This window comes from Diplotaxodon limnothrissa, linkage group LG15, assembly GCF_057381915.1.
Source record: "Diplotaxodon limnothrissa isolate DT_005_m linkage group LG15, D_limnothrissa_male_GT1.1, whole genome shotgun sequence".
In the NCBI taxonomy this organism is placed as follows: Eukaryota; Metazoa; Chordata; class Actinopteri; order Cichliformes; family Cichlidae; genus Diplotaxodon; species Diplotaxodon limnothrissa.
In genome coordinates this window covers 26,119,663-26,263,841 of record NC_140610.1, presented here as the reverse complement: position 1 = coordinate 26,263,841, position 144,179 = coordinate 26,119,663, and the positions used below count along the sequence as shown (strand labels likewise).

Sequence of the window (144,179 nt, the reverse complement as noted above, 5' to 3'; positions counted from 1 at the left end):
AAAAAAAATGTGTGATGTGGGATTATGTTCCAAGTTGTAGAAAAAACTTTTCATCATATACAAAGTCATCACAGTATAACACAGTCAAACTTCAAGGATATTAATTTGTTTATTTAGGAAGCTTAAATAATCTTGAATCTATTTCACCTGCTTTGGTGCAAATGAGAGTGACAGTAGGTGCACTGGAGTGGCAATAACAGGATACAATCCAAAAATTTATTATAATGCTGCAAGTATCATATTAAGAAAATGTTGAGCAGGTGATGGTCACAGATTATTTATTTATTTATTCTCATTATTGCCTTTTCCTAGTGTCCTTGTCATGAATAGCGCGAGTCAACCTCTGCTATCCGTGACAAGGACACATTATTCCCCAGATGAGACAGTGGATGTGTCCTGGGGATCTCTTCCTAGACCTGTATCAGGTCACCTTTTATTGTTTATTTTATTTTCACTTACTGAATACGGGACAGACTTGACTGGGGGAAAGAAGGGGAGAAAGAAAGAGGGAAAGAGAAACAGCTGAGAAGAGGGACGGGGGAGAAGGGCAAAAGACAAAAACCAACAGAACGGGCAGAGAAAAAAAATGCATATATCAATCACCTGGATCACCTGCTGAGAAAGAAAAAAGAAAGCAAGCAGAAGAGAACAAGAGTAATAGAATAAACAACATCACAATGATATATGGGAATATGACAGTAAATACTAAATGTTAAACATTATTGTGCAGCACATAAGATCAACAGAACACAGTGTGCTTTGAGGTAGGAGCCAAAAAGGGTGTAGTTTGTGGGTGTGATCACTCGTGTGTACACCTGTGAGCATGGACGCGCTTGTTTTTTGTTTTTTAAAAGGTTCCTTCATGTAATAATCTGCTAGAGGGTGTGGGGGGGCCACAGCCCCGTCCTCCAGGGCGTGAAGCAGGTGTGGAGGAGATCAAAACTCCAGACATCCAGAGGCCCCCAGAACACAAGAGACCAAGGAAGACCAACAGAGGGGCAGCTGCGCCACTGTCCCAGAAAGAGCTGAGGAGAGTCCCAGATGAGGGCTCACTCAGCAGCCGCGGAGCAGAAGCCAGGGGGAGTTGCAGTGACGCGCCCGTGAGCTCCGCCGGCAGCCAGCTGCGCCTGAGTGACCGAGCCCCAGGCCGAGAGGCCCAAAATGTTAAGGTTCAAAATATTGGGGATGGACACCAGAGGAAAAACCCACAATAACAACACTGGTCCGGTCGGGTTGAGTCAAACGATGATTTAATGATCACACACGTGGGAGATGGACACTGTATGCAGACAGTCTCAGATCTCATCTCAAAAAACACATCACCATAGTTTTATGAAATCAGGGTATTAGAACGCCCCCTCATGCGTAGTGACAGGTGTAATACAATCAATGTTGACAATTTTATTTAACACAAAGAATAACATTGTCTCCTTCCCGAGGGCAGACGCTGACTGCCCCCGTCTCCTGGAACCGTCTGTACCCTGCTAAGACACAACATGGCAGCTACAAGGACTCTTTCATTTGTTAAGACCATCAGTGTGTATTGCTCTAAATCAAGTATATAATATTAAATGAATATTGCTGGATCAGCTACTTCTACTTAAAACATATTAAAACATGACTAAGCACAAAATCACCAAGAATAACATCTTATAAGTGCTGTGTAAGCGCGTGCGGCCTTCCAAGCTCAAAGCCTTTGCCCTCCATAGATCAGCCAGACTCGCGCTGGCTGTAGCTTTTATCCTTTAATTAACTTGAGCACAACTCTAAAATAAGCAACAAACTGCAATGTGTATGGAATGATCATGGTTACATCTGCAATGGAAAATCATGTTATTATTCTGGTACCTGTAAGAAAAGATCAAACTAAAGGTAACAGTTCTGGTAAACATTCCTGCAGTGAGCATGCCAATTGCACGCTCCCTCAAAAGCTGCAACATCTGTAGCATTGTGCTCTGTGATCAAACTGCATATTTCAGAGTGGCCTTTTATTGTGCGCAGTCTAAGGCACACCTGTGCAATATTCATGCTGTCTGATCAGCACCTTGACATGCCACACCTATGAGGTGGCATGGATTATCTCAGCAAACGAGAAGTTCTCACTAACACAGATTTAGACAGATTTGTGAACAATATTTGATAGTAATGGGTCGTTTGTGTATGTAGAAAATGTTTCAGATCTTTAAGTTCAACTCGTGAAAAATGGGAGCAAAAACAAAAGTGTTGTGTTTATATTTTTGTTCAGTGTATAAATCCCAAACCTGGATAAATGGATAAAGAATCAGTGAGACTTCAGGTCAGATTTATTGCTGCTCAGTTAAACAACAACAGCCTCCAGTGCTGAGTGTTAGTAAAAACTGAACTCCTGTTGAAAAAGTATGCTAGCAATGGGAGGAAATGGAGGCAGATAATCCATCAATAACACAATAATTTTCACATGGCCCCTGAGTAATAACAATTTAAATGCCGAGGGGAAACTGGATTTCTATATTTTGTTTTATAAGGCGGAAATGTATAAAACTAATGTATTCATTTTAAAATCTCTTTGACTACATTTCTTTTCACTCTTGTCATTTTTTGCAAGATAATAAATTAATGAAATACCAAATGTCAAACCAAAAGCACCTGCAACAGTGAGTGTGGGGGGCAAATAATAAAAACACACTAAAACACCAAAGCGACCACACAAAAAAAAAACCCACCCGCAATAGTGCATGTGTGGGGGGCAAACCAAAAAAACCACACAAAAATATCAAACCAACCACACCAAACCAAGACGATCCGCCACTGTGGGTATGACAAGATAAAAACACCAAACCAAAACTGCACCTGCAACTGTGTGTGTTAAAAACACACTAAAACATGAGTTTTTCCAATATTGATACATTTTGCTTGCACAAAATTGATAAAGTTCATTTGAGTGTAGCTATGACACATATTTTATGCTACTGAAGTATCACCAATGTCATGGTTCTCAGGATCTGGAAAGGGTGTGGATTGTTTTTGTCTTTGCCTCTCCCACCAGGACGGCAGGAGATGCTGCTTCCTCACTGGTTATCACACTACCTAGAGTCAGTGTAGCCTAGCCTCTTGAGTATCTTTTGTGATTTCCCAGAGTTTCCTCCTAACGCCATTTTCCTTTGTGTACAGGCTTCTCGGATTCCCTGCTAGTGTGCTTAGTGAATCTGCACTCGAGACTGCAGACACCCGTTACTAAGGGCAACATCTGGAGGATTCACACTGCCATTATGCAGTGACACATTTAAGAGGCCATTAGATAAATGCACCCCTTCAGCTGTCTCCAAGTCACACACAAATGAGCAATTTACAGCAGTGTCATGCTTGGGAACAAAAAAACTGCCCTTATTATGGCACGTCACACAGGATGAGCTAAAGAGTCTGTGCTCATCTCAATGTTGTGCAATCACATATCATTAATACATACGTACATACATTTATTTCTCATATTCCCTTGGAAGGCTAAGCCTTTGCCAACATTACCTGGAATACAAAAGCAACATATAACAAACAGTGAAATACAACTGGTTATTGTTTATTTGGCTTATTTGATGAGGCACAAATACATAACAACCCTAATTCTCTAGTTCTTCAGTCATGTGTCACTGTGAGGCAGGCAGGAGTTGGACCCAAACGCAGGACTTGAACATAACGGGGTAACAAACAGAGGCAGCTTTTATTTGCTGTGACAAAAACATTCAAAAACTAAACTCACAAAAACAAAACCTGAACTACAAAGTGGAAACTGAAAACTAGGAACCAGGAACTGGGAGAAAACTGGGAGAGGTCTGGGACACGAGGAGCACAGAAGAACACACAGCAATATGAAGACATAGGACTAAATTCCCAGAAGATAATGAGGGGATGGGGAAAAAGGAGGGAACTAATTAGACATAATGAGACAGGGCAGAAGCAAAAATGAACACAGGGCAAGGAACTATCCAAATAAAACAGGAAACATGAGATACACACTAAGACACAGGATTGACACTGGGACCGGGGAGATAAAAAGGAAACTCAGAAAACCAACATAGGACATAAACGAACATGAAGACCAAGGGTCACCATGGGGAATGCACATTAACAGAATCCTAGGGACTTGAAACTATAAATATAACCTGTGCAGAAAATAATGAAGAGAACTAGAAATGCAAATTATTAAACTAGAAACCTAAACAATGTCAGAAAAAGCCTAAAAAACAGAAAAGGTTATATGGTTTCACGCTAATGGGCAAAATGTCATAACAGGTCATAACAGGTGTGAACATCAAGTGTGCAAGGTCTACATGACACTTAATTAAATAGTACATGGCTTAAAGTGTGTCCACAAAACATTCCTTACATGATTACCCCCACAGTAGCAGTCTGAACTGTGGATCACGGCTGGATGGGGGATTTTTTTTATTCTAAATTCAGAACCTGCCAACTGAATGTCACAGTACAAATCAAAACTCATTAGACCAATAAACGGTTTTCCAATCATTTGTCTAATTTCAGCCTGTTTCCTGTTCTTAGCTAACTGAAGGTGCACACCATGTGCCCTCATGCAGCTGTGACAAGTGAATGTTCAATGTGTAATAATGTTGTTGTTGAGTTATTGGTACCCTGCTATAAGCTCAAACCATTCTCCCTGTTCCTCAGACCTTTGCCATCAGCAGAGTATTCTTTCTAAACCAGAGCAATGTTCCCAGTATGCCCACAGTTTCTTAAACACAAACTACCTGTTGGCCGTACTAGAGCCTTTTAATCACATCCATAATGCACTGAGTTTTTTCCATGTCATTGGTCGAAAAAAACATAGAAGTGTGAGGGGTTGGGTCTGTGAACCAGCATTTTGAGTTTATTTTGTATTTTTTATTCCTTATGTTATATCAGAAATATGTTAAGTTCTTGTGTTGTTATTGTTAGTTAGGATTCAGTTGAGTTTTATTTTTCGCCTCAGCCAGAGGTCAACGTCTTGTCTGGTCCTGCCACATTACAGCCAGAGGACAACACATCACCTGGTCTCGCCTTGCCTCGCCTTGTCCCCCACGTCCAGCGCACCGTTGCCTGCCAAGCCATATCCAGAGTGCCTGCCAAGCCACGTCCAGCGTGCCGTCCACCCACCAAGCCACTGCCACTTTCCACGTGGTCGGCCTCCAAACCTTCTTCATCACTGTCACCTCTGCTGGTTGGCCTCCCAAACTGTTTTATTACGGACTCTTGTGCTGCCAACCTTCGATCGGATGTTTTCTATTTGGTTTTGGTTTGTTTGGTTTTTGGTTTGGTTTGGTTTTTCACATCACTGTTTCACATACACCAGTCCAGAATTATGCTCATGTTTCTTGTCACAGTTTTCATAGTTATTTTTACTTTATCCCAGTGTAGGTTTTAGTAAAATTTTTCCCTTCAGTTCATTTTGCCTTGTTTTCTGTTTATGATATCAGCCACAATAAAGGCTCACTTTTTGTTACACTTTGTTTCCTGTCTGCTTTTGGGTCCACAACGCTAACACACCGGCTACTCCGCCTCGAATTTTCTGCTGACTGACTGATGGGGCGGGATACAAATTTACAAATGATTATTTGGAGGGTCTTAACAGTGTAAAGCACCTTAAGGCAACTGTTGTTGTTATTTGGTGCTAAATAAATAAAACTTAATTAAATTTTAATGAGCAAATTTTGTGCACACACACACACACACACACACACACACACACACACACACACACACACACACACACATGTGTACCTGTTGATACACCATAAAATAATGAAATCAAGAGAATAATTTTTTCACCTGTGTATTGAATTTATTTGTTCCTTACCCTTCTGGGTTCATTAGGACTATCATTAGCTGAAGTATCAGCAGCTACTGGGCATTGTGGGCTTTAATAACATGTTTGTTTAATAGAACAGACTTCCTCAGCAGCATAATAATATGAACACTTATGAAGCAGGAAAGACATCGGCCTCCATTTGTATCTCAGTGGTGTCTTTTTCGAGGAACTGGTTAGGTTTTGTCTCATTACAGCTCTCTGGGTCTGTATTGGCATCCAGCTCTCACGACTGTTTTAACCTTGGTGTCATGGTGAGAGACAGAGCTATGATAAACTGCACGGCATTGCAGTGCCAAACCAGTCATTAACCTTATCCTTTAAAATGATTTATTGCTTACTGATTTAATGAAACCGAAACTTAGCCGAAGCTTCCTGCATGTTTCTTGGTAGCAAAGAGGGAAGACTCAGTCCAACCCCAGGCTGTGAGCGCAAGGGCCACCTGGGGACCCTGTACAACCAATGTCTGGATATCCACACAGGCTTTTCATGTCATCCTGAGAGAAACTGGCTATGCCATTTTTCAAATGTGCCCTCTGAACTTCAGATGAATTCTAATTAAGTTTGGTTTAGACGATGGGGATTCTTGCCTCTTGCTTCTATGTGCTCTGTAGCTGATGCGGTATATTAATTTTGGTGCTGACTGGATTCACATATCTTGCCATCTTCTGAACAATCACAAGAATAATCAGTAAAAACGCAATGCATATTTTCAGTCCTGCCATTTTTAAAAACTGCCTTGCTGTCATAAAGCATGTAGTAAAACTAAAATGCAGCTCGGTTTGACATCTCTTCTTTTCCAAGTTTTTTCCATTAAGTTTGCACAATTTTTGCTGCTTATGGTTAGAATTATCTTTAATCACATAATGTTTAGCTTGAAAGTTAGTTTCCCAAGGCTCTTAAATAAGCATTATTCCCACTGCCACCAATTTTCTGTGTATATATATTTCGAAAGTTGCAACTGACATGAAATTCTCACTAGATGTTGGTAACATCCAATCCCCACATGTAAAGAAATCAAACTATAGATTTCCATAAATTATGTTATGAGTAATAATGAGAAATGACACAGGGGAGAAGTATTAAAAACACTTACTGAAATGTATTTAATACTTTGTACGAAAGCTTTTGTTGGTAATGACGGTTTCAAGATGCCTCCTGTATGGAGAAACTAGTCACATGGATTGCTCAGGTGTTATTTTACTTAGAAAAATTTGTGATGTGTTCAATACTTATTTCACCTGCTGTAAAACCACAGCCTTCACCTATACCCAATAAATCCTTTGGTTCATGTCTAGATTTTAACCACCGTTTCAAATTGTGGAGGTGTTTTTGAAAGCTCAAGGACCATGATAGTGTAAGATTAATAAAATCCCCTATGATGTCTAAATAAATACTGATGGTTTACTGAAATTAAGCTTTTAGAAATTGTTTTCCAAACCTTTCAAAGAAGAGAATTGTTGCACAAGTTTTGCTTGCTGTTCATTTAATTTTGTTCAGTCGTGTTTATTTATAATGCATCTTTGAGCCCTTGACAGCCTATTAATCATATTCATTGCTGTTAAGCTTTGTTGTGCCACTTTTTGCAGCGCTGATATATGCATTCTCGTACAGGCTGCACTGTTAGATTTCTGTAAGATACAAATGGTATGATATCATTTACAGAAAGATTTTTAGGTGCAGAGAGCTTCACAGTAACTGATTCAAACTACAGATCTCGTACTGGACAGACTGTAGATGTACAGTGGGGCAAAAAAGTATTTAGTCAGCCACCGATTGTGCAAGTTCCCCCACCTAAAATGATGACAGAGGTCAGTAATTTGCACCAGAGGTACACTTCAACTGTGAGAGACAGAATGTGAAAAACAAATCCATGAATCCACATGGTAGGATTTGTAAAGAATTTATTCGTAAATCAGGGTGGAAAATAAGTATTTGGTCAATAACAAAAATACAACTCAATACTTTGTAACATAACCTTTGTTGGCAATAACAGAGGTCAAACGTTTACGATAGGTCTTTACCAGGTTTGCACACACAGTAGCTGGTATTTTGGCCCATTCCTCCATGCAGATCTTCTTGAGAGCAGTGATGTTTTGGGGCTGTCGCCGAGCAACACGGACTTTCAACTCCCGCCACAGATTTTCTATGGGGTTGAGGTCTGGAGACTGGCTAGGCCACTCCTTTGTTGCCCGGGCGGTGTGTTTTGGATCATTGTCATGTTGGAAGACCCAGCCTCGTTTCATCTTCAAAGTTCTCACTGATGGAAGGAGGTTTTGGCTCAAAATCTCACGATACATGGCCCCATTCATTCTGTCCTTAACACGGATCAGTCGTCCTGTCCTCTTGGCAGAAAAACAGCCCCATAGCATGATGTTTCCACCCCCATGCTTCACAGTAGGTATGGTGTTCTTGGGATGCAACTCAGTATTCTTCTTCCTCCAAACACGACGAGTTGAGTTTATACCAAAAAGTTCTACTTTGGTTTCATCTGACCACATGACATTCTCCCAATCCTCTGCTGTATCATCCATGTGCTCTCTGGCAAACTTCAGACGGGCCTGGACCTGCACTGGCTTCAGCAGCGGAACACGTCTGGCACTGCGGGATTTGATTCCCTGCCGTTGTAGTGTGTTACTGATGGTGACCTTTGTTACTTTGGTCCCAGCTCTCTGCAGGTCATTCACCAGGTCCCCCCGTGTGGTTCTGGGATCTTTGCTCACCGTTCTCATGATCATTTTGACCCCACGGGATGAGATCTTGCGTGGAGCCCCAGATCGAGGGAGATTATCAGTGGTCTTGTATGTCTTCCATTTTCTGATGATTGCTCCCACAGTTGATTTTTTCACACCAAGCTGCTTGCCTATTGTAGATTCACTCTTCCCAGTCTGGTGCAGGTCTACAATACTTTTCCTGGTGTCCTTCGAAAGCTCTTTGGTCTTGGCCATGGCGGAGTTTGGAGTCTGACTGTTTGAGGCTGTGGACAGGTGTCTTTTATACAGATGATGAGTTCAAACAGGTGCCATTCATACAGGTAACGAGTGGGGGACAGAAAAGCTTCTTACAGAAGACGTTACAGGTCTGTGAGAGCCAGAGATTTTCCTTGTTTGAGGTGACCAAATACTTATTTTCCACCCTGATTTACGAATAAATTCTTTACAAATCCTACCATGTGGATTCATGGATTTGTTTTTCACATTCTGTCTCTCACAGTTGAAGTGAACCTCTGGTGCAAATTACTGACCTCTGTCATCATTTTAAGTGGGGGAACTTGCACAATCGGTGGCTGACTAAATACTTTTTTGCCCCACTGTAGGTCAAAATCCTTGGGAAAAACATACATAACGTGTTTATTTATGCTGCCATGCATTAATCAAAAAATATTTTTTTTCTATTTCAGGACTAAAAAAACCAAAAAACAAAGGACAAGCTTATTTAATTTTCAGAGCTAAATTCAAATTCTCTTAAGTCTTGATCTATGTAGACGTCAGTTTCTGTGTTACCAAAATATAGCTCGGTAATAAAAGATGAGCTTGAGGGAGCAGCTCATCCATCTTACCATTAAATATACATTCTTTGCTCAGTAACATTTATAATATCCTGACTCAGGGAATGAAATGAAAATAAATCACCTCAGCGTCTCGGCAGACGAGCGAGCAGAATCCATTTTCATAATGTGAACAAAAAGTACTTCCAAACACTTTGAGGGTCAAACACTCTATAACTTCTGTCAAACAGCTAACAGGCTGAATTATACCTAAAGGCTACCAACTCTCTAAGAACTGAACAAGACCTCTGAGAAATAAAATAAAATTAAAGCACACCTCTCTTTAACTAGTGCCTCTGCCTGCTAACCCTGAACCTCCCGCATCACCATTCACGCTTCCTTTCCCCCCTCCAATTTATACAAATTACAAGCTCTGAGCTGTGGTTAGATCCGGCATTACCACAGATTAACTTACTCTCACACTAACGGATACAGTCTCCGCAGGCTGGCGACCTCCTGCATGCAACATGGCGCCCATGTCTTTTATCTCAGACTGACAGAGGCAGCAGGGTGTGCAGAAAGGATGCTAAATAAAGCACAGAGCTTTAATTATGCCACTTAATGTATGCACAGGGAAAATTAGTGGAGAAATTGATGCCAAAAACAGACGCTAAAGCACTTTAGAGGTTACATAAGTAGTGATTTGTAATGAATTTGGGTGTTATTCCCCCAAGAATTAATTGTCTTTATAAAATTAGTACAGCCAGTTAGTACAAATCTGCTCTGACCTATATACTTTAAATCCAGCAACAGAGGCTCAGCTAAGAGGCATAAAAGTTGTTTTATTTTAAAGATATTAACATGCGTTAGCGACCATAGCAAATCACTGTAAAGAAGAATGAAGAAAAAGTACTGAAAGTCAGAAACGGTGCACATCAGTAGAAAAGTGGAAAACTGATGAAAAATGAATGCTTCTGTCAATAGTTTTGATTCATCACAAAATTATTCTCCTTCTTTGGATTTTTTTTAGCTTTTGTTCTTTTATAGCGTTGCATAAAAGTAGGTTAAGCATCGTGGAGCTGATTAAAAATACAATTATAAAATAGTAATTGTGTCAGAAGTGTTTCTGTAGACATTCACAACACTGACTTAAACCAGCATTTTGCACCGCAGTCAACTGTAAACCTTACAGACTCCATACAGGCAAAAAGGTGATGACTTATTTTTTCCACTTCCAGTAATGAAGGAGAAACTTTATGATATCAGTGTCAGATGTTACATCACACCTACCTTGATTCAGTGTTAGAAAATGCATTTAAACTTATAGCATGAAGCATTTATTCTGGGCACTAGAGAAAGAAAGTGAAAAGAGTTTTGTGTTTTAAAAAAATTTAAAAAAAAAAATTAACAGAAAAAAGGCTGGAAAGAATCTCATCCAGGTGTGGATCAGACAGCGATTGTGTTGATGAAAGGCACAAAGCAGAAAAACAACAGAAGAGGGTGAGATGGAGAAGGCCGCTTTTGATGTTTTCTAATAAGTACGTGACTAACAATGTAATAAAGATGGGTCTGATCAGGTAATAACCCGTCATATCTGTTCCTGCAAAATCCAACTTATATCCAATAATACTGTTTGTGAATGTCTGTGAACCCTGGTATTAGATGCATAGCTGTTCAGATTTACACACATCTGTAGACTAAAGAACTTGATTTTCTACTGATTTTAATGAACTAATTTTAGTAGAAGCAGCAACTCCAGCATACCACAGTAAAGTCATTATATTTATATAGTAAATTTAAATACAATAGACTTTTATCAAAGTGCTGAATAACAATAAAGTAACACTAGTCTGATGCAGGAAAAGCTAATGAAAAGAAATGCACTTTCATTGGGATTTGAAGGTTTTTTGAGATGAAGATGACCTCATCTGAAGAGGGATGAAGAGGGAATCCATGTAAGCAATTGTATGTGAGCATCAATATTTTAATATCGATACTATATTCCACAGGACATTGGTGAAATGATTTAAGAATGTGCAATCCGGGCGTTGGCATCCGTCATGCGGTGGAACCACTGCAGCGGGATCAAGCAGAGGGTGAACGAGTGTCCCAGGAGGTAATAGCGAAGGAAATTAACCGCCCACCGGTTAGCCAGGTACTCTTTTTCCACAGTGCTGTACCCTTCTCTCATGCTCCGACAACTTCTGGCTAATGTAGAGTACGGTCGACCCCCCTTACCTGCTGGGACAAAATGCCCCAGCAGCAGCGGCTCCCCACAGAGAGTTTCTTTAGGCAAGGCAAGGCAAGTTTATTTGTATAGCACAATTCAACAACAAGGTGATTCAAAGTGCTTTACAGAGATATTAGAAACAAGAACAAATAAAAAGCATGATTTAAAATTGATTAAAACAAGCAAATAAACTAACTAACTAACTAACTAATTAACAAACAAACAAACAAACAAACAAACAAAACAGTATATAAAATCAAAACAGATAAAATCAGAACAGTAGATAAAATCAGTAGTTAAATGTAAGTTTTGAAATTTAAGCTTAAAGTGTGGATTTGGTGCTTTATTCAAATGCAGCTGAGAACAGGTGAGTCTTCAACCTGGATTTAAATAAACTGAGTGTTTCAGCTGATCTGAGGCTTTCTGGGAGTTTGTTCCAGATATAAGGAGCATAAAAGCTGAATGCAGCTTCTCCGTGTCTGGTTCTGACTCTGGGAACTGATAAAAGACCGGATCCAGATGACCTGAGGGATCTGGAAGGTTCATACTGGGTCAGGAGGTCATTGATGTATTTTGGTCCTAAACCAGATACTGTACCTCCCTCTTTACCTGCACGAACGATGCCTGGCAGGGCCCCATCCACTGGACCAGATCTGGCGCACCCTTGTGGGTGAGATCGGTTAAGGGGCTGGTCAGTTCTGCAAACCCTGGCACAAAACTGCGGTAGTAACCCGCCAGCCCCAGGAACCGTCTCACCTCCTTTTTCGTCTTGGGCGCGGGCAGCATGCAATAGCCGCCGTCTTCTCCACCTGTGGATGCACCTGTCCGCCTCCCAAGTGGTACCCCAGATACTGTACCTCCCTCTGTCTAATCGCACACTTCTTCAGGTTCAAGGACTCAAGGACTGTGGCCTTGAGTCCTTGAGGACTCCGCCCAGCTATCATTGTGGATTATCACGTCATCCAGGCAGGCAGCAGCATACGCAGTGTGCGGACGCAGCACCCGGTCCATGAGGCACTGAAAGGTGGCCGGTTCTCTGAACTAGCCGAATGACAAAATTACTTCCCGGCAGCCTCGTGGCACCAACAACTGGGCATCTCCTAAGTGCAAGCCAGCGTCACGACTCACCCTCCCTCGAAGGGCCCGCCGTCTCCCCCTTCCCGGAGTCAGTGTTGGATGACCCTCTGTCACCGCTGAAGGCCGTGCAGACACTACATGCTACTAATGGTCGTGATCGCATCCCTGCATATTGCCCCAACAGCTGATGAAACCCCGGCTAACTCGTGCCCAAGGGGATGCGAAAGGCGCGGGCTAACCGCAGCCTTAAGTCTATGCATTTTGCCCTTATATTTTAACAACAGTGGCACTATGGGATACTTGTGCAAATCGCCATGAACACACTTCACCTCCAACCACTCTACCCTCCAGCAATGCCCAGGGGCGAACCAAGCTTTTGTGCACGCGGGTCTACGTACAGCCCGTGTCCACCAAAGCATTCCGATAAGGAATGCTGTATGTCCCTCCTGGACCAAGAGAGAGTGCTGGGGCACCAGTGACCCGTAACACCTGCCCCACTTCCATCAGAGGACAATCCCTCCTCAGGTGTCCCGGCTGCCTGAACTTCCAGCACTCCTGTCCCGGCGTCTGTTCCACTCTCTGTGGCTCACAGGCAGCGATGGTTATCTCTGAGCCTGGAGACCGCCATCTCCAGGCTCGCTGGTCTATGGCAAAAGGAACCATCTAGCTGTCTCCGCTGGCAGCCCCTCCACAAACTGCTCCAGCTCGACTTTGTCCACCAGCTTGGGTTCTCCTGCCAAATGCACCTACTGCAGCCACCGCACTGCCACGTCATGGAGCTTAAAAGCCAATGCAAACGGCCGATCCTCCCCAGTCATCTGCAGGCGCTGATCTGCCGGCAATGATCTTCCGGGGCGAGGCCCATCTGCTCCAACACAGCCCGGCTCACGTCAACAAAGCTGTCCCGTTTGAGTCTCCAAGGACAGTAGCGGAATCAACCACAGGACCCACTCCGCTTGTGGCCACTGGCACACCTCTGCCGTTGCACGGAATGCCTCCAAAAAAAACCTGGGGATTGTCACCATCCCCCATCCGGTGCATCACTATCGACAGAGTTGGGGAGTTCGGCAACACAGTGGCCCCAACCAGTTTCTCCAGAACCTTGGTCTGCTGGTCTGAGTGATCCTGCAGCTTAATCAGGTGTTCCCACTGGGCCACCGCCTGGTCTCAGCACATTTTTGGCAACTCCACCAGTATCTGTGCCAACAACTGCACAGGCTGAGTAAGTGACGCATCGTGTGGGTCAGACATCCCACTTCCTGGGTTTCGGCACCACTTGTAAAGTATACGACACACTGTGATTGTGCTCACGAGTACTGTATTTTATTGACAGCTCTGTGCTCAAGGGAAACAGTCCGTTCCAGTCCAGCTCTCTCTTTCGCCGCTCAACTCTGCCGTCTGCCGTATAGAGAAACAGAAAGAAACACCGTCATCAGTCAATCGCCACCACCTGTGGCTCACCTGCCTCCCGGTACCGCCCCTTTGAGCTCACTGCACCACTCCTCCCCTGCAGCTGAACCAGGGACCACATCTAAGCCACAAAGTGTTTTACTCAGTGTAACATAACAGGTTGCAGTAATTCAAGCAACATGATCTGTGAGTTGAATTTAAGTTAAAAAGATTTGACTGACATTTAAGAAATGATGCCAGGGCCAGATCGGAAGGGATAGTAGAAAACTTAACTGCTTTTAAGTGGGATAAATCATAATTTGTCATTTTTATTTATTTATTCATTCATTTTTTAGTTAGGTTTAATTAGGTCAGCATTAAGAAAAAGGACCCATTTTGTGAGAGCCAAAATTTCCAGCTAGACGGCAGCTTAAAGAATTTGAGAGAGGTTAATCTGGGTGTTATCTTCAAAAAAGTGGTAATGTCATGATCGCTGTGTGGCAGGCAGGAGGAGGACCCAAAATGCAAAAACTCACAGACACGGGGATGAACTCAAAAATCCCAGCTTTAATGCTGGAACGGCAGAACGTAGGAAATACAAAACTAAACTGGGAAAAGTAAACTAACACTCGCAGAGACACAGGGAAATCCACGCAGCATGAGGGAGAACGCGACACAGAACTGAGGGAGACGCAGACATAAATACACCAAGGGTTAACGAGCGGAGTGGGAGCACATGGGGAACACAGGTGACACTGATAATAATCACGAGACATGGCAGGAGTGAACACAACACTGACGGGAGAGGTGAAACAGGAAGTACAGAGGTTCAGACAGGAGGAGAGAGAGCACGAGTAGAACACCAACATAACGGGCAGGGGAGACACGGAATAAACACGAAAGGGGACGAGGGCTCATGAATACACAGAGGGGCACACAGGGGGTGAGAGTCACAAAGAGAAAGCACTTAGGGAACAACACATTGACAACTCAGGAAACAGAGCCTAAACAGGGAACTGAATACAAAGACACATGAGAACTAAGAATACTGGGCCAACATGGCCCAGGATCATGACAGGTAAACAATGTGTTATTTGAATATAGACCCAAGTGGTAGTGTGCACTATGGAGCCTAACCCTAACACTACACGTTAAGGGGCCAGTGTCGGAAGAATAAGTCCAATTTCTAATAATGGAAAGGGACCTCTTACTCAAATAAAGCTCTTTTGAACTACCAATACAGTGCTCAAGATGAAAGCTGAAGCACCAGTAAGATCCACTGGTAAATACTGTGAGACTAAATAAGCAATGATATAATTGTTAGAAGTGATATCCCAATGATAAAAAAAAAAAAACTTATTTAAACAGACTAGAGGGAATAATGTCTGATTTACACATCGCAGGCTTTAACATGTCAACAATATTAGGGCAGAAAGTGAAGCAGGCTCAAAATGATCAAATAGAGACATGAAGGTAAAAGAGCTGGGTGAATCATTATTGTATGATGTAGCGTTAATTCTGAGAAGTAAAATCTTATTTTATCTTAAATGAGTTGGAGAAATATTTTGATTACAGATAATACTGTGTGTTAATCTCCAAAGTCACAACTCAGAGTGAATGTCTGTCATGGGATTATGTATCAGTATTTGGTTTATCAAATATCAACACACATGTTGCGGTACATCCCTCCATTGTTCTTAATGCCGACCTCTCCCATCCCCAGTTTTATTTTGTCTTCTTTGTCAATGCCAGTTGTTTTTAATTGTTGTTCTTTCACTGTTTTTACTTGTTTCTGGTTTGGACATAATGATTCCCTTGTTCTCCAATTGATTCTCCTACTTGCACATAAATCTGTCATGAAAGTAAAGCTGTCAGACAAATGTGTATGTGGGTATAGCACTACCAATTAATGTGACACAGAGCAGGGGTGTCTGGTGATTTGTTAATGACGTCTGAGCATGTGAATGAATATACGTATTTAAATAAAATAGTTAGATTTAAGCTACAACACTAAACTTTGGTATAGATCAGGAAAGCCAGGATACAAGTCTTGAGCCATCTTTGATGACATTTTGCATTTTACCAACAGTTTTGCACCACGTATAAAAAGAAAGAAAATGGACACGTTTAGGCATACTTTTATCCCCTCCGTAATAATCAGTACAGCACCTTTTGTGCCACTAACGTAAAGTCTAGTAGTATTATTCTTCTAGTCTATTGTTTGATTTGACAGCCAGTGAAGACAGTCACCATCCGTTGTTTTTTTTCCACCTGGTTTTTATTTGATGTCTTAACAGAAAATCATAGGTAGATCTGTTTTTGAGTTGCAGTGGAAACAATGGTTTCCCTGTGAGATCATTAAAATATCAGACAGTTTGTCTGCTTTAGAGCAAAAAGCAATGTGGGAGACAGACCGTCAGGCTTTTCTTTAAATACAAAAATAGTGTGTACTTGCTTTTATTTTTGACAGGTGAAATTACAGCAGACCCATCTTTTCTAAGGCATTTGAGCTAGAGTTTACTTAAACTACATCTACAACTGAATCTTGAGCTCCTGTGTAAGTGCAAGTGTGTGTAACATTTTAACTTTAATAATTTATTGCAACACTCAGTTACTCTGCTGTAAAAAAAACAAGGTTCAGGGTTACTGCTAAGCATGTGTAATGCACTTTTATTACTGTAAGAAATAAAAACAGCAATACGTTACTGAGAAAAAGGCATCAAATGAAACAAAAAAGGTTTATAAGTATAACCAGTAGCGGTTTTAGATACGGGGCGGCATCGTGGTGGGGAGTGGCATCACGGGCATCGGCAAAAAAAAAAAAAAAAATGCTCATACTCATGCTGCCCTGACGTCAGCCAGCACATATTGGGAATGTCACAGGCACCGATCGGTTTTCTATCGCCCATTTGCTGGGAGTAAGGGCGCCCTTGGTGCACCTGCTGCTTGCGGCACAGGGAGGAGAGGGCGGGGCGGCGGGGGATTCTCTGACCGGCTGGAGCAGCATCTAATAACCAACTCGCAAAATGAAAAAAAAATGGAAACAAAATGGAAACAAACCAACAAACACGAAAACACCAGACATTATAATACGGACTTATAATCGAAATTCTATACACGAAAAAGGGAGCGTGAGAGCCCTCGGTGCACCTGCTTGCTGCTGAAGTCAAACTTTATTGTCATCTCCGCTACATACAGTCCAGTATATAGAGAGACGAGACGACGAGGCTCCAGTTACAGCAGTGCAAGTAAACAAACAATAAATATAAGAAGAGTAAGAAAATAAATATACACTTTAGGACTGGAGTGCAAAATTAAAACCAATGGAAGATGGACAAGAAAAGTTCAAAGCCATCAGGTCCTCAGTTTAGAAAAAAGAGAAAAGAAGAGGAGGAAAAATGAGCAAAAGATACAGATAAGCAGATGTGTCATTGGATAATGGCAGGTTTGATTTGATTTGATTTGATATACCTTTATTAGTCCCACAAGGTCATCCTGAAACAATCAGAATCAGAATACTTTATTAATCCCTAAGGAAATTACATGCGTTACAGTTGCTCCAAGAAGAAATGGTAAAAATAGTAACAGTAACAGACTAAACTCCAAATAATACATTATGTTACAGATTTGAATATTAATTAGTCATTGTTAATTTGTCCTGTTCTCATTGTATGATGAATTATGATGGCTGTTTGGTAGCCGTTTGCATACTATGCATACTCTCTCTCTCTCTTCATGTGTGTGTGTGTGTACAACAGCTTTATGTTAATGTACAATCCTTAATATGTTTTGTCTGTGTGTGTGTGTGTGTGTGTGTGTGTGTGTGTGTGTGTGTGTGTGTGTGTGTGTGGGCGGGGGGTGGCCAGAGGGAGTGTTTGCCCAGGGCGCCAAACAGGCTAGGACCGCCACTGAGTATAACTTATAACTTAACTGACTTAACTGAATATAACTTATTCAGTTAAGTCTTATAAGATATCAGCTCAGACAGTCCTTGCAGCAGAGGTTAAATGCTAAAAAAGGAAACAAAAAAACCCCACCTACTTTATTTTTCAGGTCGACTGTGCATTGCAAGCTCTTTTTTTTTCTCCTTTTCTGAAAGTACTCCTTTTTTCCTATTTTTAAAAACGTATTCATTTCAAGAAAATGAAAAAGACCAGGCCCAATGGAAATAACAGGCTGATAGATAACTAAGTAAAGATGTCAGATCTGCTGTTTTTTCTTTAGCTTGACTGTTTTTCCAACCTCTCATTGGTTCTTCATCTTCTTCCTCTTTCAAAATCAAACATGATCTTTTTTCCTCTATTGCACTGTTTCGCATTGTAAACCATAAACCAAAGTTTATCTTTGATGGTCCAAGGTGGTTTTTGTTGCAACAACAGTCTCCCCTGGGACATGTGAGAACTTATTGATAGCCCAATAAAATAATCTGTTCTGTGCAGGGAGATTATGTAGCACATGACTCCAATTGAAGCTGAAAATGTGTCAAAAACCAGTCTAAGAGACTGATCAAGCACACCTTGATAAAACTGAGTAAAAAAGATCTAAGTGCCTCCAGCTGGTGTAACAGAAGGCACACAGCTTTGTGTCATACAGCTGATTGAGAGTCAACATAGGAAATCCTTCACACTGATGAGAAGATGAGACTTTGGGGCTGTTGAGTTTTAGTGTGAAGCAGCTTGGAGTTGTTTGTTTGACTTCGCCGCAATATAAATACATCTGTGATCTGTTGTCAAACAAGCTCTGCTGGCTGAAGTGGATTTTGTCTTGTAGTAAATATTCAGCAGTTGTGACAGTTGGCAGTATAAAGACAGTGAGTCAAAGAAGAGTTCAACCTGCTTCCTTCACATACTGAGGAAAGTTCATATATTAAACAAATAAAGTGAAATGAGATAGTCGGATTATCTGATTACAGCCGCAACTCTTACAATCAGTGTTGTGGCTATTCTGTTACTCTGCATGTTGGTTCATGACATCAGCTCTAGAAATATGCACTCCCTTGATTTCATGGTAATAACAGAAAAGCCTGAAATTTGGTATTAAAATCTGTGTAGCAGGAGCCGTAGATGCAGGTTATGGTCAGTGTCTGTCAATAATTGTCATTGAATTATTTTTGCCATTATTATAAAGTTTATGGAAGCAGGAGTAAATGACTTTTGCTTAAACCTTTCACAGCTATGTATTTACACCTTTTGTGTATTTTTAATGTAATTCTTTCCCTTGTGCTGCTGGTCAGTGCTCAGCAGAGCAGAGTAGGCTATCAGCCTGGAGAGGTTGGGTTAAAAAAAAAAAAGAAGCACAAATTCATTCAGCCCACTATCTTGCTGCCTGAGTGGGAGCCATTAACCCTACAGGAGCCTATTTCATATATATGTATATGTATGTGGTGTTTCCTATTTCTGTCATAATCACATGTTCACTGTTCATCTTCTCATCATCCTTGTGGCTCAACCAGCCATAGTGGCCAAATTTTTTTCCTGTTTTCATTTATCCTTCCCCTTAATTCACTATATTTTCTTTTTTCCATTATTGTTAACACCTTCTACAAAACCCTTTACTCCCATTAAATTTGTTCTCTTGCTGGAAAAATGAAACAGTCGGTGGTAGACATATGCCAATTGTCAAATGCCTAAGGCACCTTGTATCTATGGAAAATATTTAATATTGAGATTATATTCCTATCATTGTCTATTTGAAGATGTGCCCTTGAGCTTTAAAAAAAAAAAACGTAGCAATTTTTTTGACATGAAACAACTGAAGTGTAATCAATTCATGTAACAACTGCTTTCACCTCAGCTGTTCATGACTGAACAGCTTGGTTGTGGATGCACACCAAGCCAGGTGGAGTGGAGATTGAGTTAGTCAAGAGGGCAACTCAAATATGGGGGAAAGTTCTAGTCTTTTTTTTTTTAAATATATATATAAAAAAAAAAAACCATTATATGGTCCCAAAAATCAGCAAGGAGATAAAGTTTCCCATGTAAAAGTAACTGGGAATATATAATTATTTAGAATTTATTTAAAGCTAAAATTGCTCCTGACACACCACATTTAAAATAAACTCTTACTTTGCTTAAAAATAATAAATGATTAAATAATAACCAAAGCAAAATAAAGTCTTCAGAGTTCAGTTTACTTGAAGAACCACACACAGCTCGTATGCTGCAAAAATGCTGACTGCCACAGGATGAACTGTGTCCTGAGTTTATACTATAAAGTCTAGGAAGGTATTACCCAGGAAGGAGTAGCATGTGCAGAAGTGCAAGAAAAAGTACAAAAAAGCATAGCACATAACTGCAGTATATCATCGTAATTTTAGATGTCAACGTCTTAGATGGAGAACAGCAAATAACTGAAATATGACCAGCTACAGTGAGGTAAAAAGAGACTTGACACACCACTTGTGCTGTAGAGGTGGCCTTTACTTGTGAGATGTCTGACTGGCGATAAATTCTGAAGTCAGATGTGTCAGATGTAAAGTTTTATGGGTTGTTAATGAAGATCACATTTGTCTTTGTTACTGAGACCATTGCTGTGTTTTTTGCCCCTGAAAAACTTCACTGTAGAGATGTGAGCTGTTTGCAATTCAGACTTTATTTACATTCAAAACTTTACTTGAAATCTCCAAAGTTTGTTCAAAGATGCCAAATATGTCAGGCTAAATTTTTAGGATGATGTTTAAAATGATCTGTAAGACTTTATACTTTGTACTTTATTTAAAGTAGGATTTAAAGGATTGAGAGGTACAGTAAGTAGGAATCTCTTTATAATTACTTGGACTAGAGTTCAAACAGCAAATGTATGAGCATCTATGTTCTTTGAAGTTTACAATAACAAAGTGCATTTGGGGAGCTGATGTGGTTTTATGAAACATTATGTAATCATGTGCTGAGTGAAGATTTATCTAAGAACCAGATATGTGACAACACTAATGTAAATGTTATATTTTTAACTATTAATAGATCTCTCTGCACTGAATCATAGTTGTTATTCATCTCTGGCTCTCTTCCACAGTATGTCTTTATCCTGTTTTCCTTCTCTCACCCCAACCGGTCGCAGCAGATGGCCCCGCCCCTCCCTGAGCCTGGTTCTGGTGGGGGTTTCTTCCTGTTAAAAGGGAGTTTTTGCTTCCCACTGTCGCCAAGGTGCTTGCTCTTAAGGGGTCATATGATTGTTGGGTTTTTCTCTGTATGTATTATTGTAGTGTCTACCTTACAATATAAAGAGCCTTGAGCTGACTGATGTTGTGTTTGGCACTGTATAAATAAAACTGAATTGAACTAATACTGGGGAAAGGTAATGATTTAACAGATGCAAATAAAATCAGCCTACAAACAACCTCAGTGCTCATTTAAATCTTGCTAAATGGAAACTGACTTGGCTCCAAAAAGGAGACCTAAAATTCCAACACCACAATGGAAAAGTCAGAGTAAGCTCAATGCTTTCGGGGATTTGAACAGCTGGCTGTGAACTAGTTTCAGCTCCATCTCCTGTTTTCAATGGAAAAATAAATAAACTGTTATTTTGTCTCATAGGTTTATGAGACTCAGAAAGTCCATCCATTTAACCTTTTATTAAATATTGGCACAAAAACTGCTGTCAGCACCCTTGGTGCTGTGGGGGAGGGATGTTTTCAGCCATATGACTTCTCAAGGTTTATGCACTTGCTCTCTTGTCAGCCGTTTCCAAGTTCCAATTTAAATAGGCCTGCGTTTACCTCTCTCCATCTTTTATTCATGCAGCAGACCTTGAAGACATCCTGAACTGTGTCAGCTGGTCTGCTGCTATAACCTCAATTAGTTTACATGCAGCTATGAAGACTCAGACAGAAAACAAAAACTCTGAGAAGCGAGAGAGAGATTTTATGTAGTTAGAAAAAGAAAAGTTAAATAAGCAGGAAAGGTTGGCACAGTATTTTGACAGAAGCTCAAAACTTTCAAAGAAGACATGGACTCAGAATAGAATAGAATAGAATAGAATAGAAATATTCTTTATTGTCCCTCATTGGGAAAAGGTTGAAAAAAAAGCAAGAAATAAGTGACTGTACAGGGCAAATTTACAACATAAAAAAGTGCTGTACAGTTATTAAAAATAGCATACTCAGAGTCAAAGAAATGTGCAACTGAGTAGGTTTTTTTTTTTTTTATTGTTTTAAAGTCTAAGAGCTGCTGGGAGGAAGGACATGCGATAACGCTCCTGTGTGCACTGTGGATGCAGCAGGTCATTAGGCCAGAAGCTGCTAACAGGCTCACCTGGTAAGTCCAGGAAGTCAAGACTGTGTCATGTGTTTGGAAAGATCCTCATTTCTTTTCAAGACCATGAGACAGAAGTGATGTGCCATAACTTTCACAGGCCAGAGTGAGAATGTTGTTAACAGGTGGAAATGAAACCAGCTCTGCTGTTGCTTTGAATTTGGGTTGGCTTTTCTTTTTTTTTTTGATGCAAACAAAACACTGGAGAGGACATATCCATGGATATTAAGAGAGCTCCTAACTTTGCCTAAAAATTTCTAACAAGGACTCCCAGCTTATAAATGATTTGGGAAATTAGATTGTGCTAAACTAGGAAAGGACTGAGTCTCATTTTGGGTGTTGTTATGACACGTTCTTTAAAAAAACATTTAAAAAATGTGTGACTGAAATGAGTAAATCAAAAATAGCAGTAACTTCCATTAAACTGAAATTTCCAGTGATGGACCTAATCATGGTATTTAGTCTCTATTAAGGCATGAGGATAATCAGTATGAGTACCATTTCATGTGATGAACATCTCTTAGTGAATCTGAATAATATTTAAATAAATAAATCATCTGGCTTACAATAAAAAATAAAATAAACCAGATTGTTCAAACTCTAAAAATCATGTTTCTGATTGATTCTAGAAGCAACTCTGTTGTTTTGACATTTTTTTCCTCTCCTTGAACTCTTAAACATCTTTTATGGTCCTCTTTCATACTCCTGAAAGTTTTTCACCTTGGAAATGCCCCAGAACAGTTAAAATGCTCTATAATTAACTTTCATCATTACAAGAATTTATCTTGGAAATTCTTATAAAATGGCATAATTCTAAGTCCTTGTTAAAATATTCTCATCAGGATTAAATCTTTGTATAGGATGGGACTTTATACAGATCCATTATTTATTCAAATATTATCTGAAAAAAATAGGGGGGCAACATTCAAACTGTGAATATATTTCCCCATTTGGTGGAAAAGTGGTTGAGGGTTGTTCGGATAAACTCAAGCAGCACTACTCCTTGTCCTTTTAATCTTGTTTTTGTATTCCAACGGTAAATATTAAAATCAGATAATTAAAACTAGATTTGTCATACTTTTCATTCATTTTCACTCAAAATGGGATCAGTAATGTTGGCTCTTCCACATGGGTTCAGTCCCCCATCTCTTACAATATGACAGCTGGGAAAATATATCCATCCACAGGAAGGGTTCTTCCTGGACAGGCCACAGGGCTAAACGAGAGATAGCTATTCATTCACAGTCATATTCACACCTATTTAGAATTACCAATTAACCGAGCCCCACTAACCGAATGTCTTTGGACTTTGGGGGAAGCCGGAGTACCCAGAAAGAGCCCACACAGATACAGGGAGAACGTACAAACTCCCCACAGAAAGGCCCTGGCCAGGGGATGGATGTAAATTCAGGACCTTCTTGCTGTGAGGCAACAGTGTTAACCACCATGCTGCTCTATTAATGATGAATAACTGACATGAAATAGAAGAGCTGGGTGTAGGTGCATCATAAATCACATGCTCAGCCAAAATCTGATGTGGGCTGGCACTCAGATCAGCTCACTGGGACTGTTGGCAGAGCCTGACTTTGTGGCTTGTCCGAACTATTGCTATGCACAATTAATGACAGTATGAGTTTCATCACAGTGGTGCACATCAAGCAATGAGCATGTCTCTCTCCCTCTTTACATTTTGGGTATTTCATCATCCCATTACCACACAGTACCCTCCTCAGCCACATTTCTCCAGCCTCTAAGCTAATTGATGTGCTAAAAACTCAAATTCTCCGTTTTCATGCCATGTTTTTATATGTATATTATGTATATTTATATGTTTTAAATGCATGTCGCATTGTTGATCTTTGTAGAGAGGTCTTCTCCTACTTAAAGGGAGTCCAACCCAATCCTACACCCTTTCCCTTTTCCCGAGTCACCATCAACCAGCTGTTGCTGTTCTATCTTTCATTCATCCACCCCCCCCCCCTAGCAAAGCTCCCACCATTTCTGGTTCGGCCTAAATCATCATCCGTCCAGATCACCGAAGAAAAGCATTTCGTCTGGAGTTTCAGTATTCTCCACTAATATGTAAGCCCTGGACTCTGACACCAAATAGAACAAAGCTGTTTGACTGATGGGAAAACTTTCATTTCAGATGGGACGTCACAATGAAGTTGGTGGCTGGAAGAAATGTGCCTTTGGGGCTGATGTTTGTCTGGATTACAAGACAGACCTGAATGATTGGATGTGATTGTGTTTAATTAAGAAGCTGTCCGCCTGTCGGTCTGGACACTTTTTTTGTTTTTGCCTAATCTAAAAGACTGTGCACAATGGAATTAACAGCAAGTGCTCGTACCTTTCTATAAACCTCCAATCTGTTGCAAAGGATGCAACACTGCGGTGTCTACTCACTGGTGGCCTTCTATACGCCTCAATTACCTGGTGAGTGTTTTCATCAGTGTGAGAGAATAGTGGACTCATCGATGCCTTCTTACAAACAACTAAATTAATCATTTTAAAAGAGCTAAAAAAACAACAACAACCCAAATAAACTTAATGCTGACTGGACATATTCGTTGAATGGCATCGGTACATTTAGGTGATACATTTTTATTAGCAGATATTTTTTTTACAATCAGCTATCAGAGCAAATTTGCCACACCTTGTTATGATAATACTCTTTTTACTACCCTGCAGTATTTGGAATGATGCTTGAAATCAGATTCTGATCAGTTAGTTCTGATTTATTTGTAGTTGCGCCAGCCTTTTAATAACTTGAAATCACTTGTATCTTGTACAATAGCTGTTTGCTTTTAGTTTAATCACCTTAGTTTTCTGCAAGACAACATAATGGCTCACATATCATCCATGCTTTACTCCTCGACTTAAGTAAAGAGCAATCTTTGTCTTTTTCAGTGTCAGAGTCTGTCAGTGAACAGTTTAGGCACAAGGCAATAAAACAAAGTGGTTTGTGTTTGTTTTTTGTTTTCTGTTAACAGTGCTTTCTGTGTTTGCTTCTCATATTCTTGGAATCTGGTTTAACCTTAAGAGAACTACATTTGTCTTTCTGTGTGGGGTTCACATGTTCTCCCACAGTTCAAAGACATAGAATAGAATAGAATAGAATAGAATAGAATAGAATAGAATAGAATTCAACTTTATTGTCATTGCACATGCACAGGTACAGGGCAACGAAATGCAGTTTGCATCCATCCAGAAGTGCTTTAGCCATGATATAGATATATTACAATATATATTAGCAATAATATAGCAATATATTAGCAATATATATTGCTATACTGTCAAGGGACAACAGCTCCTAATTTGTTTAACAGTTCAGCTTAGTGGAGAAAATAAAGTCATGCTGAAAGAGTCTAGAGAGAAGGCCTCTGAGGTGGGGAAGAAGAATGAGAAAATTAATTCCCTTCATGACATAACCAATGCCCCAGATCTACAATCTGAATTAAAGCTGTGAAGCAGGTGTTAAGAGGAAAATTAAAAGCCTCAGGTCCGCAAGGGAGCAGGGAAAAGAAGCACTTCACTTTCACTTTATCCCCCCATTCTGCTCTGCCTCTAATTAAGGCCATATTTTTGTCATACACCCCTTTCTGTTTAACTGACTGCATCATGTTTAAACTAGATAGCTCGATAGATGGACATGCACTGCGTGTGTCTAATGTTTTGCTCAGATCACATGGATGATCTAAATAGTGATAATATTCATACTGAAAGATTACTTTTTTTTCCTCACAGTTCTGGGCATAATTTGTAATGCGACAAATCCTTTCTTGGTTAGCTGGATTTTATGCTTTTCACAATTAAGAAAGTTGTTTCCCATCCGTTGTGAGAGGAGACGGGATACAAGACTTGCAAATAATCACAGTTTTTCAATCCAGACAAATTACCAACATAACAATCAATATGAGTCAGTCTTCACTGATGCCTTTGTAGTAGGATCTTTGCAGTAGTTGGCAACTCATTGTATTCTGCTTACATGTCTATAGCAAGGTTGCCAAGCACCTGTTGCTTTTCTTACACAATTGTGGAGTTGTTTCATCTTCAAATCTGAGATTGTGACTGGACTGGACTCTGAATGTGTGGCATCCATGTAAATTTTGTGTATGTATACAGCAATATATTTGCCATTTTTGTGGATTTTATCAGGTAATTAAACAGTTTACACATAAACTGCGGACTGATTGCTGTTTTGTTGCACTCTTTGTGCACCAAATTTGCTTTGAATGTGGCAGCTGACCTGGAGCACAGGGTTGCAGACACATGTCAGGATAATAAAATACAAATTTATAAAGCCAGAAGTGTTAATTACCTAATGTTTAAAAATGTTGAATTCTGTCTCCCAGTTTTGAGTTTACTGTTGCTGTTTTTCAGACAGCATGCACTTCTTTGAACACCAGTGTTTTCCATATTTCATAAAGTGCAAATCTGCAGTGGCAACACCAAAAATCTCACAGTGTAAACTTGAAATCCTGGCCTAAATCGTCACTGTAGCCACTTGACAAAAATACAAATTAATCTCTTATTCTTCTTTTTCCTCCATCTCAGCCTGTTCTAAGCATCCTCTTCTGTCACACTAACCCTGCTGTCCTGTAATTATTTTGATATTCTGGTTTTTCTCTTAAATTAAATTGAAAAAATGTGAAGCCTATGCTGAAACCTATTTAAAACATTAGAACATCAAGACACCGAGACATAACATAAAAGGGAGAATAAACAAGGTGCGTGTTGCTCTTCTAATCCCAACTAGTGATCACAGCTGACTGTTTCTATTTTCTCTCATAGACCTGGATAAAGAATTAAGGCTGGAAAACAAACATTTCAGCAAACACTGCTGCATTCTTGGTTCTGTTGGCTGCAGTCTGTGAAAATCCTGGATTTAAATGTTGACTTTTGCCTTTGGCAAAGATGTTCAAATTTAGAGCCGAACATAAACCTGTGAGACGGGGAAATTTTTTCTTTGAAGATACAAACCAAAATGAGCATGTGAGTGCACTGTACTTGGCATTGAAGTGGATTCATTGGATGAATCAATCAATCTTTATTCTACACAACACAACAAATCACATAAAAACACATAAGATTGAGTTTGTGGTTGATTCTCTTCTTTTTAAACACGGACAACATGAAGACTAGGACACTCTGTTCTGGGGTCAGTGCTGACATCACAGCTTTATTCTAAATGATATTTTCAAAAGTCATTTCCAGAAGCACAAATAAATGAGCAGCGTTGGAAATAATCCATTACTGAAGTGAAGTCAGTAGAGTTATGAGGGAACATCCACAATGTTGCATTTCTTTGATTGCTTCTGCAAATGGCTCCTTAATCAAACCTCTGAATGGGTCAGTGGTATTACTGCTGATGAGATGGCTCTGCCTTGGCCTATTGAAGACTGTGTATGCCCTCAGACCCATCATTCAATTTTACCTTTGTTTTATTGCTCATCATTTCCCTCATGTCCTTCTTTTGGTTTCATTATTTCCTGTTCCTTTCCTACTCTCCCATTCCAGTTTTTCTCCTCGTTGTTTCATGTGTTCTTCTGAGTCATATAACTTCCATTACATTTTTGTTTTACCTTCATTTAACTTGAGATTGAGAAACATTTCTGACTTTCAGTGATGTCAGTTTAAAATGGGTTTTAAACAAACTCACTTTATATAATGAAAGCCAATGAGTGCCTTTTGTTACTGCTTCCCAACCCCCTATTCTTTCATAGTTGCTTGAAGAAATAATCAGAGATTCATCAGGGACTGGTTGGCAATGTGTGTGGCTTCAAGATATGATTGACGTTACTTCATGATCACTTTAAATAGTGCGCACCATTATTGCCATATGTGCAGTTTGTCAAACCTTCCCTCCCTGTGGCAGACGGGGCTCTGTTATTTGCACTGTATGCAGGGCTTTAAAGATCAGTCTTCTGCCTGCAAGAGGAAACTCATTTAGATGAAAATCATTACTTTGTGTTTTCTTACACTGACATACAGAAAGAGGCCTTTGACCATTTTTTTTTAATATTACTATTTTGTGTTTTAGGTGAAGCAGTTATGGAGGGAGTTGTCAATTATAGTACTTTCTGCTGCACTTTTTTCTTTCTCTCACAGGAAAGATTTTCAAATAAGAGTTGACGGCACATATAGTCACAGGCTTATTGTCCAGGAGAGAGTACCTGTAGCCCATTTGTACATTTTGTGCTTCTTTTTCTCCCTTTCTTTCGCTTTTTTTTTTCCATTTCCAGCCTGGCTCATTTAAAACAAAAGGTAGTGCATGTTGGCCTAAATCACAATTTTACATCACCAACTCTGCATTCTGAAGAATAAAACATACCCAGTCTGATCAAATGTAATGCCAAAAAGGTTTTCCACTACTACCATATTTTCCATCCAAGACTGTCAGCGGATGCAGATTTGTCAGATGTTGTACGTACCTCATTGTTAGGTACAACTTCTTTTATCTTTAGTGCCTTTACACACTGGCAGTATTTTACAGACTGACAAACTCTGAGGTATGATGTTGGAGAGGTTTAGTTGCTGGTTAGGTTTGGGCACAAAAAAGTAATGGTTAGGTTTTGGGAAAGATCAATGTTTGGCTTAAAATACACCACAACACTGACCAAGGATACTGAAAGAGTATGACGTGGGTGGCTCCATCTCACCAATACCTTCCAAAGGACACCTTGCCAAAGACATGCCAGCAGGTTGAGAACAGGCATATCTGTAAGTGGCTGTGACGAAGCGAGAGAATTCAAGATCCTTGGATTAAGAACAGACTACAGTTAAAGGTGGAACCAACAGGAAGAAATAAGAGAGAAAAGTTATGTAGTTCAATCTCTGTATTTCTCAGATCCTGAGTTTTGGGAGCGGGTGTTAGGATGCCTGGGTCGTGGACCCAGGGTTTTAAATTTATTATACTATTTATCATTTCTAATCTTGGGTTTCTTTGTTAGAGTTCTCTTTTATGGTTTATGTCTCTGTGCATCCTTAGTTGCTATCCCCGTGTCGAGTCAGTATCTGTGTCTGTCCTGGTCCCACGTCTCTGTTCCCTCTGTTGCAGTGCCTGCGTGTGAGTCTGTGGCTGTATCCCAATTTAGGGTCTGCAGCCTCAACGATCCTCAAGGGCCGCGTACTCAAAGACCGCTAAGGCCGGAAGTGCGAGGCTTGTGAAATGGGACGGTCTAGCCTCCGTTGCGCTGCCCAGGTTGCCTAGCAACCATGATACTAACAGCTGGAAACGTTTCATACAGCTTTGTTTGACAGAAATGAAAGAGAAAATCTTTTGTTCACTTGTTTGTTTGTTGCTACATGAGCTTTGATCATTCTCTGTAAGATTAAGGTCAGCTATTGAACAGCGTATATTTTAAAGTAAAGGCTTTAAAACCAAGTTAGTACAAACGTCACTAATGTCACATAACTTTGCCGACATGTGGCCAACAGTAATGTTTTAATGTTCTTCGTTATTAAACATTTGCACATAAATAAGTGACATAATATTCAGTACTTACTTAAAGTTTACTCTTCGGCCGCCCCTCATCCGCCGTTTTTTTTTTCGGCAAAACTATCCACACCCACCGCCGCGCTATGCATTCTGGGATATGTTGGGCCACGAAGTCTACACTGCCACAGCCTTAAAATTCAGGGAAATGAAGGACGCATTTCAGGGCCGAATTTCGAGCAGCCTTTGAATTGGGACAGCCTTCGGCGCACCACCGTCACGTAATCGGCCTTGAAATGCGTACTTTAAGGCTGCAGACCCTGAATTGGGATACAGCCTGTGTCTTTAGTTCAGTCTGTGTTATGTTTCCTGTTTTATTTTGAAGGTCCATGTCTGATGTTTATGTATCTGGTTTCGCTTCCCCTTGTCTCGTTAGGCCTGATTTGCCCCAGCTGTGTTTCCCTCCTATTACCCATTCCCTGATTGCTCCCTCTGTGTATTTAAGCCCGGTGTTTCTCTGTGTTGTGATCTACTGTCTACTATGCTGTATGTTCTGCCTGTCAGCCCATTTGGCTGTGTAGGTTTCAGTTTAGTTTTTGTTTTACAATAAATCTATGTTTGAGTTTACCTTCCATCTCTGTGAGTCTGCACTTTGGGTCCTCCTTACCACCACTCCTGCCTGCACACAGCCCTCACCTGACAGCGGGGGGATTGTCTAGTGCCCAAGGATAACATGTGCTATAAGTAAGTTCTTCCGTGCATGTCTTTAATGCCAGAAAGAAGCATGGAGACGGGGCTCACGCTGGCTCAGACTCAGGCCTCTCTGCTGTGAGGTAATATAAAGTCATTTGGTAACAGTTGTCTTCCAAAGAATTTCAGAAGATCGGTTCATGAGTTCTGGATCTGAGAAGTCTAGGTGGCACCAAATGTCACATCTACACAACATTTGTGCTGACCAATCCAAGAAAACCATCAACATCAAGTCCCCATTGATAACGCTAGGCCAGAGGTGTCAAACTCAAGTCCTCGAGGGCCGGTGTCCTGAAACTTTTGCATGTCTCCCTTCTGCAACACACCTGAGAAATTAGCAGGTCATTAGCAAGACTCAACAGACTGCATACTGGGGTGGCAATTTAGCCATTTCATTCATGTTACAGCAGCAGGTGAGTGAATGAACATAGTGCAAGAAAATTAGTTTGAGAGTTTTCCAAACACTTACTCAAATAACTTTAAATAAAGTATGGTTAGGGGTTGCCACCTCAGCATGCAATATAAGGTGCAATGTGATCAGTGGTAGTGCACATTGAGTAAGAGGTAGGAATGTTGGTTGCTGTTATAATAAATACGGTTTTTAAATAGAGGTAGTTGTCACGCCATCGCTTTAGATGCTGATCCTCCTCTCTGCACGCTGAATCATTGTTGTACTCAATCAGTCCTATGATGGTGGTGTCATCTGCAATGGAGTAATTTAAGCGTTATGGCGAAATGTCATTGTGAATATATTGAAAGATGATAGATCCATAATGAAAAAGAAATGTAATCTTGTCACCTACTAAAAAAACGTTTGTGGCTTAAATAAATGCAACAGAGGAGAATCTGAACTCTCGCCCCAACTGTTCGTATACAGACCATCTTTTGAGAAGCTGGTCTGTATTGATTCGTTCAAGTGGTTTCTAATTCACATCAGCTTGTTTGACCAGAATGTGTCATTCAGTCAGTGCCACCATGCAGCATGATTTACACCCAAAGTGTGATTAATAATGAGACTTTAGCTGGAAGATGAAGCAAGGCAATCAAACAGATAAAGAGATGCAAATTCTTTCCTGCCAGTACACCAAAGCATGTTAAGATTCCTCTGTGTGACAGAGAACTGAGCCTTGAGCGGCGGCAGTTGGAGCAAAACTGAGCTTTATTTTATGATTGAACTGCATCCTTGGACATTCTATCCGGTCTTTAAGTGATGATGTGATGAATCCTGCTTCCGGGCCCAAAGTAGTCTGCATTTAATAAGGCTGTTGTGTTTTTAACACGTTTTAGTGCTTTGTATCTTGTTCTATTTAATCTCAACAAGCCCCAAGAAACAGTCAGTGATCACTGTCGGCTTCTCTGTTTTTATTACCGCTAATCACTTTAAAGCTCAGTTTTTAAACCCTTACGATGTAACTATAGCCCAGCCCATGCAGCAGTATATTAATGGCTAACTGTGGAGGGATTATCTTGGTGGTTCTCCTGACTGGTCCCAGACATGGCTAATGACCGGATAACAGGCTTTTTAATGCCTGAAAGTAAAGAAAATGATGGTGTATTTAATGTACTCATGTAATGTATCAATTTGTTGTCTATTCTCTTCTGCTTATCCAATTTAGGGCCACAGTTGGTGAGGAAGCCAGAGTACCCATGCAAAAACAGGGAGAATATGCGATGGAGAAAGACCCCGGTCTCATGATGGAATTGAATTTTGGACCATCTTGCTGGGAGGCAGTAGCGGTTTTAGATACGGGCGGTTGCCCGGGCAGCATCGTGGTGGGGGGCGGCATCACGGGCATCGGCAAAAAAAAAAAAAGAATGCTCGTACTCATGCTGCCCCGACGTCAGCCAGCGCATTTTGGGAATGGCATAGGCACCAATCGGTTTTCTATCGCCCATTTCCTGGGAGTAAGGGCGCCATTCGTTTGTGAGATGCGCAGAGAGGAGAGGGCGGGGCGGCAGGGGATTCTCTGACCGGCTGGAGCAGCATCTAATAACCAACTCGCAAAATAAAACAAAATAAAAACAAACCAACAAACACGAAAACACCAGACATTATAATACAGACTTATAATTTGCACCGATGTTTTTTCGAAATTCTATACACGAAAAGTGAGCGCGAGAGCCCTCGGTGCGCCTGCTAAACTTTATTGTCATCTCCGCTACATACAGTACAGTATATAGAGAGACGAGACGACGAGGCTCCAGTTACAGGTGTGTGTGTGTGTGTGTGTGTGTGTGTGTGTGTGTGTGTGTGTGTGTGTATACACTTTAGGACTAGGAATAAAGGGATCAATAACAATTTAAAATTTACAGTTTGATGATTTAAAGTCTCACACACAACCTGTTGAAAGGGGAGGGGGGGGGGCCAGCTGCTTCCAAATAGAGCACATTTCATTTATAATGTTGTAAATCCAAGCCCATTATGTATTCATGATATGAATCCTGGGTTGTGTGAAATCTCAGAAATAAACCCTAGACAAAGTGAATCTGTGAACCTAGGTGTGTTAGATCATGTTGTGGTGATCCTTGGGTTGAGGGATGGGTGTTCATACTGGAGTGCAAACTTAAAACCAATGGAAGATGGACAAGAAAAGTTCAAAGCCATCAGGTCCTCAGTTTAGAAAAGAAGAGGAGAAACAAGCAAAAGATACAGGTAAGCAGATGTGTCATTGGATAATGGCAGGTCATCCTGAAACAATCAGAATACTTTATTAATCCCTAAGGAAATTATGTGCGTTACAGTTGCTCCAAGAAGAAATGGTAAAAATAGTAACAGTAACAGACTAAACTCCAAACAATACATTATGTTACAGATTTGAATATTAATTAGTCATTGTTAATTTGTCCTGTTGTCATTGTTAATTTGTCCTGTTCTCATTGTATGATGAATTATGATGGCTGTTTGGTAGCTGTTTGCATACTATGCATACTCTCTCACTCTTCGTGTGTGTGTGTGTGTGTGTGTGTGTGTACAACAGCTTTATGTTAATGTACAATCCTTAATATGTTTTGTCTGTGGAGGGGGGGGCAGAGGGAGTGTTCGCCCAGGGCGCCAAACAGGCTAGGACCGCCACTGCTGGGAGGCCACAGTGCTAACCACTACTCCACTCTGCTGTTTATCAGTTTGCCATTTTACTTTCCTAAAATCCACTTTTTTGATTTTCAGTTCTGTCTTCTGTCTTAATCATCTACAAGATGTCTGGTGGTATTTTACATTCTGCTTCACAGCATGTATTTAATAATCAAACAACCTCTGTTCTATGTGCAAACTGAGTCATTCACATTCCACACACAAACACATTTGTCAGAAGGTCAGTGGTTCGATCCCAGGCTGCCTACCTCTGTCTATCCATGATGTCATAGTGTCTGCTCATGAGTCTGTCTGTAAAGTTCAGTGTCTAGTCTGGATCTCTGTGTCTGTTGTGTGCTTCCTGTTTTACTTTGACAGTCTCTCGTCTGTGTGTGTTATGTTGTGTTTGCTCGTTTCCCTGTAGTATTATTATTATTAGTATCAGCTGTGTTCCCTGTGTTCTCTCGTTAGCCTTCTGTGTTTTTATGTCAGTCTCCCTTAGTTCCATGTCATTTTATCCCTCGTACTGTTCCGTTTGCTAACTTGTCTGTTAGTTTTTGCTTTCCCAGTTTAGCTAGTTTTCTGTTCTGTCTGCAAACCCGCAATAAAGCAGTGTGTTTTGAGTTCACTTTGCCTCCGTGAGTCCAGCTCTTGGGTCCACCATGTCCTGCCTGCCTTCACACAGCCATCACTGCACTTTTAAATTGTGTCTTAAAACCCATCTCTTTCCCTCTTTCTTTCTCCCCTTCTTTCCCCCAGTCAAGTCTGTCCCGTATTCAGTGAGTGAAAATAAAATAAACAATAAAAGGTGAATCAAATGGACCATTACGGCAAGGCTGGGATGGTCAATTTGGTAAAGTAAATCCGTTGGGCAACTTTCTTTGCCTTTAGACAACAATTCTGATGGCAAAAGAGCCAAATGGGACAGGCAAAAAGAAAAAAAAAAAGAGAAAAAAACCCATCTATTCAGAATTGCAAACCCTTCATCATAATTCTAAGTTTCCAGGGTTGGCAGGATACTGAGCAATGTGATTCTGTGAAGTACTGAGCTAGTGAGGTGGTCACTTTGCTATTTCAAGTGTTATAGTATTTAAAATGTTATATAAAATGAATCTTTAAAAACCTGAATGTGAAAGTTTGCTCTGTTTGGTCTGTAGTATCTGAGGTTGGGTAACTAAATGGTGCCTTCAATTATAGATCCATTATTTGTTATTTTCTCACTTATTAAATCACTTACAATGAGACTCCAATGTGAGGATGTCTGTTAAATGAGAAAATGAAGGGAAAAAATGATGTAGACATTCAAATTAAGTGAAAAATGGAATTAAGTGAAACATTGATGGAGGAAAAACACGCAGTCAGTCAGGAGAGCTTTATTTTAGAGTGTCGGACATCCTTTAACTGCTGCTGAAGCATCATTTATTTATTTGGAAATAAAATCACAGAGGGTTCAGAGGGCCTTTTACTTTGAGACAAGATCAGGGCTAAAAGCCTGTCAGAGAGTCGCTGATGGGTTAATACCTGCATGCTCGGTGCCAGACATGGTTTACGCAGGAAATAAAACTCATTTTCTCTTCAAAGTAAAAATTGGGACCATTTCATGTCTTGGGTCTTCCTTTTTTGGAGAATCTCTCGCTGTAGTTCAGATGGGCTTTCTCCATCTGTGCACCTTGAAATAGGCCACAATTAGTAAAAACGTTGAATTCTGACAGCAAAAAGTAAAAATCAGACAATGCTTCAAAGGTTTATCAGTCAGCAGCCACTGTGTGCCCAAGAGATGGTCTGCAGTGATGCACTGTGTGGTGTAGAGAAACAGGAAACAGTTCAGTGCATTTAGGTATCAACTGTAATAAATTATTGATTTAAAAACAAAGGAAGGTTGTGGTCAAGGTGTTGGATACTGAAAGGACAGATTTAGCAGGGCAGCTTCAAAGAATGATTCAGGCCGCCTGACATATTTCTTATTAATGCATTTGTAGCCCTGCTGGTCAGCTGACTTTAAGGAGAAAACAGCGATAGTTGTGAAAATGGCTCGTACCTCTGTCTTATGTTAGTCTTTCGTAATAGAGACAAATTTAAGGGCAGCTGTGGCTCAGTATGATCCCAGTCTTATCTGGCCAAAGTGCCCCCAATACGGCTGTGTGTGTGTGTGTGTGTGTGTGTGTGTGTGTGTGTGTGTAAGGTAAATGGGGACAGTTACTCTCATCTTTTATGTCAGACACAATGAGTGCAGAAATGGATGTGTGACGATTAAAGAAAACCTCTCTTACCAGAATTTTCTAAGGACTTGTGAGTACTTTATGTCTTCGCAAGGAAAGCAGGTCCACACTGTACCCACAGAGGGCCATAATGTCCACGTGAAAACAGATTTATGTCCCCACAACATGTAATACAAACACACAAACGAACACACACACAGTGCTGTTTAATGGAGTTCCCTGAAGCAGCCTGGTGGCTCATTGCTGCCATCAGCTGGTCAACTACAGAATACTCACTTACTGTAATATATACTGTATATACTTACTAATATTTACTGTATATATTACTGTAATATTTACTTATATACAGTATATTTCTATATATCCTGTCATATTTTCGGCTTTGTGGCATTACTCGAAGCGTCTGTCTGTCACTTGTCTTCTGTATTTAAACTTCTTTTTCTAGTCTGGTAATTAGTTTCCTTTTTCTATTAAATAATGTTGTTATTGATTTCTCTTTGGTTGTAATTTATAGTTTTCCAACACCATAAGCCAAAAAAGGGAAAGATTTATGATTAATTACATAAAAATAAAAAAAATTACTTTGCATGTAAAGAAAACAAAATACTAAATTGAAAGATGTAAGCTTTAACTTACGTAATGTAAACTTAATCCAGTGTCATCCTCTTTATTATAAATCATCTTGTCTTTCATTAAAAATGACTTTTGTCATTGCTGGATCTAACAGAATTGGTCCTAGCACTGAACCCTGTGGAACTCCATAATTAACCTTAGTGTGTGACAAGGACTCTCCATTTACTTTAACAAATTGGAGTCTATAGATAGATATGATACAAACCACTGCAGCGCAGTACCTGTAATACCTACAGCATGCTCTAATCATTCTAATAGGATATTATGCTCGACAAGATTCAAGAGTTTTTTATTTGTCATATGTGTAGTCATTAAAGTGCAAGACATTATAGACAATAAACAATAAGTAAATTCAAATTAAAAATCTAAAAATGTACATTGTGTGAATGGAATGATAAAGGGCTTCGTGCCACATAGCACAGCAATGTATTGACAGAGCAATCCAAGAGACAAACAGAGTGACTAGAGTGACCACAGTAATATAAACAGTAGTGAAGCAGCATGATCAGTGTAGCAATGTGTGATGTAATAATAAATCAGATATGATATGAAATAAGACTGGGAAAGTTCTGGAATGTGAGAAGAACATGATATAAGGTCCTGTTTCAGTCACTTATGGTGATGCTCTGATTTAGGACTCGGACAGCATGAGGATTGAAGCTCCTCTTTAGTCTCTGTTTTTGACCTGCTAGTGTGGATGTCATGGTTTCCGTGCCTGCCCAGCCGGCCCCACAAGGCTACATGTGTTTGTATTCTCTCTCTCTCTTCTCTCTGCCTGGGCGGAGCTCACTGCGGGCTCCCGCCCTTGGCCCACACACCTGTATACGATTAGCTGTCATTACCTGTCCACTATTTGAGGTTGGGACACAGATCTTCTCATTAGTGGTCCTCTCAGCTTCCATGAATTTGTGCTTAAGTGTTTTGTGACTTGCGAGTAACTTCTTTTTTCCCTGTGTAATAGTTTTCCTCCCCGGACCTGTGACCTTCCTGCAGTGCGATCGTGTGTGAGTTTGGGCTTGAAGACGAGAGCGAGTGTGAGAGAGTTTCCCCTTGGACCTTTGGAGCCCTGGGCCCTGTTTCAGGAAGCCGGTTTAGTGGAAAAACTGAGTAAGTATACCCTGAGTTAACGAAAACTCTGGGTTTTCGGTTTCACAAAGCGAGTTCAGCTGAAGCCTGAGTGAGTCACTATGACGACACACGCCGTGAAGCTAACCTGCCCCCTAGCAGGTTTACTACAACTAACCCTGACTGTCTCCGCCCCTTTGTCGGAAACCTGACAGTAGGAAGTGTCAGACATGGCGTGCCCCTTCCTTGAAGAGCCAGTAGATCGTGAAGCCCAAATTCTCCGCAGAGCTCTCCGCCGGGAGAGAGTGATCAGAGCGCGTTTGGACATTTTATCATTTCCTGATGATTGTCTGTGCGAACGTTACCGTTTCTCAGCACAATCTATAATTTATTTGGATAACATCCTCAGGCCATATATTACGCATGTGACACATCGCGGACATGCTCTCAGTTCTGTACATATTATTTGTATTGCACTTTGGTTTTTTGCAAACGGGAGCTTTCTGTATAATATTGGTGAAGCTGAGCACGTTTCCAAGGCTACCGTCTGTCGGGCAGTCAGGAATGTTACAGTTGCACTGAAACGTCTCCTGTACTCGTCTGTGGTGTTCCCCGGTCATAGACCCACAAGATTCATCAAAGAGGGATGCCACAAAATTGCAGGTATCAGGATGACCAAAACTTAATTTATGATGTGGTGATACTTGAACTACTTAAATTTTACATTTATTTTCAGGGTTCCCAGGCGTGATTGGCTGTATAGATGGTACTCACATTCCAATCATTGCTCCTTCAGTAAATGAAGGAGACTATGTGAACAGGAAGTCTTTCCACAGCATTAATGTACAGGTACATAGTTCCCTGTAGCATTTCAAACTAACAAATTATTTCATCATAGTAATGGATGCTAATTTGTGTTCTCTGCACTGTGAAGATCATATGTGATGCTGCCAACATTATCACAAATGTGGAAGCCAAGTGGCCAGGCTCTGTCCATGACTCACAAATATTCCGTGAATGTACACTGAGCACAAAATTTGGACATGGTGAGTTGAAAATACTTTAAAATATATAAAGACCAATTGCTTCAGGGACATTTGAACTGAAGTGTATCCTTCTGTCTTAGGAGAGTTCACTGGCTACTTGCTTGGTGATAGGGGGTATCCATGTTTACCCTATTTGCTTACCCCTTACTCTGACCCTGAACCGGGCCCACAGCAGCGATATAATCTGGCTAATTGCAGGACAAGAGCCAGAGTTGAAATGACTATCGGAATGCTTAAGGCCCAGTTCCAGTGCCTGCAAAGACTCAGGGTCACCCCAGAAAGGGCATGTGACATTATTGTGGCATGTGTGATTCTTCACAACATTGCCACAATTAGAGGAGAACACTGTCCTTCTGAACCAAACAGCAGTGATCCAAACCATGAACATCCTGACCCTCCCACAGACATACAAGATGGAAGAGCAGTCAGAGACACCATATGTCACAATCATTTCTTTTGACCCATCACCTCAACATGTTGAAAGAAGAATAAACAGATTTTTTGTTCAACTGGCTTTATTGGTCGCCTGTGTTTCCTGTACACAAAGTATTAAAAGATGTAAACCTCATAAAGTGTCTCTGTTGCTTCCTCCTCTGTAACAGCTGTCAATGTTTCTTCATTATTTTCCTGTAGTAAAGAAATAAACAACATTGCTGTTCTACCTTTCTGAAACCAAATATTCCGAGTTGGGCAGTTCGGGGCTTCCTGAAACAGGGCCCTGGGCCCTATTTCAGGAAGCTGGTTTAGAAAACTCAGAGTGAAAAACGATACGCAGGGTTGAGTAACCCCGAACTGTCCAACTCGGAATATTTGGTTTCAGAAAGGCTGATAACAATTAGTTCAGTCAACGCGGAGTTGCTTTAACCCCAAGTTAAGCGCGCGCACGAGGATACATAAAGCCCTGATTAGTGGAGCACAGATTAAGCGAGTCACCATGGAGACGGAGGGAAAGAAGGCGCGGTCAATGTATTTTACAGCGCTTGAGGCCAAAATTCTGATGGCAGCATATGCCGATAACATGCAAATTTTGCGGAAAAAAAATAACACAGCCTCAGCTGCAAAAGAAAGGGAGCATGCATGGCAAAACAAAGCCGACAGAGTCAATGCGTGAGTGTTCATTTAAACATTGATCTAGGGATTTCCACCCATTTAACACATTATCTTATTATATTTCATTATATTTTATTTTATTTTTTATTTCATACATTTTATTTTGTGATGTGATGTGAGCGCAGGTGCAACCCAACAGGCCCCAAACGTTCCTGGCAGCAAGTAAAAATGAAATATAAAAATATAGTCCAAACAGGTAAGGTGTAATTGTATTATGAGCCATAGTGCTTGGTCTGTTTGTCCGATGTAAATCAATTGCAGTTAGAGGCTACATTAATTTCCCCTCTGTAAGCACTTATTGAAATTATCTGAGCACATTACAAGTACATATTTGCTTACTCTGTATGATCAAATGTGACCCGTTATAGCCACTAGAAAAAAAGCGGAGGCCCGAAAAACAGGTGGGGGTCCTCCACCACCACCACTCACAGAGCCTGGCCACTTGGCTTCCACATTTGTGATAATGTTGGCAGCATCACATATGATCTTCACAGTGCAGAGAACACAAATTAGCATCCATTACTATAATGAAATAATCTGTTAGTTTGAAATGCTACAGGGAACTATGTACCTGTACATTAATGCTGTGGAAAGACTTCCTGTTCACATAGTCTCCTTCATTTACTGAAGGAGCAATGATTGGAATGTGAGTGCCATCTATACAGCCAATCACGCCCGGGAACCGTGAGAATAAATGTAAAATTTAAGTAGTAGTTCAAGTATCACCACATCATGAATTAAGTTTTGGTCATCCTGATACCTGCAATTTTGTGGCATCCCTCTTTGATAAATCTTGTGGGTCTATGACCGGGGAACACCACAGACGAGTGCAGGAGACGTTTCAGTGCAACTGTAACATTCCTGACTGCCCGACAGACGGTAGCCTTGGAAACGTGCTCAGCGTCACCAATATTATACAGAAAGCTCCCGTTTGCAAAAAACCGAAGTGCAATACAAATAATATGTACAGAACTGAGAGAATGTCCACGATGTGTCACATGAGCAATATTAGGCCTGAGGATGTTATTCAAATAAATTATAGATTGTGCTGAAAAACGGTAACGTTCACACAGGAAATCATCAGGAAATGATAAAATGTCCGAACGCGCTCTAATCACTCTCTCCCGGCGGAGAGCTCTGCGGAGAATTTGTGCTTCAACATCTACTGGCTCTTCAAGGAAGGAGCACGCCATGTCTGATACTTCCTACAGTCAGGTTTCTGACAAAGAGGCGGAGAAGGTCAGGGTTAGTTGAAGTAAACCTGCTAGGGGGCAGGTTAGCTTCACGGAGTGTGTCGTCATAGTAACTCACTCAGAATTAATCTAAACTCGCTTTGTGAAACCGAAAACCCAGAGTTTTCGTTAACCCAGGGTATACTTACTCAGAGTTTGCACTAAACCGGCTTCCTGAAACAGGGCCCTGGACTTGGACTGGTGTTGTAAATAAACTGTGTTTGGAGACGTCAACCTGCTCTGCACTTGAGTCCCTGCTATTAGTCGTGACAATGGAACCTTCTGCCTGACTGCATAAGTTCAAACAGTATCGAACGCTGCACTGAGGTCTAGCAGGACAAACACAGAGATGAGTCCACTGTCAGAGGCCATAAGAAGATCATTTGTAACCTTCACTAAAGCTGTTTCTGTGCTGTGATGAGCTCTGAAACCTGACTGAAACTATTAGAATAAGATAATCTGTTAGGTGTTTGACAACTACTCTTTCAAGAAGTTTTGAGATTAAAGGAAGGTTGGAGATTAGAAACACCAAGACATACTCATTCATAGTCTCCAGTAGCAGTGTTTTGTGTGTGTGATTGTATTGAATTGTCTTCCGCTGTTGTAGTTGAAATGTCCTAAACACCACTTGTTACTGTGCTGATTGTGTTAAAGACTGTGAGTCTGAGTCTGATGATTCCTTTGACCCAACGTCATCATTACTGTTAGTTTCTTTTCTAATCCGTTTCAAATTCACTTCCGCTTTTTTTTTTTTAACACATTTAGCCTAAAAACTTTTAAGACCCAGGTTTTTAGGTGACCTGTGAATATTGGTGATGAAGTTATTTCTAAAATCACAAAAGACTCTCGGGAACCCACCCACCCCCATCAGAATGTGTCCCCTTATCCACAGTCGCAGCACACTCTGGTGCAGTCACCGGCGTGTCCCTGAGCTGATCCTCTCATGTTATTTTGGGGGTCAGCTGTCCCGTGAACAGGACCCTCCTCCTCCTCCCGTTCTTCTTCCGTCTGTTGCTGTCTCTTCTTCACCTCCTTCACTCTGCTGATCCTGGTAAGACTTTTTCATTCCTCCCTTCCTCAGAAATCTTACTTACTTGTGTTCACCGTTCTTACTGCTGCATTTGGGTACACTTCCACAAGTGGACTACTTTGTGGAACAAACTGGAAATGTATTTTTCCTCCTGTTTCAGGCATAAATGGGGCCTGATGGTCATTTTTAAAGATGAAAAAATTTTATTGCTGCTATGTTTTCATTTTAATAAATAACTTTAAAGTACAACATGGAAAAGACATGAAGAGCTTTGTAATGGCAGCCATGACACAATAAAGGGCTGTGTCACTGTCAGCGTGTCTATATTCAGCCCTTCAGCACTTTCATACACAGCATGACTGGAATGTAAAAAATACCTGCATTTGAAGAAAGCAGTGTCTTATTCTTTAAGGATCATTTTGATAATTCAGTACAGTGAAAAATGTGATATATGTGATAATTTTAAAGGTGCCTTGTGCCTCCTTTTACTTCAGTTTAGTTGGTGGACTGTTCACTTTGTCACATGTAAACAATTACTAATGTTTTGGCCTTGCTTGTGCTGTTTTTGGTTGTCTACATCTTTCTGCAGTTACCTGGTTTTTCCAAAGGTTTTCTGTTTGGCTGTTCTGGCTCATTCTGACAGTAATGTCTTTCTTTTAGTTTTGTAAATGGATCATTTTATTTTGGAGGCATAAAGTGAGGTCAGGTGTAGGATCATTTGTCCAAAACTAAGAATGTCCTTAAAAAACACAAACAAGAAACAAGCGTAACATTGGTATTTTAAGATTTAGCTGATAATCAAGAACAAAGAATGCAGTTATTCAAAGTCCAGATTATGTTCATGTGGTTTTTCCATCATCCAGCTTGAGCACAGTCATCAAGTAAAAACATTACCATGAGCAGTTTATTTAGTCGTGGTCAACAGTTTGTAATTCAGGGGGAGGGGCTGTGATTGGTTGTGTAATATAGAGGGGAGGAGCTTAGTGTATTTTTGCAGTGGGGCGGCAAAACAGTGGAAACATGAAGCAGACACACAAAACAAACAAACAAAAAAACAAGTTTATAATAATGTTTAGCCTTAAAATCTGTGACTGTATGCCTGGAACCATATTTGGATGCTCTCAGAATAGATGAGACTACAACAGCTGTAGCCTGCAGTGTGTGTGTGACTGTGTGTGTGGATGGGGGGGAGGGCAGAGTTGGCTATCTCACTGTGATGGCTAATTTTAACTTGACAGATATAATAACGGTGGCAGCCGTCATGTTGCAACAGAGCTATGTGGACACACACACAGAGGAAGAGGCGGTGAGCTCGATGACGCCTGATGGGAAAATAAAAGTAATGTTGGTCGCTGATTAAAGGTTCCTTCCCCTCACTATACATGGCAGTTTTATTAGTTTCAAAGACATCAACAAACCTACCGTGAAGTCACCGGTCAATTTATTGATTAGACAAACTGTAAATCTTTGCATTTTATAGATTCTGGGTTTTAATATGTTGGGTTTTTTCATGGAACCATATTCACATTGTCAGTTTTTTTTTCCCAAATCATTTTCTGGACACATAGAGATAAAAGTGAATGGATGATTTAAAATTAAAGAAATGTAATGAAACACAACACAACCTTATAACTTATAGACTCCTGGTTCTTGGTTCCAAGAAAGACTTTTGGAGTCTGAGCTTGTTTCCTTTAATAGATGTACTTTGTCTTTTGACTTGTACCCAAAACTGAAGCTTACCGGAGACCGGAGACAGTACAAGACATGGATGTATCTTCCTGGTCAGAAAAAAGAAGCCAGTGCAGATGTGCTTAAAGTGAGATTGGATATAGCTGTGGTTGCAAAAACACTTTCGGTCTACAGTAGACTGTTCAGAAAAGGCTTTTTGATTTGATCTCTGCAAACATTTTCCTCCTGAGTCTAGTATAAAGTAGTTGTGACGCTGCTGTGATCTGTCACAGCTATCAGTGAGCTAAATTTAAAGTGACAGCTGCCAGATACTTTACATTGGATTAGCATGTGCTAAACAATGGAAAGCATGTTTGCAGTTGGTGTGAGCTGTTTATGAGCTGTATAGTTGTTAAAGGTTTTCAGTAGATTTTTCAAACTCACTGTCCAAACTTAAACTTGTACATTTTTAAAGAATAGAACCACAGAGTAATCCTTCTGTTACACTTGAATCAGAACATACCTCCCAATTGCTAGAAACAATTGCTAGACCATCTGATTTTGTCATATAGTTCAATTAAATATTAAAGGGTACAGTGGGGCAAAAAAGTATTTAGTCAGCCACCGATTGTGCAAGTTCCCCCACCTAAAATGATGACAGAGGTCAGTAATTTGCACCAGAGGTTCACTTCAACTGTGAGAGACAGAATGTGAAAAAAAAAAATCCATGAATCCACATGGTAGGATTTGTAAAGAATTTATTCGTAAATCAGGGTGGAAAATAAGTATTTGGTCAATAACAAAAATACAACTCAATACTTTGTAACATAACCTTTGTTGGCAATAACAGAGGTCAAACGTTTACTATATGTCTTTACCAGGTTTGCACACACAGTAGCTGGTATTTTGGCCCATTCCTCCATGCAGATCTTCTCGAGAGCAGTGATGTTTTGGGGCTGTCGCCGAGCAACACGGACTTTCAACTCCCGCCACAGATTTTCTATGGGGTTGAGGTCTGGAGACTGGCTAGGCCACTCCAGGACTTTCAAATGCTTCTTACGGAGCCACTCCTTTGTTGCCCGGGCGGTGTGTTTTGGATCATTGTCATGTTGGAAGACCCAGCCTCGTTTCATCTTCAAAGTTCTCACTGATGGAAGGAGGTTTTGGCTCAAAATCTCACGATACATGGCCCCATTCATTCTGTCCTTAACACGGATCAGTCGTCCTTTCCCCTTGGCAGAAAAACAGCCCCATAGCATGATGTTTCATCTGACCACATGACATTCTCCCAATCCTCTGCTGTATCATCCATGTGCTCTCTGGCAAACTTCAGACGGGCCTGGACATGCACTGGCTTCAGCAGCGGAACACGTCTGGCACTGCGGGATTTGAGTCCCTGCCGTTGTAGTGTGTTACTGATGGCGACCTTTGTTACTTTAGTCCCAGCTCTCTGCAGGTCATTCACCAGGTCCCCCCGTGTGGTTCTGGGATCTTTGCTCACCGTTCTCATGATCATTTTGACCCCACGGGATGAGATCTTGCGTGGAGCCCCAGATCGAGGGAGATTATCAGTGGTCTTGTATGTCTTCCATTTTCTGATGATTGCTCCCACAGTTGATTTTTTCACACCAAGCTGCTTGCCTATTGTAGATTCACTCTTCCCAGTCTGGTGCAGGTCTACAATACTTTTCCTGGTGTCCTTCGAAAGCTCTTTGGTCTTGGCCATGGCGGAGTTTGGAGTCTGACTGTTTGAGGCTGTGGACAGGTGTCTTTTATACAGATGATGAGTTCAAACAGGTGCCATTCATACAGGTAACGAGTGGGGGACAGAAAAGCTTCTTACAGAAGATGTTACAGGTCTGTGAGAGCCAGAGATTTTCCTTGTTTGAGGTGACCAAATACTTATTTTCCACCCTAATTTACGAATAAATTCTTTACACTATTTACACAATTCTTGGACACTAATTCCCCCACCTCTCCCCCCTCCATAGAGCCATCACCACCTTCAAACTGTTCACCTACAACACCCCCCTCCTCACCCCACACAAAAGAGGATTTCACACCACCTCCTCCCACCACAACTCTTCATATTCATGAAGCAGATGTGAGGAAGCAGTTTAAGAACCTGAATGCTCGAAAAGCTCCCGGCCCAGACGGCGTGTCTCCTGCCACCCTCAGACACTGTGCAAACGAGCTGGCCCCAGTGTTTTCTGGCATTTACAACTCCTCACTGCAGGCATGTCATGTGCCTGCCTGCTTCAAGTCCTCCACCATAATCCCTGTCCCCAAGAAACCTAGGATCACTGGACTAAATGACTACAGACCCGTGGCTCTGACATCTGTGGTCATGAAGTCTTTTGAGCGCCTAGTTCTCTCCCATCTCAGGACCCTCACGGCCCCCCTCCTGGACCCCCTGCAGTTTGCATATAGAGCCAACAGGTCTGTAGACGACGCCATCAACATGGCCCTACACTTCATCCTGCAGCATCTGGACTCCCCAGGAACCTACGCCAGGATCCTGTTTGTGGACTTCAGCTCTGCCTTCAACACCATCCTTCCAGACCATCTCCGAGGCAAGCTTTCCCAGATGAATGTGCCTGATCCCATCTGCCGGTGGATCACTGACTTCCTGACGGACAGGAAGCAGCATGTGAGGCTGGGAAAGAATGTCTCGGACTCCCGGACCATCAGCACCGGCTCCCCTCAGGGCTGTGTTCTTTCTCCTCTGCTCTTCTCCCTGTACACCAACTGCTGCACCTCCACCCACCAGTCTGTCAAGCTAATCAAGTTTGCAGATGACACCACCGTTATTGGGCTCATCTCTGACGGGGATGAGTCTGCCTACAGGAGGGAGGTTGAACGTCTGGTGTCCTGGTGCAGCCACAACAACCTGGTGCTGAATGCCCAGAAGACAGTGGAGATTACTGTGGACTTCAGGAAGCACACAGCCCCACTCCCCCCCATCATCCTGACTGACACCCCCATCACCTCTGTGGACTCATTCCGCTTCCTGGGTACCACCATCACCCAGGACCTGAAGTGGGAGCCCACCATCACCTCCGTCATCAAGAAAGCCCAGCAGAGGATGTACTTCCTGAGGCAGCTGAAGAAATTCAACCTGCCAACACGGACGATGATGCAATTCTACACTGCAATCATCGAGTCCATCCTCACCTCCTCCATCACCGTGTGGTACGCTGGAGCCACTATCAGGGACAAACAGAGACTGCAGCGTGTTGTGCGCTCTGCTGAGAAGGTGATTGGCTGCAGACTCCCATCTCTGCAGGACCTGTACACCTCCAGGACACTGCGGCGTGCAGCTCGGATCTCAGCTGACCCTTCTCACCCTGGACACAGTCTGTTTGACCTGCTCCCCTCAGGCAGGAGGCTCCGGTCCATTCGCACCAGAACCTCTCGCCATAAGAACAGTTTCTTCCCCTCTTCTGTTGGACACATGAACAATAACCATATGACTGTTCCCACCACTAACACATGACCCTACGCTGTGTTCACTGCATCATTCCATGTTTGGCACTGATCACCACCTGCACTCATGTATATCTTTCAACGTAGCACTCTTAATTCTTATTCTCATGTATATATCTCATGTATAGCTCATGCACATATCTTTCTACGTAGCACTTTTAATTCTTATCCCTACTTTTATTTTTTCATGTCTATTTAAGTGCTATTTATGACACTATTTAAGTGCTATTTATGACACTATGTTTGCACTGAAGCACCGCAGCAATTTCCTAATGTTGTAAACCTGCTCAACATTTGGCAATAAACCCCTTTCTGATTCTGATTCTGATTCTACAAATCCTACCATGTGAATTCATGGATTTTTTTTTCACATTCTGTCTCTCACAGTTGAAGTGTACCTCTGGTGCAAATTACTGACCTCTGTCATCATTTTAGGTGGGGGAACTTGCACAATCGGTGGCTGACTAAATACTTTTTTGCCCCACTGTATATGAATAGAGTGAAATCAAAGTTTTTTTACATGCTGCAGTTTGAATGAGTGACGTCCAACAGTTAAGTTTTACTTCGTCTTGTTAGGTTCTCTGTAAATCTCTGTATCTGCCTGCTGTAAAAAAATAAAAAATCCATGTGCATTAGTTCCAGAAAACTGACAATGGAGACGTCGGTGGAAGCAGCTGAGGTGTTGGTGCCTCCCACATCTGTCAAGGCATCTTCACTGGAGCCTGAGAGCAGTGAGGGCGAGACGGCAGGTGTGGCTTGCTCCGCCTCCTCTCCTGACAATCCGGACTCTGTGGAGCAGTTCAGTCGACGGCTTGATGACATCATTCACATGTATAGCTCCACAGCCGGCGTCCTCGACAAACAGGTTTTAAAAGTTAACAACACCTGCTCCTTGATGTCTGGCTGCTGGTGATGTGTGCCGAACAAATGTAAAAAACTAAACTAAACAAAAACAAAAAAGCAATGTTTTATACTGTTTTGGATGTAGAGTGGGGTGGAGGCAGAGGTGGAAAAGGTGAAGGAGGAGGCAAAAGATGACATCACAAGCACCATGGACACAGATGACACAGGTGAGGCAGCCAGAGAGCAGGATGGTTTTATTCCTTTACCCAGTTCCCAATAAATACTGCAACCATCCAACCATCAGTCAACCCCACAAAAACCCAAATGAATCTGAAATGTATCTGCATGTGGACTTTAGTAAAGTAAAGTTTTAATGCTGAAGTTTTGTTTCTGATTCAACAAATTTTTGGTGCTTTTGAGCTGATCGCGCTGACAGGTGTCAGATAGTCTTATTAGCCCCAAAATAGAAACAATTTTTAACCAATGCACCTTAAAAGAACTGAACTCTAAAATGAAACTTATGTTGTCTATTGTTGCAATATTATCCTGCTCATACTGAGGATGAACTGCATTTACTTATTTATTATTTACTCTAGTAGCTCTTAGCCTAGTTTATATGCAAGTTACTTGAGCTTTTATCTTCTTTTTTATCTTGCACTTTTAATACTTCTTTTTTTATTTAGCTTATAGCGCCTTTGATGTGAGCAGCAACAACTTTTCTTTAGAAAAAGAAAATTTAAAAAGCCAGAAACATGAGAGGGTGAACCATCTCATTATTAATACAAAGTATAATTAATAAAAACAACCAAAGCGAAATTGTTTTTGTCATAGCAAATGAAAGCTTAAATAATGAATACTATATCCTGTGTGTATTATCAAAATGCTAGAAACTGTATCTCTCTCTGCAGAGGCCTCTCTCATCATGCAGGCCCTGAACGAACTCTCTTCTCCAGAGGAGAAACTGGAAGCTCTGGTCAGGAAGTATGCTGAACTGGTAAGGAAGCAGCTGAAGTTTTTAGTGTTGCTTGCTGGAAGTATTTATACTGTTTCTGGCACTGGGTCTTTAAAATTCATAGCAAGTACCTCTCCTTGTGTTCGCAGGCGGCCTTGCGGCGCTGCGATGTGCAGAGGTTGAGTGCTCTGCAGCAGAAGTTGTCCGTCGTGCTGGAGGAGCGGCAGCAGCTGCAGGCCGAGTATCGCAGCAGCATCGCAGCTCGCAGCAAACTGGAGAGTCTGTGCAGAGAGCAGCAGTCATTCTACAATGTTCTGAGGGTGTGGAGGATGTTTGCATTTACTTTGGCACAGCAGGAGAAGCTATTGAGACATAATTTTTAATCCACTTTCACGATAAGCACAAACCGTATAAAAACACAATTTAAACATCTCAGTGTTTTGTAGTTAGTTAGATGGTGGTTATTATCTGGAAGAACTGATTCACTTGTACAGGAAGAAGGAAAGTTGAAGCCTGACAGAACTCTGTTTCTTTCACCTTCCTCTTCTTCCATTCACTTCTCCCCGACTGCCACCGCTACCTCCTCCAGGAGGAGACTCTGCAGCGCTGCAAGGAGGACGAGGAGAAGAGAACAGAGATCACCACCCACTTCCAGAGCATGCTGGGTGAGATCCAGAGCCAGATTGAGCTGCACAGCGCACGAAATGAGAAGCTGTGCGGTGAAAATGTCAATCTGACCGACAAGTTGGAGAACCTCATGACCCAGTGTGAACGGAGGGAGGAGGTGAGAGGTCACAGGTCAACATTACACATTAAAATGTATTTTCAGATATCTTTGAATAAAAAACAAAACTTTAGAGTTACTTCAGATGAGTTTTTTCTTTTTGATTCATTGGTAAATTGATCCATTGATCCACCCATCCATTCTCTTTAGCTTATCCAATTGAGGGTCGCGGGGGGCTGGAGCCTTTACCCAGCTTTCATAGGATGAAATGCTTGAGAAAATGATATGAAGGTAAATTCTTTCCTGTTCTCCTCCGTCCTGCAGAGTTTGGAGAAGATCAACAAGCATCGTGACCTGCAGCAGAAACTGATTGAAGCCAAACTGCAGCAGGCCAACGCTCTGCTGACCGAAGCTGAGGAGAAACACAAAAGAGAGAAGGAATACGTGAGTGTGCCATTGCTTCCATTGTAACCAGTGAAGAAATAAAGGATACGCCTTTGTCCCAGCATTCTGAGAATTCACCCAGAGCTCTCCAGATATCACTTATGTCAGTTTATCTACATGTAAACAAACTTTGGCATGTCAATTCTAAAAGGTCATATCAATGAATATCATTAATGGTATTATATGTCTGTTTTTAAAATTCCATTTAAACATATTTAATGTGACTTCGGCACAGCAGTCTTATTGCAACATATTCTCATCTCCGTGTGTCAGCTGCTCCAGTTTGGTCAGATGTTTCCTTTTACATAAGCGATGCACTGACACTGGCAAAATTATCCACCAAGACTTTAATGATCTCATTTTTCTCAAGGTTCTGGGAAAACTGGTGATTTGAAATAAATGTTTTTTTTGGTTTTTTTTTACCAGTAACCCTACAAGCTGGAAAGTAATGAGTTGGGTGTCACAGACCCATCTCACTAATGCAATAACCACGACACTTTGTGCATAAAGGCTTTGACGGTCAGGGGATGAGAACGGGCTGCTTGCTGTTAGCTTGATAATCAAGATGAATTTTCTCTAAATCTGTTTTGAAGGCCATGCAGATTAACTGTATACTGTCTCTGTCACCTTAGTTGCTTAGGGAGGCTATTGACAAAACAAAGAAATGCTTCGCTATGAAGGAGCAGGAGCTGGCCATGAAGAAGAAGGTAAAGAAACGTCTTTAACGTCTGGCTCTGTCTGTTCTCTTCTAACCAGTTACTGGTTCAGGCTGCTGAATGGAAACTGCAGGCTCAGACACTCAGAGAGCAGGGGACTGTCATGCAGGCGCAGGTGAATATTCACTGACTGAGGCTGAGTCAGGCAGATTACTGCAGGTGTCACACAAGACCACAATGAGCTGAATGCACTTATTTTGTGCATGACGGCTTAAAACGTCTCCACACTGTGAGGAATAATATCAAAAAGCTCCTGTTCTCTTTATTAATTATATAAAACAAAAATAATTATTGAATAAGCTATCTGGAAAAGCTGAATTTATTAAAATGCATTTGAAAAAAAAAAACATTTTTACAGAGAAATGCATATATGTAAGTCTCATTAACATCTTTCCGTCTAGTGCAAATATACTTAGAGTATACTTTGAATACTGCATCTTACTTGAATGTGGAGATTTAGTCTGGGCCTCAAAAATCAATACATAGGAAAAAATGACTGCAGTTAAGTTTAATTTGTTCTAAATTTGTCTAACCAAGATCTGTTTGAGGTTTTTTTGGAGGTTTTCTTGCAGGAGCAGTGAATAAAGCTTGATTTTAGTTTGTCGTCATATTATTTGAATAGAAATTATGAGGGATCTGCTAATATAAACGTATCTGTCCTATGACTCTGACTTATCAGCCTTCTCCTCTAACCACAGCTGACCCTGTATGGTGAGAAGTTTGATGAGTTCCAGGCAACTCTGGCCAAAAGCAATGAAATCTACGTCCGCTTCAAAAAGGAGATGGAAAATGTGAGTTTTGACCTGTGTTATGTGTGTGTGTGTGTGTGTGTGTGTGTGTGTGTGTGTGTGTGTGTGTGTGTGTAGGGTAAATGGGGACAGTTACTCTCATCTTTTATGTCGGACACAATAAGTGCAGAAATTAATTTGTGACGATTAAAGAAAACCCCTCTTACCAGAATTTTTGCGTGTGTGTGAGATGTAAATGGATGGTTGTTGCTCTAGCACGTTTTCTTGACTTTGGATGGATCTGACACAAGTCTGATTCGTAGATTTTATTTTATTTCGTGGTTGTTGTTGTTTTGTTTTTTTAGATGTCAGACAAGATGAAGAAAGTGGAGAAAGAGTCCAATCTGTGGAAGACGAGGTTTGAGAACTGCAACAAGGCTTTGACTGATATGATTGAAGAGGTAAATGTTTACGATGCACTACCTGGAGAATTTAATCACAATTGGAGAGAGACACCTACAGGCCTTGGTTAATCCTTTTTGAATCCATGTGGTGCCAGTGCCTTATCGATAAAAACACGATTGTTCAAATTTGTACAAATTTTTTGGCCCCAGCACAGGACCGAATAATTGCTGGATTCATGTATAGTATTTCCTTAGATTCCGTTACTCTTTTTTTTACACAGTGGCCAATGAGTAGACACTCCTCCAATTTATTAGCTAATTCCTAAGCTGTCAGATTTAGTGCCACAGTAGAGGTGCCTGCAAATCCATGAATTAAATTCCATTTTATTTATACAGCATCAAATCACAACAACAGTCGCCTCAAGATGCTTTATATTTTAAGGTAGACCCTACAATAATGCATACAGAGGAAAACCCTGAATCTGGTTAGATACCACATTTCTAAGATTTTCAGGGCAGAGTACAATGACCTCAATTTTATCTGAATTTAGAAGCAGAAAGTTGGAGATCATGAAATAATCCCATCTATAAATGTAAATATTTAGAGAAGTGTTTTCATGGGTCCAACATATTAGCTGATAAAAAAAGATAGATACAATCAAACTGACTGATCCAACACACAAGCTAATCCATTTTCCAATTGGTCCTGGTACAAATGGGGTCTTGGGCCATGTTGCACCAGTGACCTAATTTAGATGATGACAGCAAAGCATCACCAAACCAAAGATCCTTAGCGATTCATAAATACCCTACTCAAACAGCATCGTCTTTTTATGGTGTCATCTTGTCTAATTTTCTTCATCCCTTCTTGTTCTTCAGAGAACAGAGAAAGGTAGAGAGTACGATCTGTTCGTCCTGAAGATTCAGAAGCTGGAGAAGCTTTGTCGTGCCCTCCAGGATGAAAGGAAAGTGCTCTATGACAAAATCAAGGATGTTCGCTACTCTAATGCCAACCTTCAAACAAAGGTCTTTGGCATCTCCAACCTCAATAACAAGCCTGAGGGTGCTGACGAATCTGCCCTACTGACCCCTGATGAGATGCAGGAAATCGAGGAGGAGGACCCGGTTCTGACAGAGGGCATGTCCCGCCTGAAGGAGGAGCAGACCAAGCTGCAAGAGTTTGCTGCCTCCCTGTTGACGACAACTGTTGACACTGAGGAAGAGGAAAATAATGAGTTAGACCTTGAAGAAGATCTAGTTTCATCTGCATTTTTCCATTTCAAAGCAAAACCTCAAGTCAAAGAGGGTCTGGATTCAGTCCCTGGGCAGGTGGAAGATGTAAAGTCAAAAGCATCAGATTCAGAGCTGCCACAGCCAGTGAAGGTGGAGGAGGTTCTAGATCAGGTTGTGCCTGCTGCAGAAGCCACAACCACTCAGAAGACAACTTTAGAAACAGCATTAGATCCAAATACAGAGGCGATAAAGGTTCAGACACAAGTTGAGGCTGAAGAGGCGCACCAAGCGGAGCCAGACGCAGAGATCCAGCATACAGTCGCACCTGTTCCAAAACCAGAACCAGAACGAGCCAAAGCTGAAATAGGAATGGAGGCAATGAAGGCTGAGGTCCTGGAGGAGACCGGTGAGATTACACCAGGGGCACCAGTGAAAGATGAGAAAGACCAGCAGCAGTCCATTGAAGCTACATCAGCATCAGACCCTGAGAAAGCCAAGTTTGATCCAGAAACAGACGCAATAAAGGCTGAGATCCAGGAGGAGTCCAGTGAGGGCAAACTACAAGTGGCTCCGCAAAATGATAAGGATCAGCAACAGCCATCTGAGTCTCTACTAACACTAGAGACTGAGAAAACTAGGGCCTCTCCAGCAATGGATGCAGAAGAAATGAAGGCCGAGCTCAAGGAGGAGATCAGTGAGGTCAAGCCAATGGTGCTTCTACAAGACGAGAAGGATCAGCAGCAGATAGCCGAACACGTTCAGGCACCAGAAGCAGTCTTAAAACCCTCAGAGTCAGCCTCATCTTCTGTGAACACTAAATCAGCTCCATCCTCTGACGCAGACCCCAAGAAGCAGGTCCTGAAGAAAAAGAAGAAGAAAAGTAGCAAGAATGCCAGCTAAAGTTACAGTGTGTAGGTGTGTGTGTGCTGTTATTTGGTGTTAATATGAACTTTTGCAATTAATTCATTTAAATGGTAGTATCAGCTAAAGTGTTCTCTTCACTGTTATTCAGTCTCACCAAACATCAACAAATGTATTTTACAGTTTGTTAGAATGAAGATTTAATTAGGCCTGACATGTTGACCCATGGGTCTTCATGAGTGGAATATTTTCTGGTAACTAACTGCAATGAAAAGCTAAAAGTGCCTTATGTAAGGCAAGGAAAGTATAGCCGCTGGCTGGAGGACAGTAAAGAGTATTTCTCTCCTAAACAAACAGTACTGTGTGCTAAAATGACTCGAATAATAAAAATGATAATCTGACATTTCTCTGGTCTCATTTACTTTCATTTACTTATGAAAGTCTTTATCCTTTTAAAGCTTCAATATCAGCTGCCATATCTTGTTCTATAGCCACATCTTATGGGTCTGTAAATCTATGGTACATGTGAGAAGGCATTTTGTCCATTATTTGGCCACTGCATTGTTAGTATTTAAATTTCCATCTAGGAGAATTGCCTTTTTCTTTTCTTTTTTTTCTTTTCTGCTTCATACTGAGTATTTTTTCTTCATTTTTCTTAAAATATACACCTTTGTTTGTTGAGATTTATGGGTGGTGGAGGGTCATAAGTGGATTTGAACTCAAATAAAGGGCACGTTTCGTCTCATTGACAATGATCCCCACAGGGTATGTCAATAGACTGGGGCAGGAGGCATCGACTTTATAACCAAAAACCAAGTTATTGCAGAAGTTGTTGCAGAATTATACCTTCTAACGTTTGCTTTACAAAAAAACTGGAGCTTTTCCCAAATCTCACCAAAGAGCATCTGGAAATGAACATAAAATAAAAACCTGAATAATAACGTCAAAAATTAAGGGACCCCAGTGTGATGCAGAATCCATCTTATGGGTGAAAACCCCTAATCCTGGTCAGGTGCACACTAAAAAATTACACTACATAGGTACCACTGTGTGATGATGTGATATTAAGAGGTCCTTACAAAGCATGACTGCCTTGTAAGGACTGTTTGAAGTGCTGTTTGAAACGGGAAACAAACTGCTCACTACTGTGTCAAAGTGTGGTTTGTTTGGACCCAGCCATCCACCCTGAACATCCACCCTGCAGTGACACTGTCTCCGCAACTGTTGCTGATTAAAATAATGCTCGAAGTAATAAAGTATTTATACAAAGAGCCCCATGAGGTTTGTTTTTAAATAAAACACACACACATGCTCCAAATATGGGCCTTTATTTTAAAAAACACAGCAACAAAAATGCAATTTTGAGAGAAATGTGTCCACTTGTGCAGCTGGAAAAGCATAGTTCAGGCTAAAACACCAGACTTAACCATAAAATCAGTCTTTATGTCCTCATTTTAGCAGGTACAGCTTCCTGCACTGAGAAACATTCAGTAATACACTTCTGCAGTTGCAGTGCTTCAAAAATATTCAGATGTGAAGGGTTATACGTCTTAATATAATCAGAATGCAGTTCAGAGTTACAGCCAGTAGATGGAGACAGAGGTCTTCAAATTCTTAATTCAAGAAAAGAATATTGAAAAAAGAAAATCAGTACTACAGGTGATGTTTTTACTTTACTTAGTGTAACTGTGTGATTATGTAACTATGAATACATTTAAATTAGTCCAGTTATTCGATATTTACTTGAGGGTCCAAATACATTTCTACAGATATTTATTAAGAGACATTTCCTGCAGATATATGTCCTTTTCTCTACAAAACGAGTTAGATTCTGTGCTGTGGGCTGAACAATCATTATTTATCCTTCTGAGCATGAGTTCAATAATAGGTGGTTCAAATGTTCATGCAAAGCTTTTGACTTGATCTAAAGTGACTTCAATCAAATTTGATAATGGAGTAACTAAAATGCTTTAAACATAAATGCATGCAGGGTCGTGTCTCTAATGAAATACATCAGAGACCACAGAAACCTCATGACGTGGAAGTTGGCTTACAAGATAAGAGGGAGAGATTCCTACCTCTAAGACTCACTTCATTGCCATATTTTGTGCATGAAAAGAATTATTGATAATTAAAAAGCAAAAACACTAGAGAACAAAGGGTTTTATAAAATTAATTTAAGAGCTTAAAAGGAGGGCAGATAAGGGAGAGAGGGATTTGATTCTTGCCAGAAGTGAAGTGTTTTTGAAGATTTTCGACCTTGTGGCAGAAGATAAGAGCTGGATTAAGGAGTATGCGCATCTGTGCGAAAGACATTCTCATCATTACGTTAGCGGTTAGCTAAGTAATAATCATGTCCTTGAATATAGTTCATCACAGTGGGCGTTACCCAATCGCTGGGAAGGGGGCCTTCAGAGTCTCTGTCTATTTAAATTATTATATAATTAACTTATTTCCATATTTGATGAGGTTCTCCCTGCTTTAACACTCTTTGAGGTTTGGTTTTTAAATAGATACAAGCTCTCAAAACTATTGAATCATTCTCAGCTTTCATTAGGACTCCTTTTGCGCTCCATGTCTTTAAGCTCATTTCTTATAAAAACCGAGCCCACGGGCTCTCCGTATCCCCCAGCACCATTTAATTGAATACTGCAGACAACAATCATGTTTTTCATGCCTGGATGTTACAAACTGATTATTTTATTGGAGCTGAAAGAATTTGAACCATTTTGACATTTAAGTTTTTGTTTGCCTGCAAATTTTATTAAATATTCTGTCTTTGAATATCTTGTTAATTACTTTGCTCCCAGTAACAGCGTTCAACATGAATCATATAGGAAGGTACCTTGCTGCTAAAGAATGCTGCTGAATATCCTGTTCCACATGAAACCGTCCACAGAAAAAGGTTAGACCCATAAAGACTTTCTTCCTTTCGCTCTCTGTGGGATTTATCCTTTCTGTGCAGAATGCTACGTGCCAGCGAGCATCCAGAATGGGTGCTTTCACTTGTCATTCCTCAGTCCCACCTATCTGCTGCCTGATTGGATCAGTGTCCCGCTCCCTGCTCCAGCTTCATCATCTCACCTGCTTAACAAAGAAGAAGCTAGACTGTTAGAGAGGCTGGATGGGGTTACCTGTCCTTTGTTTGTCTGCAGTGATCATTAATTTAAATGCATATTGTGGTATTGACAGTGCACACAAACAGAGACCGCTGAGTTGTACCTTTGTATTTGTACTGAAAGGCTTCCTGTAGCTGTGAAGAGCCTCTCTGTACTTGAAGACTGAAGACTCTTTTTGGAGAGATTCAGGGTTAAGGGTCCTAAGTGTTTGTAGGATGTCTTTGGTGACATTGTGAGTGTGACTTAGGTTGTGTGTGTGTGTGTGTGTGTGTGTGTGTGTGTGTGTGTGTGTGTGTGTGTGTGTGTGTGTGTGTGTGTGTTTTAATCGAGCCAACAGGAAGTTGCAAATAATAGCTGTCACGTTAGACAGATATTGATATAAAAACAGATTTTGCAAATTATAGAAGTGTTTCATGTTCCCATTTTCTAGAACTGAGAGTCAGACAGAGCTTTGGATATTATTATCAGCCTTAACCTTTAAATTTGATTTACAATCTAGTTAAAATCTTGACATTCCCAGAAAGAAAAGATTCAGACGAGTTGACTTTTGTCATCCTGATGCTGTTTTCCTGTAACTTGATTTCAAGTATTCCAGTACATATATACTGCCTTAATGTGATCGTTGAGGTAAACTAAAGGTCAGTTTCTGCAGCACTTAGACCTCCATTTCATATGAAGAGGGAGTATTTGGATGCTTGGATAGGATTTAAGCTTCGAATTGTGACCATGCTCAATGAGAAACTGCAGGTGGAAAAGTGAAGCAGCACACACTCGTGCCTATCTGCAGGAAACATGCAGGATGGGGGTTTCTCTGTGTGGCTAATCAAACTGAGCTGCTTTTTCAGAGTGATGAGCCTGAAACACATGGATGTGTGAAATTACACTGACAGGCAGAAAGAGAACAAGGAGACATTAATGTTTTACCTGCTGACCTCCTTTTAATCCCCATGAATGAAAGCCTTCCTGACTCCTGCTGCCGGGAGCCTTCATTAATAAATCATCCCATAAAGTTGGGACCCAACACAAGTGTGTAACATTAACCTCCACTCATCTGGAGTCTGTCCAGCAGGTGTTGAACCTGCTGCTGGGATCAACCCTCGTTCATATTACATACATTTGAGTAACAGTGAGGTCCAGCACTGAGCCAGCTGACTCCCGAGGTGCTGGATCGACAGCAGTTTCTTCCACACAAAAGGAAATCCACCTTTTCCTTGATGGCCCTGGATTTGTTAACTGAGTCACTGCCATGCTTAAACAGGAAGGGGCCTTCCCCTGAGTGCTGAAATAAAGATGTAAGCACACTATTGTCTGGCACATCCGTCAAAATGATTAAGGGGTGCAAGCTCCAATTTGGACCCCATTGGTAAAGTGGCACCATTAAGTCTGCATAATCAGCTTTTATCAGTGGTGGTGAAGTGGGCTTAGCAACAACAACTTCTGTTTATACACAAAGCTTTTATGGAACTTAACAAACTTCTTTAGAAAAATATTTTTAAGCATGGGAAACACTTTGGCACTTGATTGGCTGAGATGAAGAGAAGGGAGTCCTCATCACTGAAGCCTGAAACACACTAATGTTGGTTATTACTAAATCTGCTGTCACTGTCTCATGAAACAGAATAAATCTGACAGTATCAATAATGTGTTGCTTTTTGCTCTGCCTTTTAATTCTTTGATTTAGTCTCCTGAAGTTTTTGACTTGTTTTCAGGTTTTATAAATGTATTTCCTCAGTAGCACCAAAATACATTACAGGAGCTCTGGGAATCTCCTCCGGGTTGGAGGTCAGTGGAAATATTTAATGCACCGGGATAAGAGCATTTTGGAAAGACTGACTGTAAATGGACTTTAACTGTAAGTTTGACAGACAACCAAAATTAATTCTACAAACGACCAAGGTTCATATGCGTTTTGTGCAGATTTAAATACTAAATTCAGCATTTTATGTAAAAAATAGACAGTACCCAATTTTTCAAACACATAATTTTCCAATAAATGCAATTGGACATTTAGTTACTACTAAAAGGTTTATATCATTTTAGGGTTGAAAATGATCTTGGTCTTAAAGCCTAAACAGATATTTCAGCACAGATTGTCCTTTGAGTTATTCCTTGTAATTTCACTCAATTAAAAGAAAAATGACGAAAAATATGATCTTTTAAAAAGTTGTGATTGGATCAGCTGCTCCTTTGCCAAATCTCCTGAAGGCACAGACATGCAGGCGGCAACAGTGGCAACATTTGACCATAAATCACCTGATCAGCAGGAGAGCAACGTTAAAAAAATATCTTGCTTTTTATCTCACAAAGTTCAGCTTTTTTTTTTCCAGCATGGGGAACAAGTAGATAGTGATTTATTGATAAGAACACAGATGAGTATTTTGCTGTAGGACTGAGGTTGTGTCAGCAGTTTGGCTTCAGAAGCTTTGGAAACAAATCCCAGTCGCGTTATTCCATGAATTTGTCGTTTGTCAAAGAGCATTTACTGACCCTTTATATTTTTATTGGAAAACCTTAGGTACGATATCATCAAAGAGAACTTTATTTTAAATAATTATGACTATAGAACAACATTTTACTGAATAAGCATTGTTTACAGTGTTTCAACACGTTGGTATAAGAGTTATTTAACAGTTTTAAGTAAATCTATCTTTTGGAAGACCTGCTGGATTTGTCATACATGACATGTACACAAACATTAGACATATTTGATAATTATTTTATCTTTTAGTTTATTAGTAATGATTAATGGTTTGTTTTCTGAAGTGAATATGTAGTAATGATAGTAATTTATTATTATTAAATTATTTATTGTTATTAATGTAGTAATTTATTAGTAAATCATTCCGTATTTAAAAAAGTGTTTCAACAAAAAATTACGCCTGTTAATCATATTTTGTAGTTATACAAATGGCATTCAATTGGCTCTTTGTTCTGTAAAATGTAGTGCTGCACATGTCTGCCAAAATCAGCCTTGCTGACCGCCATTGGCATTTTAAGATGACATTTGTGAACAGTTATCTTAATGTTTATCTAGTGTCACGTTAATCTAAAGGTTAACAATCTGATGAAGAGATGATAAAAATCTAAAGAGTTCAAACTCTTCTTCGAGTATAAAAGTCTGATAGTGGTGTCAGCCCAGACTTTCAGTTAGTAAAATAGGTGTGCAAATAAACAACTTGTTTAAGCTCCAAACTCTGAACCATCATTTTGATAAGAAAGCAGTAACTCCTCCATTGTTTGTCCTTCCATCGTGTCCTCTTTTTTTTTTTAATCTAAGGAGAGCTCGTGAACTATATTCCAGCAGTGAACCACGAGCCTGTGCGTGACTCTCAGTCTGCGATCTTTCTTCAGAGCTCACAGTGTAACCATAGCTGAGACTCGAGGGGATCAGTTTCTCTATCTGACTGCTCCCTTTGTTTGTTCATGTCCTTGTGTCGTCTGATGGAACCCCAGGCCAGTAAAAAACCCTTTAAAGAAGTCAAATTCTGTCCAAATATCCTCCAAACTTCAGGCAGATTTTTTTTGTTACTTTAAATCCTAAATTAATCTGTTTCATCTGTTGGGGATTTACATCAATCTTTGTTACAGTAAAGCACCTCCATCTACAGATGATGGTATAACTGCTTTTGAAGCGTGCTTCAGAGCGGAAGATTAGTTCGAGCTAACGTGTCTGTTCGCCTCTGTCAGACTCATGCTTCTGTGTGACAGCTCCCGCTCTCAGAGGAAATCCTCACCACAGCAGGTGAGCTACAGATCAGTGTATCCTCGTCTAATTTTTCTATCTTTCTAAAAAACTGGATTGCACTTTAATCTCTGCTTTTCCAAACAGCTGTTTGATGGTTAAGACTTGGTATTGGGGATCAAGTCTCTATTTAAAGTTGGTAGAGGTTATTGAGCCTATAACCAAAGTAAAATCTGTAATTGAATACACAGAGTCTTTAAAAGAAAGACAAGATTTCTGATCCTGGACGATTTCTTGTGTTTATAGTGTGAGTAGGACTGCAGGTCCTCCTTCATGACCTGTACTTCCTGGAGTACAGGTCATGAGTTTTTCCTTCCCACTGTCGCCAAAGTACTTGCTCATAGGGGGTCATATGATTGTTGGGTTTTTCTCTCTATGTATTATTGTAGGGCCTTCCTTACAATATAAAGCATCTTGAGGCAACTGTTGTTGTGTTTGGCACTGTATAAATAAAATTGAATTGAATACATTAATTTACTTTATCAGTACTTGGAATTTCCATTAAACAAATTCCTCCAAAAACCATCAAAGAATATAAATAAGGTTGACAGCAGGTAGTTTACTATGAGTCAAACATTAGCTAACCAGATTTGCAGTCAACCAACCACGTAAAGAAAGCAGAGCGCATCATCTATCAGTAGAAGTTGGCAGAAGCTAACAAGTTAACAAAGAAGCTAAAATGGCACCATTTTTAGTGAATTAAAGCTCCATTAAAACTGGAGACTCAAATAACTGGACTAAATGAAAAAAATGAGAACACAAAAAAACAAAGAGAGAAACTCATCTTAAAAAAAAGACTGTTAAGAAAAACAAAGACACAAAACAATACAAATAAAAATGGTAACAACTAAAAGATGCAAAAAAAAAGGCAAAACCAAGATCAAAAGAAACACATTGATTCAAGGTAAATGCTAAATGAGTACAGATGGATGTAACCAATTAATATGAGCGCCTGTAACGAAGTCACTAAATGACCACCCAAAGCTTCGACACTTCTTTCTTTGTTGTAATGTTTTCTGGTCCAGGTCGGTTGTCTCGTTTCTCTGAAGGCCGTGTGGGGGTGGGGTTCATATCTTTGTGTTCCTCCTGTGGATGTGTGTCTCTGTATTGCGGTGTCCTGTCATTATTGATGCAGTGTGTAATGGTGTTGGCTGTATTGAGCTCTGTACAGTTCAGCGCGCTGCCGATGATGTGTGCCTGGACTGATGGAGACATTATCTGCTGGATGCTACTGCTGCCTGTGATGAACACACAATACAGCTAAGCTTTACACACAGGGCTGTGCAGCACACTGTGGCCATTGTTTAGGGTTTTTTTTCTTATAATGTAAGATTTTATTTTAAAGTGGTCGTGACCGGATCAAGCTGCTCACTGTGCCTGTAATTCTGCCTTTCAGACCTTCAGCTCAGAGCAGTCTGACATGCTGCTCAGTCGTGAGTTTTTCCACGCTGCTATCAGACCCTTCAGCTGTGTCTCCGTCCTTTTAGTCTACAGACTGTTTCATGTGTGGACACGTGTACACCCATGCACAGACGGCCACAGGAGAAGATCCACCCAAACTTTCTTAAATAAAATACTTGCATACGTGGAGCATGCCCACTGTCTCGAGCTGCAGCAGGACACCAGTTTGCTCTGTGTTGCCTGCTCCAGCATTACTATCCTGATTAATTTAGTTGAAGCATAAAAAGAAAAAAAGGGAGAATCGGATTATAATTCCACTAACTGACTCGTCAGGATAATCCCTCGAATAGGGACAAACTCACTAACAGCAACTTTCTTGAAGCTCCACTTAATTGATTCTCTATATGGCAAACATGCGAAAGGGAATGTTGCATATTTATCCTCCAGAGGTTAAATACCTGAGACTTCCACAGCTTCTAGAAACAAAGAAGCCTTTTGGATGAGAGCTGGAACATCATCATAAATTTTAAAAAAAGAAGAAGAAGAAGAAGAAGAAGAAGTCCTCTAAATCGAGCACTGAGGAGTCCTGTTAATATTGCTCGGTGTTTGGTGCAGATCCCTTTGAAGTGTCTCCCTGAATGTTAAACTTGTGCAGTGTGAAGCTTTTTCTTTGGGCTTCAGTCTCTGGAACAAACTGCGACTCGGAGTCGAGTCAGCTAAATGACGATGTCTTCGTGTTGGAGCTGCTAACTGTGTGAAATCATTCAGCGTGTATAGTGCTGCTGCAGCTCGCCAGCTGCAAAACATTACTGCTGATGTTGATCGCTCTCCACTTAATCAATACTTTACCTCAGTTCACCTGCAGGCTGCTGGAGAGGAGATGCTCACAGTTACCTGCCACTGATCTTGGTTTTCACGCCAGAACCTTTACTTGAAAATTCTTCCTTGTTTTTATTTTATTATTTATTCCGGCATAAATGTTATCGCTCAGATGCCATTCTTTTTGGACAGGCATTCATCGTTCCCAGAGGATAAGGAGGGTGAGGGTCCGCAGTTGAATTTAATGTCTCGTGAAGTATTGGATGGATTGGCTTCATTTCTGGCAGGCATTCAGAATATGCTGTCATCTTCAGATTAAACCTGAAATTTTCAAATTACATTTGTTTAAGACCAAATAACAGCTCAGGTGGATTTGGTTTGGTTAGGGTACCTGCACACTGTAAGAGTCCATCAGTACCGTGCAATAATGTTTAATCATGGTCGCAGAATCTCTACAAGGTTTACCGTTGTTGAAGTCATTATGTCTTGTTTTGATATTTTTTTTAACAACCTAGTGTCCAGTGGCCATGATCAAAGCAATCACAAGCAGGTTTTTAGTGCAGCACTGTGTACTACTTTGAAATCAGTGTCATTAAAAGACTGCCACCAACCCCTCACCAGTCAGGAAATACACATTTTTCCTTAGATACCAATGGTCACCTACCATCCTCTAGGCCTGCGTAACCGGGTCCTAAACTACATTCTCAAAAATGTGTTGAAGGAAACAAATTTTTTAACAACAACTCTTGTTTTTGACTTCCTGAAAAAGTTTATATATATAAATTAGACAAATTCTTTATAAATTTGTGCATTTCTAATCTTTAAAACACATTTAAGAAAATTTTGGTTTGTTTTTATGAGAATATATATTTAAGGGTCATTGGATACAAAGATCATTGTAAAATGCAGAAGCCTTTTAAGTTCGTGAAGTCAAGTATTTGAATAAACATCACTTATGTAACAAACTTTTACTCATTTTGTCACCCAGTCCAGTCGAGGTGGTGTGTGTGTGTGTGTGTGTGTGTGTGTGTGTGTGTGTGTGTGTGTGTGTGTGTGTGTGTGTGTTGCTCTTTATTCCGTCATTACATATTTTAGTATTTTTTTCCGCAAACACATGGATTTGAGCAGGAAAGCTTAAAAGCCATGTTACATCAATTTCCTCATTATTCTTCATGTATAAACAACAAACAGTGCTGAAGGTCCTCGTCCCGCTGCGGTGTGACGACTAAACTTATGTTTAAACTGGGACATTTGGCTGCTTTGTTTTGAAAGATTTTTAGTTTCCAGCATTTTATTTTCGAAATAAGTCACATTAAAAACTCTCAGCTTCCAGATTTGACGGTTTTCTTTGAACATTACATCCAAAAAGGCTTGTATCCTGACTCTTCTGATAAAAAAAGATAAAAACAAGCTGTCAAAAACATCCTCCTCCTCCTCAGTGATATAGCCTTCACACCTGGTTTCATACTCTCATTCAAAGTCTTCCTCCTCTTCAAACAAAGATGTTCAGTCACTGCAAATCTCCCATTATCAAAAGACAACCTGCAAATTATACAGTTACATGCATGTGTGTGTGTGTTCCTGTCTATCTATCTTTGTGAGGACCGAAATCTGCATTCTACTATACTTGTGAGAACCGACAGTCACTTGTAAAGACACACACACCGGTCCTCACAAATTTGAAGGCATTTTTGAGGCTCAAAATGTGGTTTTAGTGTCAGGGTTACAATTAGGTTATGGTTAAGTTTAGGGTAAGGGTTAGGCATTCATTTTTAATGATTAGGGTTAGGGGCTAGGGAAACCATTATGTGAATAAAGGTCCTCACTAAGATAGCTGAACGGGCGTGTGTGTGTGTGCATGTGTGTGTGTCCTACTTAAGTGTTTGAAGGACAGTTTTCAGATGGATTTTTCAGCAGTAAAGTGCTGAGTGGAGCTCTTAGCCAACTGTCTCCTTATTCTTCACTTGTCTTCCATCCCTTCATCCCTCCTCCTCTTCCTCCTGCGTTAGCAGCAGCAGCACTAACTCACATTACATTTTGGTTGTATTTTTTTGGACTGCTGTGCCATCTAATTTAGCTCACTTAATATTTTTTTACCCTCACTTCCAACTTTAAGAACACTTTCTGATTTGTAGGCCTTTGCAAAGCTGAAGCCTTTCCTTCATTTATTTGATGCTGAGGAGGTGATCCATGCATTCATTTCATCTCAGCTTGACGACGGCAGCAGCATTTATTCATGTGGAAGTCGGTGTTTAGTTTCACGTATGCAGCTGGTCCAGCTGCCCAGCACATTTTTTTTTGGCCCCAGTCAGGGTTTTTTAGTCACTGCATACACTGCGCTGATCAAGCCGTTCAACATCAGCGTCAGACCAGTACAGTAGCCGCTACTTATTACATTATTTTTTGTGTTACTGAATAATATGGTCTGTATAATTTTTAGCTAACAATGTAACACTAAATCAAATGTAGTATTTCTTTGTGTTGGATGTCTAAGCGTTAGCATAAAGATGACAGCACAGTGACTCAGGCTCAGTTATCTCTGCTTTTGTTGAACTTTGGTCAACTGGTTGGGGTCAACTGTCACACTACTGACGTAGATAATGGGTTGCTCCCAGGTAGGTGGAGGTCGCGTTTTCAGTGACAGATCATTGGTTCTGGACAGGACAGTTTGATCTTTTCTGCCATGTTCTTGTACCGACATTCAATAGATTACAATTATTTCGACAAACTTGGAGTTCGGTCTGCCATTTCTATTCTGTCTTCCTCGTGAAATAAGATCAAGTGATTTTTGCCCATAAAAAAGGAATGCTGGGTCATTTTTATGTAGGGCAAGTAACAGGAAAACAGTTTGACACCCAGCACTGTTCACCTGCACAAACCCTGTGAGAAAAGGTGGGAAGGCGGAGCACACAGGTGAAGGATAAGTCATCACAACCCAGGGATGGCTTTACCTCATTCATCCCTTCAATAGTCAGGTGAGGTTGGAGAACTGGAAGTTAAATGAGGAGTTCGGGGAAAGGATCAGTCAACAGATAACGAGTCACAAGATTCCAGCAAAGATCCCTGAAAGTTTTGTTTTCATAACATGATTCAAACATCATGCTTTGACCACTGATAGCACATACAAAACATACAGCAGCTCAAGCTACATAATGGTTCACACCAAATAATAAAACCATATGAGCCTGTCCCTGAGCTTCCATGTGAATCTGTGCATCAGTTTCCTGCGTGGTGGTCCTCGTTCCTCGCTAAGGTCTCCTAATGAAAACACTGCTGTGTACATGCCTCTGTGAACAGGGTTTCATCCCACTGGGGAGATTTGTTGGTGTAGAAAAAAGATTTTCAGTTTTCTTTGGAGTGAGCGTTGAAATTGAAACGTTGATGGTTCTTTCACCTCATCGCACACAAAAATGAAAATCGTGTTCAAATAAAGAAGGAAACATGAACACGATATAAATAAAAGCTGTGCCTCTGCATGTGTTACTATCTGACCATGGCTGAAATATAATTTTCAAACCAGCATGCATTGCCTCCGTGTTTGTGTACTCTTGGACTATATTTACGAGGACCATTTAAGGAACTCTTCCAGGTTAAACTTGGTTTGACGTGATTTGGACGTTTTACTTCTGAATGGATTATTTCAGCTGAATCTGCCAGCTTGTAGGAGACATTAATATACTCCCAACTCCATCCTATGTGTGTGCTGCTTATGTTTTCACCTTTACGCTCTGTTTAAATTAAAAACCAGAGTGTCAGCCTAAGCAGCAAACTCCAATAACTCAAATTAATTAAACAAGGGATTTGTAAGTAAATTAATCATGGAGTCTCTCCAAGAGTGGAAGGAAATTAATACAACAGACAAACATGTTCCCAGTTTCGCACTAATGTCAAATAAGTTACCTAAAGCCTGCAAGGACTTAATTTTAGGTTTTTAATTGAATATTTGTTTAGAACTGGGAACTTTTATCTCTATTTTCACTAGCAGGAACCACATCCTTGGTAACGATGAGAGATGAGGGATGAGGAAGTGTGAATAGTGCTGTGGTTTGGGGAAGGCCTTGAAGGGGACTGGCGACGGCTCTCGGTCCAGGCAGATTCCCATGTACTAACGAGAAATAAATGGAGGAAAGGAAGAGAGGAGAGGAGAAGAGAGGAAAGAAAAGGGGGGGGGCAGGGTGGGGCATAAAAATGAGAACTGCAGGTATTGGAGAAGGGGGGTTTTATAGCCTGAGGCCAGAGGGGGCGTGAAGGAGGAGTGGTCCCGCTCCTGAAATTCAGATGATATCTCCACTACAATTACACATATTAGTGCATCTCAAAAGATTCAACATAATAAGGAAGTTTGTTTCTCCTACACTTTAGTAAATTCTGTATTTGTAACATTTTATTTAATACAGTATCTCCCAAAAAAGAATATTTGGGTCTAGTTTGGTGTACGTAACCAGAATCATTGGCGATGATCATCGACGCTCCTCAACAAAGGTATCTTAAAGCTTGTTATAGGAAAGTTGAGTGGGAGGGAAACATGTGAGAGGAGTTTCTAGAAAACTGGAGGTTCACAAGGAGTGGACAAAGGCCTGTGTAGGTGCACTAAGAGCCACACCACATCTGCAGGGAAAGAGTTGTAGCTGCCCCTGATGCCAAGCCCCTCCTGAACCAGAGACAATCTTTTGAAATATCAGACTGGCTTTATTTCAGAAAAACATGACAGCTCTTTTATAGAAAGACAGAAAATATTTCTCACTTTTCATGCACAACACACATCACATCTCTTTTTTTAAAGACATCAGCTCTTTTCACAATATTCATGACACCGGGCTGTTTGTCACAACTCCAACATGCTGCTGTGTCCCACTTCACACCTGATGGTTTGTTTTTGATACACACTGTGGTTTAAAACTAAAAGATGTGACATGATCTTGGATGGATTATGAAGAAACGGGCTCTTCAGGAAAGGAAACTCCCACAAACCTCCAGAAACCAGACACAGATGGTATTATGAGGCGTTTCAGTGTTGGGAGAGTCAGACTGGAACATTGTGCCTTAAGGCATTAAGGCAACAACCGATTGGTTTTAGGTCAGACTTTTCGTTCAAAATATTGTAACTCTTTTTGCATTGGAATTATTTCAGTTGAGCGAAAGGTTCAGGACAGATGTTAAAAAAACATTGCAAAACACATATCTGATGCCAGAGACAGGTTAGGGATCTGTCACTACAGACTTCTCATGTGCCTGCAATGCCTTAAACCTACTCAGGAAGTGAAAGCATTAGTAGAAAGATACTGTAAATAAGTCAGAAAATACTGAATAAAGTGCAAAGACTCAGAACTACAGTCTTAATGTCTCCATCACTGCTCAGACATCCTGTTTTTTTGACTTGTGTCTTTATGGTTCTGTTGTTTACTTTTTTTATAAATGCTCTTACCCGGGATAGACAAGAGACCTACTCAGTATTCCATCCACCTGTGATGGTGATGGTGAGGGGTTGCACACAGTACTTTCACAGACAACAATACAAGACTAACAGTGACAAAAAGCCACCCATACAGATGTTTCAGCTGTTCTGGATTTTACTGCATCCGTTCAGATTCACTAAAAATCTTTCAGTGATCCAGCTCTAGTTAAAGGAAACATAAGAGACTTTTAATGACTGTAAGATTTACTTTTTCCACATATTAAATTAAACTCGGCCAGAATTTAGGATTTCCCATGTTCGGCTGACCAGATCTGTCCTGATTTACATGCTGAGACAGAAATCAGTGGGAAGCAAACAAACTCTGTTTCACCTTTCATAGGTAACAATTTACATACTATAGTACAACCAACTAACCTGCTAAGACCAATAATAAGCCTATTGTGCTAATTTGGCCTCAGGTTGTTTTTCAGATTTTATTTTCAAATGTAAGAACTGTAAAACTCTACATAGCAAACACGTTCATGCACTTTGTGGCTTCTAATTGTTCATGCTTTCGAGTCATTATCACCCCTAGACACCTTTAAACCAACAAATAATCCACGTCCTGCTTTTTCAACCATATTTATCTTTTCTGAAGTATTAAATCTCGACAAGGCACCTCAGCGAGGCTCCTTCAGAGAGCCCACACCCAGCTCTCTGCAGCTCCGGGGGACATCACATCTCATGTAGCATTAAATGAAGTTTGCAGAGTGTGAGGAAGAAATCAATATCGATCTATACCAGAGGTTGACAGCTTCTTCTCTTCACACAATTCACCCTGCCTGAAGCTCCTCCTTTGTGAAGGAGCCTAAGATTGGACAAGAGCAGATAAATGCTCCCCGTTTGTGTTAATAGTCTTTGTGTCTCTGTTGTAGCTCAGCTTTGATTGCAGGGACGCCGTTAAAGCTAACCTTTGCAGCTTTTCAGCTCTAGAGGTGTCACAGAGACATTTTCTATAAGTCCTTTCCTGCCTCTGTTGGGAAACAACAGAGGCAGGAAAAGATCCAGGCTAGGAAAGCTCAAAAGAGAAGATAAGGAGAAACACAAAACTTTCAACCAGAAGTATCAGGTTAGTGTTTAATGCAGCTGAATTTACCAAAGGATTGTGAAGCTTTCACAACAGTAAACATGTTGTGATACCACAGACGTGCTGATGTTAGTGCCTTTCTAAAGACGTCAGTAGTTTTAAGAGGTCACCTCCAGGTGCCGAGCTAAATGTTGTTAGTAGATTTATAAGATTCTTCCAGCCTTTGAACCAAGTGGTTTAAAAACATTAGGATTAATCAGTCAACTTGTGGAAGAATAATCAAAAAGTGTTGAAAAAGTTCACTGTATCATAAACCTTTTACACAAAGATTCAGATTTTCTCTTCCTTTAGTGTCTCGTTGTTTAAAGATTTGCCTCTTTTATCTTCAACACAACAAGACGTCAGCAGAAGTTATGATTTTGGATTTCTATTAATAATAATATTAGTTACAGCCTACAACCATCTTATCTTTTATATTACTACACAAGCATAAACAAATAAAACAGAAGCTATATTTTTTACAGGGAATTAAATTGCTTTGGCAAAGTTTCTTCACGTTCATGTTAAAATGTTGAGCACAGTCACTCTCAAACGACATGTCAGTGAGCTGTGCTTTAGCAGATGCTAGCTGTTTCCATCTGCTTGCAATATTAATAATAAGCTATGCTGAGCACCTCGTGACAGAGACTGATACTGGACTAGATCCACAGAGCTTCCAAAACTATTTCTTTAAGTTCCTGTTAATATTTCTACATGTTTTCATAAAATAGTAAATGTAAAAAAAAAGATTATGTAAGGTTATTTAACCCCTGGAGGATCTAAACTTTGGTATCTGCTGTTATATTTAGTGGAACAGATGTGATCATTAGCATCAAGCCCTACTTTAAAATGTCTGCCCACAACGGCTCAGCCCACATGTGGAGGATGCTTGAATAATTCCTTGAGACGTGTGGTCGGCTCAGTGGCACACACATCTCCCTCAGAGCGGCTGATTTTCACCGATTTCATTAGAAACTGTCGGCGAATCGCCTGGAGGAGAGCAGCAAGCCTCTCCAGTTTTCTGGTGCACCAAGGCCAGATAGTTTTGCTTCCTTAGTTTCTTTTCTGAACCTTTGAGCAGTGGAAGGTTGGGCTTGTTGTTCTACTCTGCAAAGCCAGAGCTAATCACACCACAACCAAACAGTCACTGACTGCAAAAATGAGCTTTCTTCAAATGATTTCACTGTTTTTATTTTGTTGATTATCCATAACCCACACGCAGACACTGTGGGGCACATGTCACTGTTTCTTTCTAGCTCCCATGATGTTATTGAGGCTGTCAGAGGAACAGTTTGTGTTTTTAAAGCAGATTATATTAAATTCTTTGTAACCAGTATTCTCTTCAAATCCAATCACGCCAATCTGGCGAACAACAGTTAATCATGAAGCCACGTTTTCTTACACCTCCTACAAATCTTTTCCCGAGCCATTTGTAATCCCGTCCCAAAATAACATATTAGGAAGGCTTGAAGAATTAAATAATCTCCAGCAAGGTGTGCGTTAAGGGATTCATATGCATATCACAAAAGCCACTGGAGGCTTCTTTGTGCCAGATGCCTCTGCACAGACCTCCCCGTGGGCACGAATTTCTACTGGAGGTAGAAATAATAAAAAAGTATTCACAGTGCGATCTGTGGAGCCAAGACGCTTTTCAGGGGAAGCGCCGCAGTAAAACTAAGTGCTGTCATCAAATTACAGGTGTTCTGTCAAGATGATCAATCTCAGATTGTTAGGTGTACTGAACTGCTCATTTTCATTCTACTCTGCTGGTAAATAAACTTCCTTATGGATGAAGAAGAGACATCAATATTAAAGCCACCCGACCCTGCACCCAGTCATAGTCAAATGGCACAAAAAGCCTCATAAATAAGTTTTAGATAGTCTTAGATACATCTCTGGGAAAAAGCCTTCTTAAGCTAGCCTGAAGAACATCCTTGCTCGGTCCAGTCATTGTAATAACACTGGTGTGATGACAAGTGAAGAAAAGGTACTTTCACTTAAGCACGTTATGCTGTGTGGTGCGTGCTACCTGAATCACAGTCCATAATTACATCAAGCCTCGACATGAACTGAAATCAACATTAAAATTATTTTAATTATTTCTCCAGCGGACTTTGAAACGTCAAATAAAAATTCTGGAAACAATGAGAACTTCACAAAGCTTGTTTAGTGCAACCAGAACTTAAAATCATTGTGTCACTGAAGAAGGACTCAAAAGTGAAATAAGTGGAAATCAGAACTATAAGGCTTCAAATTATAATGTCTCATTTTTTGCAGCTGTATTTAATTGTATTCATACTGTGTAAACTTGTAATTACTTGTATTTGAAAACATCTTGTTTTATAATATATAAAGCAAAAAGAAACCTTTTTTAATGTACCTAGCTGACAAAAAAAAGCATAAAATGAAAAATAAATACAAGTGTTTAAAACGGCCATTATGCTCTTGTGTTTCCTTTTGGGCCATGGTGCAGTTTTTCAGTTGATCCTGTTTAAAGAAGCTATTGGAGTGTTTTTAGTTCTCTCTCTCTGTCCCTGTCGTTAAATGCATAAGCATAGCTAGTTGGGCTTCTGTGCTCAACGCCTGAACTGAAAGGCTGAGATGACCATACAAGGAATATCTGCGCTCACTGACATCATAAAGATCCAAGGATAGAAAAAAAAGTTCTGAAGTCTGAGCTCTCCTCTCACAGAGATCACCTTTACATACACCAACATTAGTTCTGAAACTTTGGCCGTTTTCTGTGAACATCCACCAGTAGAAGAACAACGCATATATAAAATTAAGGAAAAGACACAGAAAAGAAAATGAGACAGAAGCGGAGCGTGAAATGACAGGATTATTATTTCACTTAATGTTGCTAAAGTAAACACAGAAACAGGAAACCAGCAGTAAAATGTGACCGTAGACCTGCAGAGTTTGAGCTGGACGAACTCAAAGAAACCCGGAGTGATTACAGCCATAGAGTCGCTCGCATGCCCACAGCCAATCAGAAACAAGATCAAAGCACAAAACAGAAACCTTTAGTTGTGTTCAGCTCCTCCCTGATGGGTGTGATTTTCAAGTTTGCACAAGATGCACTCTTTTTCTACAAGGCTTGCTCTTGTTCTGCAAGCTGGAGACGCAATCCACATCACGCTGCCTAGCCCCAACCACCCCACCGCTGAGCCGAGGGACACGAGAGGCAGGATTTATCACTGACGGGCAGCTCTGCCCAAAGCTCTTCATCCACTTTTCTCCACCACTCATAAACAACAAAGAAATAAAGCACTCAGACTTCTGTGTGATGAAACAGAGTTTTTGGCACAAAAGATCTCGTCGAGGTAATTGAAGCAACAGCAGTGAACACGACCAACGAGCATTCAGTAAGCACTAAGAGGTTCCTGGCGTACATACAGTAGAGGTTCAGTCATTTTCTTCTTCTCTGGTTTCCTTGACGTTTTATTAATTTCCTTTTCTTTTTTTTTAGTTCGGCTCTTAGTCCCACCCTCACGGACTTTGCTGCTCCATGTTTTCGATCAATGGGTCTTTCTTTAGGAACTGCAGATGTCTGATGGACCTCCACACTCCGACATAGCTATCACTGAGTGACGTGGCAGCAGTGGTGTTCTCTTTGTGGAGGTGCTCCCTCTGCATCTCCAGTGCCTCTTTTTCTGTCATGACATGAGAATTGACACCTTTCTCACCTTCTCCCGTCCACAACTGTCCGTTAGCCAAATGGGCCGTGGCTGCTGCCTCCTCCTTGTCGTCACTGCTCGGCACTCCTTCTGTCTCTGGCTGCTCTGGATCAGATCCTGTAGTGGGACCGCTCCCGTCCAGCGGAGGTTTCTCTCTGTAAGGCTTGCCCGGCAGCCCGTTGTCCTTTCCCGCCACCTCCAGGTCCTCGTACGAGCTCTTCTTCTTTGTCTCGTAGTATTTAACCACACAGTAGGTGATGGAGCCGATGGTGTTCACCACCACACCGCCAATGAAAAGACTGGTGGGTGCAACGTCACTGAAGGCCAACATACCGACGGTGATGGTGGCGATGCTCTTGACCACACCAACGAAGCTGGTGGTGACAGCCGAGTTGATGTAGGTGCAGTGCAGCGTGGTGAAGTTCATGGCACAGCCAATGAAGATGCAGAAGATGAAGATGACCGTGATGTGAGGGTCCGTCCAGCCCTTGTATGACCAAATGTTGATGGCATCCATAGAAATGAAGGAGCACACCAGCAGCACCTGAGAGAAGCCGATAAAAATACAAAATGAGAAGCGAGAATAACGATGGCAGTAAAGTTTGAAAATACACCACTCCATACCGGTGAGGCCATGATGGCGATGGCGTACTGTGCGGTAAGCGGTCCATACTCGCTGTCCAGACTGGTTTTCTGGATCAGAACCAAGTAGGAGGCATGGATGATGACGGCTAAAACACCGGTGACGTAACCAAAGGGATCACCTGTGAGATCACCGGCACCTGCGGAGAAAGAATTTAAATCAAGTTTTTACATTTTTTTATTTCAACATCTGTAAAGTTTCTCTCGATTTTATTTACATGATATTTTTCTGAACTTTAAGTTCAGTATAACTGGGATATGGTATGTTTTATCCACAGCCTACATCAATATTAATACAACTTTTTGTAACAGGGCAACAAACAATAGCACCCTGTCGAGTGCCAACTGCACCTTACTTCAGATGCCCGCTAAGTCTACGTCCCAACATTGAAGGGCGGGGCTTGTTGGATCAGTTTAGGAAGTCAAAACAACTTCCGGTCAGGAAGAGATGGTAGACTGGGTCCAGTCCCTTCACAACAGCAATTCCCAGCAGCTTTGTGCTTTGTTAAATGGATGATTTTTTATTTATTTTTTATTCATCAAGACGTCTGTTTATTTGATGGGTAATTTGCTATAGTAACCTGAAACCACACACTGTCCGGGGAAAGCTTAAGTACACCCTGTAATTAAATTGCTTATAAAAAGAACTTCGGGCACAAATACTCGAAGAATTCATTATTTTCTCATGTGGTTGTGAAGGAATTTTGCAGGCATTCATTCATTCCACAGCATTTCGATCGTGTTGGGATCTGGACGTTGTCTGTGTCATTGCAGCATTGGGTTCTAGAGCTTTAACGTTACTGTGAAATGTTGAGCAGCATTTCTCAGACAGCTTCTCCTTCTGTGTCTGAGAGGTTTCCTTGTGTTTTAGCATATCTGTGATATCAAAAGATGGGAGATTGTGGGAGTTTGTAGGTGGGAAAGCTGAGGAATGAGGACAGATGATAAAGAAGGAAAGATGGAATTAATCCTGTGCTGAGCCTGTATGCTGGAAGCTTGACAAGGAAGCTTCTCATACTGAAAACAAACTACACTAACTGAAGCCTCGTCTGCCAGCGTGATGTCAGTGCTCGTGTTGTCAGTGAAAACCAACCAATACACTTGGTCAACCTGCCCATCAGATTTGGCAAACACACAGCAGTCACTTCCATTTTTTTACATATTCCATCTTTGGATTCATCCACTGCTGCTGACTGTCCCTTACAAATGCACAAGTTCCTCGTGTTTGAGAAAGTGGTGCTCATTGCTGTTAGAAAACTGCTGCATTTTTAAAGCACACAATAATACATGTGACTGTGGATATTTTTAATGTAATTGGCTTTGGGCTGGCAAGTCAGAAGTTGTTACTTAGAAACGCTTCTTGTTGGTAGAAATCAGGAAAAGACTAAAAACTACAATGAAACTCATTAGGAACTTGAGAAAGATGGTATTAAAATTATTTTTAAAAACCACAAACTTTAGTGAATCAGGTTCTGACTCATAACGACTTCCACTGTTGCAGTCGCATGCTTCTGTTGGCCCATCATCATCATCTGCAGCGATACAATGTTGCTCTTCTTCCACACGGCCCCTTTTCTATGTGAGCCTTTTAGAAATTCTTCAGTACTGGTGATGGTGCAGAATGCGCTCTGATCAGCAGCAGTGAACACCAACCATTTGTAGCATTTGCACCTTTAAAGCTCCATAGATGCACGATTTATTCCTGCAGGTAGGCGGAAGGATTTTTATACTACCTCCTCACCTCAGTGATGTTAATCCAGGATAGAGTGAATGTGACCAATTTTCCAATTCATTTAAATTCAATTCAGTTTTATTTAAACAGGACCAAATCACAACAAGAGTTGCTTTGTGGCATTTTATATTGTTATATTATAGCAGCTGTAAAAACCAGCTGTTTTAATAAAATCCGTTTTTTTATTAAAATGTTTAGCTGTTCCTTAAATTGATGTCACTAAAAGCACATAAAACAACCATTAGAAGCTACTTTATATGTTCATGGATGTGCAAACATTGCTCAGTGGGTTATCATAAAAACACCTTTAAACTCAGAGAGAATATATAATTTGCATTTTCTATTATTTTAAATCAAATTTAGAGATGACTATCCACTTCTAAAATAATTCACCACGTATAAGGCACCACAGTTGGTCTATTATCTTTCAACTCAATGTAATTGGTGTAGCTGTTCCCCTAGGTGTTACAATCGAGTGTAGCATCCCTGATAAAGGATGAGAGGGGGGCTGGTAAAGTTGGATGGGGATCCTGTTCCATCTCAGGCAGCCATCAAAGCCGTTCGTGCCCACTAAGCACTTACAAATCCACAAAATTCTCACCAGCACTTTTCTGAGTTCATATGATTCAAAATGGGGTCAGGTATAATTTTCACAGAAGCTCAGCAGAGAGAATTGAGTGGATTTTCAAAATAAAAGCCCCATGCAAACTAAACACAGGTGTGCTCCTGGTGTGATCATCTGCCCCTTGTTAAGCATGTGTGATGTTTTTTACAACTTTTAGAATAAAGTTTAAAATCTGAATAAAGGCTCTGAGGTACAGTATGTGCCAACATACAACAGGAAGTAGACCCTGAAAAACATTCGGCTCAAAAGACTCGCTGCACAACAACATCAACCATCACAAAGGCTTATTAAACTTGGGGTGGGGGAAGGGGTCATAAGCTATCTCCCCCATAATATTAATCATGGCTGAAAGATGTGCCTCATACGCAAACTGTTGACGTGACAAACAATCCAAATGTTGCAGAGATTTGGCTAATCCACAAGGGACGCATGGAAGATGCACATCTTACATTTTTTTGCGAGAAGCGGTAATTATCATGAAGATTAAAACCCAGGATGATGAATCTGTCCATTAGATTCATATTCTGCAGAGTTCACAGTCCATGTTCCAGCAACCCCCCATCCAGCAGACTGGATTAATCCAGGAAATGAATTGTGCGTGGAGGTTTTTGTTTATGACTTCAGGATCGTTATCGCTAATGGAAGGGCAACATTTACTGCTGAGAATGATGATTAAAAGATCTGTATAAGACAGATAACTTAATGTTTAAACAGCTTTAACTGTTGTTGTTTTTAAGGATCAGCTTCAATATTTTCTTCTCCTTTATGAAAAAAACAAATACATTAAAAGAAGATGGAAAGGCAGAGTAAACAAGTTAACAGAGGGATGAATGAACAGCAAGAGAAGGCTCTTTAAAAAGTACACGCTACACCTTTGACATTTGACCACGGACAGATGGAGTTGACCTGAAACACTTGTGCTTTAGGAATAAGAGAGTGAGGGATTGTTTCCCACAAACACAACACAAGTTAAAAGCTGTTTGAGAATCTGTTTACGGCACATCGCTTTGGCTATGTGGGTGTTACAAGCCAACCAGCCAACAGCTTATAGGACTGTGGGAGCTGCTCAAAAATAGAAGAAAACAGGTTCCTGGCACAACTTCACCAACTTCCAAGGTGCATAAAGAAAAGCCAAAAATGTTAAAACTCTGACAAGCACTGATATAGAAGCATTCAAAATGTTTTTGCAACTATCCTAACACCTCTGTTCTTTAAGAAGGTGTTTAAAGTAATCAGACGGAGGCTATGTGGACCAGTCTGCCAATAATAGACATGACTGGAGTCTCCTCCACTCTTTAATTTTTTTAATTTTGCAAATCAACATCTGTTTCAAGGCACTTTATATTGCAAAGTAAAGACCTTAAAATGTTAACTCCCCAAAATTGAGACAATCCACTACAAATAGCACTCTGACAGTGGAAATGCAGAAATGCCTTTTACAAGGAAGAGATCTCTGGCAGAACCAGACTTGAATAAGGGCAGCTGTCCAAAGCAACCAGGTAAGGGTGTAAGGGGGAGAAAGAAGGAAAGCATTTTGATGCAAAGATAGACAATGGGACAAGCAGCTCTGGTGGGGTAGTGTGTGTCAGCACGTTAATGGGATGTGGAATATTCTTGGACTTGGGCTAAAACCTGTTAGCACGTTAGTAACAAAGACATAAACAGGACTATGGGCAGTACAGAACCCTGAGCACCTTAAACTGCCTCAGTGCACTAGTTTGTCACTAAGTGTGTGAGTGTTTGTTTGTGCTCACCAGCTAGCGCAGCTCCCCCGGTGGTGATGAGCACAGCGGTCACCACCCCGACAGACGGCACGCCGTTCCTGAGCACGCACACGCCAATGCTGAGCGTGAAGAGTGGCAGGCAGCGCTTGAACACGACGTACATGGGCAGGCTGAGGCCGCGCAGAGACCACAGCGTGAGCGTGGACTGCAGCGTGGAGAGGATACACACTGAGGCAAACTCCTGCACAGACAGGAAGAGACAAGCATCCATGGTGACACATTAACACACATTCACTTCACTGAGGACCTGACCACTTTACTCGAGTATCTTGAATGTGCTGGAGCAATAACAGAAATCTCCTTCCTGCTCAAGCTGATGCAAACACACATTCTCAGGCCTGAAACAGACTTGAAGTGTTTCCATGTTTCTGCGACTAAAATGAAACTTGTTTGCATCTACATAGCACTGCCACAAACGATTATTTTGATAGTCGACTAGTCACCGATTATTTTTGCGATAATCAGATCATCCATTGGAGGTAAAACGTACAGCTTATTGCACCAGCAGCATCTGCTCTTATATAACTATCATTAGCTTACAGCTTTAAGTGTTTAAGGTCTGTGCTAACTAAAAATAAAGACAAGATGATAGTTTATTAAATGTTAATGACATTTGCAGATTGTTTCGGTGAAGTTTAATAAACTCAGCCGTCTGCTCCTTGCTCTCTAAAATATAACAAGACACTGGAGTATATTCTCCAGCATCTCACACTTCTGATAATCAGCTGTCTGCTTGACGTTTATTCAGCTGTGTAAAAACTATAACTTTAATCTCAGCCAAACAGATTTACTCAGGAACAAATGAAAACCAAAAAAAAGCCAAACGATAACATTTTTAAGTTATCTAAGCGACTTATATATCATGTTTAACCTGAGTAGCGAAAGACGGCGGTGGGTTTGAAAACGATTTGCCGGGAGTCCGGTGTTCTCACCGGCTCTAGTGAGCCTTGCCCCCGGCTAGCTATCGAGCTAGTGGGTAACGGACGTCTCCGAAAACGTCGGAGCGCTTTTGAAAATATGCGGTGTCTTGATAAACTGAGCAGATATTTGAGGTTTACACAGCTACATTCTCGCTTGAAAATATGTTAAACGTTTATTTTGTGACCCAGAAAGAATAATAAGAGTAACATTAAAACTAACTAGCTGACGCCATTGTTGGAAACTGAGTAGGGCCGTGCTATGAATTCTGGGATATGTTGGGCCACGAAGTATACACCCAACCCATCCTTCAAATCTGGGGAAATGAAGGGCGCATTTGTCGGAGTCTTCGAATTTGAGCAGTCTTCGTCGTGTCGCTGTAATGTAATTGGCCTACAAATGCGGGCACAGGAGGATGTGGTTCCTGAATTTGGACACAGCTACGATACCGGACACTGCTTCTGCAGTGTGGTCAGTATTCAGATACCTGGATAATATTCGAGCGGCACAGTATTTACCACTCCAAAACACTGAGGGCACTGCACTAAAGAACTCCACTTTTATGGTAGTAGTGTCAGTAAATCGCTACACTTCAGAACTCCACTTTAAGTACAGCATTTCCCCTGAAATGTAGCAAAACAGAAATGCCTCAGATTTACACTGAAGTCCAAAAATCTCAGCTAAATCTGCCTCCTAAAGCAGCAGTGAGTGCAGCTGGAGTTAATGTGCTGTGCCTGAACGTGTAGTATTTGTACTTTCATCCAGAAACACTCGTTGTGTTCGACGGATCAGGCCTTGGGTCTCAGTGGACTCTAACCCACAGCCTCTGTTTAATGTACATCGACTGTCATCATTTTTCACTGTCGAGGAGGCGAATCGTACAAATGCAAGCAGAGGTGGAATGACCGCAGTCGTGTCTCTGTGTTGTTCTGATGCCTCGTTTATACCCTGTTTCACTGAGTGAGATATGGGAGGCCTGTTCTATGTAAAAACTCACATTAATTATGAATGATGAGGATGGCAGCTCCAATACAGTGTTTAAACTCAAAGATACAGCTGAAGTGAAGAAGAACATTAATAATAAAATAAAGATAAATAGACTATAAGCATCCAGTATGATGAGTTCAGTTCTCAGATCTGGACGTTTTTAATGAATAAAAAGAATCTTGTGAACAAAAAAGTCGTTGATTTCTGAAAAGCTCCTATTCCTAAAAGCTTTGGCAAACACAAGCTTTGAGCAGGTGTCATTTATTTATTCTAATTACATTGTTTTTAATGATGAAGTAGTAAAAACTGAGCCCGTCCCCAGAGACTGCTGAATTAAACCTTACAGGGTTTAAAGGAAAACCATCTTTGTTATACAGTGTGTGTGTGTGTGTGTGTGTGTGTGTGTGTGTGTGTGTGTGTGTGTGTGTGTGTGTGTGTGTGTGTGTGTGTGTGTGTAACAGCTCAATGAGTCCATGCAGAATATACAGTCTGTTATTACAGTTATTGTAGTGGGGACATGAATGAAAAAGTACCATATTCAGGTTTACGCTCTTCCTCCAGATTATGATTCCGTTCCATCACTGCAGTCTCTTTAATGTATCTTGTCAATCAGCCAGTAATTAAAGAAAAATGTTCCACTCTAAAACAAATTTCATTCAGTCATTAGTTTTATTGAGGCAGGTCTGAGCCGATGATTAAGCAGTTTCCTCTATTTCAAACCGTAACTTTCACAAACTGCAGTTTAAATGAGTGACCGTGGATTTAGAGAAAAATCCGTTAAAATGCGTTAAAAAAGTAGTGAAACTGATTTCACTACTTCACTAAGTATAAATACTTGAATCTGTGTATTTATAATGAATACATTTTGAATAGTGAAGTTTTGATCTAAATAACAGAAATATTACATTTTTGCGAGCCTCTAAATGAATAAAGTGAATAAAGACACTTTGTGGAGACTTCCTGTCACACTGGTTACCTTGGCGAGCTGCAGGCTGAACGGGGGGATCTCGACCTTCCCCAGCCGCCTGAGGGTCTCCAGGGTGAGCATTGCGGTGCTGCTGGTCAGAAACTGTATAAGCGTGAGGAAGCCGAAGTGATAATTACTGATGAGGAACTTCAGCAGGATGTTCAGGGAGCCCGAGAACACGCCGTGCGCCACGGCCACGGAAATTCCCAAAAGTCGGCTCTTGAACACATCCATGACGGGGGCCAGAGAGGAGTCGGTGTCGGGGAGCCCTGTGGACAGGTTGGGTGCTGCCAGGCGCGGAAGAGGAAGGACTTGAGGCTGCACAAAGCCCGCTGTCCGCGTTCAGGAGCGTTCAGACGGAGAAACGTAGCAGGAGCTCGCGCTCGGAGTCGGTGCTGCACGTGACACAAACTTTAGTTTCCACTGAATCATCATCACCCGTGGACATTCTCCTCTGCTTCTTTCTCGGAAAATAAAATCAGACGAAAAAGTCCTGCAGAAGTGGGAGAGCGGCGCAAACAGCGCAGCAGCCTCTCCTCGGAGCGCGCACTCTGTAATGACATTTTGCCGCAGAGCCTCTTGGCTCAGAACCGTGGGGGGTGGGGGGCAGGGGGCGGTGTTTACCCGCTCCATCAATGAAGTCACGGAGGATACATGACCGCGAGTGTCTGCGTGGAAATGTCTTTATCTTTGTTTTGAGAGGCAGTTTAAATATTCATGACTTTGATTCGGCACCTCCTCCTCTTCATCAGAGAGAATAACCCTCACGAGCCAAAACCAAAAGATGAAGATATTAAATACTCTGTAATATTAATTCCAGCTATGATAAACATTTCTGTGTGCAGGGATCGGACCAGTGAGAGCGCATTCATCGGATTTTTGAGTCAACAACAATTTACTAGATTATTTATCCATGCTTTGGTGCGTTCTGTAGTTTGTTTCTTTGTGGGGGGGTTTCGTGGCTTCTGATTATTTCCCGTTTTTCCCAGAGTTAGTACTTGACCCCATACATACATGTCTCTGTGTCTTTGGTAACACTTTATAATTTGGCTTGAGACTAAGGGCTTTATTTCTGAGTAATTAACCAGGATTTATTTGACATGATAATGTAGCCTAATTATGTTTATGTACAATTACTTAAAAGTTATACTGTAAGTAAATTTGAAGTAAAGTATAAGTTAAAAAAGGACAGTTAAATAATAGAAAAATAGATAGATATTTCCTTGTTTTCTATACAAATCTAACTTGTTACCTCCTTATTCAAGACTGTTCAGTTTTATTTATACAGTGCCAAATCACACCAATCGTTGCCTCAAAGTACTTTATATTTTAAGTTAAAGACCTAAATAATACACAGAAAAAAGTGAAAAGCCCGACAATTATGAGCAAGCGCTTTGGTGTCCTTTTAAGAGGACGAAACCTCCAGCAGAACCAGGCTCTGGGAGGGGTAGCCATCTGCCGTCACTGTTACTCTAGTGTAGCTACCTAATTGTACATAAGTATAATTACATTGTAATTTCAAAATATAATAATAGAAATTAATTAAATTACAGAGGAATTACGATTTTAGTGACGGCCAATTACTATAATTTGATGGGAAAGGTGGAAAAAGACCTTATTATTGAGCTACAGATTCCAGATAAACTCTACAGTTGTAGAGCTAAAGCTTACATGAGCATCCATCCACTTTGTTCCTTTGCTCAGAGTCATGACGGGGCCACAACCTGTCTCAGGTGTGGGATTCAGCGTGGGTCTCCAGTCTGAAGCAGGGAGCCTTTACATACATGCAGGAAACAACGAAACATTACCAGGTAGATTGATAAAGACTAGACCTGTACACTCTGTATCTGGCATATCTGAGCAGTCATTTCTTCCACCTTAAAACCTGAACTGTTCTGATTCAGAGAGCAAAACGTTTATTTGGAGGTGTAATAATCTCCTAAACTCCGTCTGCTGCGGATCACAGCCGCCAGTGCCGACGAGTACGACTGTAAAGACTCAGCAGGAGTACAGATGACTGTAGCCGTGTTTACCTCTTCTGCAGTTCAGTCTTAATCAGATTTATTGCCGTGACAGATCATAGATTTATACGCTGCTGAAGCTGAAAACCGCACAGCGTGGATATAGGATGAAATAATCAACAGATTTTACAGATATTAACAGGAAGCAGCTCAGCATGTTCAGTGCAGGGCCTCGGAGTCTGAGTGTGGGCTGGAAGTAGGCCTATTATCTTTTGAAATATATTAATTAATCTGTAAAATATGAGAAATAAAAAAACAAAGATGCTAGAAAAATCTGAAAGTGCAGCTGAAAACCCCCCCAGAGAAAATCCTCACACTAAAGACGCTGAAATCAGAGGTTTACTCGATTAAAGACCTCGTGGATGAGCTGCTCATTTATTTGCACTAAACGAGTTTTATTAACTCCGTGTTTCATGGAATCGGCCCGGATCTGTGGAGCAGGTTTCAGGTTCTCTGTTCTCCAGGTGTGTAGAGAAATGAAATGACACATTCTTGGTTCACCTCAGCAGACTGGGCACCTGATCAATCGTGGGACAACGACAAGCCAGAATGTGAAGATACACCTGCATTTATACTCGTGTAACGCATCTTCAGCCCTTCTTTGGAGAAAAGCACCCCTGACCTCACATCTGTGGCATCTGCAGGAAGCTGAATGAGTGGAGGATTTTGGAGGGTACGTCACCTGAATAAATGCAGTGGCTGTTGGAAGCGCGTGCCCGATGTTTGCAGGTGTGCGACCTACTGTAAAATATTCCATCTACATAACTGATATCAGCATTAAACTGGTGGATAATTTCTCACTCACAGAGCATTAATAACCCTTGTGTGTGTCCTCTTGCATTTGAGCCCTTCATGAATGGATGTGAGTGTGAGAGGATTCAGATCATCAAATTTAACCCTTGCCCAGCATGCACAGACGATGAAACCTGGATATCGCCGCACGTGTAACAGTATAAAACAGGGCGGGGACTCTGTGACGTCCCCGCTTCCAGCCTTGAACTGAGAAAGTGATGCTGCTGCGGGGATTTCCATCCCTGTGTTCTGGCCACCAGCTCATCCCGAAGATCCTGGATGAGGCTGAACTCGTGTTGTTCCGCATCAGACACAGAAAATCATTTCTTAATGGAACAATTTATCTACTGCAGTAGCCTATTAAGATTTCCCTTCGATAGAGCTAAAAACAAACAACAACAAAAACCCTCTATGTATATTTTGACGTCTGCCATGATCCTGGAGAAACAGACATCTCTATTTTTCATTCCTTTAAGCCTCCTCCACCTCCTTATCGAAAAACAGAGACTCCACCATCAGTCGTAACAGGCGTGGAAATGACTTGGACAATATTTTAATTGAAATATTTCATCAGAAAATCAGTTTGCAGGCCACAGGGAAGGGAAATCCGCCCTTATCGAGCTCAGACCATTAGCTTCAATTAACACGCGGAGAAAGGAGAAGACGGAGGCGCTTTCAAACGTTGGGAAAACGGGCCGAGGATTTAGACCGGAACTCGCTGAGAGAGGGAGGAGGGGAAACTGCAAATACATGCATGCATTGTTCTAGAAACTATAGGTAATATAGATTAGGCCGAGTAATTTAACTTCAAACACAGAACTTAACAGGCGTGAATCCATTTTTAATATGGATTTCCAAATGAATGTGTAGCACACAATCACGGCGAAGGAATGAGAAACCACGTCGCCTGAAGCCAGCGACAGTTTCACCCGTCTGTGGGCTCGTACACAATGTCTCATTTCATTTTGAACTTAAACTGAACAGGTTTTTTTTTCAACACTGGCGGAAAAATATCAATATTAAAAATATTACAATTTATATATATAATCAACATTTTATGTCAGTGAAACCTGCAAAAATTGAAAGGACTCAAAGGTTATTTGAGATTTATCTAGAAGACACTGAAGAGTCTCACAGCATGTAAAATGATGATGTGAAATAATTCATCTTCCTGGACATGAATTCGTCTTCATGTAAACAAACATCAGTGTCAGTGTGATCATCCCCATTTTCTTCCAAAGTGAGGGACAGACTTTAACTTTTCATTTTCCCCGTATGAAAATGTTCCAGTGATACAGATGTGCGTGTTTCACAAAAAATGATCCACACTATTAAAATTAGCTTTATTCAAGGCACATCGCCAAACACTGAAGCCGTCTCAACTGACTGTGAAATAAACTCACCGTAAACTTTTCAGTGACGTGTGAAACATGAAGGACATTTGCAGTTTTAAACTCAAACTGATTAGAGAGTACAAAGGTTAAAGTTCAACTCAGACACAAAAATATCCCTGATTGAGAAACAAATGATAAATTAACTTGCAGCAATTAATATTAAAAAATAAAAACACTAAACACACGGATGATGGGGAGACCTGTTTCAGTCCAGTGTGAGGTGTTAGCTTCACTCCTAAACTCCGGAGTTTTTCCAAAGTTCCCAGGTCTGAGAGCAAACAGTATAGCTGTGTGTTTGTGTGTACGGGTTCTTGCTATCTTGGTGGGGACCAAAATCTGAAATTTACTATACTGGTGGGGACCAAAATCCAGGTCCTCATCAGGTTGAAGGCATTTTTCACACTCAAAATGTGGTTTTAGTGTCAAGGTTACAAATGGGTTATGGCTAGGCTAGGTTTAGGGTTAGGGTAAGCGGCTAGGGAAAGCATTATGTCAATGGGATGTCCCCATGAGGAATGCAAACCAGACGTGTGTGTGTGTGTGTGTGTGTGTGTGCGTGTGTGTGCGTGTGTGTGCGTGTGTGTGCGTGTGTGTGCATGTGTGTGCGTGTGTGTGCATGTGTGTGCATGTATCTACCACACTTCCATGGTCAGTTAGAATAACTCAACATGCCTGTCTCTGGACAGTGGGAGGAAGCCAGAGTACACACACAAAAATGTTTGAACTAGAAACCTTCCCACTGTGAGGCAACAAACCCAACCCCTGCACCACTATGCCACTGTAGTAGGCAGCATTGAATACGGGGGTGCCACTGTTTGATAATGTGAAATGCCCAGAATAACAAAACCAAGAACAAAAGTTATCACAGTAAAATATCTGCTTTTCAAACACATGCCAACACATGCTTTATTCTGACAGAGTCGATCACAGTCGTGGGACCGAGTAATGTCCAGCTCATCTGCCCAAACATGATGGCTGGTGTTTTCCAGTTCCTATGGAAACAAGGGTCCAGTAGCCACCTGTGAAACTTATGTTTTCAGAATTTTGGCTCCGATTTGGTACCAAAGTGTCAGAGCAATGACGTCTCAGTGGCGTGTGTCTTAACCATTCACAGTTTGAGGCTCGGATTTTGAACAACGTTGTGGAAGAAGTGAAGAGTCGGGTGTGCGTCGGCGAAGCAGTCGTTATGGTTCAGGACGAGGCACTGGCTTCATCGGGGAGAAGTGCTCGAATACCAGCGCCGAGGTGAAATCGTCCTCAGAGGTCTGTGGGCATTTTAAGGGGCTGCACTGTGCGCTCCCACCGACAGGCACGCAGGTGTGTACACCTTCACCGTCTCGTCCCAGGAACAGTCCACCACCTGCATACACACAACCACACACATGCTGTTCAAGAGCACCTCACACTCACATCGGGATTTGAACCTGCAGCATCAAATGAACCGAATCATCCATCCATCCATTCACTTCCGTTTATCCTTTTCAGGGTCGCGGGGGGCGCTGGAGCCTATCCCAGCTGTCATAGGGCGAGAGGCGGGGTACACCCTGGACAGGTCGCCAGTCTGTCGCAAGGCTAACACACAGGGACAAACAACCATTCGCACTCACCGAGTGAGTGAATCAATAGAACAAAAACATCCTGCAGTATGCAGACGTATTAAACATGTCAGGCTGACGATTTACAGAATACGGTGCAAGAAACATCTGGAATACTTCTATTTAATGACACTCATAAAAAAAAAAAAAAACAATAAACACTAAACACAAAGCCACATATTCTGTTTCCAGCTTCTAATGGATTTAGGATTTACTGCTTAAAATCACAGTAAAATCATGTTTTTTGGTGCTTGAACAAACAAGATGATTCCTGAGGCTCTGCAAGTCTGAGTCGGCATTTACTGACAATCCTCGATGGTTCAAGTAAGGAATGACTGACAGTGAGAGAAGAATCTAATGCTTTCACTCCGTAATGATGGGAAAACCCCATTATATAGAAATTTCTGGATTTTTATATTCATATTAATGAAAACTGAAGTCCCTGAAAGATGGAAAAATGAGGCTCATTTCCACCACACGAGGTTAAACACAGATTTAATCCAGGACTATAAAGCAAGCATCGACATCACTGACAGAAACATGTCTGAACCAAAACTCTCACAATTTATATACTTTTAGAAATCAGAAGATAGAGCTTGTGAAGATTGATGTAAAGTGAAGCACGTATCCAGAGAAAATCTGGAATAAACTGAATGTTCTTTTCTGCAGCAAAAAAAAAGAAGATGTGACTGGGCAGGTAACAGCTGGTTCTCTGTGGTAAAGTTAAATCACGCTCAAGCTTCCAGCTGAAATTACCTGCAGCTCTGAGACAACAGAGGAGTTCGGGTTAAGTGTGGTCTCTGTCTCCTCTCACAAACACATCAAAGTGTTCCACCTGAATTAGCTTCCATTATCAGGTCGGGCACAAAGGAGTTTAGAGAGCGTGCAGACTCCAGGTCTGCACAACAAACTCTCTTTTCTTTCCTGTGTTTTGCCTCCAAAGAACATCCTCTCAGGTTTGTGAAGGCTAGTTTAAGAGCTGTCCATCGACATAAATCCATTTATTGCACTTCATCCTCTTGCTTTCATCAGTCTCCACTGATTCACCAGCAGGTTGAGCAGGACTGAGAGTGTATTAATAAAAACATGCTTTTATATTTGCAGTATTTTCTCTTCGTCATCCAGGTTTCATCTCAGCTGCGGTGGTTTTACATCAAACCACAGATACTGAGTGTTTCCCAAAAGCTCGTCAGTATGAATGAAGAGGAAAGAGTGTCTGTTAAGAAATAACATTTGATTTGGGTTTACTTTCACAGCACAAACACATAAAGCAGTCACGACATCAGCTGAGAGCTAAATCATAAAAATAAAAAAGTCATATTTTTGTGTTTTAGAGTTTTCTGGGACTGTCAGCTTATTCATTCATTGGGTTAAAAGTGACCACAGCGCTTTAAGAAGGTGGAGCCGGCCGGCTCAGATGAGTCGAGGTAGTTCTTAGTTCAACCATCCAGATACCAGAATATTTACTCAGACTGACTCGAATCAGAACAGGACAGTTTGTCAGTGTCAGTCATGTTAAACTCTTCATACCCAAATGTTTCCTGTACTTTCATGTAACTTTTTCTTTTTCTCGTCTTTCAGACAGCGTCATCAACGAGACATCTAAGTCTTAAAGAACAACCACCATCCACAAGAGTCCTGATCTTAGCATCGCAGACTATGAGGTCTTGTTCGTATGTACATGGGTATCGATAACTTTGTTTCAGCCTTTAGCCCACTTCTTATTCTCAGTGATGGAACCACATTCAAGAAGAAAGATATAGGAACTCTGACATCAGAGACCAAAAACTCACACTTCATTCATCTAAGTGCCAACACTGCAGACGACCGAGCCATCATCCCCTCCCCCATTCCTCCTGGATGATTTTAAACGACCTGCCTGCTGAAGACTTTGAAAAAAACGGTATCTGTATCCGATTTCTTTCTTACTGCAGTTTGTATGAAGCTAACTAATAAAACATTTTGTAATTTTAAAGCCTTCACATTTAAATTTCGGAGCCTAAATTTCATTTTATACTTTTTGGTTGTTTAGCTGGTGCATTTTTACAAAATCAGATAGTGTTTGTAAGTCACACAATACAGCAATTCGAGGACAACTGATACGTCAAGAGTAGAAGGAAAAACAGTTACCCCCAATAAGGCAGGAATACTGTTTACCCTAATCTCTGCCATTTCCATCATGTTTCCCCTTCACCACAGTGCCACTGTATACAGAAACCGTAAATTCATCTTTTTGAACATTAGATTTATATTTATTTAGCACTCTTTTAGCACTCTTTGACACTCTTTGGTAAGTCCACATGTCAGGGGTCAGGCTTTTTCATTTGGAGCATTTGCACTAGGGATGGGTACCGGTTCTGACATAAACTGTAGTAACCAGACCGAAAAGCAGCGCACATTTCGGTGCTTTTTTTTTTTCCTGAGATGTCACACACTTTGGATTCCAGCCAATCATTTTACCTTTGCGAGTGTAGCAGGCGGGCCCAGGTACGTACGTTCTTTTAGAGCAGAGCTACAGATTAAAAATGCCCAAAGCGAAGCGGTCAAAGTCTGGCTGCACTTCACAGCAAAAGATGCAAACTCAGCAGCCTGCAACAAGTGCTTTAAGGTGATACTGTGCAAAGGAGGTAACACCTCGAATCTGGTGAAACACCTGGCGACATATAGCATTTTGTTAAAAGCCGAGAAATGCGCCGTATTTGATAGCTTGCTGCGAGACCTCACACCGAGCACATTTACTGCGCGTGGGTTGCCTGTTATCTGACCCGGAGCAACATTTCCCAAGAACCCGAAGAATAGAGTCCTGGCCCGTAGCCCTGCCAGTGTAGCAGAGATGATGACGGATGATGATGGCAGCAGCAGCCGTTCTTCTCTGCATGAGTAGCTTCATGTTGTTCGTGTGTAATTTACGTTGAGTAGGCTAACCACGTTATTACATTAATGCATGTAAGGTGAACTAGCAAACACCGTCGTAGTTACGTGGCTGTCTTCTTGTTTGATGGCAGATACTCCCTTCACCCTGGCCAAAAAGGCTAAAATGACCAAAGAAAAAGTGGAAAACAGTTAAACATGAGAGGATTTTGGACAAAGTTTGTGTTTTTTCCATTATTTAAGCACTGCTTCCAGCCAAGAGTGATGCCATATATGCCCCATAGCTACAGAAAAGGCTAACATTGTTATCTTTTTACAAAAAAAACCAGCTGAACATGAGAGGTTTTTGGACAAAGTTTGTGTTCTCCATTCTTTAAGCACCGGTTCGAGCACCGTTTAAGCACCGGCACCGTTTCAAAAGTACCGGTTTGGCACCGGTATCGGATAAAACCTAAACGATACCCATCCCTAATTTGCACGATGTCATACAAATATTCAGTGTAAGTTAATCAATAAGAAATAAAATTCAACATTTTGTTTGAAACAAACTCAAGAGGTAAAAAATCCTGACTGAAAATATTCGGCTGAAGTCTTTTTCCACAGACAGAGCTTTCAGACGATCCAGTGAAGGAGAAAATACAGCTGCAGCTCCACCTCCCTCTCTTTACTCTATAATCAGCCGGGACATGGCTATCATCTGAATGACATGCCTCAGCATGGACGAGGCTATCAGCTGAATGACACACTGCCTCACTGTCATCTGTCCCAGCTGCAGAGTGGCTCATGAGTTCAGCTTTCAAAGTACAACGCTGGTTCTGCTTCACTTTCGTGAATCTTAAAGATTTGTGCTGTTGCAGGTGTTAGAAGCAGCTTTGCGTTGGATTGAACAGTGAAGAAGACGCGGGATGAAGTCTGCTGGGTGCTGTTGAGGTTGTAAAAACAGAACTGATTGAAGAAATCCTGCTCTGTAAATGTGCTGCAGGTTTAACTTGCATATCCTTTGATTTGTTATAATCCATCACAGAGATGGAGGGCGAATTAAACACCCTAACTGGTTATTTTTACCTGCCGTGTTTGCTTCCTAAAGTTATAAAAATCCATACACACCATTAGCCATGAGCTGGGTATGGTCAAAAGAAATGTTAACACATGTTCAGATTATATTATTGTTTAACTTGATCAATTTAGCGTGTTTCAGCTACTGCTGATTTTTACACTCACCTGCCATCTCTGACTCATCTGACAACCCAACGCCAATAACACTAAGCTGAGGTTTTTACCTGATTGGTTAAAAAGTGGCTTGAAGAGGTGTTCAGCATTTGGATTTAAGAGGTCAGGTTTAAAAACAAAACATAGATGCACTCTTGAACTTGAATACCTGCAAATTGCTTTTGTGAAACAGTTTCATAGCAGCAAAAGTCTGAAATGCTTTTCAGGGAATTTTTAGAAGTAATAAATGCATGAACTAGTTTCTCAGCATCACTTTGAGACAGGATATTTCTAATTTTAGAGATATTGTACAAATGGAAGAACGCAGTCCTACATATTTGTTTAATATGTGCATTGAAGGACATATCCTGGTCAAAAATGACTCCAAGATTCCTCACAGTGTTACTGGAGGCCAAGGTAATGGCATCCATCCATTCATCCAGATTTCTAGAGCCGAGTACAATAAGGTCAAATTTATCTGAATTTGGAAGCGGAAAATTAGAGGTCATCCAGGTCTTTATGTCTTTAAGACATTCCTGTATTTTAACTAATTGGTTTGTGTTATCTGGCTTCATGTATAGATAAAGTTGGGTGTCATGTATGCTATGCCTTCTGATGATACTGCCTAAGGGAAGCATGTATAATGTAAACAGAATTGGTCCTAGCACTGAACCCTGTGGAACTCTCCATTTACATGTACAAATTGGGGTCTATTAGATAGATATGATACAAACTACTGCAGCGCAGTACCTGTAATACCTACAACATGTTCTAGTCCACTGTCAGAGGCTGTAAGAAGATCATTTGTAACCTTCACTAAAGCTGTTTTTTCTGTACTGCAATGAGCTCTGAAACCTGACTGAGACTCTGTTTTTGTGTTCGACTGTGATCGCAGTAACCACACTATCAGCATCCTTTTGTCCATCGGGCTTTCCTCCTGCTCCATCGAATATCTGAATCAGACTTAACAAGCTTGGATGGCCTTTCAGGGAATGAGTAAGCAAAGTGGCCGTGCAGTGACTCAGCCACTGAGATGAGGAATGCCCTTCTTTAATCAACTTTAACAGCCAGTCGTAAGGCAAAGAAGGCAAAGGCTGCCAAGACTGCAGCAAAGCACAAAGAGGGAAAAATGTACAAAGAAAGCAAGAATAATAAAAGATGTGTGATGAGGAGAGGTAAGAGAAGAAAAAGGCCACAGGAAGAAATAGTTTAAAGTCTGAAGAACGTTTCATGGCTCCTCAAATATTTTTTATTTAACATAAGAAAAACATGAATGAAATGAGTAATTAAAAGACTAATAAGCTGGTGGCAAAATGGCACTCTCAGGCAAAAGTCATGCATTTATGTAGCAGAATATACACATTTAATCGTTGAATAGCACTGCTTCAAGGTACTTACTCTTTATGAATGTACAAAGAGTTGTTCAGTAAATCCATTCACTGTTTTGTCTGTGACATATCAAAGCAGCAAAGTCCTCAAATGTCCACCCCACCAAAGACATCCCCTTTATGATGACAAAGAGTAAATACAGCGAGAACCACAGAAATGTGTCCATTTCTGATCTGAGGGGTAAAAATAACGCTAACAGACTTTTTACTTTCAGCTTTGGTAACTAAGAAACTTAAAAAAAACACAACCTTAACCTCATTTGTCTTGTTATCCAACTCGAAATAAAAAAAAAAATTCTTGCTTTTTAATGTTTTTATGCTAATATATTTAACATTTCCTTATTTAAGTATATGGATCTGGGATTTTGGTTTCGATGACTTTGAACTGCAATTCTCTGAAAGATTTGGACAAGATTGTGTTTTCCTATAATCTATAAAGCAAATGCATAATGGAGGAGTTGAACGGTTTGCTACTGAGCTACCTTTTCTTTTTTCCTTTGGACAAGTAAGCCCAGACCTGAGCCACAAGCATGGTGAATATATCCAACATCTAGATCAGGGGTGGGGAGCTCCAGGCCTTAAGGGTCGGTGTCCTGCAGGTTTTAGATCTCACCCTGGGTCAACACACCGGAATCAAATGATCAGTTCATTACCAGGCCTCTGGAGAACTTCGAGACATGTTGAGGTCATTTAGCCATTTAATGAACTGTGTTGGATGAAGGACGCATCTAAAACCTGCAGGACACCGGCCCTTGAGGCCTGGAGCTCCCCAACTCCTGATCTAGATCCTCAGTATAAAGCATGATCCCGAGTTAGAAATAACCCCACAGTTAGTTTCAGTCTGTATTACACCACAAAAGGACAGCATAGCATTAAGACAAACATACACTAAGACCAAAACTTATTTACTGATATATTAAATACTGATGAGGCAAAACATTATGACCAGCTGGTCCATCATGTGCATATACTGTTTGCATGTGTGGGAGATTTAATTTCGCTCGGTTTACTGCAAATTTTCTTTGTTTGATCAAACCTAACTACGCGTTAGCAGTCTGTGCTTCTTTATTGGACTGTGTGCTTTAACGGTGCACATAACAGACATAATATAACAACATATACAATAAAATAATAATTCTTCCAATGAAACAAAAATAACAGTGGTCAGTTGTACAAGCTTTGAGCTGTTATTAGAAGGAGTTTTAATAAAAAAAAAAACAACAATCCACAGACCAGTGAACAGATGTCATCCTGCAGTCCTGTGTGATCTATCGCCTTACTCTGTCTCTAACACACACACGATAACCACTTAAACAGTGCGCAGTGTGTGTCCCTGTGTGTGTGCGCGGTAAAGGCGGGTGATCCATCAGACACACATGGCTATGCCAGAATAAAACCACACCAGTGAGGGAGGTAAGGCAGTGTGATGGACGGAGAAAGCAAAGCAAAAGAGAAAGTGATTTAGACAAAAGTGATGAGCATGAGTTAGCACATTTATCAGAGGAAGAAATTAAAACACAAGAGCTGAAATATATTAAACATGAACAGACCAGAAAAATATGGAAGCTGTGGTGAAGAGCAGACTTCAGGTTGATGAATGGCGTTGGACAGTAGGACAGATAGTGTAGCCTTATCGGGTTTCCGGTAGATTAGCCCGTGCGAGGATTAACGGAGTGGGCAGCTTGTTTATGGAAATGATGTGCGAGTTCAGTTTGAGTGCTTACAACTAAAATCGAACGCAGCACAACATTTCCCTCAAATCTCCGTCTGCATGTTCGCTCAGTGGAACACGACTCGGCATGTGTGCTCCACTTCACACAACAAGCACCTGTACTTCAGAATACTGTGTTTCCTGACTTTATGTTAGATTGTTTCAACAGATTCCCCATCGAACACAACCTGCTGTGGCGTTCATACTCACATGAAACATATTCAGGATTTCGTTTTATCTTCAGATTTTCTAGAAGCACAAGTAATTCACTTCAATTCAGTTTTAGTTATAGATATTGATAATTGTAATAAAGATCCTAACAATCACACAATCCCCTATTAGCAAGCACTTGGTGACAGTGGGAAGGAAAAACTCCCTTTTAAAAGGAAGAAACCTCCAGCAGGAAAGGGTAGCTAACACAGAGAAAGCCAAAGTCCCGGTAGACCACAAGCTCGGCCTTCAGACTGCTCTGAACATCCAGTTTATGACAGTTTGTTTCTACTCGTGTCTTCATGTTTGGTCACAGAGAGCAGATATTAGTATAGAAGACACAGAAACCTGGGAAAGCAAGGAGAAATCTAACAGCACAAACATTTCCTACCTGGATTAGAGATCCTTTGTACATGTTTTGTATGCGCACACATTCTGAGGACAGTTGAATCCCATTTCATGCTAATGCTTAGCCATACTGTATACTGCAGAAGCTGCAGTATGATCGAAAGAAAATACTTTAAGGATTGAGCCAGACACACTTTCTGCCTCTGGAAAAAACAAAACTGTGCTTTTGCCAGTTATGAGGCAGGTTTATAAAATGTCCATGCCACAGATAATCAGAGGAATCTGCAGCTTTGATAAAAACCCTGAAGATGATGGTTCACCTCCCAGAGACGAGCTGGAACAAAAAGCCAAGACCAGCCACACCGAACACTCGACTGTCCACACTTAATCAGTAAAAAAAAAACAAAAAAAACAACCACATAAACTATCCACAGCCTCACACGTGGAGACAAACCAGCCTGCGTGTCAGTGATTGGGTCAGTCAGTCCCTGCTTCTCTAAGATGGTCGAGGAGACTTTGAAGACATTTATTAGCTGTTTCATTAAAAGCTCTGGAGTCTCTCAGATAAACAGAGTGTATCAGTCCTGTGACGCAGCACATTTCAGCAGCAGACGGATGGATTTCTAACCCAAACCATCATCATTTTCTCAACCTAACCAAGCAGATTGTAGTGCCTAAACACAACCGTGCCCTCGGTGGGAGTCAAACTAATCAGCAAGTGAAAACAGACCAAAACACTGTTCTGTCGTATTTACCCCACTGCCATACCTCCAAACTCTCAAAAGGTGGACATTATTGCTCAACACCAGCGAGACTGACCACTGACGTAAATATTTGGTCAATTTGTTCATCTCGAACAACAGAACAGAAAATAAGTTCTGCACACACACTATTTTTTTAAATCCTGAACACCAAAGAGCTGGTTTTTAATCACGTTTGAGTAACGGGCAGTTTTCCTCTGGAGAATTCCCCTTTTGACCCCGTCAATAGGTCTTCTATAGCTTTTACATTCAACTTGTGTCTTATTGAGAATGAAAGGCACGTGTTCAACGGCCACCCACAGAGATGCAGAGAACAAAAATCTGAATGAGCCAATCACGTGATGTGGAGGAAGCAGCAGGTCACAACTGTCAGTGTCTCGCACGAGCTGCAGACAAACTTCACCTGAAATATTAGCCGGTTATATTAATTATTCATGTTTTATCAATTTGCAGCAGCTGCTGGGTCAAACATGGGGGCGGTGAATTTTATGACTGTTTAGTTTATGAGTCATAAAGTCCAACATGCCCAAGGCCTGTTGGAGCCACCATAATGGTATGACCACTTCCGAACTATCTGAAAACTATTTTCCTGGTGCAGAGAACAGCAGTTCATAAAATATGCCAGACTGGACCCTTTGGTGCAAACCATTTGTTTGACACTGTGGTCTAAGACTTTACGTCAAAGGGGAAGGTGCAAAAAGAGAACCGCAGCTGCAGTAGTACATATGAAACTGGCAAATAACAGGTTTGGAAATCAACTGGAGGACAGAGCTGTATCATGAGTACAACAACGAGGCAAGCCAGGCGAACGTTAGCCTCGAACATGATGTTAGTACGTAAACAGAAGCTACTTTAACGAAGCTCAGCTCTTTGTAAAATATTACAGAAGACTGTTTGAGGTAGAAAGAACAAAGGCGACAAAGGAGGGGATGCTAGCAGCTGGTGAGAATCACTGGAGCGCTCAGTCTGTATGACCGGAAGAGCTAAAGGTGGTTGTTTTTCTGTGTGACGGTGTTGTGCAGCTCTTGCAGACTTACAAGGTGAAGCTGTTATTGTATTCTTTTACCTCCATTTAAGTTACTCAGCATCATTACTATTGCTCTATAATTCTGCTGATGTCAGCACTTTATTTGAATACTTTCACACTTTAAAATACAAAGTGAATAAAAGAATTCGTATTCTTCTTCTGTCTTATTTTCTAATGCTAGCTAGCTCTGCTAAAATTAGCCACAGTAAACAAGCTAATGTTTCACTGGCAGGTAAAATATGACTTTATTACTGTCTAGTGATTTCAAATGTCCTTTAAATGCATGTGCAATATCTGTCTCAGCAGTGTTTAACCTCGTCTATTAGACGATTTTCTGACTTTTTAGAGTCTAATCTTTCTACTTAATCGATTATTTGCCAGAAACATCCTCTGAAAGCAGGACAGATGAATGTCGATTCTTGTTCCTCATTCAAATTATTTAGAAATGCTTCTAAATTATCCCTGAAAAGAGTTTTTGTTTTTTTCCCCTGAGTATCTGATGTGATTCGAGCAGAGAGACGTCCCAAGGAGAGAAACTCGACCCCAGAGGAAGACGGAAAATAAGAGCGGCGATCTGATCCATGACGTCAGTGCAAGTGTCCTCCACACTGTCACTGAGTGTGGCTCGCATTTTCACAGCCTGCTTCTCCACAATGACACGACTGATAACAGCGCGGCTAACAATACAACTCATTACTGTTGGTGCTTCCACCCACACACACACACTCTGCAGCTCATTACTGCACCTCTCTCTCACACACACATACACACAGCTCGCTGACTGTCACAGTGAACTCTGGCGTTCGGGACAGCCTGCCCTCTGTGATTGGTTGCTGTGGGTAACTGACTGTTTACCATCACGTTGTGGGGTTACGCCGTGGATCGTGAGGCCGTTATCACGTACGCACTTCCACCTCGTCACCGTTTGTATCCTGCTCAATCTGATTTTCCACTTGAGCTATTTCTGGCTTCAAGTGAAAACTCTGACGATGGTGCACGCCAACAAAATGAATTTGTATGCTCTCAAGGCGGAGAGGTGAATTATTTCCATCCTTCACAAACCTCCACAAAACAAACAACCAAAAAAAAATGTGGGTCTGTTTCTGAGTTTCGTACTTTCTTGTAGTGTAGTGGTTATAACACATCTGCCTCTGGGCTCACAAGCCAGTCTGCTCCTGTCCTGGAAAAATCGGTGCTAAATCAAACACGTGGATCCATTTGCTGTGGTAACCCTGGGGGAAATAGGTAAGAGTGCGACAGAAATCCCTTCTCCGCTCACTTTTACAGATATGTACATATGATGGAGAATCAGAAGGGATCCGATTTTTGGAGCTGAAATTTTTCAGGTTTTTGTTGGTAGTCTTCTCGATTGGTCATGGTTGTGCAGGCAAAGAATAAAATCCAATCAAATCGGCTAAAACTATTTAACTTTTTATCTTCCTTGTTAAAAACAGTGGCTAAACAAGGATTTTTGACCTAAAGTTATCAGGCTAGTTTTCAACTGCTTCTTCTCTGCTTCAGTCTGCAGCAGCTGATCCAAGTCGTGACTTGAAGTTAAGTCAATCTAGAGTCAAAATAGCTCCATGAAAAATTGTGTTTTATTAAAAAACTCAAAGACAAATGCTGCATTTCCATGAAATATCCACCATAAGACACAGGAAGGAACCAACAGCTGCCTAAATGAAGTGAATCCGATGGCCACCCGGAGGGTAAGGAATCAATCTCAGGACTTCTGGTGCGGTTCGTTAAAAGCTCAGCTGGGATTTCTGCATCACTTAAAGTTAACGGGCTGAATCCTGTAAAGCAGAGCTTGCTTGGTTAAGGTGCATCGCTGCATCAAATAGTAGACGGGAAACTGGCTGAAGGTGTTTTTAAGGGTTATGGTGAACTTTGGCTAACTAAGCTAAACCTTTTTCTTTTTTTAAGAACACTTTCAACATGGCGCAGTGATGTAGGAGTGATAACCTCAGCTCACGCTTTCCTAAAGCAGCTGCAGCTGATTTCATCACTAATTTCCCAGCTGATGAGAATCCCAATATAGCTTTAGTCAGGATACCCCACACACTCATCCGGCAGCATTATGCTGGAGTCTGCTGGATGTCACATGTTTCCTTCAGTTTGAGAGCCACGCGGTGCAGCTCCTGTCAAAATTAGTCCAAAAACAGGACTGGACACCGGTGGCCTTTTCAATTCACTGCTTTCTTACCCTGACACATCAGAGCACCCCACACGGTGACGGGCGACCGGGGCTGAGCATTTCGGTGTGTGGGTAAAACTTAGCCTTGTGCGGACATATTGATTTATGGCCCCAATTCAAAACTACTAGAAACACGGAGTGGGCACAATGAGGCGAGAACAGAAGAAGAAATATGCCTGAATATGGAAGTCAGCAGGAATACCTGAAGAAGGAATGATCCAGATTTTTTAAATGGTACATTTCAGTCTATTAAAAATACCAAATTCATAGAATAATGGAAATCAAAAACTTGATTAATAAAATGTTAGTAAATTTCACTCTTTGCCGTTTTAATCAAGTTAAATCCAGCGAATTCATTTTTCACAGTTTCATGGCAGAAGTCTAAAGGCCAGCCTGACTCGGTTTTACGCTCTTGTGCATCTAATTACTCTCAGCAAGCATCGCTGGTAATGTTTAAACCTGAGTGAGTGTCACAATGTTAAACTAAGTTCTGGGGACACAGATCGTCCCCAGAACCTCTGCTAAAAGACATTTTGGAGTACTGTTATGTTTATATGGTGGTGAGAAGGCTGACGTACACTCAGGAAGGTTATATTACTCATTTGGTTTGTCTTTAGCTGGATTACTCAACGTTTGGGAAATTTGCATGAAAACTTCTAAAATGGAGACCTTTAAAAAACCAGCTGAGTGTACACATGTATTTATGAATGTGGATAAATATGAGTCTGGGAGCGTGTTTTGGTCTGAGAACTAAAACCTGTTCAGCAGATGCTAACACAGGAACACCCACATACACCCATACACACAAAACATTGGTTCTTTCATCCTTTGAGTGTTACCTCAGTAAGTCAGCTGGCTCATTACAAACAGCACAGGTGGGTGATGTTACCTGGTTGGGGATGTGCAGGTTGAAGTCTAATCCACAGACAAACTCTGAATGATGCTCTACAGTATCCAGGAGAGGCTGTTGTCGGCTATAATCCCAAAACCTACAAACACACACACACAAATATTTGATCATTTTCAAGCTGCAGCATGTCAAAGACAAACGAAGAGCTCAGTGTTTTTCCATTCAATGCAATGACAAACTGCTGAGGAGGAGGAGGAGGAGAGGGACGAAGAGAAAAAGATGTTAGAAGTTTAGGTAACAGAGTGGGACCAAAGCGACGACCCCAAGTGTTCTCTGTGCTGTTTATAGCTAAAGATATGGTGCATCATTATTTCATCACCATTCATTCATTCATTCATTCATGTTTCTGCCATAGACTACACACCTATACTTATTATTCAGGTGCGACTAGAGAGACTTTGCATGATTCACAGTTCAAAATAATTCTTATTTATGAGGCCACCCTCCCTTCCATAACATCCATAACAAAACAAAACGGTAAGATGCATATTGCATAAAAAAGGTGCTTAATGACCACAGAGGATCCTTCAAGCTTTTTTTGCAATGCCAGGTCTCAGATCAAGAAGCATCCCGACAGCATGCGCTGTGGAGACAGAATGCCAGAAACCAACTCAAAGTTCACTTCATCATTATTGTGCACCGATTCTAAAATCCTATTATACTACGAGCAAAAGAAAAGGAAGAACCAGAGTCGATGCTTTAAAGGCTTAAAGAGGAGGAGATGTGAGTGAGAGAGCAATCTCCAAAATGAGGTTATGAAAAATAAAGACGTGACAGAGCGAGCGAGGTAAGTGCAAATAAAACACAGTATCCAGACCCCGGCACGGCGGCCAATCACTCTAATTGAAAGACTACTTCTCTTTCTGGTTGTAAGTGTGTGTGTGTGTGTGTGTGTGTTTAAGCCCTGACGCAGCAAACACTCCCTCCAGACTCATCCACTTTGCAAATGTAATTAAATCATTTTCAGAGGGAACACTGCAGCTCTCACTGGGCTCCATTAGGCCCATATTAATACTGAGGCCCCACCCACCCACACACGCACACACACAGAGTGATAGGTGTCTGGGGACAGTCGAGCATTTAGTGATATTATGTGCTGAGTGTGTTGGTGTAAATCACTGTTCATGCTCAATTTCTTGCACTTGTACATGTTTCTGTGTGTGTGTGTTTGCTCTTATACACACTAATTTACTTAACGAGCTTAACAAGAGTTTTTTTTCATAATTCACACTCATGAAGATAAAAATTCTGAGGACCTGAAATAAACAACACAACAGCACTTTCAAAACAAGCTTTTAAATTTACAACACTTGTGATGAGTCAAGAGATTTTGAGATTTTATTTTATTTTATTGGCCTTTTTCAGCTTTATTAGACAGATCAGTGAAGAAACGACAGAAAAGCAGGGGCAGAGAGAGAAGGGGGAAGACATGCGGCAAAGGGCCGCAGGTCGTACTTGAACCTGGGCTGGCCGTTCTGCCATATGGCATGCGGGCGCCCGCTCAACACGCTGAGCTAAACCGGCACCCGAGATTTTGAGATCTTGATTATTTCGTACAGAAAGTAAAAACAATTTCTACAAATATATCAGTGAACCGGGCCCAGTGCCTTTATATTTCAAATAAAGGATCCACGATCTCTTCCAGAGACTCCTGCATGAAGCAGAGGAGGACTGCTGCTGCTTCAACCTATTAACCCTGTTTCCAAAGAAAAACCAACATCCCAACATTCATCCATCATCAGGACCCTGAAAACAGAAACATCTGGACACTGGTGCTGAGCCAGTTGTCTTTTAAAAACATTGTGTGACCTCTTGGAAAATTGAGACTTTCTGAAATAAAGTCTCAGTTTAATGAGATTTTTCTTATTATCATCTAATGATTTAATGCTCAAATATTGGGATAAAAACAAAATCAGCTCGATTTCTACATTTTCCACAGTATCGATATCTAAAAGCATGAGCCACTGCAGTCAGCTCATAGCTGCTAGATAATTATTCTGCCTCTTAATGCACTGAATGGGACCTCTGTGACAGAACTGTCCTGTGAAGCACTGTGGGGGAATAAATCTGTTTGAGCACAGAAAGCACAAGCTTCACTGCGGTTATGAAAAATGAATGAAAACATACAGATATTAGTTAACTGATGTTTCATTCACTTTATCACGAACTATTAATATAACTGTTTATCCTTCATTTTTGAATGGTAAACAGCATGAAAACACAATGTTGCATGAATGAACATCAGAGACAACTTTGCTCTTCTCTGTCTTGGGGAAGTTGAACACTGCCCAGAGTTACCTCTGTCAGGGAGGAGTCACACATTTGTGTTGCTTTGATGCCAGATGTTTGGGGTTTGTGTTTACAAGAACCACAACCAATCCGATCTTTAAGTCTTACGTCATTAGTCGTGCCTGGGCCTAAACTCCGCTGCAGGTCCCTAAGTCACACAATCACTGCGGCGTCACTGAGAGTTAAAACTGTCCAACTCCTTTCATCTGTAATAAAATGATCAGCGTTGTTGCTCTACCAGGTGTAAAAATTAAGTTTAACATCCAGGCATCCATGAAAACCAAATTTATGAAATGTAACGGAGTTAGAAGTTAGCAGGGAGTTAGCTCGCTAGTTTCCATCTAAATATAAAATATACCATGTTGTGGCTGAGAGATTTACAAAACAAATTAAAACGTACAGCTCTGCTATCACTTCCAACATAAATAAAGACAGAAAACAAAATAGCAGTGACGTTTGTAGGGTTACTGAAATTGGGTTAGCTGGTATATAATGATGTGCTACTTGATCGCTAGCGACACAGCTATGTTAGCATAATATAAACAGTGAAGCTAGACGATGAACGCTAACTTTTTTCCACTCAAAGTTAACGCGGGTGTTCCCGAAGGTTCAGGACAAACGCAATCGCATGGAAGGATGCGGTAAACGGACCGAACTTCAGTCGGGAGAACAGGTGAGATAATCCAACCACAATACGAGGTTAGTTATTAATATACTGCTGCATGGGCTGGGCTGCAGTTACATCATAAGGTTTTGAAAACTGAGCTTTAAAATGATTAGTGGTAATAAAACCCGAGAGAGGCCGACAGTGATCACTGACTGTTTTTAGGGCTTGTTGAGATTAAATAGAACAAGACACAAAGCATTAAAACATGTAAAAAACACAAAAGCCTTATTAAACACAGAGTACTTTGGGCCCGGAAGCAGGATTCATTACGTCATCACCCAAAGACCGGATTCCTTCCATTAGCAGTTAGTACGAGCCAAGATAGCTTTTATCATATTGGACTAGAGCAGGGGTGGGGAGCTCCAGTCTCAAGGCCCCGTCTCCTGCAGGTTTTAGATCTCACCCTGGGTCAACACACCGGAATCAAATGATCAGGTCATTACCAGGCCTCTGGAGAACTTCAAGACATTGAGGACGCAATTTAGAGTGCCCCCCCGGACTAGAGTAAAAATAGGATGACAAACTCCTTGTGACGAGGGAAAGATTAATCTGTGGTTGTCCCGTGATTACACTGAATTTTCTTCTTTGTTTGATGACGAACTGCAAGTAATTCCAGCAACCAACTAAAGGCCCAGATGTTGATCGTGTAACACCCTCAGCGTCTTTTGACTGCAGAGTAACTGCACAGATTGTCTGGTGGGAGGCAACCCGTCTCCAAACAGTTGCAGCCCAATTTGGACTGACTGCAGTCTCTCAGACAGATTGCTCTGTCATGGTCTCAGCTGCAGGTCAGTCTGTGATGTTGGAGATCTTTGATAAACAGATGAATTATGAGGGAAGAAAAATACAGTCAGTTTGATCCACCATCTGGAACGCATCTGCTAATAATTAAATCATACCTGGATAGAAGAACATATAGGGGAACACTATCAGTCATGGATGGGCCTCCCCAGAGCCAGATCTCTGTGAGATCATCCTGACAGAGAACAGAACAAAAGGCAGAAACATCCAAAGAAGAGCTTTGAACATCCTTCATGAACCCTGGAGAACTGATCCTGAAGATCCTCACAGAGCTGACATAGAGCTGAAGAATAAAGGCACTCATACTTAATATTCACTCTGAAGCTCGTTAGAATAGTACAAGCTCTGTTTTTACTGTATATGCTGTATATGTATATCCATGTATGTTTCAATAAATCATCCACCTGCCAAAACATAAAGAATAATGGGTGGCTCAAGACTTTTACACAGTACTGTAAGTGATGACTAGTTTTTTGGGATCCAATCATAAAGTTGCACATTCTTACTAATCAATCGATCATCACTGCAACAAAAACGAGAGTCATCAGGTTAAATGTGAGGAAGAGGAAGTGGGATCTTCAGATTATGTTATAGATGACAGCAGGTCATGCGTTTGTGTGTTTGTGTGAACATACGTGACACCCAGTGACTGTCTCACTTAGACAAACACAACATGTTATTTGGAGAAATGAAGCTTGGCCGTCTTTTGTCTGCATTTTCCATGGTAGGTGATTATTTAGCCGCTTTTGTGTTTTATTCTATAGAACTATCCATTCACCTGCCAGCTTTGTGCATTACTATAAAACTCATTAACTCACAGCATGGGGGGAGGGGGGTCACGAGGGCGAAAATAAAGGGCAAAGGCTGTAAAAATAACAGAACGTGTACACAACAACATTAAAGATAAGATGACAACGAGACAGAAATGTAAAGAGAACGTGCCCATTAAGCTCATGGCTCTGATCAGTTTAATTTAAACAGGAAATTAATGTTAAGGGTCTCACACACACACACACAAATACACGCACGCGGCAGATTGTGTTATCTAAAGCAAACACGAGACGTTATAAAAGGAAAACATGATCTCAGAGTCTCCGTTTCAAACTAAACACCAACTCTGTGTGTTTCAAAAGAGCCCGCAGAGAAGAAAGGCTTAATTAAAAGTCATATATTTTGGATTGTGGTGCTGAAGTCAATCTTTAATATGAAGTATAATATATAAAGCAAGCCTAAAAAAAGAAAGGAAAAGACGATTAATTACATGTATTAAATGTACCGCGATTGTTCTCTGACAGGATTGAAATGCAGAGCTGCATTATAGATCTTTTATAGCCTTAATTTTGCTAAGCTTGCAAATCTTAATCTAATTTATTTGACATTAATGTGTAGGGCGATATGAATGTAGCACAGCATTTACTCTCAGCTTACCTGCCCCTGAATCTTTAAAATACAACTGAAGAACCAAAGAAGAGAAGAAAAAAAACCACGAAAACACTAAAAACACATACTGGAACACTTGTTTTCTGGCTGGCATCACTTTACTGTGGCCTAAAAGAGTCTAAAAGTGTTTGTGCAGAGCATTTTAAACTACATTAATACATTCATGATGAGAAAAATCCCTGAAATCTACGCCGTAACATTCCACGTGACCTGATGTGCACCTCCCATGAAATGTAATTACACTTGAATGGCGTGGAAGGTTGGAGCATAGGGTTAAAAGGATTTTCTGGTGACATCGTAGTTAGGACGTAGATTTCCCGCAGAAGCCTAAATCAAACTTCAAGCACAGCAGGACAGAAAGTGATTAAAACAACTATGTGTGTGTGTGTGTGTGTGTGTGTGTGTGTGTGTGTGTGTGTGTGTGTGTGTGTTGGTATATTTGCATGTATATCCGTGAGTGTACAGGTGGATTAGGCGAGTGTTTGCTTCCACACGTGTCTCAACACAAAGGGAAGCCCACAGAAGCAGGGATGTTTACTGAGTCAGAGTTCAAACCTAACGTAGCACCTTTTTTAGTACTGACCACTGAAACTGCCTAAAGTTCACTTTAGCTGCAGCAGTGGTGGTGGTGTGTTTAGGATAATATTCACAAGCATTTAAACGCTTTCAGTTATTCACCTGATTAACTTTAGGAAAACAAAATGGTTTTGGTTCAAATCAGTGAATATTTTGTGTATGATGGCTCACTCAGGACAGGACGGCAACCGCCCCATGACTAGAAAAAAACGATTACAAGTAGCTGCGGTAACAAACTGAGTTTGAACATGCCTCACCTTTAATCTCTCTTTGCGCAGACCGTTCTCATTCCCAACGCGTAACATACCGACGATTTGTCATGTCTCGAGGCATCCCATAGGAACGCGAAAGGTGACCTTCCGCGTCCCTATGATACGCGCCGGATTGTGGATGGCATACAATGGAACGACACTCCTGGCGGTAACACGCATTCCAGCCGTGTCCAACTCTAACCTTTATCCTAACCTTAACCACAATCTTAATCGTATTAGATAGTGTTTTCCAAAGCGATTAATGATTGGGAAATCATTAATCGCTGAGAACGTGTTGCTCTGCGCCCACTGTCAACCACAGGTCGCCTGGCGGAAGGCTATCTGTCTCCCAACAATCCCGGTCTGACTCGGAGTGACTGCAGTCCGACTCAGACAGTTCGGTGACTTTTCGAATTTCTCTTTCAGATCTGTGAGGTTCTCTCTGGACTCTGAATGAAAGGCATTAACATGAATATCTGTGCATGAAGATTTACGATTTTCACCAGTTTATCACCACAAACAGACTGCATGTAATAACCAGTTCACCCACTCAGTTGACCCCATTCAGTCACAAACTGAGAAACTGAATCCATCTTATTGGCATTTTATTGCCTTGACAAATTTGCTTTGCAGACAGCAGCAGACCTGCTCCCCGTCTACAAAGCAACTGCTTCAGACAATGACTTTGACCATGCTGCGGTCTCAAACCATTGTTTCCCCCCCGTGACTACGACATTAATGAAACATGTTAATAATTAAAATTTCACAATGAGTGCCCAAAACATAAATAATGTATACATCCATAATCCATCCTTAACTGCTTATTTGATCTAAGTTTGCAGGGCTTGCCCAGAGACAGAGGGCCAACAGAAAGACAGACAATAACTCATGCTCAGATTCACACCTGCACAGAATTCAGAATGTTTGGACATGGAGGCAGTCGGAGCGCTCGCAGCGAGCATTAGCAACAATGCTAACAGATGTTCTAGTGTGACCCCAAATACCAACAAGTGAGGAAAATCACTCACTGCTGTGTGTGTGAGAGCTTGTGGACCTGAATGTGAAGAGGGGCGTTTCCTCCTTTTGGGGTTATTAGAGCCCACAACTGTCACACCTGAGGGATGCTTACACACACACACACACACACACACACACACACACACACACACACAGCTGACAATGGGTGATAATTGTCTTCATATCCTGTGTTTGGAGTATTCAACGCAAAACAAACATGCATCACGTTGCTATTGAAGAAGCACACACACACACACACACACACACACACACACACACACACACACAAACATGCACACATCGGGTATTCATATCTTGTGGGGACATCTAATTAACATAATGTTTTCCCGAGCCCCTTCTCCTAACCCTAACCATGAAACATGAATGCCTAACCCTCAGCCTAAACCTAACCATAACCCAAATGTAACTCTGTCAATAAAACCACATTTTGAGTCTCAAAGTTGTCTTCAAACTTGTGGGGACCAGGATTTTGCATAGTAAACTTCCAATTTTTGGTCCCCACAAAGATGTGAATGCACGCTCACACACATACACAGACACACACACCTGTTTGGTCAATCAATCACCTCTAGGATGATATCAATCAGTTACTTCCTGCTGCTGTTACAAAAACGACTTGATACCAAAACTAGGAGCAACATAGAGCTTTTAAGCTCTATGTTGCTGAGCCGTTCATCACTCTTTGTGGGTTTATGATTACAAACAGCTGCTTTCCTATTACATGCAGGTATTAAGACAGTTCAAAGTGGACCCGCTCTGCTGGTTTTGCCGTGTTTTCATCTTAAGCTCTGCGTGATTTGGTGAATTACGTTTCTCTGCATGACTCAATTGCTCCTGCAGCTGACAAGACACCAAACAAAGGATGAAAGGAAAGATTGGTGGCGAGCTGAAAGAGGGAGCCCGCGGAAATAAACAGCAGACATTTAAGATGCCAAACATAACTGAGGGAAAAACAGCTAAAACGCCAAAGGGAAGACGGACAGCTCAAAGCGGGACGTGCCGTTAGCTGGGTCTGTGTCAGACCCCGTGTTTTATTGATCCGAGCTTTAATTGGCTCAGATACTCTATGTAGACTGCTGGGCTGCCCTGACACACACACACACACACACACACACACACACACACACACACAACCACCTGCCAGATTCCAGCAGATTTTTGCTTGCGGCTGTGAGCTCGTCAGCATCTGCAGTAATAATCCACAGAAACACTAAGAAAGCACCAAACAAAGGTTTTTACTGTTGCCGTCCTTTACAATGAAGCCCCGAGGCTGCAGAGAAAGATTTCTGGCATAAAAGTGACGATTACAAATGATTTAGGACAATAAATTCTGAAAAACACTTTGTATATGCAAGGAAGGTTTGCTGAATACAAACAGGCAGCAGCACTTCAACACTCAAATTATACCGTGCAATACAAGCACTTTAAATACTTTCATGTTTTATCTATTACGCAGACACTCAGACTCAAAATCAGACAGAGACGTAAAGAAATTCTCGAGAACAACGATCTGACCCAAACAGAGCCCTGATCGCGGCGACGCGAAGCACAAGAAGAACAAAGTCAATCTAAAACAAGACCAAGAGCACAAAACCAATTCCACAACTGGATAATCATAATGGACTCGGGCTGGGATCACACGAAGAAACAGAAGAAACCAAAATAATGTGTTTACAAGTTTTATTTATATACCACCGAATCACAACTACTGTTGCCTCCGTTGTTTCTCCATCAGTACTTTATATTGTAAAGATGATAATACAGAGAAAGAGTGGGAAGGAAAAACTCCCTTGGTCGCGTATCCATCATTTATTTATTCTGGTCAAAGCTGATTCTGACTAGAAAAAAATGAAAAGAACTGAAGAGGCAGAGGAACCAGAGAGAGACTACATGAAGGAAAAGTTTGTGCCAAGGACAAAATTAAGCGCCAAACCAGACTGAAAGCGATCTAAACTTGGTCCGAACGGATTCTGGTATTTATTTTTCATATGAAAATGCTGTAGGTACAGATAGTGGTTTCTTAGTTACCTCCAGCTGCTTATTACCACATAATGGACCTTGTTACAGATGTGTTATCTGAAACATCGTTTAGACTTTTAAAGGCGGATGTCATTATGTCCAAGTTTTATTTATAACTTGAGACTTCACTCATCATGATAATTGTAATCAAGGACACTTCATATCAACCAAAACTGATCTTCTGTATAATAAAGAATAAATTTAATGAACAAAGCATTAAAATTAGTTCCCATTTCAACTTTTAATACTTGTAATCATTCAACTGTCTTCATATCATGTTAGCATGAGAGTCTTTCCCATCTGTGCCTCTCAACATCATCATTGTATTTATTATAATCGTATCTGAGGTTGTCCGCAAACTACAGAGGGAAGAGAAAATAAGTGGAGGCCACACAGCAGCATCGCTTCTGCAGGGACGGTTGGAGATACCGGATCTCACGTCAGCACCTTCTCCACTGGCTGTCATTATGTAATGCTAACACTGTTAGCAAAGCATCTGAAAGAAGCTTGCGTCTCTTAAAAAAAATCAATTATTTTAGATCATCTTCCATCCGGCAGCTCTGCATAATTAGCATACAAGCTTCACATCCTGTCTTTATTAAAGATAAACTTAGAGTTTGAATGCTTTTTGTTCGTTTCTTAAGCGTGTGCAGCACAGAGATGCATCGAGCAACATGAGCAGAGACCCGCTGTCACTCATTTTCCATCGTACATCCACTGTTACAACGTTGGATCTTCTTAAAACATCATCCCTGCAAACTAAACACTCCCTCAGCTTTCCGGTTGCTCCAAACACTCAAGTCAACCAGTTGTTTCTGTCCCGTTAAGCTGCATGATGTCACAGAGAGGGCGTAACCCTAAAGTGGTCATCTCGGGGCAGAGTGATCCGCCTGGTTCGAAAGACATTGCGGCCAGCTTTGGGAACCCCTCTGAGAATTTCTCAGAACTTGAAGCAACATCTTCAAATTAGTTATTTTGTCAGAGCAACAGTCCCCAAAACAAACACATTCCTCACATTAGAGAAGAAAAAACTACTGAGTGGTTTAAATGACTCATCGACTGCCAGACTGCTTCCTCATTCGTTTTCCTTTCACTGATTAATCACTGTTAAACAACGTCTTGCTCCAGGCCGGACAACAGGGCAACCTCACCTTTCATCCATCTTACTGCATCCATCATCTGCCCGCACAGCCTGACAGACGCACAGAACAACATCGATTCCTCTGTGGTTTTAAAGAGCCGAGCGGACAGAGAGGACGGATCAGATATATTCTCATGAGAAGCACAGAGGCAGTCTCCCTTGAAATTACACATTTTATTAACTCATCCTCTGTGGCCCAATAAAGGAGCAGCTCATCCTTCCTCTGTGTCCGTCCCTCCATCTCACACACTGGTTAACTTTACCGCAAATTCTCCCTCAGTGTCCTGACTCGTTGCTTCTGCCATGATGACACCATCCATTCCCTTTGGCAGTAACTGAAAGGAAAGGAGCAGAAATACTGTGCAGGCCACATCACATCGCCGCTCCTTTAACCTCGAAAGAAAGTTCCTTTCAAAGAATCAAATTTGCATGACAAAAACTTTACAGGTTATCTTAAAGACCCAGAGAGGAGACTCATTTCTGCAGAAATGTTAACATTACTCTGCAGGTGTAGGTCATCCACACCGTGCACATGCTGCACGCCCCAGCCCTGAAATAACCGCTGGCACCTGGATTCCTCTTTGTAACTTAAAGCCGACCTCGGAGTTTATTTGTCCAGAGTAGATGCTCGTTCTTCCACATGATGTACTGGCTCACTGGGAATTTGGACTTTTTCACACATTCTTTGGTACCCAGGGCTTTCAGCTGGGGGGTAAAAACGAGCGGAAACCACAAGGAGCTGTGAAGATGGTTGGAGTTTGCTCGTGTTTTTGTCCATTTTGTCTCAAGTGAAGTCGAAGCTTCAGGAAACGTCGAACTCAGGTGATCTCTTCATTTATTTAAGTCTGATTTATTTGAGATGTTTCAAATTTCAGATTAAACTTTTGATTTCTGGCATCCACTGCAGCTCACAACGTCAATCATTTCTAAATACGCCTGTTGTGAATAATGTTCTGCATTAACCTCCGGAGCTGAATAACTAAAGAGCAAAGCGACGTCAGGCCCATCATTTTTAAACATCTTGAACTATTTGTTCGCATCTTTATTTTCTTTGTTTAATGTGTAAATGAGCTCAGTGGGGTTTATGCTTTGCTTTGCTCTCTAATGTTTTCTCTCCATTTCTCTGTGCAAACACATTAAACTTGTAGAGCAGCTTTCACAAAATGATGTGGAACAAAATGAGTTCCACATGCTTGCTCGCCTGTTAGCGCTCCTAACGTTCTACCAGCACTGAGCTGCAGAGAACCTTGTTTAAAGGTCCTTAAATAAACAGGTCGAACAGAGAGAAACGCCACAGGTGATCTTACCTGACAGTGAAGTCATACGAGCAGGACGCCAGCACAGTCTTATCAAAGGGAGAAAACTGCAGGAAAAGGAACAAAATGGAAAACGGTTTATTGAGATCATGTTTCCAAAGGAAGAAAGGAAGAATAGCAAGTTATCAGCTTTAATCTCCATCACGAACACCTGCTGCTTTCCTCAAATATTCATAATCTGATTACAAAGAAACAATAATATGTAATAATGTGAAGGGGAGTCAAAAACCCTCCAGAGGGACATGCTGCACACCTTTTAACCTTAAATCAGCATGGAGGTGAAGGAGGTAGGGCATGTTTGACAGTTTGAAGGTTTAAATGAAAAAAATGACACATTTTACAATGTGTCGTTGGAACTTCGAGCTCCGCTGTGCACACACAAGATAATAACCACAACGTGAAAAAGTGCTGAAATGTTTTAGACTTTTAAAGTAAAAATTACTGTGTGTGTTTTACAAAAACGCCAGTAATAACTGCAGTTTTCCTTTCACAATATGCAGAACAACAGAAGACGCTGCTCAGTTTGTGCTTCATGCACATGCCACTGTTTCTGATGCTGAGCTCCAGTTTGTCCCCATCATCCAAAAAAACAAACAAAAAAAAACTACATTTTCGTCTCCATCATGAAAGAAAAACAGCTTCCGGCAGGCTGAGCAGAGTTTGCAGCATTTCTCTGCTCAGCAGTTTGTGCAGAGACACGGAGAGCCTGCGAGGAGTCCACAGAGAGCGATTTCACTGACGACGCACTCCCAAATTAATTTATTCGCTCATTTGTTCCCCTCTCTGCATCTGACAGTTTCACCTTTCATATCGAGTCCTGGCCTCGTTTAACATCCTTCTCTTTACTGCACTTCACGTTCATTTAACGCTGCTTTACTTGCAAACACATTTATTACCAAAGTAAAACCCAGGCAGCTGTGACGATGCAGCAGAAATGTTTGGTTTGCAGGTAAGCTGCTCAGAAACTGCTAACCAAGCAGCAGCTGGCAGGGCTGGAAAGTAAAGGCATCACAGAAGCACCAAAAACCGCACTTCCTATGACGTCCACTTAAGGCTGCCGGCAGCAGTGAGTCGGTCCTCATAGTATAGCTTAAAGATCGAGGCGGGGCCGCTTTACCTGACAGGTAGAAGTCGACACAGGTGGGTGTAGCTTACAGACTGTCCACAAGTCTGGTGACATTCTACCATCTGATCTGTTATTTAGCAGCAGTTAGCAGATGTGTGTGTCTGTGGGGTTTATATTCCCTCATTATCTCATTCAGACTACACTTTATGTGCCCAACCGGGACAATGTAGTGAAAAACGATTTAAAAAAAAAAATCAAGGCTTTGAATGAGGACTCAACAAACCAGTGAGTGAGGTCACAGTGACATATCCATTGATAGTTTACCCCAGGTTTGGTTTGGCTGGAGTTTGAGTGAGGAGCCTTCCACCTGTAAAGCCAGAGCAGTACGCAAAACGGACTGAGCACGCTCTGACTTGTGTACTTCGAGACAGGGATTCCTCTTTTGTCAGAGGTTCATTACGTGCTGATCACTCGTCTGTAAGAAACTCGCTCGCTCACCGTGAATTTTTGATGTGACAGCCGAACAGAAGCGCCGCGGTCCGCCTCTGTTCATTGCTTTATTTTTATCTCGTTACGCTCCTGCTGCCGATCACCTTGTTTGTGCTCCCTGCAGAGAATCGATACAAGCTGACAGATTTGCAAATGGTGACAAGCAGTTTCAGAGCAAGTCTCCTCGATCGATGGGGTACAGCTGTGCTGAAAAAGCCCACAGCAGCAGCTCGATGGGCTGAACCTTTAAAATAACAGCCTGGCTGATCTGAACAGGTCATTGAGTTTTTTTTCTTGACTCTTGAACATTTAAATGTCAGTGAATCTGCCAAGAGTCAACAGGAATGATATCAGCCGATATCCATGTTTGGCCAATATATTAGTTTATCCCTAATGAGGATCACAGTTACTGGGAATGAATGAGTCTAAGCAGACTCCGCGTTATTGAATGTAGAATGTTTATGGTTATTATGCTGTGAACATGCTAACCTGTAACCTGGAGCGCTTCTGTGTGCTTCGTTAGATATGAAATTCTCAGACTTTATCTCAGCATGTTCCTTTTTACCCCGTTCGGGTGACCCAGTGTGTGTTATGAATGCTTTATTATGGAGAATGGCTCTCCATATGTCCGTCTAGTTTTTCCACTTCTTCGTACATTCCCTCATGCCCATTCCACCCAATCTGATGACATCGGTCAGTCCTCATTTTGATGCTATAATTATTTTTCCTGTTGTTCTCTCACTGATAAATGTAAAAACCACAGAGAAAAGGTGGCAGAATCGACAGTAGTGAAGAGGCACGACATGTGGTTATGTTTCAGGGAAGTGCACGTCGGGGTACGGTGCAGTGTTTTAGAGAGGTCTGTGGTTACGACGTAGCGACGATGCCACAATAAGTCTGCACGAAATCTGCATCAGTGTAATGTCCTCCAAGAGAGTGCGTGCGTGCGCGCGCGTGTGTGTGTGTGTGTGAGAACAGCACATACATCACTGCACACACACACACAGTGTAGCACGAGAGTGAGGTCTTATTACCACCATTTGGTTGGGTGTTTTGACGCTGTCAGACTTCACACTACATCTCGACCAGCGCGCACACACACACACACACACACACACACACACACACACACACACGGAGGACATTACACTGATGCAGATTACAGTGAATATGCTTCAGCGGCACACACTTAGGCTACGTCTACACTAATCCGGATAAATTTGAAAACGGTGTTTTCATCTAAAAATGCTCCGCGTCCACACTATCATTTTCAGTCGTTTCAGAACATTTGTTCATCCACACTGAAACGGCTGAAACGCTTACATTCCTGCATTGCGCATTCATGAAACTAAAGATGATTCAACCTCTGTTATTTGAGAATTAAAGAATTTAAAGAAAAGCTATCAGTACAAACTGATATTAATCTTTAATAGGGTCGTCAAAATTGACAGCAAACAAAACATCTGCCCTATAATGCCCTCTGCTATCTTAGTTTCATTGGTCACATGACTGCATCATATGACTAAAATGTGTCATTGTTTCCGAAAGTCTCCGTTTATGCAGTCTGTGTGTGACGCGAAAACATTTTTTCATGGTTAGGGTTGGGGGTAAGGGGCTAGGGAAAGCTTTATGTCAATTAGATGTCCCCACAAGATATAAAAACCCAACACGTGTCTGTGTGTGTGTGTGTGTGTGTGTGTGTGTGTACCTTGAGTCTGCGGATGGCGTACGTGTGTCCCAGCAGTTGATTGACAGGCTGCCGGATGTTCCTCAGGTCCCACACACACACAGTACAATCCACTGAACCTGTGGCCACAACATTCTGCAGACAGACACCAGCTAATCTTTACAAAGCTAACCGGGTTAAAGGTCACAAAATCAGATGTAATTTTAGTGTTTGATGCAGATAGTAAAATGCATTTAAACAAACACACTTCTCTGTATAAATGAAGGCTGGCATAGAGGTTTTTAAATGTATTGTTTGTTTGTTTTTAAGTATCTTTTAAACCAAATATGCCATTTAATATATGGAACCTTTTAACCAACTGGAGGGCCTGTACCTGGTCATATTTGCACCAATCACAGCTGAGGATCTCTGCCTTGTGCGCTGGGATGGCCAATCTGCACGCCGCACCCTTCACATCCCAAATTCTGAGCGTCCCGTCACCTGAGAGTACAAATAGAAAGAGAAGAGTATTCGAGTTTATATAATATATCCAGGTGTTTTTGTGTAAATATGCCTTGTTTTTCTGTGTTTCCTCAGTTTTATCGCCTTACCTCGCTCAGTATTTGTTCTATTTTATTTCACACACAGTCAATCCAATATATCTTTATTTGTTTGAGAGTCAGCAATAAAAGTGTTTGGTTAGAGCTGCTCAACCTGCAGGAGTTTCTGAGAGCTTCTCTTATCATATCTGCTGACATGGGGGGAAAAAAAATCAATTCAGGACGCCTGAAAATGACTGAAAACACATTTCCTGCAGAAAAAGAAAGAAAAGGCGTCCAGACAGCTGAGATTTGGGCAGAAACTTCACATACCACTGAAAAACGCTCAATGATGAAGACAAACTATGGAAATGGAGGGCTTATAATATGACCTTCTACTGGATTTACATTTGTCCCATTATCAATGTGCTGATCCCAACTCACTCGCCATCAGCCATGAAGTGAAATAAACTTCTGAGGTGAAGAATTTAAGAGAAGGATGTGAAGAGAAATCTAAAAGAAGTGAGGTGGAGACTGAAAGTAAAAGGAGGTTAATTGAGGGGAACACTGCTGCCAGTGTTTCGAGTTCCTGCTGACGTCAGCTTTTATTTTAGCGCATGAGCTCCTTCATTTCATCGTCTCTCATGAGTTATGGGACTCATTTCAGGGACCACTCATTATGGCATCCACACAGATCTGTGTACTCATTTTGTCACCCAGTCCAGTCGAGGTGGTGTGTGTGTGTGTGTGTGTGTGTGTGTGTGTGTGTGTGTGTGTGTGTGTGTGTGTGTGTGTGTGTGTTAGTTAGTCTGACAAAATTCCACGAAATGCGAATTCCAAATTAAAAGCTGATTTTAAATCTGAACCTCTTTCCCAACGTGATAAACTCAGACTGACCAGAATGTTCCTACTGGTCAACACACACACACAGAAAAGTGTGTGTAAGTGAGTTTCTGGGCAGAGGTTGAGGGTTTGCCAACACACTGCGACAATCATCAAGCAGAACTTTTACACCCCTCCTCCTCCTATTCTTCCTCCTCCTCTTCATTCAGAGGTTTATTCAAACTGCAGTGAAGACCTCGGTGTTCTTCACGTCGACCTGGCAGCAGTTTTTTTTTTACTTCCGTCTTAAAAAAACTTGACTGTCACAGACTAAGGCTGAAGCCACAGCAGAAAAACCTCCAAATAAAACTGACGGAGTTAAAACCTCCAACCGACTCCCATTCAGAAAGCTTCACCCTTGAAATACCAGTTTTACTTCTATGACTACATCCTGGTTCCCTGTGCTGACGGTCCGTGAGTCAAGTCCCAAAGCTTGTGTCCTTATTTCTGTCATGCACAGTACATCTGTTTCAGTCAGTTTGCACACCGTGTGTTCCACTGTTCCCATATGGAAAAGAAATCTTCTAAAAGACTTGCATCATATAGTGAATCATATAAGGCTTATATGATTTACTCATGAAAGTGGCCACTTTCTCATTACTTTCATGTATTGTTTTAAGAAGTATCCAAAACATGCAAGTTTCATTTATATAATTTTTCAAGGGATCTTATATCTGTTTTCACACTTGTATGCTTTTCATACAAGTTTCACACAAGACAGATACAAACTTTACAAGATTTATATATCTTTTCAATATGGGTTGGCTCTGAGTGATGTCAAGGAGGGTGGGCGTCCTTAACCTGGTCATGATGGCTATCCACCCGTTTGTGAGGAGCGTCCAAACAGAAGAACGCTGCATCCTAACGCTTGTTTCAGACAGAGGATGAACTGAGAGGTGCAACCAGACCAGCATGACATGAAGGACTGCAGCTTTATCAGACAGCACAAGTGATGAAGTCAAACGTGTTGTCTGCATGTTCCTGAGTCACTGTAATGATGGAAGGACTGAGGCGTGAAGTCAGAGTTGGGTTAGGGTTTGGCTCTCAGCTGTGATGGTTTCAAGCTTTAGAAGCTTGGGAATAAACCCAGTGTTGACATTTATTCTGGCAGAGCTTTATTTAAATTTGTAATAATGTCAAAGAGCCAAAGAACAAGGATAGGGGATAAAAGTTGGGGCCACGTATCTGGGAACAGAATAAATGTGGCTAATGGGATTGTGTGAGCGGCTCTCCTGAAACAACGCCACCTGAAGCCCGTTGGAGGCCAACAGGCTGAATAATCAGCTCCAGGACTGATTAAAGAGCAGGCCGAGGGGAGTCGCTTCTCCCAGGCTTCACCTCCTGTTTGCTGACCAGCACATTAATCTCCTTCTCTACTTCACTCCTTGCACCTCCTCTTTAATCCCAGCAATGGCTCTGCACCCTCCCCCAGCATCCCTCCACACGGCTCTTCATCGATTCTTTGAGTAACATTTTAACCCTTATCCTCCTCTTCCTCTCTGGTTCTTTTTCTCATTCACACTCTGAGGTGTGTGTGTGTGTGTGTGTGTGTGTGTGTGTGTGTGTGTGTGTGTGTTCTGCAGTGCTGACTTCTGTGAAAGGGTCACGGTTTATTACACCTATAATCGCTGCTGTATCAGCAGGTTCAGCTAATACACACAGACACACCTGCAGCCACGTTTTAGCGTCTAACACTTTTTTTTTTTTGAGTCAACTGTCCAATTACGCTTGCTCTTTGTAAAGAGGGGGACATGTATAATTATATAAGAGTCACAAATCCAAACCCTTCCTCCAGTTTGGAGACGAATGCAGAGAGCCTGCACTTTAAGCTCGTATTATGTAACAAAAGTGATCGTAGCACACAAATAAACAAGGACACTAGCTGTAAGCACAGCCACAGAGGATCATTTACACAAATAAATAAATGAGAAACAGATTTCTGTGTTTGATTCCAACCACAGCAAACCTTCACTTAAGGATGATGAAATTCAAGCTCTTCAACTGTGAGAGAGAGAGAGAGAGAGCGAGCAAGCAAGAGAGAGCTGCTGTGGCTGCAGATCAGAAACGAGGAGTCAAGACGCCCAACAGCTGATAAAAGCTTGAAGAGTTTGGTCCATCCACACTCAGCAAAGCGGGGGTGATTTCCTCTACTCATCTCACTTAAAGACTTTACAGTTCATCAGGAAAGTCTTTGTTTCAACACCAGAGTTTCTTTTTGTGTGTGTTGAACTGTGTGTGTAGAACGTCTGTGTGGACCACAGTGTGGGTACATCATTCTGGTCCACACACACAAAGTCATCATGTACTGTTTTCTGAATACACCCCTGTCAACACTAATATAAGCATTATTATACACATAATGTATGTAGGTGGTTAAAATGCTTAAACAAAAACCTCACATCTAAACCTCGCTTAAAAAAGGTCTCTGGAGAACTTGGTGGTCAAAAAGAGCCGTCTGATTCCAAACTGGTTCCAGCTGCTGATGGCATCTCTGCTGGCTCCAAACCTCCTCTGGACGGGGAGCACTGCTCTCTCTTCACGCCTTACTATTTGCATTTTAAAACCTTTTTTCTCGTTTCACTTGAATTTCCAGAGTCCAGGCTTAATGTGATCACAGCGAGTGTGTGGGAGACTGTAGCAAAGAGGGTGCAAATAAGAAGCTGCAGGAGGAGCTGCAAACACAAAGATTTACATGATTGTTTTCAGTAGCAGACGGAGATCAACCACCTCCAGAGCTTATCTGAAGCACCACGACCACTGGTTCAAACGAGCACGTGTGCAGTTTCATCGCATCTTTGATCAGAGCGAGCTGGCACTGCAGCAATCAAGCAGAGGAATTACACGCAGACGAACAGCTTCTTTATATTCTGAGATTACTTTCCGTCACAGCTGTGCTCGTGTGCAGGAGACAACAAAGAGAGGTGGCTGGTAGATGAATGTAAAGCCTTCAACATACACAAATAAATGTGGGCTTCGCTGACTCAAAAATCCAAGCATCTCAGCAACTTTGTCTCCAGTAAAAACCACGAAATGCAATCAGCTCATTAAAATGAAGGATGCTGCACAGAGTTCAACAAGTTTGTGGAATGAGTCCATAAAATCTACCATACCTGCTTTTAATTTGGCCCATTACTCATCCATTTTGGGATTTCAGCACAGACTTCACACTTGCAGAGATCAAACATCCAGCCAGCTGCCTGAAGGTGAGGAACACTCGCAGGGTTGTGCACCATGACTTCCTTCCCCGGGTCAGACTGTTAGCACAGAGTCTGCTTCAACATCCTGAAGCATCTGAAGGACATGACCCAGAGCGTGCACTGAAAACAGGATTTTCTCTCCTTTCTGGTAACGATGGGTCCATGTAGCTGCTCCCTGGATGCACATCCAGTTTAAAAGTGGCAGAGATGTGAGCATGAGCACTCAGTGCTGAGATGAACCTTTAAAACTTTAATGCAATGACCAGGAAATAAACTGAAGGAAGAATTGCCTTGATTGGTAAGTTGTTATCAACCATTGGTTACTTTGTCTCTGAGATAATTATCCATTTGCACACTGATTTGCAATTTCATTCATTTAAAAAACAAAAAAACAAAAAAAAAAACCAACCTTTATTGTTCATATTCTAGGATCATTGTTTCGATACACTGGAGTAGATCCAGCGTGCACCAGCAGGAGCGATCAGACAAAGTTTAAATCCAGTTTATATTTTCATGGGCTGAACTTTTTGATCGCACCTGTAATTTTACAGGCTTTCTGTCAATATGATGGACAGAACGTGAGTGACCATCGTTTATTTAACCTCAGTCGTTCTGGGCCTTTTTTTAAATACAGGAAACAGGAATGACACGTGTAGGTGGAGTCTGAGTTAAACACAGTTCATTGAAAGGTCAGAGTTTAACTGATGATTACTGAAGCTTTGATTCACTGAGAGCTCAGAGCGACTAACCAGCACTGCAGACTCCAGTCTCCTGGAGGGCAGATCGAAGCCTAACAAACAGACACAGACCCTCATCTGATTCTCAGGCTGGAGGTGGGGATCTTTGTCTGTCACTGAATCGAGCTAAGCGGAAAGAGAAATGAGAGGACTGAGGAGGAGGCAAGGAACAAAAGAGGAGGCAAGGGAGAGAAGCAGTGAGGAGCATGGAAACCCAGATAAGCTTATCGGAATGAGACGCCATCTGCACCACGCCTTCACCGTATCTCTGCTTCTCCCGGTTTGTCACTTCCTTTCTCTTCAAAGTCATGAGTGGCTGTAGCCTCTCAAGCTAACACTAAGTGCCACCAGAGGGGAAGCCGTAAGATAGAGATAAGGTGGCAAAGCTCCACCATACACTAATCATAGGTAGCTGTGCTTGAAAACTCATCCATCCAGCCATCCCTCTCAGTTATTATCCGACTCATAAGTTATAACAGAAAATACAAAAATATGAATTTTGATTTAAACCCCTAATAACAAGTAATAATAATAATAATAATAATAATAATAATAATAATAATGCACAGAGAGCATGATCCAAGGCGACCTGTTGTAGGGTAGCTTTGCATGATTCACAGGTCAAAATAATCCATATGGATCTCATATTGCCTTTCCTCAGTTCATCCTCTGTCTCAAATAAGTGATATTAGCTCCTCCCCCCTTTAAGGCAGCCGTCTTCTGATCAGTTATCCCTGCAAACAGCAGGTTTGATTGTCTCAATGCTGAGTTTAAAGTCATTTAAAAAAAAAAAAAAAAAACAGAGCTTCTGACTGACAGGTCACTGATCTATGAGCATCCAGCACTCCACCAGTGATTCACCATGAAGGCACGGTGCTGACATCCACCAGTCTGTTTAAACACTCTGGAGTACGAGCAGAGTCTTCTCTGGCTTCAACATGAGCACCATTAAAATATTTCGCCAACACCGATCTTCAACACTGTAAAGTCTCAAATAATGATAAAAACTCCAGTATTTTTTTGACTTCAGCAAAAAACAAAAAACTCCAAACTGCCGCTCAGCCTCTGTGTGTGTACAGGCCAGCTCCACTGAGACAGCTGACATCACAGGAACACAGGTACACTAGTAAAAGGTCAGATCACCCACTGAGAAACACCACTGGGACCCACTTCAGCCGTTCTCCACCAGCCTGACAATTACACCATCACACACCGTCATTAAATTGTGTTGAGCTCCAAAATCCAGAGTGGCATCACATTTTTCAAAATGATTCAAACCTTTTCTCTTCAGATGTTTCTGAGATGCCTGAAACTCTCAGACAAACATTGTTCAGTTACAAACATGAAAAAATGAATAATCTGTCCTCTGCTCTCATCATAAATATGACCGTGAGCAGACCTCTAGGTTTCCAACCTCGGTAACGCCTCGTCTCTTTTCTCACCTGAGTAAACCCAAATAGAGAGAGGACACACTGAGCATGTGCGACAGGAACTCTTCACAGCTTACTGACTCAGAAAAAAAAACGATGCTGTTATCACAACAAGCGCTCCTCTCTCACCATTGATCGCTGCCATCGTCTCATTACAGCTGTGACCAGGCCTGCAGCAGCGCTCTCTGAAGCAAGATGCGGCGCCTCCATCGACACCAGCCGGTGTGTGTGTGTGTCTCTCTGTCTGTGTGTGTGTCTGTTATCACAGCTCATGACCTAATGTAGGTTTGCAGATACAGAGAACGAGTGTGGCCAAAGTTTCCCTGAGGCCAGGACCTACCAAACACCGCTCAGCGCGCACGTACGTACGTACGTACGTACGTGTGTGTGTGTGTGTGTGTGTGTGTGTGTGTGTGTGTGTGTGTGTGTGTGTGTGTGTGTGTGTGTGTAGCAGAGACAGAGAGCCTGCTGTATCTGGTGGACACCTGCTATCACTTATTTAAACAGACACTACCTGCTCACAAAGTCCAACACACACATACACTGAGCGGTATGAAACCGTGTGTGTGTGTGTGTTTCAGTGTCCTGCAGCAAATATCATTTGGCTGGAGAACAAAACACGAGAGCACGGCGGTGAGGCTGTGAGGAGCGATGGAGAACACCGAGGCTCAGCAGCACATCAGTGATTACAAATGAATCTCACTGAAATTGACCATAAACTCTCATAAATCTGTTATTGTGAGGCAGAAATGAAAATGTGGGTAAAAATAATGTGTGTCAAGATTTATTTGAAGCAGAAGCAGAAGCAGCTTTAACGCTTTAAAGCGGGGGTGGGGAACTCCAGGCCTCAAGGACCAGTGTCCTGCAGGTTTTCAATCTCACCCTGGGTCAAAACACATGAATCAAATGATCAGTTCATTACCAGGCCTCTGGAGAACTTCAAGATATGTTGAGGAGGTGATTTATAATAAAACCTACAGGACACCGGCCCTTGACGGCCTGGAGTTTAAACACCTTCACCTCTCACCGGCCGCTTTGAATAACCTTTATTCCAACATTGAAGGCGTGTGACAGAACTCAAAATGCGATGTCAGATTTGATATTTGATTCCTAAACTGCGGTGAGCTTGCAGGTTTTATTAGAGCTTCCATTCTGACTCCAACCTCTGCTAAGAGTGTACAGGCATGATCAGAACCTTCTGAGAAGACGTCCCCAAAAAATAAATGATGATTTCCACTTCACGATCATCTTTTCGGGCACCTCTGGACAGCTTTTAGCTCGGCTGTTTTACGTGTGCCTCTACAAAGGATACTGGATCTCCTCCAGTGTGTAAACACGATGATCCCTCAGCTGGACTTTAATTTTTAGGAAGTGGGCAACATGGATGCATGACGAAAACTCCCCTCTGAGGGTTCACATCATACACAGTCTTACCTTTAAGGAGTCACACTGTTCAGGTAACATGCTGCCATGGCCCAGGAGGGCCCATGAGTCTTAACAGCCTTGCCTTGTTTTTGGTCTTTGATGCCTGTGCATGTCAGATGTCTCAAGAGCCCCCACAGGGACCCGCCAGGCTCACGGTGATGCCAACACTATTTGGGGGAAATAAAGGTTGTATAGACCGCACCCATCCAGCATCAATCATCGCCCGTCTCCTGTGGACCACCATCCTCCAGAAGCCCTTGACAGCAACCTAAACTTTGACATTTCTAATTTAAATGAATATTCAGAATGTCGGCTCATCACTCAAATTTTACATAACTACATAACCAAGCTTATAACTGCAGCAAAGCTCTGCTCATTATTTCCTCATTAAACCCACAACTGACCGCCCACCTCACATCCTGATCGCAGAAGCAAGCTGTGACCAAGTCTATAAGTTAAAGAAAAGAAAAAAGGACGAGCAGAACGCCGAGAAACCTGGATCGAGCGTGAGTGCGCCTGCTGGAAGCAGGAGCACACAGAGATAAACGCAGAGGCTAATTTGATGCCAAGTTTTATCACTCCTGCTGCAGGTCAGAAAGCGGTGCACAGCAGAGCTTCGCCTCCGGCTGCTGCCGTAAACAAACTGGCAACTGGATGCATTAAATAAAGCTTTAACACAAGCTACTCTCCTCTCGCTTTCAGACCACTTTTAGGTTAGGCTTCACTCTTCTCTGCCAGTTTTTGTGCCTGCGTGCAACACATCCAACACAATTAGCTTTAAAAAGCTTAAAAAAGCAATAAAGTTCAACATGTTTCATTAAAATACTTGCTTCAGTTCTGGGAGGCAGAGCTGCACACAAAAGTACAGACAAGGTGTTTAGCATTTAGAGCTTCATGAGACCCTGAGGCCAAAATAAATACTGCACTGGCTCCTTTACTGTAGCCTGCTGTGTGCTGATAGCACAGCTCAGTAATGCTGCAGATTTTCAGCGTGGGTTTCACAGGCAAGTCTCAATGCAAATGGAGTCCATGCACCTTGCTCAGAGTCCTGACATCAGCAGGTGACCTCCGGCTCAAAGGTAAAGACAAAAGGCATCGCCCACCAAGGAAGCACAGTGGCGCCTTCACAGCTGTTTCTACCATAGGGGGTACAGCTGCACGTGAACGAGTCTCCTCAGGTTCGGCTCTGTGGTTGAGCCGGTATCGTCGGCTTTGTCTTTTTAGCGGCAGACGCGCGGCTGAGAGGTCCTGGCGCCGATGTGCTCGGATCAAGACACATTTTCAAAGAGCCTGAGCGTCCTCATTCAAATCTCTGAGCTTAACTCTTGGTGAGAGGACACCACTCAGCACCGCAGAGGAGGACCGATAAGACAAGTGCTTTACATCCTCATCCCTGTGCCGTAGAAAGTGTTTCCTCTTCCAGCTCCAGCAGCTTGAATCCACAGTGCTGCTGCAGGGATTACAAACTGTTTCCTAAAGCAGGAGCTGGAACGTTTTAGGGAGCTATGTTATGACCCCCTGTAGGAGTCAGTGATGGCTGGTTCTTTGCTGTTTTTGAATAACTGTTTGTATCTATAAGGATTCAAACGGTTCTTTAAAGATTAGTTTTTGGCTGTGAGGGTCAGCTAAACATGCTTCAGAAACCAGAAGAGTTACTCCAAAAGTCAAAGACGTATAAAGAGAATGTTCGGAAAAACCACAGCCAAGTGTTTGGACTACGGAAAAATCCTGAAAAATGGAAACCCTCCAACTTCATGGCATCACTCCTTAAAGAGTTACTTAAGGATAAAAATCTACCAAAACTGTGAGGGAACTTTTGAGGAATCAGATGATATAAAAGAAAACTGTGAGGAGGAGATCATCCTGACAAGGGGCATCATTAGTGTTTTGTTTGCTGTCATGTTACAGCTCTGTGTGTTGGTCTTTATAGAGCAGAGCTGCTGCACTGCTGAACCTCACGGAGATCTTAATAACAGGAACCTATTAGAAGTGAGAGCAGAATAAAGCTACTCTCTCACATATCGACACCAATAACGGAAAATCTGTCACACATGCAAACCATCTGTTGTCTAATGGACGTCTTGTAGGTAAAAGCCGAGGCTTTTATGTGTTTTAGGACCACATTAAGAGAAACACTGTGCGTTTTTACTAATTGTGAGCGTGCGGCGAGTTGACTGGCAGAATATCAAATGCAGTGCGTTCGGTTGAGCTGATGTACGAGACCAACATGGAGTTGAACCGCTGTAAGCGGCGGACACGGACACTCTGAAGGTCTCATTATGGAGACGTGCTCTCAGTAAAGCATTTAGCTGCAGAGCTGTTATTAAAGCCGGTTAGTGTAAGTCAGGACTGCGAGACACTGTGCTGGGCAGTTTGAAGCCGTAACCTGATATTTTACAGACCAGAAAATATTATGAGTTCCCAGAGTTGAGAATAAGTCAATAAAAAAAAAAAAAGCGGAGAGATCAAAAATCAAATCAAATGAAAACAAATATGAAGCATCAACCACAACAACAAACCCCAGAATTACAGCCTCCAAGTTCATCTGTGGCACCGGTCATCATATGGTGCCAACAACAAGGAGCCATTAATCACACATCTGTCACAGGGATCACTGACACATACTCAGAACTCAGATCTGAACACAAACACCATATTTTACTTGTTTTAATTCAGCACAGCCATCATGAAAAATAAATTCTCAGAAATTTGTTCAAAAATCAAATGAAAAACATCCAGAACTTCCTTAAAAATCACATCTGAGGACTGCTGGTGCATGCATGAGTCCACTGCAGCACACTTCTAATAACTGAACCCAACCTGAACAGACCTTTTATAGCACACAAACACAGGATTCAACAGTTAGGACCCTCACGGATTGTCCCAGCTGTGTGTTCTATATACACTCAATCAAAAATAAAGACTCATTTAAGGTCAAATGGTTGGACCTGGACTACCCCGTGAGCAGCGGGGGGTTAACATCTTCCTGCTTTGAGAATCTCATCAGAGACCTCCGCTCGCTCACAAACCAATTAACCCAAACTCATTGGCCGAGTCACGTGACAGACAGCACCTCCCAAACCGAGCTCGAGCTGAAGGCGGCTGCTGCAGATTGGATGATGAATTGCTGCCCCTGTATGAAGTTTAAACACACTCCCAGGAGATCATCCAAATGCTCCCTCTGGCTACAAACTCACTCACATCACTGTGTGGATGAAAACTTTCTCGACAGACACACAAGAAAGCGACTTCTCAGACTTTTACATGCTTCTCTGGTCTTACTGACCACTCTTTATCCAGACTTGAGGCCAGTTAACCTAAAGTGCACATCTGCTGGAGGACACATGAAAGCTCCACACAGTCTCCACCCAACCAGGAACTAACTCTTTAAGCCCTGCACCGCAGCACCTTCGACTTATCCTTCAAAGATGATGCCTTTGATTTATGCTCGTGTGGGACAAGTTTTATAGACTTCAGGCTACTGTCTACTGTCGCTGACCCCAAACATCTGTAGGTCTGAGAGCAGGAAGTTAAGTTTCAAGCTGTTGCAGAGTCTCTGAGAATCTGTCAAGTCCTGCTCTGACAGCGGATGGCGATGTCTCCAGCATGACCCAATGAGACATGCAGCAGTCTGACGTCACTGTGGAGCGCACTGCTACAGCAGAAGCAGCAAACAGAGCCAGGAGGACTGCTTTAAAGATCCCACCACTCAACAATCAAGCACAACGACAGAGAAAAATCACTGTGACAGAGGTTTGGAGGAGATCCCCAAAGCAGTCAACCTGTTACCACAGTCTCCTTCATAATGGGAGAAAACCCCTAAAATGCTTCACTGCTTGATTAGCCACAGAAGTGCCACAGGAAACAGGAAGTGCATCATGCAGAAAATCTAAAAACACATGCAACCTCAATCTTGGACGGCAGACTCGTGCACCCAGCGATGACATCACAGTGACAGAGACACGCCTCCTGCTACAAACTACACCCCTGTGTCTGCATCAGCACCAAAGCAGGTTTAAATCAGAATCAGAACTAACTAACTCTAAGGAAATTATGTGGGTTACAGTTGCTCCAAGGCAGCAACAATAACAGACTAAACTAATTAACTAATACAATATGTTACAAAATTTGCAAATTTAAGAAATAGCACTAATATGCAAATCACTCAGTTATAAATATCAAGAATATTGAATATACTGTGCTTTAAGAATTACATTATTAAAGCACAGTTCTTTCCACGTCGTGTTTAAATTACAGATTTACGTTCGTAACTATGAATTCCTACTAAGACTAAAACCTTCAGTAGTATACTTACTAGCATCATGCAGACTCACCTCACTTCCTACACTGCACACGATGAGGAAAACCTCCAACAAACTACACGAGTGAATACCACGAAAACCTCCAGAGCTCAGGTGCACTCGTGCTCGCAGACAGACACCGAGAAAAAGCTTCATGACATCAAACATTTCCTCCTTTGTAGCTTTAAATCCAAAGTGAAGCTGAATCTGAGCGGTCTGAAGCAAAGTTCAAAAAACGTTCAGGCCTGCTTCCAAAAACCATCACAACAACGCCATCTAATGGTGAAAGCAGCCACTTTAAACCCCTCTGACAGGCCAGCCGACTCACCTGAGGCAGATGCAAAGCAACCTGGGATGTGAGGCGACCAAATGGTGCTGTAGATGACCCCTTCATGACCTCTGAGGGTGGTCAGCGATGGACTGAGAGCAGGGTCCCACTGACAGAGATAAAACTAACATGAAGAAGACAGAACGCAGACGGAGAGGGGAAGAAAGGAGAAACTTTCATCTTACCACTTTCACCGTTTGATCCCACGATCCAGAAACTATCAGGCTTTCTCCTCGAGTCTGACTCCAGTCCACAGTGTACACCTGCACACACGTCACAGTCAGAACACCTGTGTGTGTGTCTGTGTGTGTGTAAGCATGTGTGCGTTACCTCCTGTGTGTGTTCTTTGGCCACCCTCAGTGGAGCACTGTGATTGGCTGTATCCCACAGCTGGAGGCTGCCATCGCCGCCGCCTGCCACCAAAATGTGCTCATTAGCTTCACTCCATGCCACGTCGAACAGGCCGTCACTCCACTCCCAGCTGAGACACACACACACGAGGATGACATAAAAACTTAATCTTTGACCTTTGACTGAATTCTTGTTTCCTTTATTCGACTTTAAAGGATTATTTCTGGGGGGGGGGGGGGTTTAATGGTGTTGTGAAGCAGTCGCCTCCAGCACGGAGCTATGCAGCTTCCGACAAGTCTCTGTGTTTCAGTCTTCCCCAGATGTGGAGTCAACAACCTCAGAAATGGCACACTTCACACAAAGATTTCATATCTACTGAATAATCACACATGCGTCATCATTCAGAATGCAGATGAGGAGGAATGTGACTCCTACTGATTTGTATATATCATCTGCATTTTTATTATTTTCTGAGTTTTTAGACCATGTCACTCTCTCAGTGGAAGTCCTGGAAGTCAGTGGCAGTCACATAAAACCAGGGGTTTCTATCTGGTTTCCTCGCAGTCTGATAATAATCTGATCTGTGCTGAAATTAGATGAAACCGAGCCCTAAACCTCCTGCAACTTCTTATAATCATCATCTGTAAGCATAAAGGACAAAAACAGATGTTAGAGAGAGAGAGATGAGGAAACAGATGTTACCTTCTCACTAAGGTGAGCCCGGTCTCGGTCTGATCCAGGACCAGCAGTGTGCCGCAGCCTGTACACACACAGACAGAGTGGATAGGAATGAGAAAGCTGACTGTTTAAAAACAGCTGAAACGCACAGATCTGTGTTTCGGTGTGAAAACCGCGTGATCATCGTCGTCATCGGGGTCTGTTCAGCTCGCTGAGGTCGACGTTCAGAAACAAACAGCACGTCTTATTTTATTTCAGAATATTTATACGGATCAAAAGTCAGGAAACAGAAGTGATGAAGAGCCACAAACTGGAGTTCCTCTAACGTCCGCACGAGGCTCCAGCAGTGAGCATTCATTCTTTATCACATCCAGGTGTGTTCTCCAAACTGTGACCACTGAACTCTACTGACCTGCTATCCCGTAGTACTGTGAGGCAGCACAGGCCACTCTGCTGGGGATATACGGAGACACTTCCACTGCGTAACCGTGACGGGCCGGACTGCGAAACACCTTCACCGTCATCATCGTCACATACAAAGAAACCCTGATGGACAGAAAGGTTTAAAAAGTCTGCAAAGACGACATCGACTATTTACTACAGCATGTACTGTTACTTTGAAGCTTTTTTATGACCCTCAGGCGAAATATTTTAGAAAATATGACAATTAATGTGCACAAAACTTGTAAGACGCCAAATTTCCTAACAAACATTCAGTGCATTTACATTCACAGTGGGGCGGTTTTCTAACCACGTTTTTCACACACGTATTAATCTTTCTCTCGTTCGTCCTCCAGCAGGTGCGATAGGGTCTTAATTAAAACTTAATACTCGGGGATTCCGGTTAACGCGGTCCACGTTTGCGCTCTGAACCCGCCCTGTTGTGTTTTATCAAATAATCCGTGGGGTTCAGAGATGTGAAGCTCTGAGTCTGTTAATCTGTTCACACGTAAGAAGTACGCGGGACTAAAGTAACGTTTTATGACTCAGACCGTGTCTGATCAGCACCTGCTCTCGTGTGGTCTGCAGGTGACAGAGTGACTTCACGGACCCTGATCACATTTAAATTGAAAATGGCTGTCACGTGACTCATAGAAACCAGGTCGTCTCGTGGGATCGAGAGAAAAAAGCTTCAAAACTTCAGAGACCCACAGAAGTTCCCGCTGCTCCTGCTGCTCTTCTCACTCCACTCACTGCTTCTCCACTTCCGTGTTTTGATCAGCTGACTCCGGATTGAACGTGCTTATACTTGTAGTTGTACAGTTTGCCACCAGGTGGAGACATTTCTTTACCTTAAAACCAACAAGTGCGCTTATTAGAAATTATAATTCTTTAAAAACACGACATTCAGGTAAATGAAGCTAGACAGGTAATGTTACTTACATTTGTAAAAATTTATTTTCATTTTTAAATTTAAGAAAAGCTTTAAATAACTGGAAAACTTCATATTTTATTAATTATAATTTTCTATTAAATGACATCTTTTCTTACGAGATGGAGCATCTGCACGTTCACGGAAGGAGTAATGGTCACTGCTTTTGTGCTTCGTGCAGTTAAAATATTAGTTTTCATTTCCTCAGAAATGACCAAAGATTAGTTTTATTTTTAAAACAGCAATTTCCTGGAAACTGACTTCAAACTGTGTTCAGAGTCTGTGCGCGTTCAGTAATCCACATGTTATTCCAGAGAACAGAAAATGATAGTTTGTATATGTAAGAAAACATCCTTGCAGCGGCAGTTTCCTGCTGAATCGGTGTTACAGCACAAGGATGAAAACTTCAAATTAAGGTGAAATATTCACAGCAGCACACTAAGAGCTCTTTTCAGTCAGTAATCAGGTTTTAATCGGCTCCTCCTGAAGCTCACTTTATGAGTGGTGCAATAATATTTGCAGCAGTCTGCTCAGACGTTTGCATATGAAGTTCACTCTAAGCATGACTCAGCTGTGAGCATTCACTTTAAAATAAAAACACAAATGACTGCAAGAAGAGTTTGTTTGTTTGTTTTTAAACAAAAAACAAAAACAGGACAAACAAAGAAAATAAAATCAGCTGCAGGACTCTGAAACATAAAAAATGTTCCAACTCAGGACTGAATAACATGGGAGAGTAGTGAACACAAACCAGAGTGAAAGGAATCCTTTGCTGAAGCGTTCAATGCTATCTGGGAAAAATCACGCTCTTATGATTGTTTAGAAATACAGACAGAAACTTTTCTGTAATACAAAATGTGCTTTTCTGCATCACACATGGAGCATTGCACTCAGAACACATAACCAAAGACGCTGTGGCCTCACACTCTCACAGCCAGGAGGAAACCGTGATTGCAACCACAGCTCCATAAATACTGCGTCGCCATGGAAACCAGGAGAAAGCTGCAACTGGTTACCGGTAACAGGTACAAATATTATTTACAATTTCATTGATCATCACTGAATTCCTGATTCAGAGGAGAAAGCAAAGATCACACTTTGGTCTCAGTGTGACCGGCCTTTCAAAATAAAAGTACATAAAATACATTGAGTGGTGTTAACAGTCTGAGATGATCTCAGAGGAACACGAACCAACACGTCTCTGTTTGAGCTTCGCATCATTCAAAAGTCATAAAAGATCCTTGTTCACGTCAGATAAAGAAGTATTTTGGTCGGGGACAGAGAAGAGGAGGAAAAGTGTGTCTGCAGTGCTGGAGTGCACCACCTGCCCTGACGTAGCGTGTGACACTTTTGGACCACAAACTTAACAACAGTAATTAATTTGCTACAAAGATCTTAACAGCAGATCTTTATCACTTTACCTGCTTGCATCAGGATTCAGGCTACATGGACACATGAAGGAGGCGGAGCCTGCAGCTTATTAAACACATGATACAAGCTGCACCCGTTCATGTCTGTCTGTGTGTGTGTGTGTACAGCACGTACAGTAGTGAAGTATTAAAGTGTGTGCTCTGAATGCTTTAGTGAGTATGAACGCTGACGGTGCTCGATCACAGACTCATCTTAGCTCTGTGATCAACTGACGGCTGGACAAACGCAGACAGTCAGAGAACAGGCGTCTGCTTACTGTCCTCGGCTGCGCTGTTTGACCGTCTGAGTAAGACGACAGAATAAATACTCTGTATTCAGATGTAGGCTTCATCTACAAAGGTTCAAATTTTAGACACTTTAGTATCAAATCACCACTTTGACAGTTACAAGCCGATGAAGCGGTTTTACATCTGCAGACGGCCTTCTTGCAGGAATAAAGTCGGTCGTGGAAAAACTGTTTCTGGACAGATTCTTGTGAGAAATCTAAACTTTAGAAAGTCTCCTGCTGCTGAACACGGATGTGCACGTGCACAGAGTCCTCTGTGCAGAAGTTTAAGTTCCCATTAAGTAATCAGACATCAACACTGAAGCGTGGCGCTAACCCTGCAGTGACCCCGATGTGCCCGAAGTCCTGCTTTGTGCAGACATCCGTTTAGTCATCGATGAAAACAGAAACCCAGTATCTGGAGTCATCGGTCAGGGACAGACCATCAAATCTGGAGCTACCTGAATCACCTGTAAGAAGAGTCGGCACGTGTGGAGTCTACAGGGAGGATTCAGTCCTTCCCCTTTGAATGAGCTTCCATCAAAACGTTCGTGGGCTCACTGGAACTTTGTGGCGCCAAACTCGGCCTCGTGCAGAAACTGCTGCATCTTGGTTCGGACCCATGACTGTTTCTCTGCTGTCAGTCTCCTCATAGCCGGAGCCAGGCTCAGCAGGAACAGCGTCACGTCGTCCCTCTGCTCCATGTCACGCTCCCTCTGCGCATCCCTGGCTTCTGTCTTCGTCAGGAATTCCTCCAGCAGGCCGTCGACGCTCTTCCTCTTTGGCCGGAGCGGCCTGGGAGAAGCGGGGCGGCGCTCTTCCTCCACCTCCTCCTCATCGTCCGTTTGGACGAGCAGCTCGTCCACGTCGCCTTCCGGCTCCTCTGTCTTCAGCTGGTTCAGCCGCGCCACGGTCCAGGACAGCGGCGGGCTGCGATGATGACTCTGCGGATCCTGCTGCAGAAGAGGGGTCTGCGAGGAAGAGCGTGACGAAGCTAAGGTCGTAGCAAGAGATGTCACCGAGTGCATCATCATCTCAAACAGCTCCTTCATGTTGGCGTGCTGCTGCGTCTGCAGGCCGTCGTCAGTGTCTGTGGCGCCTGAGTTCACCTCAACCTTTGCTTCTTTGGGCCTGGACGGGTCCAAGCCGACGGAGGGTAGCCGCTTCCTCTGCGGGAACTCTGAGGATGAGGACGAGGATGTCGTCGTGGTCGCGTCAGCTACGGCGAACCCTGAAAACAGACAAAACAATCAGAACTAAATCGATGTCGAATCACGAGAAAATATTAATCAAAAGCCATCAGAGACCCGGGTGCTCGGACTGCACATGGAAAAACTGATGAGGAAGTACTGCAGGCTGGCCAATCAGAAGGAAGTGTCAGTACGAACCGTAGCTCTCGTCGTCGTCGCTCCGCGTCTCCGTGGTCGTGCTGCAGCCGACCATTTCGGCCACCTGGACCTGAGAGGGCTGTGGGTCCAGGGCCCAGCCGTTGGTACCGGCTGCCCGGGCATCGATGAACGGATTAAGGAACGACAGGATGGACGAGTATCTCCATGGCCGGTAGTTAAAGAGCCCGATGCCGCTCTCGCGCCGCTCCTTCTCACGCTGCCTCTCCCTCCTGTGCTGGTCTCTCAGTGTCTTCCACTTCCTTCTGCACTCCGACTCTAATGTGGAAAACCACAAGTTTGCTTTAATTAAACCATAAAACCATCAAATCCAACAGTTAAACCATCCTGCTGTGTCCACAACCAGAGACACACACACAGAGTCACATTAAACGCTTTATTTTCACCTGCATACAAAAACTAAAACTAATCTTTGCTCTAATTTAGTTTATTCTGCAAAAACTAAAACAAACTCCCAAACAACCGAACTATTTTTGTTTGCTTGGTCATATTTCACAGCAAACTTGTGTTTGGACAATATTCAACATTTGAAAATAACAAACAGTACTACTCACATGTGAAAATACTCACGGCTCCAAACTCCTGTGTGACTTTTAGCCAAATATGAATTTCAATCATAATTTTTGCTTCCAATGGTTATTTAAAAAAATGATTAAAAATAATACAAACAATTAACTAAATAGTATTAATTAAAAGGACCAAAAAAAGGCAATAATAAAATAACAACCAATTTTTAAAAAAACAAAAACAAATGCAGAATCCAGATAAATTTTAAACATTCAAACTATTTTTTGGGATATTTTTTACAATTTACATTATGTTTCCTTCCATACATTTATGATTAAACATATTAGGCTGTTTGTTTAAAAAAAATCCAAGTAATAAAATTTCTGTTGAATTTTATTTTAAAGGCTTTTAAATATAATTTAAAACGTCAGTAATTTCTATCATGTTATTATTAATTTTTAATGTTAAAACATATAAACCCATAAATAACAAAAGCGTATTAACAGCTCCTTTATTCTGTATTTTATTTTATTTTCCTTTCTTTTCTTCAGCGAACCATAATTTACTGTATTTGAAAATTTTTAAGTTCAGTTAACAAAGACTGTCTACATGAGTAAAACCTTAAATACTTGTGTTACAAACACACATACATACATATTTGGTCGTCATCACCTTTTTCCCCCAGTTCTGATTACTAGAAAAATCCACTACGACCAGTTATTTCCCAGTAATTACAATATATGAGTAAAAGCTGCTGATTAAAGTTGTCGTAGATTTTCTTACAGTGTTTCTTTCATAAATCTGTGCTGATAATTCTGAAGAGGAACCATTGTGCTGGAGCCGAGAGGCGACGAGCGTAGGAACATAATAAGGGTCGGACCGCATTTGTTTTGAACTTTTCTCTGATGAAAATCTGAATGTTTGACATGTTTTGAAAGTTTTCCCTCTCGCCCACATCGAAAGTGCTCCCGTGTGAGAGCTGAAGTTCGCGCCGGGATCTCGGCGCTGTTCTGAAACTCACCGGGGACTCCGACGATCTCCGCCACCTGCCGCCACGCGTCGCTCCGCATGTTCAGGTCCCGATAGGTCGGGGAGTTCATGTCGTAGAGACTCGGGAAGCCAGAGACCGCCATGATCAGCTTGTATTCCATTCTCCTGTATTTAAAACTCTGGCAGAGCGGAGCCGGACTGGAAAGAAAATAAAAGAACGAATGGGGGGAAACACTACTTCCGTTTCCGGTGCGTCACAGCTCATTTGTATAAAAAGTGACCAGATTTCAGTCCTTCGTTCGCTAGTGGTGTGCGATACTGCATATTTTGGTATCGATCCGATACCAAGTAAATGCGGGCCAGTATCGCCGATATCAATACCAATACTTTTCAATAAATAAGGTGGATACATCATTGAATTCCTAAATCTCAATTAATTTTTATAACCTTAAGTGTTTTTTGTGATGTTTCCTTTTTTATTATTAAATAGTTAAAACCCAGGACATAATTAGGATAAAGTTTATAATTAAATAGAAAATGCTTTCTTATTGTGGCTGCTCTGCGATGCCACTGCAGGTGAGATGGACTCACCTGCACCGCGTCTACAATCACGCCTGGCTGGCTTAAAACCTGTGCTCTGCTTGTGTTGTTGTTAGTGATGTGTACAGCTGGCGAGCTGCAGCGGTTGTACTAATGTACTGTTAGAGAAATCGTGTGATTATTGTAACGGTGGACAGCGCACGGCAAGGACCGGTTGGGGTGAGCCGGAGGCTGGCGCGTCAGCGGGACCTGCCAAGCTGGAGACAGATGTGCGCAGGGGTCCTGCCACACCCGAGGGCAGCGTGCTGTCCGGTCCAGCCTCTCTTCCAACAGAGGCAGCACGCTGCGCAGTACTGCGCGCCGACCGCCTGCTCAGCTGCCTGTGAGCCCCGGCTCACTTCCATGCCTGTGTTCCAGATCAACTGGCGTTTAGATCAACTGGCGTTGGTCGAACAGATGTGTGGCAGTCTTGCGTTTCAGGAGCTCCTACCGACAAACCAGCAAAAAAACGCCAAATGTGTCATCTGTGACACTTGTGAGGTTGTCTCAAACACACTCCGTCAGTCTTGATGCTGTTGAACAACAAAATGTTTAAAAATGTGGCGAGTTTACAGGGTGATATCCTCATGCGCGACGCGATCGCGAAAACAGCAAACAAGTAACACCACGCCGTTGTTGTTCACAGGACAGCAAGAGTAAACGATCGGGAGACCCTTGTCGTCGTTATCGTTCCACTCGCACGGTTTATTTCACCGAATTCAGCGTTTTTGCTCCACAACTAAAGCGAGCAGTTTGCTCTGTGCACCAACATGGAGTCGAGTCAACCAGCGCCACCTCTGGCCAAGTGCCACAGCCTACAGCCAGATCAACTGGTGACACACATCTGCAGCACGTTTGAATTCGTGTCATGCACATTTGTACCTTTCAATTGTGTGTTTGTGCGTCATGCAAATAAACCTTTGAAATGAATGAAATGATATCATGTATTTATTATCAGCCTACATTTGTACAAAATGCCAAATGACATACACATAGTCACAAGAATCACCATCCTGATATCAATACTTTTGCCCATAAGAAAAATGTCGTGAACAAATATATGACACACCAATATTTCACCAGTGTTGTAACTCACATGTCGCCAGCATAGTCTGCCTGTGTCTCCCCTCTGCAAACGCACATTTCAGAGTTGGATGTGATATACAGTCTGCATAAGTGTGGTCAATCCCATAACGATCCGTAAGGGGATGGCAGCTACGCTGAATGTACAGCAGTCACACAGTGATCAGCAATAAACAGTCCCCAAAACTTGCATATAATCCCCAATGTGGAGCCCATCTACTGACTACCACATAGCAGCTGGACCAGTCCCCAATGCAGGTCAGTCCACTGCTGCCACCTGTGGCCAAGTACCATAGCCTACTACTAGATTAACTTGTGACACATCTGCACCTGCTGCTATGATCACAGTGAGTAGAGGCTGAGTGGCTGCACTTACCCCTGGTACATCCAAATCTGCCCACAAACATGTTGACAGATGCAATGCCAGCAATGTGGATTGTCAACACTGAAAACAATCAGTAAGCAAAGACAACAGGGATCACTTTTTTCTGTTTATTTAGCACCCACAACATTTGTCCACACACACTGTGTGGTACCACTTTCCACAGAAGGTGCATTCAATCTGCAAGATTGAATGAGATTGTCAGGGTCATTGTCTGACTGTTTATTACTAATCACCTGCTGTACATTCACAGTAACTGCCATCTCCTTACAAATGTTTATTAGATTGACCACACTTATACAGACTGTATATAACAACCAACTCTGAAATGTTCGTTTGCAGAGGGAAGACACAGGCAGACTATGCTAACGACATGTGATGTTACAACACTGGTGAAATATTAGTGTGTCATATATTTGTTCACGACATTTTTCTTGTGGGCAAAAGTATTGATATCAGGATGGTGATTCTTATGACTATGTGTATGTCATTTGGCATTTTGTACAAATGTAGGCTGATAATAAATACATGATATCATTTCATTCATTTCAAAGGTTTATTTGCATGACGCACAAAAAGACACAATTGAAAGGTACAAATGTGCATGACACGAATTCAAACGTGGTGCAGATGTGTGTCACCAGTTGATCTGGCTGTAGGCTGTGGCACTTGGCCAGAGGTGGCGCTGGTTGACTCGAGTCCATGTTAGTGCACAGAGCAAACTGCTCGCTTTAGTTATGAAGCAAAAACGCTGAATTCGGTGAAATAAACCGTGCGAGTGGAACGATAACGACGACAAGAGTCTCCCGATCGTTTACTCTTGCTGTCCTGTGAACAACAACGGCGTGGTGTTACTTGTTTGCTGTTTTCGCGATCGCGTCGCGCATGAGGATATCACCAGGTAAACTCGCCACATTTTTAAACATTTTGTTGTTCAACAGCATCAAGACTGACGGAGTGTGTTTGAGATAACCTCACAAGTGTCACAGATGACACATTTGGCGTTTTTTTGCTGGTTTGTCGGTAGCAGCTCCTGAAACGCAAGACTGCCACACATCTGTTCGACCAACGCCAGTTGATCTAAACGCCAGTTGATCTGGAACACCTGCTGCCCCGCCGCTGTTTGCCACATGGAAGGCTACCTGGGGCGACGATGATCCGGGCCGATTCCCTTGCCTGCTCGCGGAGGGGGCGAGTAGGTTAGATTCGGCCTCAGGGGCGAAGGGGGTATGTGGCGGAGTACGTTCTGCGATGCGCTGCAGGTGAGATGGACTTACCTGCGCGGCATCTACAATCATGCCTCGCCGGCGTAAAACCTGTGCTGTGTTCTGTGTTGTTGTTGATTGTGATGTGTACAGCTGGCAGCAGGAAAGCTGCAGCAGAATGTACTGTTACAGCAGCCATGTGATTATTGTAAGAATAAATCATGCTGTGAAGCATGAAAATGCCATCAGGTCTGCCGTGGCAGTTTACTTTTTTTTTTTTTTTTTTTTTTTTTTTTTTTTTTTTGTTAATAAAAATTTTTCAATAAATTGCGCAAACCAGTAAACAAATCAAAACAAGTACTGTTGAGAAACTATAATACAAAATTTACAATTAAAATTCTCAATAACAATAACTGGTAAAAATATAAATAATATGTAAACAACAGGCACGTGCAGAGGGGGGGCTAGAGGGGCTTTTTTTTTTTTTTTTTAATTCTTTTTTTTTTTAATGTGTGTGCGTGCGGAGTCCTGTCTGTGCCCCTCAACAATAATATTTAACTATTAATCACAGTTTTGCTAAATAAAAGGATCTGGCTTGCATCAGTCACATGATCACATTTAACCAATGATCGCCCTCGACGGCAGAACGCGCTGGTTACGAGCCGGGAACGAGCTCACAAAGAGCACGCGCATTTTTTCCGGTCCGGAGCTGTAGGAGAAACACAAGTTAACTCAGAGACACAGACTGATGCGACAAAACCAGTAAGTAGGTGTACAGCGTACACTGTAGTGTATACCACCTAGGAGTATGGGCTTACAAGTAGTGCTGTCATATCTGCTGGCTACCTGGCTGTCATGGGTCTGCAGCTCTGTCCACCGTTTTAGGAAGCATATTTAGTTTTAAAGTATTTAGAACATATTTAGTTTTAAAGTAAGTTACAGGGCTTTTCCTGCCTTTCTGGGGGGATTATATTTCACTAAAAAACGATCTAATATGCATGTCCACATAATTATGCATTATTATAATTATAATATATTAAACACACGCTGTATTTTAAAGAACATACATTAAGAAGCAGATTATATTAGATTTATATTTTAAATAAGACAAAATTTGGATTTTACAGCAGTAAAATTATTGTATCGCTACAGTTTAAAAATGTAATAAGCTTTGCCCCTGCACAGAGTGGATAGTGAAACAAATGGAATCATCATAAATACATTATTTCATATTTATTACTTCCCCCTCCTCATTGCTTTATTATTGTAGCTCTAGTAATAAAAATTAAAAAAAAAGATTCTGGATCAGCACCATGATGCCCATAGTATATACAGTATTCTGAAGAAGGTCTAAAATATCACTGTGTGTGCGTGCATGTGTGTGTTTTATGAAATGGATTTTTAAAAAAAATATTACTCATGATATAACATTGTCCAGACATGCCTGGTAAGGACATGAGGAGGAAACAGCAGGAGCTGTGTGAGGCTACTAAAGGCAGTGCTATAACATTTTTCTGTCATCATTTTATTAAAGATTAAGTGCAAGAGTTGTTAGGTGTGGATAATTAGATTATAGTTTATTGCAATAGCAAGTTGTGCCTTGTTCTCAGATAGACAGCAAGTGGAGAGTGATATATGAAATGATGGGAAGGAAGGAAGAAGAGAAGCAAAGAGTGATTCACAGGCAGAGCCTAAATTATTTCTCACAGTTTTTTGTTGCCTTATGGTTCCAAGCGCTGTCACCAATCTTTGCATTTTGTTATTATCTCATGACACTTGTTTAATCAGCTACCATCTCTCCTATGGACTTTTTAATGTTTACAGTCTCAGATCAACACAGCCCTGCCCTCCAGCACTATCCACAGCAACCCCTCAACAGCAACATTGTACCCATCAGGTAAAGCATCGGCTACATTTGCTTTGCCTTGTTGCCCATATTAGATTCTTGATGAATGTGTGTTGTTGTTATTCAGCCTGGTTCAATGTGCCCCTTTTTAACTTTGAGCACCTGCCCCTCTAAACCTCTCTGCACGGCCCTGGTAAACAACTTAACAACCCCCAACGCGTCTAAGTCAAGTCACGTGACAGCGCAACATGTAAACACAGGAGGGGGAAGAGGGAGCAAAGTGCCTCTGCTCTGCGCTGACACAGGAGCAGCGAGTCCAGCGACCTGGCTGTTTCATGCCATGCCATCAATGTGGATTGTCCAGACTGAGAGACCTCTTCTGAAGCAAACCATGAATCAACATGTGAACATGACCTGATGCTGCTGAAGTGAAGCAAAGTTACAGAGGTTTGATTACAGACACAGCTGAGAGTTTGTAATCTGTCATCATTTTAAAAGGTTTAAATTTCTTCAGTATTGAACAGCAGAAATGAGGCTTTGTTTTCGGAGGCCAACAGCAGTGAACACAACAGCAGACTGGTGCGTAATAAGCAGTGAATAATGCAGAAAAAAAAGTTTTGAAGGTAAACTGTTCTTGAAGTACACTGAGAGAGAGAGAGAGCTGTGCAGGAAGTAAACGTCAAAGTCAGAGAGAATTCATGATGATGTTCATCAAACGTAAAGCGTAGTTTGGATCTTCTTTTGCTGCTGGTTGGGTCAGTTTTGGTTGGAGACAGATGAAACCTGCAGCTTCAGGATCTGTGAGCTGTCCACTTTCAGCTCCGACGGCGTGTCCGTGTACATGCTGTCGAGTGAACGATCCACGCTCTGTGTTTCCATCTTTGTGTGTTTAGCTGCTCTCATTTACTGTTTTATCTGTTTGGTTGTTGTTGAAATACTTTTGGGAGCATTAACCTGAGATCCTGGCAAAATACATTAATATTAAAAATCGATTCAGGATTGAATGAATCAACATCGCTTTATTCAAATTAAAAAGATTTAAATAGGAGAATCCATTTTTTTACACCCGCCTCTAATGCTGGGTAATGTCAGCTGGTCCATGGGTAGCTGGCTGTGAGGCTCAGGGAGCGTCTACAAAGTGCAACACTGAAAAAACGTCATCCATAAATATTGAGTAATAACTGGACTCTCATACAGCGGGACTCAAATGCCTTTAAACATCAGCTTATCCTGCTGATCCAAGTCCAACACTGAGTTTGCAAAAACATGTTTGTCAATCATTTTGTTTGGTTTCTGAGGAAAATGATTTAATAACTTGCTGCTAATACACAACATTTCATCATATTTCCTCATAACCCTCTTTTGTCTGACCATTTGAATCCCATTTGAATTTGCAATAAAGGATCCACAGAGTTTGGTACGGAGCCCCACAGGGGACATGGGAGGAAAAAAAATTAAGACGGACTTTTGCAAGATCTCACAAAACTAACTCGGGATCTCGCAAAAGTTTTGCAAGATCTCGCAAAAGTTTTAGCCGCATTCTTCGGACGCCGGCTCGAAGCCGACCGGGAGGTCGAGGCACGATGTGATGGGAAAGCAGTGTTCCTCCTGGCTGTAGTAGGTCTCGACCTCCCGTTAGCTTCGAGCTAACGGGAGGTCGAAGGCCGAAGAATGCGGCTAAAACTTTTGCGAGATCTCGCAAAAGTCCGTCTTAATTTTTTTTTTTCTCCCATGTTTTTTTTCTCCGTAGTTTGGTGACAATAATGACAGTAGATGGTTGTGTGAAATTGCTGGAAGCAAATTAGTGTGTGATGTTCTTTCAGTGTTGCACTTTGTAGACGGTCCCTGAGCACTGGTCTCACAGCCAGCTGCACACAGAGACCAGTGTTGTTAGTCCAGGTCAGAACATGACTTGTTGGAATGAAAATGAGCTTGTAGTTTGTCTGCTTTAATAATGTGACTGGAAAAAAGTGTTGGACTCCAAATATGTCCATTTCTTTCACACTTCACGTTTAAAAGTGAAGCCTTGTGGTTGGAAAAACACGACTTTTGAAAATCTATGTTCTGTTTTAATGATAAATGTAAGACTTTAATGTGAAACATTCAGAGTTTTTTCTCTTGTTGTGTTTGTTTGAATCTCCTTCCTGTTGGCTTCAGCTGTTTGGAGTTTCCATTTTCTAAACTTCTACATTCTGAACCTTCTTCAGCTCTGAACAGATGATGAAACACTGAATGATTTCAAGCTCACACTTTGTCTAATAAACTTACATCTTTCATTCTTTATACAGATTGATGGACTGTAGTTTGTCAGAGATCAGCTGTGATTGTCTGGCAGCAGCGCTGAAGTCCAACCCCTCCCATCTGAGACAGCTGGACCTGTGGGGAAACAACCTGAAGGATCCAGATGTGAAGCAGCTGTGGGATCTTTAGCAGAGTCCAGACTACAGACTGGAGACTCTGAGGTCAGTAGAGTGATGGAGTGAGTGGGTGGTGCTGTCAGCAGTATTGTACTAAACACAGTCAGTATGAAACAAAGATCCAGTGTTTCCTGTAAAGCTGCAGCTTCTCAGTGAAGCTGTGAGAGGAGAATGGTGACAGGCTTCAGGATTGGACACAAAAACTTCCTGTTTCTGAAGTTTATGGTCACCATAGTAACGGCTAACACGCTCTGATCAAACACTGTCAACAGCCAATCAGCTCTCTGAACAAAGCAGCACGCAGACCAATGACTGCATTCATTTCCAAGTTTAAAGCAGTGAAGAACACAGTCTGTAGGTGAGGAAGAATTTAGTGAGAGCAGATGTTTGGATGGAATTCCTCCAGTTAACAGCTGGAACCGTCCATCTGGATTGTTGGGCTTGTTGTTGGGGTTCCTACAGAGCTCAGTGGACACACCAAGGTTCTTCTAATGAATGAAAGTCCAAACTCAAACTAGGAGGGAAAAACATTTTCATCAACTTCAATAAAAATCCAAAGATTAGAAAAAGTGAAGCAACAATGAGTCCTAGTACAGTCCCAGCACTGAAGTCCCTGCTGCTCTTTATACTGGATGTGCTGCATCACTGACTGACTGCTGATGAAGATTATCTGGAAACACTTGTTTATCTCCTCTGCTCTTCCTTCTTCTCTCTGCAGGTGGAGGTGATGATGGTAAACAGGACGGTGTGTGTGCTGAGGGAGGAGGAGCTGTGTCCTGATGATCCAGAGAGGTTGCAGCAGCTTGTGTGTAGAGATGCTCTGACTGGGCCATGTTACTGGGAGGTGGAGAGGAGAGCTTCATCCAGCAGTGACTGACAGAGGAATAAGCAGAAGTGCAGATGACTGTCAGTGCTGCAGAGTGAACTGCTCTGAGAACAGCTCCACTATCAGACACAATGTAGAGTCCAGCATCATCCCTGTGTGTCCCTCTGGATCTGACAGAGGATCATCAGTGTATCTGGACTGCTCTGCTGCTGCTCTGTCCTTCTACAGTCTCTGCACAGTCTCTGTCTGACTCTGGCTTCAGATCCTCCTGGATCAAACTCACCTGGAAAGACTTTCAAACATCACTCAATAGATTTGAATACAGAATATATTTGATATATACTGTAGATGTACTTTAGAGTTGCAGTTTGTCACTTGTAAATACAGTCTGTGAGCAACTATGAGCTGAAAGATCTTTCTAGAAATACGAAATGTTTTCGCTCTTCTGTTGCTTTTTCATATATTTCCACAACATTAATATTGATCCCACCTGTCTCACCTGTTTCATGCTTTTATACATAAAACCGGACTCGTGTGATTTGAGGCTGCTGTGGTTGCTGTGCTGCACGTCTTCATTTAGATAATAGAGTTATCTAGTGGTTCAGAGGGAGAACTGCAGGAGGTGGAGCTGTGTTTTAGCATGGAAAACTTTTTATCTTTTAGGCGCAGATACAAATATGACAAGTATCAGTGTAAGATACAAAAGGTCAAATCAGTTAGCAGAGGGAACAGTGATCACACAGAAATGTAAGAATAGAAACATAACAGTGAATCTGGACATGTATACAGATGGAAGCAAACAAACAGGATGTAACACTACATTAAAGCCACAAATGGGAAGAAAACAACCCCAAAGGAAAATATATTTGATCTCAGGAATCCAAATCAGATGCTTTAGAGCATCCGGATACTCGAGTCAGAATTCACAATGGGTTTTTGGGACTTTCTTGTGTATGGACCAATGTTTTCTTTTCTGATCAAACCAGAAAGCTTTAATTAGCAGATGGATTTGTGTCGCATTAACTGGCTGGACACAGAGGACATCGAAATGCAGCTGATTGAACTGAAAAGCTCGACTCTGTGGGGGTCAAAGTTTGCAGAACTACGAACGCTGGAATCCACAGCTGTGCGTGTTCATGGAGCTGCATTTTCACCTGCTGGACATCACTACCTGACAAGTTTAACTGTCTTCAGAACATTGCAGAGGCCTTATTGACAGTATTTGGCTCTACATATCTGTGTGAGCAGATTTTCTCTCGGAGACCTGTGTCTCTGAGTGGGAGACCAGAGATCACATTGACATGTGTGTCTCTGTATTAACAAACATGCCATATTGGCCCAGTTTACTTTTCTTATCAATGTTGTGAGGAGACCATAAATAGCATTTGTATTTTCTGTTGTACAGTTCATTTGCTGTTATGGATAAAAAGTCTTTTTTTTGTTTCAAAATAGTTGATAACTATTCGCTGATAGCTGCCAACATCTGCGCACAAATATAATTGTATAAAGTGGTTCTATATAGTGTGTAACTGTTAATATAGAGCGTTATTAAATTTATTGCTAATGCAATCATATGGCACACTGACCTCTGAGGAAATTTTAGATGGCACTCGTCACCAGAAAGGTTGCCGACCTAAACCAGGGGGTTTAGAGTATCATAGAGTTTTTGTGGTTTGTTTTCTTTAAGTCATTTCACAGATTTTCTCTATAATTTTAATTCCTTGAATAAAACAACAAATTTAGGGGATGATTTTGTAATCCAACTTTATGTGTGAAAGATTTGACTAAACATAAAACAATCTTCCAACTAAGTCGTCATTCTTATCTTCTGAAATCAAACCAAATGTTCTGTTGTTTCTAAATCAGGGATTGATGAAATCTTTGGTTTCATCCATTTATGAACATGTTCTCATTCATATTAAATCGTAGTCTAAGTCAATCTTTAGAGGGATAAATGT

The 144,179-nt window shown here is 41.6% G+C and overlaps 4 protein-coding genes across 6 annotated transcripts; 1 reads left to right on the top strand and 3 right to left on the bottom strand.

Moving 5' to 3' along the window:
• Positions 1-41,760: 41,760 nt before the first annotated feature.
• txlnba (taxilin beta a) lies at positions 41,761-54,347 on the top strand. Of its 2 annotated transcripts, none has more exons than XM_085372254.1 (11): positions 41,761-41,879; positions 47,649-47,877; positions 48,001-48,082; positions 48,764-48,849; positions 48,957-49,127; positions 49,397-49,591; positions 49,856-49,975; positions 50,732-50,806; positions 51,390-51,482; positions 51,785-51,880; positions 52,703-54,347. In XM_085372254.1, exons 2-11 carry the CDS (start codon positions 47,665-47,667, stop codon positions 53,954-53,956), a joined length of 2,385 nt encoding a protein of 794 aa, XP_085228380.1. In that variant the 5' UTR covers positions 41,761-41,879; positions 47,649-47,664; the 3' UTR covers positions 53,957-54,347. The 2 variants fall into 2 exon arrangements, with proteins under 2 accessions (XP_085228380.1, XP_085228381.1); XM_085372255.1 differs by lacking the exon at positions 50,732-50,806 and adding an exon at positions 50,608-50,682.
• An 18,661-nt stretch (positions 54,348-73,008) lies between these two features.
• Positions 73,009-81,085, bottom strand: slc35d3 (solute carrier family 35 member D3). The gene is made up of 4 exons (XM_085373269.1): positions 80,861-81,085; positions 77,950-78,160; positions 73,821-73,978; positions 73,009-73,740 (listed from the first exon to the last, which is right to left on the bottom strand). Exons 1-4 carry the CDS (start codon positions 81,083-81,085, stop codon positions 73,009-73,011), a joined length of 1,326 nt encoding a protein of 441 aa, XP_085229395.1.
• Positions 81,086-85,691: 4,606 nt separating this feature from the next.
• On the bottom strand, positions 85,692-129,091 carry pex7 (peroxisomal biogenesis factor 7). 2 transcript variants are annotated; one of them, XM_085372458.1, is made up of 11 exons: positions 128,921-129,091; positions 128,325-128,458; positions 127,937-127,994; positions 127,214-127,364; positions 127,069-127,146; positions 126,884-126,992; positions 114,439-114,545; positions 114,087-114,200; positions 110,815-110,870; positions 99,265-99,364; positions 85,692-86,418 (listed from the first exon to the last, which is right to left on the bottom strand). In XM_085372458.1, the coding sequence occupies exons 2-11, from the start codon at positions 128,437-128,439 to the stop codon at positions 86,335-86,337; spliced, it is 972 nt and encodes a 323-aa protein (XP_085228584.1). In that variant the 5' UTR covers positions 128,440-128,458; positions 128,921-129,091; the 3' UTR covers positions 85,692-86,334. The 2 variants fall into 2 exon arrangements, with proteins under 2 accessions (XP_085228584.1, XP_085228585.1); XM_085372459.1 differs by lacking the exon at positions 128,921-129,091 and having other exon boundaries at positions 128,325-128,566.
• Positions 129,092-131,537: 2,446 nt separating this feature from the next.
• Positions 131,538-134,044, bottom strand: LOC146617638 (uncharacterized). The gene is made up of 3 exons (XM_085371795.1): positions 133,915-134,044; positions 132,369-132,644; positions 131,538-132,211 (listed from the first exon to the last, which is right to left on the bottom strand). The coding sequence occupies exons 1-3, from the start codon at positions 134,042-134,044 to the stop codon at positions 131,538-131,540; spliced, it is 1,080 nt and encodes a 359-aa protein (XP_085227921.1).
• Positions 134,045-144,179: the final 10,135 nt, after the last annotated feature.

Coding starts and splice junctions, on each gene's coding strand:
- LOC146617638 (XM_085371795.1), bottom strand. CDS start 134,044: ATGGAATACAAGCTGATCATGGCGGTCTCTGGCTTCCCGAGTCTCTAC. Junction 132,645..133,914: donor GGAGATCGTCGGAGTCCCCG/GTGAGTTTCAGA, acceptor TTTCCACATTAG/AGTCGGAGTGCAGAAGGAAG. Junction 132,212..132,368: donor CGACGACGACGAGAGCTACG/GTTCGTACTGAC, acceptor GTCTGTTTTCAG/GGTTCGCCGTAGCTGACGCG.
- txlnba (XM_085372254.1), top strand. CDS start 47,665: ATGGAGACGTCGGTGGAAGCAGCTGAGGTGTTGGTGCCTCCCACATCT. Junction 47,878..48,000: donor CCGGCGTCCTCGACAAACAG/GTTTTAAAAGTT, acceptor TTTTGGATGTAG/AGTGGGGTGGAGGCAGAGGT. Junction 50,807..51,389: donor GGACTGTCATGCAGGCGCAG/GTGAATATTCAC, acceptor CTCTAACCACAG/CTGACCCTGTATGGTGAGAA.
- pex7 (XM_085372458.1), bottom strand. CDS start 128,439: ATGATGACGGTGAAGGTGTTTCGCAGTCCGGCCCGTCACGGTTACGCA. Junction 114,546..126,883: donor TTGCTTTGCATCTGCCTCAG/GTGAGTCGGCTG, acceptor TTGTACTCTCAG/GTGACGGGACGCTCAGAATT. Junction 114,201..114,438: donor ATTGGTGCAAATATGACCAG/GTACAGGCCCTC, acceptor GTCTGTCTGCAG/AATGTTGTGGCCACAGGTTC.
- slc35d3 (XM_085373269.1), bottom strand. CDS start 81,085: ATGGATGTGTTCAAGAGCCGACTTTTGGGAATTTCCGTGGCCGTGGCG. Junction 78,161..80,860: donor TCAGCCTGCAGCTCGCCAAG/GTAACCAGTGTG, acceptor CTGTCTGTGCAG/GAGTTTGCCTCAGTGTGTAT. Junction 73,979..77,949: donor CGGGGGAGCTGCGCTAGCTG/GTGAGCACAAAC, acceptor CTTTCTCCGCAG/GTGCCGGTGATCTCACAGGT.